The sequence below is a fragment of the Scyliorhinus torazame genome, chromosome 16 (genome assembly GCF_047496885.1).
Source record: "Scyliorhinus torazame isolate Kashiwa2021f chromosome 16, sScyTor2.1, whole genome shotgun sequence".
Lineage (NCBI taxonomy): Eukaryota > Metazoa > Chordata > Chondrichthyes > Carcharhiniformes > Scyliorhinidae > Scyliorhinus > Scyliorhinus torazame.
In genome coordinates, this window is record NC_092722.1 from 184558198 (window position 1) to 184682023 (window position 123826).

General features: G+C 46.7%; 2 protein-coding genes across 2 annotated transcripts; both read left to right on the forward strand.

Moving 5' to 3' along the window:
• Positions 1–5931: 5931 nt before the first annotated feature.
• Positions 5932–25265, forward strand: borcs7 (BLOC-1 related complex subunit 7). Its single transcript, XM_072479589.1, has 5 exons — positions 5932–6110; positions 15613–15675; positions 17215–17258; positions 19537–19557; positions 24034–25265. Exons 1-5 carry the CDS (start codon positions 5979–5981, stop codon positions 24083–24085), a joined length of 312 nt encoding a protein of 103 aa, XP_072335690.1. The 5' UTR covers positions 5932–5978; the 3' UTR covers positions 24086–25265.
• A 30099-nt stretch (positions 25266–55364) lies between these two features.
• Positions 55365–120005, forward strand: as3mt (arsenite methyltransferase). Its single transcript, XM_072479590.1, has 11 exons — positions 55365–55495; positions 60922–60973; positions 62640–62767; positions 72946–73096; positions 73549–73685; positions 87438–87507; positions 88539–88620; positions 90171–90302; positions 98291–98433; positions 99612–99746; positions 117633–120005. Exons 1-11 carry the CDS (start codon positions 55395–55397, stop codon positions 117732–117734), a joined length of 1233 nt encoding a protein of 410 aa, XP_072335691.1. The 5' UTR covers positions 55365–55394; the 3' UTR covers positions 117735–120005.
• Positions 120006–123826: the final 3821 nt, after the last annotated feature.

Sequence of the window (123826 nt, forward strand, 5' to 3'; positions counted from 1 at the left end):
CTGAATGTAAGGGACCTACATTTGTCTTCACCGATCTTCTTCTCTTCACATACCTAGAGAAATTTTACAGTCAGTTTGTATGTTCCCCACAAGCTTACCCTTGTACTCTATATTTTCCCTTCTTAATCAATCCCTTGGTCATCCTTTACTGAATTCTAAACTGCTCCCATTCCTCAGCTGTTATTTTACTTGGCCAATTTGTATGCTTCTTCCTTGAATCTAATACTATCCCTAATTTTCTTTGTAAGCCATGGTTTGGCCACCTTCCCGTTTTACTTTTGCAACAGCCAGAAATAAACAATTGTTGCAGTTCACCCATGAGCTCTTTGAATGTTTGCCATTGCCTATCCACTTTCATCCCTTGATGTAATGTTTCCCAATCCGTCATTGCCAACCCACGCATCGTAGGTTCCTTCATTCAGATTCAGGACCCTCGTCTCAGAATCAACTAGGTCATTCTCCACCTTGATGAAAAATTCTACCATGTTACGGTTGCACATCCCCAAGGGTTCTCACACAACTAGATTGCCAATGATTCCATTCTCATTACACTAAACCTAGTTTAGGATGGCCTATTCTCTACTTGGTTCCTTAATGTCTTGAACCAGAAAACAACCCCGTAAACAGTCTAGGAATTTCTCCTATTTGTGTGATTAATACATCCATTTTATTGCGAATGCTCCACATGTTAAGGCACAAAGCCTTGTCGGCTTGTCATTTTAACATTACTTGGCCTGTTCCCAGTATTTTCCTCTGTGGCCCTGTTTGATTCTGGCCCTTGGTTTCTCTGCCTATCACTTTTCTTATTCCTCTTTCTGCCATTTGTTTTTGTCCTTGATTCCCCCTCCTCTGACTCCTTGCATAGGTTCCCATCCCCCTGCCATTTTAGTTTAACCCTTCCCAACCACTCTAGCACATAATCCCCCCAGGACATCAGTTCCAGTCCTGCACAGGTGTAACCTGTCCAGTTTGTACTGGTCCCTACTCACCTGAGTAACGTTGTGAAGAAACCAGCTATTCCAGGCAGCTTTCCCTTTTAAAAGGTGCCGTCCCTACAAAAGGGAAGGTGCCCAGCAGTGCATTATAGGCCTCGGGATAAAAAACATTCAAGGGCAAGGTATAACACAGCAGGAGAAGGAACTGGATCCCTGATTCAGTGACGCCATTCTGCCCTCATTGTGTCGAGAAGTTAAAGGCGGGAGGGATCATGTTTCTGGTAAGGGGGGGGGGGGGAACGGAGCAAGAAACCCTTGAGCTTAACCCTGTGAACGTGGCAAAGGTGGTCATTGCTAGAGTCCTGAATTCCACAAGCTCGGCAGCAGTGCCGAAATAATGACCTCTCTGAGGCTCATCCCACCATCTTTGTAAACACTGTCGTCATCCACCCAGGAGCCACACCAACTCAGGACTCACCACTCACATCCTTACACTGTTCCTCACCCACACGTCTGTCACTCACACCCACCTCCCATTGTCTCCACATATCTCCAGCTATTCAGCTATGTCATCAACCAAACACAGTGGCACACTGTTACTGGCAGTCTTCTCTCTCCCTCTCTTGCAGGAAAAGGTGAGTCACAACGGGTGGGAGAGACAGACGACTGGCGGAGGACTACAAAGAATCCATACCCTCAGTAGCCTTGAGCAAGATGGGCCACATATCATGGGCACTGGTGCCACAGAGTCAGCGGCATGCAATGTTACCAAGTCTATTAAAGTTGCTGACTATTGACCCTCCCCATTTGCTCCTCAGCCTCACCCTGAAAGCTGCCAAGAAATGGAAACTGCAGACTGTGGACTGTCTGCTCCCCTCACCACTCGCCCTTTTCCTGCCTTATTCCCTCCCTTTGTACTTTTATGTTTTCAGATGGTTGAGAACTGTTGGTTGCTCAGCTCCTGTAAATATGGAAAGATATGCCATTTGAAACTTGGAAGTCTGGCAATACCTGATCTAAGAGTGCATGAGAGAATGTAGGGAAAAATCCCACAAAGGGTTAACAGCAGCTGCAGGAGAGGATTGTAAAATGCAGATAGCCTTAGTCAAGCAGGCTTAGCAAACAAAACGAGCAGGTCTTTCAAGACACAATCGAGTGAATTTTAGTATACAACTAAAAGCAATGTTTTGCACCTCCTTTTGAAGTTAGGTAAGCAGATGGAAAAGAATGGATAAGGTTTTCAGTTGAATTAGGTGACAAATGTTTAAATGTGAGGCAAGTCTTTTAACCCACAACCGATTGAATTTTTAGTATAAAGCTAAAAGCAATATTTCACACCTTCATTGAAGTTAAGTAAGCAGATGGAAAAGAATGGATGAGGTTTTCAGTTGAATTACGTGACAAATGTATAGGTGTGAAGTTCTGCTGACATCAGGTAAATTAAAGAAAGCTGGAGGCAACCTGTCTACGAGAACACAAATTAGACCCAAATCAAAGTCAAAATTATGAGCTGGGGACACAATTTGATAATAATAAAACTATAGAAATGACAGGAATCAAAAGTCACACCACTTTGAAATCAAAGCATTTTTGAACATCACAAAGGATACATTGTAATCAGAGATCTATGAGATGAGGTCATGCTCAAAATGAATACTTAGTCGTGTTAGAAAAATTTAGACTAAAGGTACCTTTTACAATCCAAGTGAAATAAAAGTTACTTTACAATAAAGTCATAAAAACGTAATAACTGCTAGAAGGGGGATATAACCCCTAAGAAAGGGGACAGCCAGCAGAGTTAGCTCGGTCATGGGAAAGATAGAGCATAGCAACCGAGCAGAACAGTGAACCCATCTGAGAAAGACCAAAAGTTGAAGAAGAGAGAGTCAGCTCTCATAGCTCGGTACATGGGACGGATAGGGCATAGCAACCGAGCAGAACAGCGAATCATCTGAGGAAGACCAAAAGCTAAAGAAAAGTGATTGTCAAGGTAGACCTGAAGGTCTCTTCAACCAACCAGGCGAATCCAGAAGCAAGATCTTTTTACTTTTCTGTAAAGACAGTGATTGCATCTTTTAAAAGACAACATATAATAATAAAATAACTTAAAAGTTTTAACCTGAAACAGTGGTTATTACAAAGTTTACTTTACTTACTTAGCAACGCGGGACCCAGGATCGATGCTACTAAGTGGTAAGTAGATAAAATTCTTCTGTGAAGGTATGGGTTATACCGGGGGATAACTTAAAAATATAGTTTGACCTGAATAGCACCCACCTAAGCCTGCATAGGAGTCAGGGAGTGAGAATCCCTGTTCACCATTTAGAAAATCGACCCTTTTTGGTATAGGGGGAAGTCTAAGAATAGTGGTGAGTTTTTAACTTCATTCTGTGGAAAAGGGAGGAGAGGAAGAGAGCTCCAAGGAAGAAACTCTGAAACTTGACCTAATACCCGCAACCACTAGCTCAGATATTTGCACAATGCCAATGTTAGAGGCTGGTTTAGAGTCACTACACTACTCTAGAGTCACTACACGATACACCACCTGCCAACTTGAAAAGGCTCTGTTTTTTGCCCACTCTCTGCTTTCTATCTGTTAACCAATCCTCTATCCATGCTAAAATATTACCCCTAACTCTGTGAGCCCTTATCTTGCCTATAAACCTTTTGTGTGGCACCTTTTGGAAATTCAGATATATTATATCTCCTGGTTCCTCTCTATCTCCCCCACTCGTTACATTCTCAAAAAACTTTAAGAAATTTGTCAAAATCCCTATAGTAAAGCCATATTGCCTTGTGCCAAGCATACTCTCCTTTTCTAAGTGCATGAAGACTTCTTTAATAACAGATTTCTCAACAATGGCCTGTAGTTCACTGTTTTCTCTCTTCCTCCTTTCTTGAAAAGCAGTGTAACATTTACCAACTTCTAATCTGATTGGCTTGTTCCCAGATCGCAGGCTTCTGGAAAATCATCGGCAGCGCATCCGTTAACTCTGCAGCTTTCTCTTTTAGAACCGTGGGGTGCAGACCATCAGGACCAATGGATTTGTTAGATTTTAGCCGCCTAAGTTTCTCAAATACTTTTTCTTCTGCTGGGATTAATTTCCCTAATTTCTTCACCTTTTTTAGCCCCTAGGTTATCGCCTATTTCTGGTACGGAAGTCTTCCACTGTGAAGACAGACACAAAATACTTGTTCAATGCCTCTGCCATTTCCTCATTGCCCATGATAATTTCTCCTGTCTCTGTTTCTCAGGAACCAACATTTACTTCAGCTACTTTCTTCCTTTTTATATATTTATAAAAACTCTTATACTCTGTTTTAAGATTTCTGGGTTGTTTACTCTCATGTTCTATTTTTCCCTTGTTATCAACACTTAGTTGGCTTTCTGCTGGTTTCTAAAACATTCCCAATTTTCAGATTTGCCAGGTTTTTTTTTGCAACATTGCAAGCCTCTTTTTAAAAAAATTCTGATATGATCGCTACATAGGGTCTTTCGTGCTGGATTTTTGTTTTACAATGGAATGTATTTTTGTTGAACATTATGAATTGTTTCTTTAAATGCTTTCCATGTCTCATTGTCACTTTAGGACCTGAAATGTGTTCAATCTACCTTCGATTTCTCTGGAAGGGTAAGGTACCTCAAAAATGTAAGCAACGGGTAAAGCTAGCCGTTTCACACTGCTACTATGCAGTACCAACACGAGTGTATTTTCCACAAAAAGGATGCTGCCGTCAACTCAAAGAAACGTTCTACCTAGCACACAAATGAGTAATGTGTTATATGAATTTCAATGCTGGTGTGATGCCAGTTACATAGGCTGCATGTCCCAACGATTGGTGGATTGTATCGTACAACACATCCTTTCAGCTGTTTGCAAGAGGCAGACTGTACTTAACCAACCTGTGCTCACAAAATTCAGAACATAATGTCTAAAGTTAGATGTAATTTTGCAATTGGACATCACTTGCTAGGCAATCCTGAATGTATTAAAAATTACACAAACAACCAATGTAAGATAATCAGGGGATGATAGTTCCCTGAATCATTCTCCACGGTAATGCCGTGATTAATCAGAGCTGACTTTCCAACCAATCAGCACCTTTTCTCATGCAGTATCAATTGTTGCTCCCTTTGAAATTTGGCATTCTTGCATTTATTCTTTTTTTTAATCAAGGGGCAATTCAGCATGGCCAATCCACCTACTCTATACATCTTTTTGGGTTGTGGGGGTGAGACTCACGCAGACACGGAGAGAATGTGTAAACTCTGCACGGACATTGACCCTGGATCGAACCCGTGCCCTCGGCACCGTGAGGCAGCAATGCTAACCACTGCACCACCCTCTTGCATTCATTCTGATGAGTGCAAATTGAAAAACTTCGGCAACACTGACTTTTTTCAGCGATGATGCACGATCAAGTGCACAAAGACTAAAGTTGGGTACAACTGTGGCTTTATTACAGTCCGATGCGTGGCCTCCTGCTGCAGCTGGTGAAATGGCAGGGCACTGGAGGTCATGCATATTTATACAGTTCTCTGTGGGCGGAGCCAGCCGGCAGGAGCTACCGGCGAACCTGTAGTGCAGGTCCTACCTTACATCTCAAGATCTGCCATACCAAGCGACAACATTTGAAAATCCCCTTTTTCTGATGCAAGATTTCGAATTTACATAATATAAAATCTCGCAACGCACATTCTTAAAACTGCAAAAAAAAGGATTCGACCTCTTGTTTGGAAGTTTTTAAAACCAAATTTAAATTCTTGTAAGGCAGGCTGTAAAATGCAACTGAACCTTTAAAAGATTTTATCCTTGTGCTTCGGGCTGATACATTTGCAAAATCGAGTTTCTTGTTTGGAAGGTTTTAAATGGTTGAGATTGAATGTGTTTGGAACAGGGGAGGTGGGTGCAGACCCCAGACTCCCAGTCCCTGTGCTGCTGCCGGGGGAGGGAGTCTCCGCAGCGTCCGCATGGCACTTTTGAAACGCGGAAGGTTCGCTCTCGGCCTCCGTCCGCCCGCCGGCCGGCCGGCTTGGGCAAGATGGCGGCCGCAGATCAGCAGGCCCGATACGGGCAGCCGGCGAAGGGTTTATTGTCGGAAAAAGTCTCCACCTGCACCACGGATGTGATCGCGCTCACCAAGCAGATACTGAAAGGTTCCCGCAGCTCCGAGGTATCGGGGGCGGGGCGGGGCGGGGGGTATTTTAAAGGTCAGCCGACAGAAAATCCCCCTGGCTGGCCCTCCCCTTTAAGGGCTAGGTACCCTCAGCCCAGGTGATCCCTGCACCTCCAGGAGTTCCCCCACTGACCACAGTGGCTCAGAAATCTCTTATCTGGGTATGAAGTGCCAGCTTGCCAACATTTGCACCCCTTGCCCCCCCCTCCCCCCCCAAAAACAAGAAAGGTCATGAGTTCAAGATCCAGTCCAGAGGCTTTGGGCAGGTTGGCATCACGGTGCCTTTGTCCTGAGGGCACAACTTCCCAAACCAATCTACTACCGGTGAAGTGTTTTGTGAATTGAAGCTTTATCCGTTCACGGGATGTGAGCTTTGCTGGCTGGGTCAGCATTCATTGCCCATTTTAAAAAACAATTTAGAGTATCCAATTCTTTTTCTCCAATTAAGGGGCTATTTTGTGTGGTCAATCCAGCTACCCTGCACGCCATTTTGGACGGGGGCGGGGGCGGGGGCGGGGGGGGGGGGGGGGGGGGGTGAAACGCGTGCAGACATGGGAAGAATGTGTAAACTCCACACGGACAGTGACCCGGGGCCAGGATCGAACTCGGTCCTCCGTGCCGTGATGCAGCAGTGCTAATCACTGTGCCACGGTGCTGCCCTATTGCCTATTTTTGGGGGCATTGAAGAGTCAACCGCCTTGCTGTGGGTGGGTGTGGGGTCACATGTAGGTTAGATTTCCTTCCCTAATAGACATTGGTGAACCAGATGGGTTTTAATCTCGTTTCATGGCTGTCATTAGACTTTTCATTCCAGATTTTGTTTTATTGAATTCAAATTCCAGCTTTATGAACCCAAGCTGTGTCCAATGGGACAATTTCCATCCAGATGCCTCACTATTTCTCCATTAGTGATAGATTCTAGCATCTTCCCTACTACCGAAGTTAAGCTAACTGGCCTATAATTACCTGCTTTCTGTCTACCTTCTTTTTAAAACAGTGGTGTCACGTTTGCTAATTTCCAATCCGCCAGGACCACCCCAGAGTCTAGTGAATGTTGGTATCACGAGTGCATTTGCAATTTCCCTAGCCATCTCTTTTAGTACCTGGGATGCATTCCATCATGGTCAGGAGACTTGTCTACCTTTAGCCTCATTACTTGCCCATCACTACCTCCTTAGTGATAACAATCGTCTCAAGGTCCTTACCTGTCATAGCCTCATTTCCATCAGTCACTGGCTTGTTATTTGTGTCTTCCACTGTGAAGACCGACCCAAAAAACCTGTTCAGTTCCTCAGCCATTTCCTCATCTCCCATTATTAAATCACCCTTCTCATCCTCGAAAGGACCAATATTTACCTTAGCCACTCTTTTTTATATATTTGTAGAAACGTTTACCATCTTTTTATATTCTGAACAATTTTACTCTCGTAATCTATCTTACTCTTCTTTATAGCTTTTTTAGTCCCTTTCTGTTGCCCCCTAAAGATTTCCCAATCCTCTAGTCTCCCACTAATCTTTGCCACTTTGTATGCTTTTTCCTTCAATTTGATACTCTCCCTTATTTCCTTAGATATTCACGGTCGATTTTTCCTTTTTCTACCGTCCTTTTTGTTGGTATAAACATGTGCTGAGCACTGAAAAATCGCTTGGAAGGTTCTCCACTGTTCCTCAACTGTTTCACCATAAAGTCTTTGCTCCCAGTCTACCTTAGCCAGCTCTTCTCTCATCCCATTGTAATCTCCTTTGTTTAAGCACAAAACACTCGTGTTTGATTTTACTTTCTCACCCTCCATCTGTATTTTAAATTCCACCATATTGTGATCGCTCCTTCTGAGAGGATCCCTAACTATGAGATCATTAATCAATTCTGTCTCATTACACAGGACCAGATCTAGGATTGTTTGTTCCTTCGTAGGTTCCATTACATACTGTTCTATGAAACTATCGCGGATACATTCTATAAACTCCTCCTCAAAGCTGCCTTGACCGACCTGGTTAAACCAATCGACATGTAGATTGAAATCCCCCAAAATAACTGCTGTACCATTTCTACATGCATCATTATTTCTTTATTTGTTGCCCGCCCCTCCGTAATGTTCCTATTTGATGACCAATAGACTACTCCTATCAGTGACGTTATCACCTTACTATTCCTGATTTCCACCCAAATGGATTCAACCTTATCTCCCATAGCACTGATGTCATCCCTCACTACTGTCCGGATGTCATCCTTAAATAACAGAGTGTCATGTGAGAGTACCTTTAAGAAATGGATGTTTAAGCAATGTACCTTTAAGAAATGGAGCTGATCATACTACTGAAGTGATGTCAGAGGGTGGGGGGAGCTGAGCTCACTTCTGCTTTGGTTTCAGTTTAGGAAGGCAGCTGGGAGTGTCTGTGGTTTGCTGAGAGCTGCAGGAAGAAACACATAGCTGGTCTGTTGATGTCTGCAATCCAAAGACTATAAATATATTGAATGTAACCTGATGTGTTCTTATTTTTGAAGGTTTGAAGTCTTTTGGATGTGTAAAGGAAAGTTTGAAGGATTATTTAGTGTTGTAGTCTCTTGGGGTTATCTTTGAAGTAATGGGTGTTAAGATATTCAATGTTTGTTTTTAAAAGGTTAACTTGAGTTCATAGAATAAACATTGTTTTGTTTTGAAAACCATTTGTCCATAATTGCTGTATCACACCTGGAGAGTGCGCCGTGTGCTTCCCACACCACAATCTATTAAAGGTTATGGGTCGGTTGAACTCCAATACACACTTTGGGGTTCTGTAAACCCGAACCCATAACAAGAGCTACACCACCTCCCTTACCATCCGCTCTGTCCTTCCGAATAGTTTGATACCCTTGGATATTTAACTCCCAGTCATGACCATCCTTTAACCATGTTTCAGTACGCTGCCGCTCTCGCCGACAAAGTATACCACGAACCCGGTGGTGGCGGCAACGCTAAGGATCTGGGGCCAGTGGAGATGGCACCGGGGTGCAATGAGAGCATCGGTGTGGTCCCCAATCAGGGGTAACCACCGGTTTGTCCCGGGGAAGATGGACGGGGGGTTCCAGAGCTGGCATCGGGTGGGGATTGGAAGAATGGGGGACCTGTTCATCGACGGGACGTTTGCGAGCCTAGGGGCACTGGAGGAGAAGTTCGAGTTACCCCCGGGAAATGCCTTTAGATATATGCAGGTGAGGGCTTTTGTGAGGCGACAGGTGAGGGAATTCCCGTTGCTCCCGTCACAGGAAGTTCAAGATAGGGTGATCACGGGTGTATGGGTCGGGGAGGGCAAGGTGTCGGAAATACACCAGGAGTTGAAAGAAGAGGGGGAAGCGCTGGTAGAAGAGTTGAAGGATAAATGGGAGGAGGAGCTGAGGGAGGAGATCGAGGAAGGTCTGTGGGCTGATGCCCTAGGTAGGGTTAATTCCTCCTCCTCGTGTGCCAGGCTCAGCCTGATACAATTTAAGGTGGTCCACAGAGCGCACTTGACGGGGGCGAGGTTGAGTAGGTTCTTTGGGGTGGAGGACAGATGTGGAAGGTGCTCAGGGAGCCCGGCGAACCATGTCCATATGTTTTGGTCATGCCCGGCACTGGAGGGGTTCTGGAGAGGAGTGGCGGGAGCAATATCTCAGGTGGTGAAAGTCCGGGTCAAGCCAAGCTGAGGGCTAGCAATATTTGGAGTAGTGGACGAACCGGGAGTGCAGGAGGCGAAAGAGGCCGGCATTCTGGCCTTTGCGTCCCTAGTAGCCCGGCGAAGGATCTTGCTAATGTGGAAGGAGGCGAAGCCCCCCAGCCTGGAGGCCTGGATAAATGATATGGCTGGGTTCATAAAGTTGGAGAGGATTAAGTTCGCCTTGAGAGGGTCTGCGCAGGGGTTCTACAGGCGGTGGCAACCGTTCCTAGACTATCTTGCGGAGCGTTAGAGGAAGGTCGGTCAGCAGCAGCAGCAACCTTGGGGGGGAGGTGGGGGGTGGAGGGGACGTCCTGGGAGGGGGGGGGGGGGAAGGGGGGGAAAGGGGGAACTGCCTGGGAGGGTGGATGAGCAAGAGATAACATGAAGGGTTGGGGAAACTGGCATGTACGGGTGAGGGCCAGTGTACAAAGCTGTGTAAATATATCATTTTGCCATGTATATATCTTGCTCTGCGCGATTTCTCATATTTTTTTGTTACGGGGGGGGGGGGGGTTATTGTTTGTAAGGGAGAAAAATTGTGTTAAAAAAACTTTAATAAATATATACTTTTTTAAACATGTTTCAGTAATGGCCACTAAATCATAGTCATTCACAATGATTTGTGTCATCAACTCATTTACCTTATTCCGAATACTATGAGCTTTCAGGTAAAGTACCCTTATGTTGGCTTTTATACCTCTGTTTTGAATCTTAATTGAAGGGAATAGATAGGATAGATGCGGTCAGGTTGTTTCCACTGGTCGGGGAAAGCAAAACTAGGGGGCATAGCCTCAAAATAAGGGGAAGTAGATTTAGGACCGAGTTTAGGAGGAACTTCTTCACCCAAAGGGTTGTGAATCTCTGGAATTCCTTGCCCAGTGAAGCAGTTGAGGCTCCTTCTTTAAACGTTTTTAAGAAAAAGATAGATACCTTTCTAAAGAATAAAGGGATTCGGGGATATGGTGTACGGGCCGGAGAGTGGAGCCAGATGGAGCTCGAGGGGCCAGATGGCCTACTCCTGTTCCTAGTTCTTATGTTCTTAACACCTCTATCAGTAATCTCTTCTAAGTTATTTTTCCTTTTAACTTCTTTCCTAATTTTTCTTATCGTTGAACCCATATCTTCATGTAATAACCTGCTGCTTCGCTTTCATTTATGTTTTTACTTCCTATTTTATTCCTTTTAGTATTACTGGGCCTATTCACTGAGCTCTCCTCAGTCACTGTTCCCTGTACTGTGGCCCTTTTTGTTTTTTGACTATGGCTTCTCTGCCTTACACTTTCCCCCTTACTGCCTTTTGTTTCTGTCCTCGTTTTACTTCCCTCCGACTTCCTGCATCCCCCTGCCACATTAATTTAAACCCTCCCCAACAGCACTAGCAACCCCCCCCCCCCCCCACTGTGCAGTTTGTACTGGTCCCATCTCCCCCAGAACCGGTTCCAATGCCCCAGGAATTTGAATCCCCCTTGCACCATCTCTCGAGCCACGCATTCATCCTATCTATCCTGGCATTCCTACTCTGACTAGCTTGTGGCACTGGTAGCAATCCTGAGATTATTACCTTTTGAGGTCCTACTTTTTAGTATAACTCCTAACTCCCTGAATCCAGCTTGTAGGACCTCATCCTGTTTTTTACCTATATCGTTGGTGCCTATATACACCACGACAGCTGACTGTTCAACCCCCCCCCACCCACAGAATGTCCAGTAGCCGCTCCGAAACATTCTTGACCTTTGCACCAGGGAGGCAACATACCATCCTGGAGTCTCTGTTGCATCCGCATATCCGCCTGTCTATTCCCCTACGATTGAGTGCCTGTCACTTTAGTACTATAGCCCTGCCATTCTTCTTCCTGCCCTCCTGCGCAGCAGAGCCAGCCATGAACCTGGCTGATGCTGCCTTCCCCTGGTGCGCCATTTCCCTCAACAGTACCTAAATCAGCGTATCTGTTTTGCAGGGAGATGACCGCTGGAGACACCTGCACTGCCTTCCTACTCTTGCTCTGTCTTTTGGTCACCCATTTTCTATCTCCTTCAGTAATTTTCTCCTGCGGTGTGTCCAACTCAGCGAACATGCTATCCACGACGTCCTCAGCATCGCGGATGCTCCAAAGTGAGTCCACCAGCAGCTCCAGAGCCGTCAAGTGGTCTAACATGAGCTGCAGCTGGACACGCTTCTTGCATGTGAAGGAGCCAGGATCAGTGGACGTGATCCTGAATTCCCACATCGCACATGAGGAGCATGACACGGGTCTGGGATCTCCTGCCATGTCTTAACCCTTAGGTTAACTTATAAAACTGCAATGCCAAAAAACAAAGGAAAAACAAAAAAAAAAATAGACAAATGAAAAGAGAAACTACTTATCACCACTATTTACCAGCAGGACCTCTCTTGGCCAATCTAATCACAGCCCTCCTGTGACGTCCCTCTTCAGTTTCTCCCCAGTCTAACCTCAGATTCACCGTTTACCCGCTTACCTTCCCAAGATGCTGTCTGTCCAACCGTTCGCCTCCACTCCGCTCCTGAAAAGGAAGGCCGCGTCCCCAAGCTAGATTTTTAAACTCCCCGCTTACCTTCCCAAGATGCTGTCTGTCCAACCACTCGTCTCCGCTCCGCTCCTTAACAAAATGTACCTTAGATTCTGCCCTATGAACCGCTCCACCCTCCGGACACTGCTCCCGCGATTTACCGGCTGTTCCTGGGGTTCCTGTAACCAGGGCAAATGGCTGTAAGCTTGGTCAATGCAGTCGGTTTTAAGGAGCTTCTTGAAGAATGAAAGAGGTTGAGAAGCTTGGTGAAAGAATTACTGAGCTATTTCTGGCAGTGCAGCCCTGCTTCAGTGCTGAATGTTTACCTCATGTCAAAATACTCCATTGTATGTAAAGTGTGACGTTCATGAAAGATATGATGACGTACTGGTATTTCTTTCAATGAATGGATGTGACTTGCTGCTTTGATTCACAGCACATTCAAGAACAAATGTCAATACTGATGCAAAATGTATTGTGGAAACGTTTTGTGTTTCTCTGTACACTGTTGGTGTTACTTAGGAGTGGGTGTTGAATTTTATAAAATAATATTTTTCTATATCTCTGAAAACCTGTTTGGTTTGAGGATGAAATAACCTTTTATTGTCGCAGGTATGATGTTTCTGTGAAAAGCCCCTAGTCCCCACATTCCGGCGCCTGTTCGGCTAAACTGGCACGGGAATTGAACCCGCGCTGCTGGCCTTGTTCTGCATCACAAACCCAGCTGTCTAGCCCACTGAGCTAAACCAGATATTCAGTATTGTCACCAAATGAACTGGTGGGGAAAGTGATATTTGCCTCCATCACTGAAGCAGAGATGATGTTTGCTTGTAAGGAATATATCTCAAAAATGAATGATAAGTTTCAATGAAACTTGATATACAGATAGGGTATGATCCAAGCACGGGCTGACTATTTTTTGGATACGTGTCTGGGTCCTAGAATTTTTTTAAAAAAGGATCCGTTAACATGTCAGATAGGGTAAGCTGACTCCTTTTGAATAGTATGGGATGTTATAAAATGTCATAGATTGTTGCAGCTACTGTGGTGGAATTTGTCTCCGATGTCAAAATGTGAGCAGAGTTTTCGGAGCAGGTTGTTGGATTATGGATTGGCCTGCTGCTTCCTGTGTGAGATGGAAGCTCTTTATATAAAAAGACATTTATTTTTTCAGCTTTGTAGTTCCAGAGCATCAGCCAGACACTAAAAGGTCTCGAGGAAGAGCTGCATTTGTAATAACATTGAGTTGACACAGTGTAGTAGAGGTATGCACTCTGCACTCTTTGTACCGTGTCAATCTGAATTTTGAACTTTGCTGCTGTCTTGGTTTTGAATGTCAGTATTCGGTCAAGGGTGACACCAAGATAAACGGGGTGTTGTATGTGATTCAGTCTCAAGATGTTGAGTTCCCTCGTGCGCTGGTATTGTGGAGGTGGAATATACTTTGAGACTGTTATGTTGCTGCTGAAGGTGCCGTGTCTTACAGTAGTTGGTCAGCTTTGCAACATTGTTGTTTAGTGTAGCAAAGATCAAAACCACCTCCTCGGCAAACTTGCTGGCTCTTCGTGGGGTGGAGATACTCAAACCTTAAGGATCTCGGCTCTTGCCATTGTCTACTCGACTGTGTACCAGTCTGGTACAATTCATCCCATACCAGTCTTGTAGATACCCAGCTCAACCCAACACTGTGTACCATCTCGGCTACCCTCCTGCCAACTCAACACCCCTGGCTCCAGGTCCTGAGCAACATCTCACCCCCTCGCACGAAGGAGATTGCAACAAGAAAGCTCCTGGAGAAGGTCTGCAACCCAAGCCTGCCGCTACACAAGGACCTTATCAATCCACGTGCTGCTCGCCTCCCGTCACGCCAGCCTGTATGGCTAAGAGGAATAGCAGCAGAGGTCCTGCAGCGGCAGGAATGGAACCAACACCACCACCATTAAAATCCACTTGCTCATCACAGATCCCACAGCCGCCCACCCGGCTTCAATTTGCCACGCCAACACTGGGCACTCCTTAACTGTTCCCGCACTGGCCAATGGCACAAGTAGGCCTCGCAGAGAATCCGAACTCCAGCTGTGGTGCACCCCAATCAATGACTCACATCACTGAAGGCTACTCTGTGACAAAACTCTGCAGAGGGCTCAGAGAGCTCCACATAGCCACTGTGGAGGCTGTCGCCTGGCTTACCGCACATACTAAAAAAAACAGAACTTTGAAACTGCCCAATACAGTTATAGATTTTCCCTTGGGCTGTATCTGGAGATAGAATTTAGAGCTGCAGGTATTAAATACCTGTGTTGGTGTTTGTGGTAGTGGTGAGAAGAATTTGAGGCAATGAATTAAGGTCATTACGTACAAAGCATTTTGGCACAGTGTTAAAAGTGTATTGATTTATGATTTGTTTTTTAGTAGATTATGTCATGCCCTTTGTTTTGTATTTTCGTAGGTACAATGTGTTTAGTTTGGAGAATTATAATCCTTTGTGCCCTTATCTTGATAGTGTAGCCAAGGTAGGGAACTCTCTGTTCAGGAACTGTACTTTGTGTTTCAAGGCTGTTGTATCCTTAATGGTTAACTCTGGCTGAAAAATGAGCTTTCCTCTTAAGTTGTTGAATATAAATATCTTTTATTTTGGCCTGTGGGTTTTCTGCTTGCTGCCCTCTGCAGATCTTGTCTAGTCGTCATTTGCTAAGCGTCAATTTGACAGAACTCTGGCCTCTGAGCCACTGGACTCAAACTCCACTCCTGAACTTTGAGTACATAATCGAGGCAGATTTTGCTGCTGTACTGAGGGAGTGCTACACAGTCTGAGGTATTTTCTTTCTGACGCGATATTAAACTGATGCCCCCTCAGGTGGATGTAAAAATCATGTGGCGATATTCAAAGGAAAATGAAGTGTCTTGGCCAGCTGTTGTCTGTCAGCCATCACGGAAACAGATCATGGTCACTTAGCTTTTCATCTTTGTGCAATCTTGATGTGGATGACATGGCCGCCATATTTGTCTTCATACTGGTGGTGACCGCATCTCACGTGTTTCACAGCCACTGAATTACCTTTGGAGATGTCCTGAATGTGTGAAAGGCACTTCTCTAAATGTATCTCTTTTTTAGTCCCCCTCTAGTTTGATATACAGCACTAAGACTCCTTTCAAATCAACATCAGTTAAAGTTACCACAAATGGAAAACTTCTGTAGTGGAAGTATTCCCATTTGGCAATGCATTTTACAAAATCTCCCCAGTGTTCAGTATTTTAGGGAGTAAATTTTGATGTTTTTTTTTTCCCCGTTCCAGCTCCTTGGCCAGGCAGCTCGAAACATGGTGATGCAGGAGGACTCTATACTACACTCTGAGGATGTGAGTACATCACCCCTGATAGCGCATATACCAAAGCACTGAAATGCTCCTGTAATAACCGTCACTGTTATTGCTGCTCACCTCGCAGCCGGTTCCCAGAGCACCACATCTGGTTACGTAGTTGTCAGAAACCACAGCAGAAATATAAGCGTTGGCACCGTCTTGCCTCTTGAGTCACAGATTTCAAGTTTCTCTCCAGAGACTTAAACATGAAACCTAGGCTGAAATGCCCAGTGCAGCGCTGAGGGATTACAGCACTGTCGGAGGTGCTGTCTTTTGGATGAGGTGGATGGGGTATAAGTGAAAGCAGGGCTCTCCCCAGTGTTTTGAACAATATTTTCCCCTCAACCATCGTCAGTAAAACAGATCATCTGAGCATTGGCACGATGTGCGTTTATGGGAGTTTGCTGTGCACAAATTGGCTGTGAACCTTACAGCAGTGACTACACATCATTGGCTGGTAAGGTGTTTTGGTATATTCTCATTTGGAATATAAATGATCAGATTGCTGTTGATTAGAAATCACTGATAACCTCAGTAACCTTGGTCTTTCATTAGCAAGGTGGGGTAAGGAATGATAGGAAAGGAGGAGTGGAACGTCACCTCACTATTCTCCTGGTCGTCAAAGCGGGACCCATAAACTGATCAGATTTTCGAGGGCTTGCCTGCTATACGCCTGCAGTACACCAGTGAGAAATTATCAACTGAAAAAGTCCTTCCCGATGTTGTTCACAATTCCCAGAGACTGTCCATATATTTTTTATCCATTCACGCGATGTAGCGGTCAGCATTTATTGACCATTCCTAGTTGTCCTTGAGGAGGTGGTGGTGAGCTGCCTTCTTGAACTGCTGCACTCCCTGAGGTGTAGGTACACCCAGTGTCCCTGGGAGTGTGTCAATATTTGTGCACATGTGGGGCAGCATGGTGGCGCAGTGGTTAGCACCGCTGCCTCATGGCGCCGAGAATCCCGACTCTGGGTCACTGTCCGTGTGGAGTTTGCACATTCTCCCTGTGTCTGCGTGGGTTTCACCCCCACAACCCAAAGATGTGCAGGGTAGGTGGATTGGCCACGCTAAATTGCCCCTTAATTTGGGAAAAAGAAGAATTGGGTACGCTAAATTTATAAAAACCAAATTGAGCGCATACAAGAGATGTAAGGATTGGTGGATATAAAATATAAAATAAACCATTTACTTACAAAAATACACCTCGGAGCAAAACTGATTGTTTTTTTGAATACTGTAGTTTAGAAATTGTACAAGAAATAAAAAACTGCACTAATATGGTCCCTTTCCTAGCCTCTGGAGTTCTCAAATCGCTTTATAGCCACTGAAGTACTTTATGGATGTTGCAATGTACAACAGCATGCTAGTGATCAGGTAATATGTGTTCAATGATGTTGGTTAAGGGATAAATATTGGCCAGGACACTGGGATGTACTCCTCTTCCCTTTCAGGAAATAATGCCATCATCGCAGGCTCTTTGTTGATCATCTCATGTCTTCACAATATTAATGCGTTCATCATTGTTTCCAACAGAGCCTACGCAAAATGTCAATTATAACAACACATTTGCAGTACCAGTGAGTGCTACTCCTTTATCATCTTTCTTTCTCCTGTCCAATATTTTAAGAATTTCTTAAATTATTTCAGGATCAGGAATCGCGATTCTGAGCTCCCTCTGGCAATAATATTCAGGAAGGCAGGAGCAGTGGAGAAATTATAAAAAGAAAATTTGGGAAATTTACCTTTGCAAGAGAAATAGAATGTAAAAATGTTCATGGTAGTAAGGATTCGGGAAGAGGAAATCATTTAGTTTGAATAATATTTGGAAACAGTACATATATTATTAACTCGAGTAAGCAATGTTCCAGCCCTGCCTATCTTCATTCAGGCTGTGCAAATATTAGCACCTAATGTTATGAGTTATGTTCTGAGTTTTGTAAGCATGGAATGGTTGAGTACAGTCAGTACTTTCCTTGAGAAATTTGCTAATGGGTTCTCTGTCTCCCCCAAACCTACCTTCACTGATCAATATATGCTTTGGGGTTCCTCTTGCTCCACGCGCTATAGATTGGCCTTATTGGGACCCTCCTAAAAGGGACTGAGTCATTTTGCTCATTGCACATGCTTGTTGCTGAAGGAGGGCGCTTCAAAGCTGTCCTCCAGGATAATCTCCTCATGCGATGTAATTGGCTTTGTTAAGTTTTTTTTAAAAAATATTTTTTATTCTCCTTTTTCACATTTTCTCCCAAATTTACACCCACCAACAATAAACAATAATCAGTAACAAATATGTCAATCCCCATCTCAATAACAACGATCCCATCCTCCCACCAAACCCCAAACATTAGCCCGCATGTTCACACAAACAAATGACAAAAAGGAATTAGGGTTCGCCCATAGTCGCCATTAACAGCCCCCCTCCCCCCAACCCTCACACCCACACGCCCCAACTAATGTTCAAAGTTATCCAATTCTTGAAAGTGCAGAATGAATAATGCCCATGAATTGTAGAACCCCTCTATCCTTCCCCTCAGCTCAAACTTAACCTTCTCAAGAGTCAAGAATTCCAACAGGTCCCCCCGCCATGCCAGGGCACAGGGTGGAGAAGCCTCCTGGGGGCCCGGGTCCAGTTTCACATCCACCACTTTAGAAATTATCCTAAAAACCTCCTTCCAGTAATCCTCCAGCTTTGGACAGGACCAAAGCATATGAACGTGATTAGCCCCCCATTCCCTCCCTCCTCCCCCCCAACGTTCACACACATCCTCTATTCCTCAAAGAATCGGCTCATCCTCGCCCTCGTGAGGTGTGCTCTGTATACCACTTTCAGCTGTATCAGCCCCAACCTCGCGCACAAGGTCACAAGGTGGAGGCATTCACTCTCCGGAGCACCTCACACCAGAACCCCTCCTCCATAGCCTCTCCCAACTCTTCCTCCCACTTTGCTTTGATCCCTTCCAGTGGTGCCTTCTCCTCTTCCAAAATAGCTCCGTAAACCGCTGACACTACCCCCTTCTCCAATCCCCCTGTCGTCAGCACCTCCTCCAGCAATATGGAGGCCGGCTCCACCGGGAAGCTCTCTATCTCCTTTCAGGCAAAATCTCGAACCTGCATGTATCTAAACATTTCCCCCTGCTCCAGCCCATACTTCGCTTCCAGCTCCTTCAATCCTGCAAACCGACTCCGAAGAAACAAATCTTTTAGTGTCTTAATCCCCTTCGCCACCCATTTCCGAAAATTTCCATCCCACGTCCCTGGCTCAAATCTGTGGTTCCCCCGAATCGGCATTTCCCTTGACCCTGCCCCCAACCCGAAGTGTTGGCGAAACTGCCTCCAAATTCTCAATTAAGCTATTATGACCGGACTCCCTGAGTATTTCCCCGGGGCTATCGGGAGCGGCGCTGTTGCTAGTGCTTTCAATCCCGACCCCCTGCACAAACTCTCCTCCATTCTGACCCACTGGGAATCAACCCCTCTGACCCAGCTCCGCACCTTCTCCACATTCGCTGCCAATAGTAAGCTTTGTTTAAGTTTAAGGTTCTTGTTTGTGATTGGAGTATTCTCAAACTTAACATAGGAAAATGGTTGTCTGGAATTATGGGCTGGATTCTCCGCTGGCGGGATGCTCCATTTTGCCGGCAGCCCGGGGGTTCCCCTACGGCGTGGGGCAGCCCCAGAATGGGAAACCCCATTGACCGGCCAGCAGGATGAAATGGAAATGTGCCGCGTAGGGCGGAGAATCCAGGCTTATTTCCTTCTGAATACAGAAAATGCTGCTTTTGGTAAAATATCTGTTTTATGTCTGTGGAGAAACTAAGTTTATTTAAGTAATCCTAAACTTTTCCTCTTTCACAGACAGGAAGCTATACAGAAAAAGTGAGTATTTGCTATGTGATCATTCTCACATGCCTAAACTTAATTGATTAAAATATGGTCATCTGGGCTTATTCTGGACCTAAAGAATGTCTTCATCTCTCTATCTCAGGATGTATTGCCAGGCTCAGATCATGTGAATGAGGCATTCAGAAGAAAATAAGCTGTGGCAGGGCCAGAGATAGGTGATGCTACAGAGGTAGAAGTAGGAGTTGGAAGCTTTGTTCCGTGTCTCGGACGTCATGGTTCAAAACACTCTGGTTCAAACTGGGGCTGATACAAATGTTGAAACTCTAAATGAAAGACATAAAATGTTAGAAACACAGGATAGTGGCTGCCCGCCTGTAATAACCTAATTTTGTTCTCTTCCCAAATGATTATTTCCAGACAATATTTTGATGGAATGGCCTAAGCTGTACCCAAAAATCCCCAAACCCTTTTCAGTGTCCTCCACGTACTTTCCATATTCCTTCCTACTTGGTGCTGAAGTTTCTTCCTCTTTCTTGTCAAGCACTTTGAGATAATTTTCTGGACAGTAATTCCTCTCAACATTGCATTTACATTCCTGAAAAGTGCAACTTTTTGTAAAAATATTTTAGTGTCACAAGCAGGCTTACATTAACACTACAATGAGGTTACTGTGAAAATCCCCTAGCTGCCACACTCCGGCGCCTGTTCGGGTACACAGAGGGAGAATTCCGAATGTCTAAATTATCCAACAGCACGTCTTTCGGGACTTGTGGGAGGAAACCGGAGCACCCGGAGGAAACCCACGCAGACACTGGGAGAACGTACAGACTCCGCACAGGCAGTGACCCAAGCCGGGAATCGAACCTGGGACCCTGGCGCTGTGAAGCAACAGTGCTAACCATTGTGCTACCGCCTTCCCTCCGTCTTAGCCGCCACTTCTGATCCCTGACTCTCCCCTACCCTCCTGCTTCATGAACTTCCCGCTCGCTGCTTCCCTCTCCACCCCTCCCACTCCTGCTGTGTAAGTGGTCGGGATAGGGTGGCGACCTAGAGAGGAAGCGAGCAAAGGAGCAAGAGGAGAGGGAAACGGTAAGTGGGAGAGTGGCGGCTTGCTGTAGAGAGGCAGTGAGAAGGAGGGGGTTCGGTGAATGGGCCACAAGAAAAGCAAGTGAGGGCAGCGTTGTAGTCACTGCTGCCATGGGTATTATTTGCACAAAACCACTTGTTTTCTTTTTGCTGGTGCCTCAAATGCAAGACCTCATGCACTCCAAAATGGGTCATGTGGTACTGCAGAGGCCCGAGCGGAAACGACTCTAAAGAGGAAGTCCTGATGTGCAAACTGACCTTCTAACACATTAAAAGCAAAATGACGTTGAATGAGTTAACTTCGAATGGACACTTACTGTACATGGGGAAGAAAATTGTAGAAGTGTAATTATGATGCTGTATTAAATTCTATGCTTTGTTACATGCATGCTATTCGCATTAAATGCATGGTGTGTAAAGAAAAATGCATAGTAAATGTGTAAAGAATGGACGAATATTACACCAAATGTATGTCAGAGAAACCGATGCTTGAATTAAAGGGAGAGGTCAGCACAGTTTACAAACCAAATCTAAACCTATCCCAGTTTCTGATGAGAGTTATTTTCACATATTTTTCAACATAGCAGAATATCCCTGCACCCTGAAGCTTTACCCTGACGTTTCCTGTGCATCTGCAGATAAGGTCAGAGTGACTGCCCTTGACATCAAAGCAGCATTTTACCGCGTGTGGCATCAAGGAACCCTATCAAAACTGGAGTCAATGGGAACCAGGTGGAAAACTCTCCGTTGGTTGGAGACATACCCAATGCAAAGAAAGATGGTTGTGGTGGTTGTAGGTCAATCACCTCAGCTCCAGGACATCACTGCAGGAGTTCCTCAGGGTCGTGTCCTAGGCCCAACCATCTTCAGCTGCTTCACCAATGACCTACCTTCCATCATAAGGTCAGAAGTAGGGATATTCACTGATGACTGCACAATGTTCAGCACCATTCACAACTCTGGTGTTGAAGCAGTCTATGTCCAAATGCAGCAAGACCAGGACAATATCCAGGCTTGGGCTGACAAGTGGCAAGTAACATTCCTGGCACACAAGTGCCAGGCAATGACCATTTGCAACAAGAGAGGGCCTAACCTTCGTCCCATGACATTTAGTGACATTGCTGAATCCCCCACCAGCAACATCTTGGGGGTTACTATTGAACAGGAACTGAATTGTACTAGCTATATAAATACTGTGACTGCAAGAGCAGGTCAGAGGCTAGGAATCATGCAGTGAGTATCCCATCTCCTGACTCCCAAAACCTGTCCACCATCTACAAGACATAAACCAGGACTGTTACGGAATAATCTCACACTTGCCTGGATGAGTGCAGCTCCAAAAACACTCAAGAAGCTCATCCAGGACAAAGCAGCCCACTTGATGTGCACGCTACCTGCAAACATCCACTCCCTTCACTGACGAACAGTGGCAGCAGTGTGTACCATCTACAAAATGCATTGCGGGACCTCACCTAAACTCCTCAGACAGCACCATCCAAACCTGCTGCCACCACCTAGAAGGACCAAGGAGTAGATACATGGGAACCCCACCAGCTGGAGGTTCGCCTCCCAAGTCACTCACCATCCTGACTTGGAACGCTTCCTTCACTGTTGCTGGGTCAAAATCCTGGAATCCCCCCCCCCCCCCAGCATAGGATGACAAAAACATGTTTCACAACGTTCTTTCCATCACTTGGATGACCATGAATCTCGCCCACTCTTACCACGTGCCATAGACGTGTGTCAGAAGGATTTGCAGGCTGACAGTTAACCGGTTTGGCCGTGTTATGAATACAGCATCCTTAGCTGTTCAGTCCTGGGACTTGGCTCAGAGGTGGGGATCCTACTCCCTCGACCACAAGACATCCAGCTCATTCATGTGTTACAAGTGCTTTGAAAATCGTACGCTTTGCAGAACAACAATGACAACAACTTGTGTTTAAGGAGCATCTTCAAGGAGGAGAGACGGAGACGTTTGCAGTGGAAATCCCAGAGCTCTGGGGTCTTGGCAGCTGAAGGGACAGCCACCAATGGTCGAGCAGTTAAAAAAGAGATATGCAAGAGGCGTAAATTGGAGGAGTGCAGAATCTCGGAAGGTTGTGGGGCTGGAGGTGATTACAGAGAGATGGAAGGTTGAGGTTTTGGGGAGATAATCTACAACATAGAATAGAACAGAATTTACAGTGCAGAACGAGGCCATTTGGCCCATTGAGTCTGCACCGGCCCTTGGAAAGTGCACCCTACTTAAGCCCGCACCTCCACCTTAACCCTTTAACCCCACCTAACCTTTTTGGACACAAAGGGTAATTTATCACGGCCAATCCACCTAACCTGCACATCTTTGGACTGTGGGAGGAAACCAGAGCACCCAGGGGAAACCCACGCAGACACAGGGAGAACGTGCAGTCTCTGCACAGACAGTGACCCAAGCCAGGAGTCGAACCTGGGACCCTGGAGCTGTGAAGCAATATTCCTACCCATTGTGCTACCGTGCCACCCACAGAGTGAGGAAATTGATCAAGCATGATCCAGATGTCTTTAGCTCCTCTCTAGCACTGACAAAGAGTCATCCAGACTTGCAATGTTAGCTCTGTTCACTCTCCACAGATGCTGTCAGATCTGCTGAGATTTTTCAGCGTTTTCTGATTGTTTCAGAGTCCAGCATCCACAGTCATTTGCTTTTATCCAGCTGTCTTTTACCTGCGATCCATGAACTGCAATCCCCCTCGGTGCTCCTAAATACAACCTCTATATAGCAAAGGTGTTTCAGGGCTTTGAGCCCTGACTTCATTCGTTGAGCTGTCAGATCATCCTGAAAATGAAATGAAATGAAAATCACTTATTGCCACAAGTAGACTTCAAATGAAGTTACTGTGAAAAGCCCCTAGTCGCCACATTCCGGCGCCTGTTCGGGGAGGCTGGTACGGGAATTGAACCGTGCTGCTGGCCTGCCTTGGTCTGCGTTAAAAGCCAGCTATTTAGCCCAGTGTGCTAAACCAGTCCTGGTGTGCTAAATCCAGCCCTTCACAGATGGAAAGAATGTGGAAGAGCCTAAAACTCAGTGGGTAAAATTGGATATTCCGAGTGAGTCACAGGCTGAAATAAGTTTTATTTCCTGCCATTTCTGTAAGTGTGATTCGTTGCAATTAAATTAACACAATTGAATGAGAACAAATATAGGATATCACCTATGATCCCAGGCATTGAAAGATGGCGTCATCAAATATTAAACAAGTGTATCTCAAGGTATGAATATCTCTGTCTGAACAACTTATTTCATATCCTGAATTATAACATAAAATCATGAAGGAAGAGGCCAGTGTTATTTGTAAAATCATTAACAAATAGTTTGCATGAAATCAGATTACCAGATCAAATTAACCACTTTCTTTTTTTTTCTCTCCCTTAATGAAATTTTGACAGTGTTGAACTTTCTACAAACCTTCAGGACCAGCTGAAGCATCTCTTAAAATGAGACGGAAGATGGCATGGCGATGAATCTCAGGAGGAGGAGGAGGGGGGGGGGGGGGGGGGGGGGTTGCGAAGAATAAGTTGTCAGTCCTATCACCCAACAAGAAGCATAAACTGAAGCAAACTTCAATTCCATTCAGTTTCCATGTGCAATATTCAGAACCTTTCCAAATGCTGCTTCGACCCTGGTGCTGATGATGAATAAATAGTGGGTTCTACTCGTGTGGAATACAGTGTGCTTATTCTCTATTGACGTGGTGGTGGTGCTTATATGCAGACTGTTAGAGCAACAATGTAACTATGGTCCTTTACATTGCCACAATTGCAGGGGGAGGGGGTGGGGGCACGTTCAGCAGCTCCTTGGAACAGGTCAATGCAACTTTTAGTAGTTATGTATGCAGTTCTTAAACAAGCTTTTAGGTTTTCAATATGTGAATGCGTTGTTACAAGTTTAGAATTGATGCATTCCAGGTCAACAGTCTGAACAGTTAAGGCTGTTATTATCTAATATTTGATGTTTCTTACAAGGCTGATGCTGCAATCTCACATTGGTTCATCTGGCAATGTTAAAATGTAGCCTTGAATGACAGAATCGGTTTACCATTAATTAGATGTTTTGCAAGTCCTATTAATACTTCCTTGGTTAAACATAAATGCCACCCTGTCAACGTTGTGGAGTTATGTATTACGGTTTGTTTATTTTGAAGCGTAAACTCAATGTTGTTTTGAATATTTATTTGAACAGCTTTGATGCTAACATTGTAAACGGGGCTTTCAAAGCCTCGCGTTATATTATGCTCACTGATACTTGTCCTTTCAGGGGAAGTGACATTAATGTTTTGTTACATCCACCAATGGAGCGATCCCAGGTTTTCTTTATGACAACTACAACTACTACCTTAGTCTGTCTTCCTCCATTCTCCATGTTAATTTGGGTCCTTGCAGCCCTTATATGTCTGCAAACTGTGCCTCATCCTGCACACTGGTTTTAGGCTTGTCCAAGAGTGAGTAAATGTAAGAAGCAGCAAGTTAACAACATGGAGGCTTCATGTTTGACTGTAGTGGAACCTTCTGTAGAACAGATCCATGCACTGTGGTGTCAAAAATGTATACATTGTTTATTTGTTACAAAGCTAAGTTTAATAACTAAAATTGAATTATTAAAACAAAGTGTTTGAAGCGAATACATTTTAATTTTTCATCTCTTCCTGCTCCTGAATTTCTTTATCAACTACAGTTTTTAACTGATACCATTTAATCAAGACCTTTGCTTCAACTCTGCTGTTCGAAGTCCCCTCTGCTTGGAGCTGGTACAATGGCGATAATTCAGTTTACCCCTGCTATACGCGGTAGAGAATAAATCCAAAACACACATTCGAAAAAAACAGTTCATTGACATTTACCATCTGCCTCTCCAAATTCTCTAGTCACATCCAGAATCTTATCATAAAATAATCACACTTTAACGAACAGCTGATTGAAACTGCTTGAAGACTTGACCCAGCCTAAAATCAGCAGAGCTTTTTAAATTGGTAAATGTGTATTGAACTGCATGCATAATAAATATGGGGTGCTTTTTGTGATTGACTGCTATAGTAATTGGAAAGTGCTAGCATTATTTGCCTAAGAAAAGCAATTGTCTGTGATATGCATAAAGCGGGTGAGGACTCACTGGCAGGAGACTCCCAGGAAGATGGTGAAAATGCTTTAGCATCACTGAAGAGTTCAGACATCCCCACCATGGGAGATCCTGGCTTGTGACCGACCATAATGGAGAAAGTTCATCGGGGAAAAGCAGGGAACACAGCGAGAGACTTTGTCGGGAACATTCAGAAGCAAAGCCAAGAAGTCTGACAGCACGCACAGACCTCCAAGTAACTCCTCTATCCAACCACCACCTGCCCCACATGTAGCAGAGTCTGCGCATTGGGCAGTCATCTCTGAACCCATCGATAAAAGCAAATTACCGCTGCTGCTGGAATTTGGAACAAAAACAGAAAATGCTGAACAATCGCAGCAGGTCTGACCGCATCTGTGGAGAGTTGTTATGGGCCAGGGTTTAAAAAGCTCCAAAGTATATTATGAAGTTCACCTGACCTACAACTGTTTGTTGAATTTGGCTAGGATGAGCACAAGAGCCTGCCTTTCAGGGGTTATTCAACAGATTTCTTAGGCGCTTTTAATTTTAAAAAAACAAGCTTTATTCTAAGAATTTAGTTAACATTTATATAAACACACACAGCAAGAACCTTTTTCAATTACAAACATAATTACTGTAGCTGTGTGGAGTCTTTATGTATAACCCTTAATGAATTCCCTTTTAACTGTTCCAATTCAATAACAAAATCCAAGTAAAACTAGAAACCCCTTTTGAAAGGCGTGGCCTAACACACTGCATTCTCACTGGTTTAAGATTGTTGTTATTGATACTCTGTTCCCCTTTCCAAACAGCAGATTTCAATTCCTTCCAGAAAGCAATTATCTCTTTTAAGTTACCAAGCAGTCTGAACATAGAACATACAGTGCAGAAGGAGGCCATTCGGCCCATCGAGTCTGCACCGACTCACTTGAGCCCTCACTTCCACCCTATCCCGATAACCCCATCTAACCTTTTTGGTCACTAAGGGCAATTTATCATGGCCAATCCACCTAACCTGCATACATGCATTTGGACTGTGGGAGGAAACCGGAGAACCCGGAGGAAACCCACGCAGACACTGGGAGAATGTGCAGACTCTGCACAGCCAGTGACCCAGCGGGGAATCGAACCTGGGACCCTGGTGCTGTGAAGCCACAGTGCTATCCACTTGTGCTACCATGCTGCCCCAAACGGTCTGGAAGCAGCTTTTAAAATGAAGATAGGCAGGCCAAAAAAAACTTCTGTTCTCTGTCTAATTCCACAGCAGCCCAATGTGGAGTACTGAAACCATGTGATCAGACAAAAGCCTTTCTTAAAGGGACGCTCATGACAGAGTGAAGGGAGCTAACGTTTTGAGTCTGGATGACTCTTTGTCGTAGCTGGAGAGAACTGGAAATAGGGTCAGATTTATACTGTTGGGGGAGGGGGGGGCTGGATAGAGGATCGGCGATTCATTGAATTGAAAGGACTGCCCAATAGAAAACTCATGGCATTTCAGCAATTGTTACTGATCTAATAAATTGCACAGCTGGATAGGTCACTCTTATATTCAGAGAGTAGAAAACCTACTTTCCTGCCACTTTTTCTCTCCACTCTTTTAGCAATGGTATTGTATTATTCCACCGGTTACACCTCATCTCGTTCGAGTAATTGTTCTTCACAGCAGAATACTGTGTACAGTTCTGCTCACTGCATTTAGAGTATGTTTCAGCAGAGGTTTGACAAATGGCCTGAGATAGGCGCTATGTATTTACAAGCCAGCATAGTGAGTAAATGGTTTCGGGGACAGAGACTCTTGGATCCCCTTGGTCATCTGATCCCAGATGTCAGTTACATTATTAATAGCACCATAGACTCCCTACAGTGCAGAAGGAGGCCATTCGCCCCATCTAGTCTGCTTCGACCCTCCAAAAGAGCATCCTAGCTAGGCCTACTTACCCGCCCCACCTAATCTGCAGATCAAGGGCAATTTAGCATGGCCAATCCACCTAGACTGCACATCTTTGGACTGTGGGAGCAAACTAGAGCACCCGGAGGAAACCCACGCAGACACTGGGAGAACGTGCAAACTCGACGCAGACAGTCACCCAAGACTAGAATTTAACCTGGGTCTCTGGTGCTGTGAGGCTGCAGTGCTAACCACGGTGCCACCCGTGAGACCATGGTCTCACTGTCATAACCATTAACTCATTACGTAGAAAGAGGGTACAGAGGAGGTTTATATAGAGACATAGAAGATAGGAGCAGGAGGAGGCCTTTTGGCCCTTCGGGTCTGCTCTGCCATTCATCACGATCATGGCTGATCATCCAACTCAATAGCCTAATCCTGCTTTCTCCCTATAGCCTTTGATCCCATTCTCCCAAAGTGCTATATCCAGCCGCCTCTTGAATATATTCAAAGTTTTAGCATCAACTGCTTCCTGTGGTAATGAATTCCACAGGCTCACCACTCTTTGTGTGAAGAAATGTCTCCTTATCTCTGTCCTAAATGGTATACCCTGAATCCTCAGGCTGTGACCCCTGGTTCTGGACACACCTATCATTGGTAACATCTTCCCTGCATCTACCCTGTGTAGTCCTGTTAGAATTTTATACGTCTCTATGAGATTCCCCCCCCTCATTCTTCTGAACTCCAGCGAGAACAATCCCAACCTAGTCAATCTCTCCTCATATGACAGTCCGGCCATCCCTGGAATCAGTCTGGTAAATCTTCACTGCACTCCCTCGAGTGCAAGAACATCCTTCCTCAGAGAAGGAGACCAAAACTGCCCACAATACCCCAGTGTGGCCTCACCAAGGCACTGTACAATTGCAGCAACACATCACTGCTTCTATACTCAAAACCTCTTGCAATGAAGGCCAACATACCATTAGCCTTCTTTACCGCCTGCTGCACCTACATGCTTACCTTCAGCGACTGGTGCACAAGGACACCCAGGTCCCGCTGCACACTCCCCTCTCCCAATTTACAACCATTCAGGCAGTAATCTGCCTTCCTGTTTTTGCTTCCAAAATGAATAACCTCACACTTATCCGAATTATACTGCATCTGCCATTAGTTTGCCCACTCGCCCAACCTGTCCAGATCTTGCTGTAGGATCCCTGCATCCTCGTCACAATTCACCCTCCCACCTAATTTGGTATCATCTGCAAACTTTGAGATGTTACATTTTGTTCCCTCAGCCAAATCAATAATATATATTGTGAATGGCTGGGGTTCCAGCACCGATCTCTGTAGTACCCCACTGGTTACTGCCTGCCAATTTGAAAAGGACTCATTAATCCCTCCTCTTTGTTTCCTCTCTGCCAACCAGTTTTCTAGCCACCTCAATACATTTCCCCCAATCCCATGCGCTTTAATTTTGCACAATAATCTCTTATGCGGGACTTTGACAAACGCCTTCTGAAAGTTCAAATATACCACATCAACTGGCTCCCCCTTGCCGACTGTACTAGTTACCTCTTCAAAGAATTCCAACAGATTTGTCAAGCTTGATTTTCCCTTCATAAATCCATGCTGACTCTGACTGATCCTGCCACTGCTTTCTAAATCTACCGCTATAAAGTCCTTGATGATGGATTCAAGCATTTTCCCCACTACCGATGTTAAGCTTACTGGTCTATAATTCCCTGCTTTCTCTCTACCTCCCTTTTTGAATATCGGAGTGACGTGAGCTACCCTCCAATCTGCAGGGACCGTTCCAGAGTCTATAGAATCCCGAAAGATGACCATCAATGCATCAGCTATGTCCAGAACCATCTCCTTAAGCACTCTGGGATGCAGATTCTCAGGCCCTGGGGATTTATCCGCCTTCAATCCCATCAGTTTTCCCAGCAGCATTTTTCTACTCCTGTCACCAGGGATGGAGAATTTTAGCTCTGAAGATAAAATAGATATGTTTTGAGTTTTTTTTCTTTTGGAATAGATGAAGCAGAGGTGTGATTTAATTGAGGTATATAAAATTACGAGGGTCCTAGATACAATGGATAAGGAGGAGCTAAGGGCTAAATTGCCGTTAGTGTCCAAAAATTGCCCTTAGTGTTGGTTGAGTGGGGTTACTGGGTTATGGAGATAGGGTGGTGTGGGCTTGGGTAGGGTGCTCTTTCCAAGAGCTGGTGCAGACTCGATGGGCTGAATGGTCTCCTTCTGCACTGTAAATTCTATGATTCTATGATTCAGAGGAGCTAGTTCTGTTAGCAGAGTGGTCAATAACCTCAGCCAATATAGATTTTTAAAAAAATATATATATTTTATTCAAATTTTTCGGCCAAACAAAACAATACAAAGGTTTTCCCTTTTTACAACAAAAAAACAATATAAATAACAGTGACCCTTTTAACAAGTAAATAAATAATATATAAACTAAATGGCAACTGCCATAACAAAAATAATAACTCTCCAGATAATAAAATCAAACAATCCAATATACATAACCAAGTGCAAATATCTATACAAAAACCACCCCTGAGGACCCACCCGAGCCCTCCCCCCCCCCCCCCCCCCCCCCCCGGGTTGCTGCTGTTACCTTCCCATTTCCTTTATCGTTCTGCGAGGTAGTCAATGAACGGTTGCCACCGCCTGGTGAACCCTTGAGCCGAACCCCTTAATGCGAACTTTATCCGTTCTAGTTTTATAAACCCTGCCATGTCGTTTATCCAGGTCTCCATGCCCGGGGGTTTGGCTTCCTTCCACATAAGCAATATCCTTCGCCGGGCTACTAGGGACGCAAAGGCCAAAACATCAGCCTCTCTCGCCTCCTGCACTCCCGGCTCTTCTGCAATCCCAAATATAGCCAACCCCCAGCCTGGCTCGACCCGGACGCCCACCACCTTCGAAAGCACATTTGCCACCCCCACCCAAACACCTGCAGTGCCGGGCATGACCAAAACATGTGGGTGTGGTTCGCTGGGCTTCTCGAGCGTCTCCCATACCTATCCTCTACCCCGAAAAATTTACTGAGCCTTGCTCCGGTCATATGCACCCTGTGCAAAACCTTGAATTGTATCAGGCTTAGCCTGGCGCACGAGGACGACGAGTTTACCCTACGTAGGGCATCAGCCCACAGCCCCTCCTCAATCTCTTCCCCCAGCTCTTCTTCCCATTTTCCCTTCAGCTCATCCACCATGATCTCCCCCTCGTCCCTCATTTCCCTGTATATATCCGACACCATACCATCCCCCACCCATGTCCCTTGAGATCACTCTATCTTGAATCTCCTGCGTCGGGAGCTGCGGGAATTCCCTCACCTGTTGCCTCGCAAAAGCCCTCAGTTGCATGTACCGAAATGCATTCCCTTGGGGCAACCCATATTTTTCCGTCAGCGCTCCCAGACTCACAAACATCCCGTCTAAGAACAGATCTCTCAGTTGCACAATCCCAGCTCTCTGCCATGCTCCAAATCCCCCATCTATTCTCCCAGGGACAAACCTATGATTATTTCTTATCGGGGACCGCACCGAGGCTCCCATCCTTCCCCTGTGCCGTCTCCACTGCCCCCAAATTTTCAGTGTTGCCATCACCACTGGACTTGTGGTGTATTTCTTCGGGGAGAACGGCGCCGTCGCCAGTGCTTGTAGGCTGGTTCCTTTGCAGGACGCCATCTCCAATCTCTTCCACGCCACTCCCTCCCCTTCTCCCATCTACTTACACATCATTGAGATATTGGTGGCCCAGTAGTATTCACTTAGGCTCGGTAGTGCCAGTCCCCCCCTATCCCTGCTACGCTGCAAAAAAACCCTCCTCACTCTCGGGGTCTTCCCAGCCCACACAAAACTCATGACACTTTTCTCGATTTTCTTGAAAAAAGCCTTTGTGACCATCACCGGGAGGCACTGAAACACAAAAAGGAATCTCGGGAGGACTACCATTTTGACCGCCTGCACCCTACCCACCAGTGACAGGGGCACCATGTCCCATCTCTTAAAATCCTCCTCCATCTGTTCCACCAATCGTGTTAAATTAAGCCTATGTAAGGTTCCCTAACTCCTGGCTATCTGAATCCCTAAGTATCGGAAATCTCTTGTTACCTTCCTCAGCGGTAAATCATCTATTTTTTTTTTTGCACTGAGTGATGAATTTGGTGCTTTTTGAGTGCGATAGTAAGAGTTTGGTGACCGAGGGAGTGCTGAATTTGGTGCTTTTTGAGTGCGATAGTGAGAGTTTGGTGACCGAGGGAGTGCTGAATTTGGTGCTTTTTGAGTGCGATAGTGAGAGTTTGGTGACCGAGGGAGTTAGGTGAGGAGGGAGTAAGGTGCTCCTTTCATTTTGTTTCCGACATTTCCGCAAAGAGTGAGAAGAGAGCCAGGAGTTTACAGGAAGTGTAGCTGACTGGGAGCAGAGTCGGAGGGCGGAGATCTAGTTAGTCCACACAGCAGCTATATTCTGTCAGGTAAGAGGGGATGGAGGCTAGGACAGTTACATGCTCCTCCTGTAGGATGGGGGTGGTGAGGGATACCACCGGTGTCCCCACTGACTATACCTGCGGGAAGTGCACCCAACTTCAGCTCCTCAAAGACCGTGTTAGGGAACTGGAGCTGAAGCTGGATGAACTTCGGATCATCCGGGAGGCAGAGGGGGTGATTGAGAAGAGTTACAGGGAGGTAACCACACCCAAGGTACAGGACAAGAATAGCTGGGTTACAGTCAGGGGGAAAAAAACAAACAGGCAGACAGTGCAGGGATCCCTCGTGGCCGTTCCCCTTCAAAACAAGTATACCGTTTTGGATGCTGTTGGGGGGGATGACCTACCGGGGGAAGGCCCTAGCGGCCAGGTCTCTGGCACTGAGTCTGGCTCTGGGGCTCAGAAGGGAAGGGGGGAGAATAGAAAAGCAATAGTTGTAGGAGATTCAATGGTTAGGGGAATAGATAGGAGATTCTGTGGTCGCGAGCGAGACTCCCGGAAGGTATGTTGCCTCCCGGGTGCCAGGGCCAGGGATGTCTCGGATCGTGTCTTCAGGATCCTTAAGGGGGAGGGGGAGCAGCCAGAAGTCGTGGTGCACATTGGTACCAACGACATAGGTAGGAAAAGGGGTGTGGAGGTAATAAACAAGTTTAGGGAGTTAGGCTGGAAGTTGAAAGCCAGGACAGACAGAGTTGTCATCTCTGGTTTGTTGCCGGTGCCACGTGATAGCGAGGCTAGGAATAGGGAGAGAGTGCAGTTGAACACGTGGCTGCAGGAATGGTGTAGGAGGGAGGGCTTCAGGTATTTGGATAATTGGAGCGCATTCTGGGGAAGGTGGGACCTGTACAAGCAGGACGGGTTGCATCTGAACCAGAGGGGCACCAATATCCTGGGAGGGAGGTTTGCTAGTACTCTTCGGGAGGGTTTAAACTAATTTGGCAGGGGAATGGGAACCGGATTTGTAGTCCAGCAACTAAGGTAGCTGATATTCAGGACGCCAAAGCATGTAATGAGGCAGTGGGGAAGGGAACACTGACAAAGGAGAGTATTTGCAGGCACGGAGATGGGTTGAAGTGTGTATACTTCAACGCAAGAAGCATCAGGAATAAGGTGGGTGAACTTAAGGCATGGATCGGTACTTGGGACTACGATGTGGTGGCCATCACGGAAACTTGGATAGAAGAGGAGCAGAAATGGTTGTTGGAGGTCCCTGGTTATAGATGTTTCAATAAGATTAGGGAGGGTGGTAAAAGAGGTGGGGGGGTGGCATTATTAATTAGAGATAGTATAACAGCTGCAGAAAGGCAGTTCGAGGAGTATCACCCTATTGAGGTAGTATGGGTTGAAGTCAGAAATAGGAAAGGAGCAGTCACCTTGTTAGGAGTTTTCTATAGGCCCCCCAATAGTAGCAGAGATGTGGAGGAACAGATTGGGAAACAGATTTTGGAAAGGTGCAGAAGTCATAGGGTAGTAGTCATGGGCGACTCTAACTTCCCAAATATTGAGTGGAAACTCTTTAGATCAAATAGTTTGGATGGGGTGGTGTTTGTGCAGTGTGTCCAGGAAGCTTTTCTAACACAGTATGTAGATTGTCCGACCAGAGGAGGGGCAATATTGGATTTAGTACTGGGTAATGAGCCAGGGCAAGTGATAGATTTGTTAGTGGGGGAGCATTTTGGAGATAGTGACCACAATTCTGTGACTTTCACTTTAGTAATGGAGAGGGATAGGTACGTGCAACAGGGCAAGGTTTACAATTGGGGGAAGGGTAAATACGATGTTGTCAGACAAGAATTGAAGTGCATAAGTTGGGAACATAGGCTGGCAGGGAAGGACACAAGTGAAATGTGGAACTTGTTCAAGGAACAGGTGCTACGTGTCCTTGATATGTATGTCCCTGTCAGGCAGGGAAGAGATGGTCGAGTGAGGGAACCATGGTTGACAAGAGAGGTTGAATGTCTTGTTAAGAGAAAAAAGGTGACTTATGTAAGGCTGAAGAAACAAGGTTCAGACAGGGCATTGGAGGGATACAAGATAGCCAGGAGGGAACTGAAGAAAGGGATTAGGAGAGCTAAGAGAGGGCATGAACAATCTTTGGCGGGTAGGATCAAGGAAAACCCCAAGGCCTTTTACACATATGTGAGAAATATGAGAATGACTAGAGCGAGGGTAGGTCCGATCAAGGATAGTAGCGGGAGATTGTGTATTGAGTCTGAAGAGATAGGAGAGGTCTTGAATGAGTACTTTTCTTCTGTATTTACAAATGAGAGGGGCGATATTGTTGGAGAGGACAGTGTGAAACAGATTGGTAAGCTCGAGGAAATACTTGTTAGGAAGGAAGATGTGTTGGGCATTTTGAAAAACTTGAGGATAGACAAGTCCCCCGGGCCTGACGGGATATATCCAAGGATTCTATGGGAAGCAAGAGATGAAATTGCAGAGCCGTTGGCAATTATCTTTTCGTCCTCACTGTCAACAGGGGTGGTACCAGGGGATTGGAGAGTGGCGAATGTCGTGCCCCTGTTCAAAAAAGGAACTAGGGATAACCCTGGGAATTACAGGCCAGTTAGTCTTACTTCGGTGGTAGGCAAAGTAATGGAAAGGGTACTGAAGGATAGGATTTCTGAGCATCTGGAAAGACACTGCTTGATTCGGGATAGTCAGCACGGATTTGTGAGGGGTAGGTCTTGCCTTACAAATCTTATTGAATTCTTTGAGGAGGTGACCAAGCATGTGGATGAAGGTAAAGCAGTGGATGTAGTGTACATGGATTTTAGTAAGGCATTTGATAAAGTTCCCCATGGTAGGCTTCTGCACAAAGTAAGGAGGCATGGGATAGTGGGAAATTTGGCCAGTTGGATAACGAACTGGCTAACCGATAGAAGTCAGAGAGTGGTGGTGGATGGCAAATATTCAGCCTGGATCCCCGTTACCAGTGGTGTACCACAGGGATCAGTTCTGGGTCCTCTGCTGTTTGTGATTTTCATTAATGACTTGGATGAGGGAGTTGAAGGGTGGGTCAGTAAATTTGCAGACGATACGAAGATTGGTGGAGTTGTGGATAGTAAGGAGGGCTGTTGTCGGCTGCAAAGAGACATAGGTAGGATGCAGAGCTGGGCTGAGAAGTGGCAGATGGAGTTTAACCCTGAAAAGTGTGAGGTTGTCCATTTTGGAAGGACAAATATGAATGCGGAATACAGGGTTAACGGTAGAGTTCTTGGCATTGTGGAGGAGCAGAGAGACCTTGGGGTCTATGTTCATACATCTTTGAAAGTTGCCACTCAAGTGGATAGAGCTGTGAAGAAGGCCTATGGTGTGCTCGCGTTCATTAACAGAGGGATTGAATTTAAGAGCCGTGAGGTGATGATGCAGCTGTACAAAACTTTGGTAAGGCCACATTTGGAGTACTGTGTACAGTTCTGTTTGCCTCATTTTAGGAAGGATGTGGAAGCTCTGGAAAAGGTGCAAAGAAGATTTACCAGGATGTTGCCTGGAATGGAGAGTAGGTCTTACGAGGAAAGGTTGAGGGTGCTAGGCCTTTTCTCATTAGAGCGGAGAAGGATGAGGGGCGACTTGATAGAGGTTTATAAGATGATCAGGGGAATAGATAGAGTAGACAGTCAGAGACTTTTTCCCCAGGTGGAACACACCATTACAAGGGGACATAAATTTAAGGTGAAAGGTGGAAGATATAGGAGGGATATCAGAGGTAGGTTCTTTACCCAGAGAGTAGTGGGGGCATGGAATGCACTGCCTGTGGAAGTAGTTGAGTCGGAAACATTAGGGACCTTCAAGCAGCTGTTGGATAGGTACATGGATTACGGGAAAATTATATAGTGTAGATTTATTTGTTCTTAAGGGCAGCACGGTAGCATTGTGGATAGCACAATTGCTTCACAGATCCATGGTCCCAGGTTCGATTCCGGCTTGGGTCATTGTCTGTGCGGAGTCTGCACGTCCTCCCCGTGTCTGCGTGGGTTTCCTCCGGGTGCTCCGGTTTCCTCCCACAGTCCAAAGATGTGCGGGTTAGGTGAATTGGCCAATGATAAATTGCCCTTAATGTCCAAATTGCCCTTGGTGTTGGGTGGAGGTGTTGAGTTTGGGTAGGGTGCTCTTTCCAAGAGCTGGTGCAGACTCAAAGGGCCGAATGGCCTCCTTCTGCACTGTAAATTCAATGATAATCTATGATTAATCTAGGACAAAGGTTCGGCACAACATCGTGGGCCGAAGGGCGTGTTCTGTGCTGTATTTTCTATGTTCTATTCCCCTGCTCTGCTCCCCCGGATGCACCACAAACAGCTCACTCTTCCCCATATTCAATTTGTACCCCGAGAATTCCCCAAACTCCCTGAGTGTCTGCATTATCTCAGGCATCCCCTCCACTGGGTCCGCAACATACAGCAGTAAATCATCTGCATACAATGATACCCGGTGTTCTTCTCCTCCCCTGAGTACTCCCCTCCACTTCCTGGAGCCCCTCAGTGCTATGGCCAGGGGCTCAATCGCCAATGCAAACAGTAACGGAGACAGGGGACACCCCTGCCTCGTCCCTCTATAAAGACGGAAGTAGTCAGACCTCTGCCTGTTCATGACCACACTCGCCACCGGGGCCCTATATAGCAGCTGTACCCATCCAATGAACCCTTCTCCAAAACCAAATCTCCTCAGCACTTCCCACAGATAGTCCCACTCCACTCTGTCGAATGCTTTCTCGGTGTCCATCGCCACCACTATCTCCGCCTCCCCCACTGGTGGGGGCATCATCATCACCCCTAGCAGCCTCCGTATGTTCGTGTTCAGCTGTCTCCCCTTAACGAACCCAGTTTGATCCTCGTGGACCACCCCCGGGACACAATCCTCTATCCTCGTCACCATCACCTTGGCCAGGAGCTTAGCATCTATGTTTAAAAGGGAAATGGGCCTGTAGGACCCACACTGCAGCGGGTCTTTTTCCTTCTTCAAAAGGAGCGATATCGTCGCCTCCGACATAGCCGGGGGCAACTTCCCCCTTTCCCTGGCCTCATTAAAGGTTCTTGTCAAAAACGGGGCCAGTAGGTCCATATATTTCCTATAAAATTCCACCGGGAATCCGTCCGGTCCCGGGGCCTTCCCCGCCTGCATGCTCCCAATCCCTTTTACCACCTCCTCCATCTCAATCTGTGCTCCCAGCCCTCTCCTGCTCCTCCACCTTCGGGAATTCCAGCTGATCCAGGAAACACATCATTCCCTCCTTCCCTTCCGAGGGCTGAGCCTTATATAACCTCTCATAGAATGCCTTGAACACCCCGTTCACTCCCTCCGCTCCCCGTTCCATCTCTCCCTCCTCATCTCTCACCCCACCTATCTCCCTCGCTGCTCCCCTCTTCCTCAATTGGTGGGCCAGTAGCCGACTCGCCTTCTCTCCATACTCATACTGTACACCCTGTGCCCTCCTCCACTGTGCCTCTACCTTACCCGTGGTCGGCAGGTCAAATTCCACATGTAACCTTTGTCTTTCCCTGTACAGTTCCTCCTCCGGTGCCTCTGCATATTGCCTGTCCACCCTCAGAAGTTCTTTCAACAATCGCTCCCTTTCTTTACCCTCTTGCTTCCCTTTATGTGCCCTACTGGATATCAGTTCCCCTCTGACCACCGCCTTCAACGCCTCCCAGACCACTCCCACCTGAACCTCTCCGTTGTCATTAAGCTCCAAGTACCTTTCGATACACCCCCTCACCCTTAAACATACCCCCTCATCCGCCAATAAGCCCATATCCATTCTCCAGAGTGGGTGCTGTTCTTTTTCCTCTCCTACCTCCAGGTCTACCCAATGTGGAGCGTGGTCCGAAATGGCTATGGCCGTATGCTCCGTCCCTGTCACCTTCGGAATCAGTGCCCTTCCCAAGACAAAAAAGTCTATCCGTGAGTATACTTTGTGAACATGGGAGAAAAATGAGAACTCCTTACTCCTAGGCCTAACAAATCTCCAGGGATGTACTCCTCCCATCTGCTCCATGAAGTCCTTGAGCACCCTGGCCGCTGCCGGCCTCCTCCCGGTCCTGGACCTCGACCGGTCCAGCCCTGGATCAAGCATCGTATTGAAGTCTCCCCCCCCCATTACCAACTTTCCCGCCTCCAGGTCAGGGATACGTCCCAGCATACGCCTCATAAAATTTGCATCATCCCAGTTCGGGGCGTATACGTTCACCAGAACCACCGCCTCCCCTTGTAATCTGCCACTCACCATCACATATCTACCCCCACTATCCGCCCTATGGTCTTTGCCTCAAACAGTACCCGTTTCCCCACTAAGATAGCCACCCCCCTATTCTTCGCATCTAAACCCGAATAAAACACCTGCCCCACCCATCCTTTACGTAGTCTGACCTGGTCTATCAGTTTCGTCTCCTGCAACATAACCACATCTGCCTTTAATTTCTTTAGGTGTGCGAGTACCTGTGCCCTTTTAATCGGCCCGTTCAGCCCTCTCACGTTCCACGTGATCAGCCGGGTTGGGGGGCTCTTTACCCCCCCCCTCTTGTCGACTAGCCATCCCCTTTTTTAACCCAGCTCCTCACCCGGTTCCCACGTACTTGTATATCCCACCGACGGTGCCCCCCCCCCCCGCCTCGACCACCCCATCCCATAACAGCTCCCCCTTCTCCTTAGCAGCAGCAACCCAGTTAACCACCCCCCTCTCCGCTAGATCCCCCTCTAGTGAAGTTGCACCCCACATGTTGCTCCCAGAAGTCAGCGAACTCTGGCTGACCTCGGCTTCCCCCCTTGTCCTCGGCCCCCACTGTGCGAGGCCCCCTCCTTCCTGTGTCCCCGTTCCCGCCACAATTACCATAGCGCGGGAACAAAGCCCGCGTTTCCCACTCGGCCCCGCCCCTAATGGCGCATTTCCCTTCTCCTTCCTTGGGGCAGCACGGTAGCCTTGTGGATAGCACAAATGCTTCACAGCTCCAGGGTCCCAGGTTCGATTCCGGCTTGGGTCACTGTCTGTGCGGAGTCTGCACATCCTCCTCGTGTGTGCGTGGGTTTCCTCCGGGTGCTCCGGTTTCCTCCCACAGTCCAAAGATGTGTGGGTTAGGTGGATTGGCTATGCTAAATTGCCCATAGTGGCCAAAATTGCCCTTAGTGTTGGGTGGGGTTACTGGGTTATGGGGATAGGGTGGAGGTGTGGACCTTGGGTAGGGTGCTCTTTCCAAGAGCCGGTGCAGACTCGATGGGCCGAATGGCCTCGTTCTGCACTGTAAATTCTATGATTCCCCTTTCCGTCCCACCGGCGCCCACAGTTCCTCATACTCCCCCCCCCCCCAACATGGGGAAGAGAGAAAAGTTACAGGATCACAGAATTAACAAATTGAAAAATTGTCGGCCCATCGAGTCTGCACCGGCTCTTGGAAAGAGCACCCTACCCAAGCCCACACCACCCTATCCCCATAACCCAGTAACCCCACTCAACCAACACTAAGGGCAATTTTGGACACTAAGGGCAATTTAGCATGGCCAATCCACCTAACCTGCACATCTTTGGACTGTGGGAGGAAACCGGAGCACCCGGAGGAAACCCACGCACACACGGGGAGAACGTGCAGACTCCGCACAGACAGTGACCCAGCCGGGAATCGAACCTGGGACCCTGGAGCTGTGAAGCAATTGCGCTCACCGCTATGCTACCGTGCTGCCCGGTAGCTTCTGCCGTCCCAAAGTAGTGGTGCTTCCCTTGGTGTGTGACCCACAGTCTCGTCGGTTGCAACATTCCAAATTGAACCTTCTTTTTGTGAAGCACCGCCTTAGCCCGATTGAAACTTGCCCTCCTTCTCGCCACCTCCACACTCCAATCCTGGTAGACGCGGATCACCGCGTTCTCCCACCTACAGCTCCGAGTTTTCTTCGCCCATCTGAGGACCGTCTCTCTGTCATTGTAGCGGAGAAACCTCACCACTATAGCTCGAGGTAGTTCTCCAGCCTTTGGTCTTCGCGCCAGAACTCGATAGGCTCCCTCCACCTCCAAAGGGCCCGTCGGGGCCTCCGATCCCATTAGCGAGTGAAGCATCGTGCTCACATATGTCCCGACGTCCGCCCCTTCTACGCCTTCGGGAAGACCCAGGACTCTTAAATTCTTCCTCCTCGAGTTATTCTCCAGCGCTTCCAACCTCTCCACACACCTTTTATGCTGTGCCTCGTGCGTTTCTGCCTTCACCACCAGGCCCTGTATTTCATCTTCGTTTTCAGCAGTCTTTGCCTTCACGACCCGAAGCTCCAGCTCCTGGGTCCTCTGCTCCTCCTTTAGCCCTTCAATCGCCTGTAATATCGGGGCCAACACTTCCTTCTTCAACTCCTTCTTCAGCTCTTCCACACAGCGCCGCAGGAACTCTTGTTGCTCCGGGCCCCATAACAAATGGCCACCTTCCGACGCCATCTTGCTTTGAGCTTCCCTTCCTTGCCGCTGCTCCAGAGGATCCTCCGCAATCCGGCCGCTATCCTCTCCCTTTTCCATGCGTGTCCGGGGGGATTCCCTTCTGGTTTACCGCACAGTGTTTTTGCCGTTTAAATTGCCGTTGGGGCTCCTATTAAGAGCCCAAAAGTCCGTTCCAACGGGAGGTGCCGAAACGTGCGACTCAGCTGGTCATTGCCGCACCCGGAAGTCCAGCCAATATAGATTTAAAGTAACTGATAGAAGGATTGGGGATAATTGAGAAATCATTTCACCATCCAGAAGGTGGTGATGGTTTGGAGCTCACTGCCTGAGAGGGTGGTAGAGGCAAAAACCCTCAGCACGTTTTTAAAATCATTTGAATATGTGCTTGCAGTGCTGTGACCTACAGGATTATAGACCAAGAACTGGAAAATGGAATTGGGCTAGATAACGTCCTTGGCTGATACGTATGCGATGGGCCAAGTGGCCACTTTGCCAGCATTTTCAGTAATCATATTCATGAACCCAGATTCAGCAATCTTTTCCTCTGGAGGCCAACCATGCCCTTGCTAACCATCCCAGTGTCAGTAGCCACTGGACAGAGGTCAGGGGTAGGAATTCTGGTGGCCTTTTGCTTCCCTGAAAGGAGGGTGGAGGTCAGGTGTGTGAGACGGATGGAGGATAATTGTCAGGTGAAATAAGCTAACCCAACACAGGCTGAAAAGCAAGAATGGGGACCCCCCCCCCCCCCCTCTCACACACACACACACAAAATATTGGACCAGTGGAGAAACGTGACAGGTTTTCGACAACATTTCCATTAAATGTTACACCCAGAATGTATAATGCTGCTGCTAGCCAATACTCCAGCCCTTAAAGCAACGAGGAAACTTGTTAGCAGCTCTTCATAGAATTTACAGTGCAGAAGGAGGCTATTCGGCCCATCGAGTCTGCACCAGCTCTTGGAAAGAGCACCCTACCCAAGGTCCACACCTCCACCCTATCCCCGTAATCAAGTAACCCCACCCAACACTAAGGGCAATTTTGGACACTATGGGCAATTTAGCATGGCCAATCCACCTAACCCGCACATCTTTGGACTGTGGGAGGAAACCGGAGCACCCGGAGGAAACCCACGCACACACGGGGAGGACGTGCAGACTCCGCACAGACAGTGACCCAAGCCGGGAATCGAACCTGGGACCCTGGAGCTGCGAAGCAATTGTGCGAATCACAATGCTACCGTGCTGCCCATAAATGCTACCACAATGCTACCGTCCTGCTCTTGGAGCCGCACTGCACCTGAGTGTATGGACTCATCTGCCACACAGGAATATCCAGGACTGGAAGATGTTACTGCAGCCCATTTCACCCCTGACAGCATTGGAAAAATGCCAGACTCTACTCCGTCTTTCATACCTCTCCAGTTTTTTCCCTAGCTGGTCCCATCTTGAATGAGCAACACTCTCCATTTCACTCTCAATGCTGCACTCTTAACTGGAAATCAATTTCTTAGATACCTAGAAAATAGCCTTTCCTGTGTTCCCAAGGTTCACTCTCATTTTTAAGGAGGGCTAAAAGTGCTGTGACCATTCAAGCGAATTTAAGAGAATTGTCAAAGCAGTTTGTGATGTGGTATTGTCATTGCAATTGGGACTGGAAAACAATAATCAGCTCTACTGACAAACACATTGAGCTCACAATGGGCGGGGAAAATATCCGCGTTGGTTTGGATTCCCAGCAAATGGCCGGCCAGCACACAGAGGACGAGAAACAAAGAACAAAGAAAAGTGCAGCACAGGAACAGGCCCTTCGGCCCTCCAAGCCTGCGCTAACCATGCTGCCCATCTAAACTAAAATCTTCCACACAAAACGAATGATGACTTTCTATAAAGTCTATTGTTTAGTTTGCTAATTCTTGGAGATCGGTTGGAGCAAACATATTTTGCAAATTAACACAAGGTGAAAACAGCAGCTGCCTTAAATCACATTTAATATTGGCACGAGCTTGACTTCATCTTCCTTGAACTGTTGTTGTTGCGTGCTTTATCTCTTTGCCTTAAAAATGTTCAATCGTACTGAACCTTGACCATTTATCTGTTTTGAGCAGCTGTTTATAGGAGTGATAAAAGTGCTGTGGTCATTTCATCTCCTGTCGTGTCCTTGAAGTGCAATTAATTTCAGATGAAGATTCCAATGTGTCTACAATGCATTAACTTTTGTACAAAGTATTTTAGAGAGGTGGATCTTAGAGTTGTTCATGAGATTACTAAATCTTTACACAAGTGACTCAATTCAGAGCAAGTGGATGTGTTGTGAACTTAATTCCACAGCTCTACACATCGCCAGGCAATGACCATCTCCAACAAGAGAGAATCTAGCCATCGCCCCTTGACATTCAATGGCATTACCATCGCTGAATTCCCCACTATCAACCTCCTGGGGGTTACCATTGGTCAGAAACTGAACTGGACTAGCCATATAACACCCGCTCGCTCTGAATTGACTCACTTGGATTGGATTGGATTTGTTTATTGTCAGGTGTACCGAGGTACAGTGAAAAGTATTTTTCTGCGAGCAACTCAACAAATCACTAAATAGTAAAAAATTGATCTGTTGGGGAGAGCTCACAGAGAGTCGCCTCACTCCGGCGCCATCTTCTGTGCAAGGATTTAGTTATCCCATGAACAAATGTGTAATATCCTCTTTAAAATACTTTGTACAAAAGTTAATGCATTGTCGATCCATTGGAATCTTCATCCAAAATTAATTGCACTTCAAGAACACGACAGGAGATGAAATGGTCACAGCACTTTTACCACTCCGATAAACAGCTGCTACAAACAGATAAATGGACAAGGTTCAGTAATATTGAATATTTTTAAGGCAAATAGATAAAGCACGCAAATGAATACTGTGGCAGCCAGTGCAAGTCAAAGGCGAGGTATCTTGCGGTCAGTAACACACCTGACTCCAGAGCCGGTCCACAAGACATAATAAGTCAGGAGTGCAATGGCATGCTCTCCACTTGCCTGGATGAGTGCAGCTCCAATAACTATCGAAACTCAACACAAGGACAAAGCAGCCCCACTTGATTGCTCCCCCTTACACAAACATTCACGCCCTCCACCACTGACGAACAGTGGCAGGCGTGTGTACCACCTACAAGATGCACTGCAGCAACTCACCACAGTTCCTTAGACAGCACCTTCCAAACCCACGACCATTACCATCTAGAAGGACAAGAGCAGCAGATACCTGGGAACCCCACCACCTGGAGTTCCCCCTCCCAAGTCACTCACCACCCTGACTTGAAAATATATCGTCGTTCTTTCACTGTCGCAGGGTCAAAATCCAGAAATTCCCTCTCTAACAGCACAGTGGGTGTACCTACACCTCAGGAACTGCAGCGGTTCAAGAAGGCAGCTCACACCACTTGAAGGGCAACTAGGGACGGGCAATAAATGCTGGCCTAACCAGTGACACCCACATGCCACAAATAAATTTTAAAAAGGGGACATACTAGATCCAGGCTGACAAGAACAGGCATTACACCTGATCTCGGCTTTGTTTTTTACCAAAAATACCATGGGCACGATCTAACAGCAAAGTTTCTTTTTTTAAAAATATTTTTTATTAAGGTTTTTTAACAACACAATTTTTCCCCTTACAAACAATAACCCCCCCCGTAACAAAATAAGGCAAAATCTCCCTGAGCAAGATATATACAAGGCAAGATGGTATACTTATGTAGCTTTATACACTGGCTCTTGGCCGCACGTACCGTTTCTCCCCACCCTCCATGCCATCTCCCGCTCGTCTATCCCCTCAAGCAATCTCTCGTTCCCCCCCCCCCCTCCCCAGGGTTGCTGCTGCTGCTGACCGGCCTTCTTCTAACGCTCCGCGAGATATTCTAGGAACAATTGCCACCGCCTGTAAAACCCCTGTGCAGACCCTCTCAAAGCGAACTTAATCCTCTCCAATTTTATGAACCCCGCCATGTCGTTAATCCAGGCCTCCAGGCTGGGGGGCTTCGCCTCCTTCCATAGTAGCAAGACCCTTCGCCGGGCTACTAGGGACGCAAAGGCCAGAATTCCGGCCTCTTTCACCTCCTGCACTCCCGGCTCATTCACTACTCCAAATATTGCTAGTCCCCAGCTTGGCTTAACCCGGACTTTCACCACCTGGGATATTACTCCCGCCACACCTCTCCAGAACCCCTCCAATGCCGGGCATGACCAAAACATATGGACATGGTTCGCCGGGCTCCCTGAACATCTTTCACATCTATCCTCTACCCCAAAGAACCTACTCAGCCTCGCCCTCGTCAAATGCGCTCTGTGGACCACCTTAAATTGTATCAGGCTGAGCCTGTCACACGAGGAGGAGGTATTAACCCTACCCAGGGCATCAGCCCATAGCCCTTCCTCAATCTCCTCCCCCAGCTCCTCCTCCCATTTACCTTTCAATTCTTCTACTAGCGCTTCTCCCTCTTCTTTCATCTCTTGGTGTATTTCCGACACCTTGCCCTCCCCGACCCACACACCCGAGATCACCCTATCTTGAACTTCTTGTGCCGGGAGCAACGGAAATTCCCTCACCTGCCGCCTCACAAAAGCCCTCACCTGCATATATCTAAATGCATTTCCCGGGGGTAACTCAAATTTCTCCTCCAGTGCCCCTAGGCTCGCAAATGTCCCGTCAATGAACAGGTCCCCCATTCTTCTTATCCCCGCCCGATGCCAGCCTTGGAACCCCCCGTCCATCTTCCCCGGGACAAACCGGTGGTTACCCCTGATCGGGGACCACACCGATGCTCCCATTGCACCCCTGTGCCTTCTCCACTGGCCCCAGATCCTTAGCGTTGCCGCCACCACCGGGCTCGTGGTATACTTTGTCGGCGAGAGCGGCAGCGGTGCCATCACCAACGCCCCCAGGCTCGTTCCTTTACAGGACGCCATCTCCATCCTCTTCCACGCCGCCCCCTCTCCCTCCATAACCCACTTGCGGATCATCGCCACGTTTGCTGCCCAGTAGTAACTCCCTAGGTTTGGCAAAGCCAACCCTCCTCGGTCCCTGTTGCGTTCCAAGAACCCTCTCCTAACCCTCAGGGTCTTATTTGCCCACACATACCCCATAATACCTACTCTCTTGAAAAAGCCCTTGGTGATCACGATGGGGAGGCACTGAAACACGAACAAAAACCTCGGAAGTGCCACCATTTTGACCGACTGCACCCTACCCGCCAACGAGAGCGGGAGCATGTCCCATCTTTTAAAATCCTGCTCCATTTGCTCCACCACCCTCGTCAAATTTAGTTTATGTAGGGCCCCCCAACTTCTGGCTCGCTGGATCCCCAGATACCGAAAACTCCTCTCCGCCCTCCTCAGCGGCAGGTCCCCTATCCCTCTTTCTTGGTCCCCTGCCTGTAATACAAAGAGCTCACTCTTCTCTACATTAAGCTTGTAGCCCGAGAACTCTCCAAACTCCTTCAGAGTCTGCATGACCTCCACCATCCCCTCCATTGGGTCCGCCACATATAGCAGCAGGTCATCCGCATATAGCGATACCCAATGCTCCGCTCCCCCGCGGACTATCCCCCTCCATTTCTGAGACTCCCTAAGTGATATGGCCAAGGGTTCAATCGCCAATGCAAACAACAGGGGGGACAGGGGGCACCCCTGCCTCGTCCCTCGGTACAGCCGAAAGTAATCCGACCTCCGCCGGTTCGTCACTACACTCGCCACCGGGGTGCTGTAAAGGAGCTTAACCCATCTAATAAACCCTCCCCCGAACCCAAACCTGCGCAATACCTCCCAGAGGTACTCCCACTCTACTCGGTCAAAGGCTTTTTCCGCGTCCATAGCTGCCACTATCTCCGCCTCTCCCTCCTCCGATGGCATCATTATCACGTTTAAGAGCCGACGCACATTGGTATTTAACTGCCTGCCCTTTACAAATCCCGTCTGGTCCTCGTGAATCACCCCCGGGACACAGTCCTCAATCCTAGTGGCCAGTACCTTCGCCAATAGCTTAGCATCCACATTGAGGAGCAAAATCGGCCTGTACGATCCACATTGCAATGGATCCTTGTCTCGCTATAGAATCAAGGAGATTGTCGCCTCCGACATTGTCTGGGGCAGGGTTCCCTCCTCTCTTGCCTCGTTGAAGGTCCTCATTAATAGCGGGGCCAGCAGGTCCACATATTTTCTATAGAACTCCACCGGGAACCCGTCCGGCCCCGGGGCCTTCCCCGCCTGCATGCTCCCCAAACCCTTACTCAACTCCTCCAACCCAATTGGTGCCCCCAAACCAACCGCCTCCTGCTCCTCCACCCTCGGGAACCCCAGCTGGTCCAGGAATCGCCTCATCCCCCCTTCCCCCCCTGGGGGCTGGGATCTGTACAGCTCTTCATAGAAGTCCTTGAATACCTTATTTATTTTCGTTGCACTTCGAACCGTGGCTCCCCTTCCATCTTTGATTCCCCCTATTTCCCCCGCTGCCGCCCTCTTACGGAGCTGGTGCGCCACCTCTTCTGTATCCCGTTCACTTTCGGCCAGTGCGGCAGCAACCCTTTCCCCCCCCTCCTCTCCACCCCCCCCTCCCCCGCTAGATCCCCGTCTAGCTTTTTTGCTTCCCCCATATCCCTCCCGTAAGTCAGCTGACACCTGCTGACCCCGGCTTCCCCCGCCATCCCTTTGACCCCCCCGTGTGGGAATCTCCCAATCAATGTACATTCCTTTGTTCCCCTTCCCGCCTTTCTTGCCGCGCGCGGGAAAGACAACCCCGCGCTTCGCAAAGCCTGCCCCGCCCCCCATGGCGCAGCTCCTGTCGCGGCCTTGTCCCTCTCCCTCAGCCCATATAACATTTCCTGCGCGTGGTTGACCCCCTATGTACAACAACCATCATACTTCACCCCTCAAACACCCCCCTCCCACACAAACCCTCAATTAGAGTCCAATTTTTCAGCTAGTATAAAGGTCCACGCCTCCTCGGGCGTTTCGAAGTAGTGGTGTTGGCCATTATGTGTAACCCACAGTCGCGCTGGCTGCAACATCCCAAATTTCACTCCTTTCCGATGCAGCACCGCTTTGGCCCGGTTGAAACCCGCTCTCCGCTTAGCGACCTCCGCGCTCCAGTCCGGGTATATTCTGATCTCCGCATTGTCCCACTTGCTGCTCCGTTCCTTCTTGGCCCATTTCAGGACCCTCTCTCTGTCCGTAAACCGGTGAAATCTCACCCCCATCGCCCTTGGCGGCTCTTTTGCCTTGGGCTTCCTCGCTAGCACTCGGTACGCCCCATCCAGCTCCAGCAATCCCGGGGGGGGCCTCCGCACCCATCAGCGTCCCGATCATTGTGCCCACATATGCCGCGGCATCGGCCCCCTCCACTCCTTCTGGGAGACCCAGGATCCTCAAATTGTTTCTCCTCGATCTGTTCTCCAGGTCTTCGAGTCTTCCCGCCCACGTCCTGTGCAGCGCCTCGTGCCGCTCCACTTTCTCCGTCAGGCCCATGAGCTCGTCGTCGTTCTCACTCACTTTTTCCTGGATCTCCTGGATCTTCACCTCTTGGGCTTTCTGGGTTGCTCCAAGTTTTTCAACCATTGCCAGTATAGGCGCCACCATCTCCTTCCGCAGCTCCTCGAAGCAGCACTTGATGAACTCTTGCATCGCCTCTCTGTCCGTGGGCGCCGCCATTTTTATTTTTTCGTCTTTCTTCTCCCGCTGCTCCAGGGCCGCTTTTTTCGCCGTTTCGCTGCGGGTCCGGTCCATGCAGGGCTGTAGAGGACCTTTCTCCTTCCTTCCACGGGTTGGTTTTTTAAAAAAAGTGTCGTTGGGGCTCCGTTAGCGGGCCCAAAAGTCCGTTTTCGCAGGAGCTGCCGAATCGCGCGGCTTAGCTACGCATCGCCGCAACCTGGAAGTCTAACAGCAAAGTTTCTAAGTGTCATTTGTGGCGGGTTTTGCTGGGCATTCATCATTATGAGGTGCCCCGATCTCTCAGCGAGCTTGAGGGTCCCCCACACTCCCCACCCGTGGGCAAGTGGTGACACCCTGCTACGGCGTTGCCGAGGGTCCCTCCTTTTCAGGCCTCCCCACGCCCCCTTTCAGACCCCCCTCCCTTTCCAGGACTCCCACCCTTCAGCCTCCCCCCGACGTTCCAGCGTCCCTTTCACACCTGCTCTTCACCCCCTCATCCTTCATACTCCCCCATCCCTCCTTTCATGGGAATGGCCCCCTCAAGCCCGGATCCCTGGCAGTGCCACCCAGGAATCTTGGAAGTACTAGAGCAGCAGTGCCAATGTGCCCGGGTGCCGTGGGGAACGTCTAGGTGTCACCCTGTCCCTGACCACCCAGGGGCCCCCAATGGCCCGGGAGACCCCCCCCAGATGCCATTCCCCCTGCATGGACCAGAACTAATTGGCACCCGGATGGGGTCTCCCAGGGGAGGCTGGTAGATGCCAGCTTGTGATGCCTCGCGAGATTTGGATAGATTTTGCGAAGCATACCGGCTATCGGGAAGCCCGGGCAAGGCCCCTTCCGGCACCTAACGGCTGTGTTGCGCCCCCATACGTGTGGGACGCAGCTGGTAAATCGCGCCCCAAAGCTTTTGTTTTTACTTTATTCAATTTATCCCTGACCTTAGTCACTAATGCCCGGCAATTTGGGTTACTTTCTCTGTCCCTTTTTAACTCATCCCGCTCATTCTTAACTTCATATAAATCATTACACTTCAGCCTTGGCTTGTTTATGTTTCAACATGTTTATGACTTCCTGTGTTTTATTTTTCCACATTATTTGCTATACCCCATTCTCCCCAAGACCTCCAACACCTGAGTTTAAATCATTTAAATGTATTGGAAAAACAGAGGTCCCTGCGTCGATCCCTCTGGACAGCACACCCCACTTTCAGCCATTGCAGAATCTTCCCTTAATTCTTACACCTTGTTTCATTTTTAAAAAAATTCAGACTACCCAATTAATTTTTTCCAATTAAGGAGCAATTTAGCACGGTCAATCCACCTGCCCTAAACATCTTTGGTGTGCAGGGGCAAAACCCAAATAAGCACGGGGAGAATGTGCAAATTCCACACGGACAGTGACCCAGAGCTGGGATCGAACCTGTGACCTCAACACCGTGAGGCAGCAATTCTATTCACTGTGCCACCGTGCTGCCCTCACACCTTGTTTCATAACCATGTTTCAGTTCCTGGCTGCGTCACTGTCTGTGCAGAGTCTGCACGTTCTCCCCGTGTCTGCGTGGGTTTCCTCCGGGTGCTCCAGTTTCCTCCCATTAGTCCCGAAAAACATGCTGTTAGGTAATTTGGACATTCTGAATTCTCCCTCTGTGTACCCGAACAGGCGTCAGAATGTGGCGACTAGGGGATTTTCACAGTAACTTCATTGCAGTGTTAATGTAAGCCTACTTGTGACAATAAAGATTATTATTAACTATTGACCCATTAACCTTTGTTGAAAACGCGGCAGACAACTGGGGGAGGTTTAAACAGGAGCGGCTGATATTCTGCGGTGCAGCACTTTACGACAAGTCAATAAAGGTACAGGCATACACTTTGCTGAATTTGGCGGGGCCCAGAGTGGTGACAACATTTCAATCATTCACCTTCCAGGTGACGAGAAGGAAGACCCCGAGATAATTTTGAATATAGTCAAACTTTCCGGTTGAAAGCCCCACTCTCGATCGCCATATTTTTCATTCCACCAACCAAACAACACACCAGACTATTCAACCTTACGTTGATTCTTTGAAAAATTTAGCACCAAATTGCGCATTTGGAAATTTGGCAAATGAGTTTGTGAGCGATCTGTTGGTTTGCGGAATAAACAGTGATAAGATCTGCAAACTATTGCTGCGACCAAAAGATTTAGCGTTGCAGTCTGCAGTGGAAATGTGCATGTTCAATGATCAGTCTCAGACGCCAAGCAGATCATTTAGGCATTGATGTTTTTGCATGCAGGGGGTGCCCTGCACCAACAACAGCCCCAGCACCCCTCAAACAGTTTGGTTCGCATTTGCGAAAAATTGCAATCACTTTGCCAAATGCTGCATATAAAAGTAAGGAAGGGTGGCAGTCAGGATATACATCGGCCCAGTACATCTGATCAGACCCCCCCCCCCCCCCCCGCGCACCAATGAGTCAGTGGAGCAGGAGATATCAGACATGCCACAAGTGAAGATATTCAGCATGTTTGATGGATCCTGGCAGATCCCATTCGATTTGGCATCTTCAAAACAAACTACATTCATCTCTCCTGGTAGGCAGATATTGTTTTCTGTGAAGGCCTACGGTATCTCCACCGGCAGTGAGGACTTCCAGCGGTACACGGAACAACTCTTTGAGGTTCAACCACGCGAGACCCTCGTCGATGATATCCTGGTTTGGGGCTGTATGGTGCAAGAACATGATGCGCATCTTCGCCACATCCTGGACAAAGTCAGAGTTCTCCAATCGAAGTTGAATCCAGTGAAATTCAGGGTAAATCAGGTTTCATGTGTAGGTTATGTACCCACGGCTACCTGTCTTGGCAAACATCCCTCCTCCACATATCCGCCAACTTACAACAACTGATAGCCCACCCAAGGTGCGACTCCCATCAATAATAATAATAATCTTTATTATCACAAGCAGGCTTACATTAACGCTGCAATGAAGTTACTGTGAAAATCCCCTAGTTGCCACATTCCGGCACCTGTTCGGGTACACAGAGGGAGAATTCAGAATGTCCAATTCACCTAACAAGCACATCTTTTGGGACTTGTGGGAGGAAACCGGAGCACCCGGAGGAAACCCACGCAGACATGGGGAGACCGTGCAGACTCCGCACAGACAGTGAACCAACCCGGGAATCAAACCTGGGACCCTGGCACTGTGAAGCCACAGTGCTAACCGTGCTGCTCAAGAAGGCCAATCTGGAAAACCCCGCCCACACAGGACTTCAACCCAAATGCCACCTGGACAAATGAATGGGAATCATTGGTCAAGGCAAAAAAGTACCTGGTCTCAACCCAGCATTTTCCTGGTTTCAATCTTCCAACAAAAGAGTGGTCCACCCATAACAGCTTCAGGACCGGCCCCTTCTTGGCCAACCTCCACAAATGGAACGTCAGTGTCAGCCCCCTATATGTCTGAGGGAAAGAGCAAACTATGCACCATATCACAGAAGAATGTCCGATCCACACACTCAACACAACAGGACTGGTAGAAACTGCTTGGCTCAGGGACTTTGCATTCACTAAATGAATAAAATATTCACAATTGATGGTGTGAAACCTGATCCAGGCAAGACGGCAACCATACGACAAATGGCTATTCCTGTGGACAAGCACATTCTGCAGCATGACAAACTACCTCACCAAACTTATTCTGCGTTATAGTGAGGTCGCTGGACCATTTCCTCAACTCCTCCTTCAGGGCATCGAATAGTGTTGGCAAGAACACCACCACAGCATCTTTCAACAAGCTCAAACGAGCATCAGCAACCCCACTGATACTTCAATATTTGATGTTCAAGCGCCTGTCCTAACCTCGGCAGATGTCTCCCAGTCTGGACTCGGTGCAGTATCCACACAAAATGGCAGAATGATAGCCTTTGACCCAAGGTTACTCACTGACACTGAACCTCGCTGGGCACAAATCGAGAAGGAACTCCTTGCCTTAGTTCCTGCATGTCAAGAATTTCATGATTTCATATGTGGTTGTCCTGTAACCATTGAAACAGACCACCAACCGCTCATAACCACGCTGAAGAAGCCTCTCCACACTGCGTCTGCACACCTGCAACACATGATGTTAAAGTTACAGCGTGAAAACATACAAACACAGAAAGAAACTCCACCTGGCTAATGCCCTCTCCAGAGTCTTCCTACTTACTATGGACCAGGCTGATCGTGAGGTGAATGTGGATATAATTGAAATGTAGGTGCTGTCCTCTCATTGTATCCAGGAGGTTAAACAGGTTTTACAAGCCAACATCACATGCACATGACTCCATGATATAATAAAGTTGGTCAGAATCCTCCTGGGAGCTTCCTCACAAACTCCACATATCCTTTGCCTTCAGGGAAGGCCTAACCATACAACATGGCCTAATCCTGCATGGTCAACAGTTTGTTTTTCTGCCTCCCCTCCAGTGGTTCTACACCCAACAGCTGGACCCTGGGTTGGAAGCAACTAAAACCAGGGCCAAAGAATCACCGTACTGGCCCTCCATGTACACTGACAGGGAAGTTTCAAGATGCTCACCTTGTACTGCACCAAAGCTCCACCAAGCAAAGGAACAGCTACATCTGCATGAGCTCGCAGACGTCCCGTGGATGTTCAAAGTCGCTGATATTTTTCAGGGGAATGATTAAACAGTACTTGGTCCTCATTCCGAACGCAACCAGCAGTTCGATGATCATCAAGCTCAAGAAACACTTTGCCGCACATGGCATCCCACAGAGAATTATGATGGACAATGCCCGACAATTTGTCTCGGCGGAGTTTCGGAATTTCGCACCCGCCTGGAACTTTGTGCACGTCACAAGCACCCCCCCTGCACCCGCAGTCAAACGGGCTAGCAGAAAGAGCGGTACACTCAACCAATCACCTCTTGGAAAAATGTGCATGGGACCACACTGATTACTGTGCTGCATTGCTTAGCCTGCGGAATCTTCCACGACAGGGCCTGCCCTCGTTGGCCCAGCCACTGTTTCCCAGGTACTGGGACCCTGATTCCCACGGCTAAGACTCTGTTGCAGCCCAAACCTGAATCTAATTGCAAGGTACACTGTTGCAATGCAGGCTGCAGAACAAGGCACATTACGATCAACATGTTCACAGCCTTAGCCCCCTGGCACCAGGCCAAGTGGTCTGCATTCAGACCACACGTGGCCATGACCAGTTAGCAGTGGTCAACAGCAAGGCCCCACAACCCAACAGCTCCGTGGTAGTTCCCAATGGTAATCAGTACGTAGGCAATCGGCATCACCTCTTGCGGGTTTCAGAGCCATCACCATCACAGCTGGTGCTGTGACTCAACCGTCCTGTCTTGACCACAGGCCCTCCACAAATTGGACTCCATTGGAGTCTGATGCGGCGGGTCTCACATCTAAACAACACACACGAGTGTCACATGAATCCAGTGAAATGGACATGGGCCATAGAATGTTACCCCCTCTGCCTGTTGGTGTTATCACACATCTGAGCAGGACAACACACGATATTGGGGTTTTGCCACCGGACAGACTGTTTGGACTGGTGAACGTTGTTTTGTTTTTGTCTTTCAACCACAAGGTGAAAGGAAGGGGAGAAGTATAAACAATGGGTTTTGCACTAAGTGGCAAGTGCCCTTCCTGTGTTTCATTGTTCACACAAACCACTGAACACTGTTCAGCTAACTGCTTTTGTACACATGCCACTGCATAGTTTTCACTGCGTACAGTTGCACATCATATCACTGGGGGGCCCAAACTAATCGGGGGGGGGGGGGGAAGAATGTAGACAGGGTCGTCATGTGATGACGCGGTCATGCCTGGCGTATTTGGATGGTACGGGGGTGCGGTGGTTAGCACTGCTGCCTCACATCCAGGAATCTGCGTTCAATTCCGGCCTCGGGTCACTGTCTGTGCGGAGTCTGCACTTTCTCCCCGTGTCCGCGTGGGTTTCCTCCGGGTGCTCCAATTTCTTCCCACAGTCCAAAGATGTGCAAATTAGGTGGATTGGCCACGTTCAATTTCCCCTCAGTGTCCAAAACGTTAGGTGGGGTTACTGGGTTATGGGGATAGGGTGGAGGTGTGGGCTTACGTAGGGAACTCTTTCCAAGAGCTGGTGCAGACCCGATGGGCCAAATGGCCTCCTTCTGCACTGTAGGGATTCTATGTTTCGATGTCACGTGGCTGGAATGCGCCAAAATTCCTTGGGACCGCTGGGAGAGTACGGCTCTTACGGCTGCAGAGTTGGTTAGATACACTTTAAATAAACGTACTGCGACTACTGTCTTAGTTGATAATCTTGACAGTCACAAGCGGGCTTACATTAACACTGCAATGAAGTTACTGTGAAAATCCCCTAGTCGCCACATTCCGGCACCTGTTCGGGTACACAGAGGGAGAATTCAGAATGTCCAATTCACCGAGCAAGCACGTCTTTCGGGATTTGTGGGAGGAAACCGGAGCACCCGGAGGAAACCCATGCAGACACGGGGAGAACCCGGGATCCCTGGAGCTGTGAGGCATCAGTGGCCACCACACTCCCGTACTATCCAAATACGGCAGGCATGACTCCGCACAAGAGTGACGGGAATCGAACCTGGGACCCTGGTGCTGTGAAGCAACAGTGCTAACCACTGTGCTACCGTGCCACCCCTGCAGTCAGTGCTGTGGCGAACCACAGAAAACAATGGAGAACATTCTTCCACGATTAGATAGATGATCAACTATCTCAAGAGGACGCATTCAGGGCGAACAGGGTTAGGGTGGGGGGTGTGGCACTGGCTGGATTGCTCTCCACAGTGGTCATGAACACGATGGGCCGAATGGCCTCCTTCTGAGCTGTAATGTCTCTGCCCCCGATCCACAGTTAGAAAGTGAGCCTTGCATTATAAAATAAAATAAAAAGATTTGGGACACAATTTTTTTTTAAAGAAGATCAGAAATACAAGGCAGTCAGTATTTGGGGCAGAAAGAACCCGCTCGATGGGGGGGGGGGGAGGTTTGACCACATGTGTTTTCTTTACCGTAGCTTCTCAGCAGTGTCGCAGGTAAGGAGCAACACTCGCTTTGTGAATGAATCTTCACTCCCCGCCCACCGGTGCAGCTCCCTCTGCTCCGGGATTCGAACCCTGTGACAGATGATTGACAGCCGGGTTCCATGGTCATGTGGAGCGGGCGATTGCGGAAACACGCTGGGACTTTGAGACTGGGGGTGTGCAGGAAGCTGGAGATGGCGCAGGAGCTGGGTTCCGGGCGAAGGTATTTGTGTTTCTGTCCTTAACGCTAACCAAGCGAGTGCGAGAGCAGAGTTAGAGAGCGAGAGGCGCTTTCAGCGTGAGCACAACGACATAAACCGTGGCTGGCACAACATGTTGCAAAATAAATCACTCTCTCCTGCCTGGTCAACATCGGGTTGGGCTTAATGCCCCCTGATGCAGTTAGTTTGCAAAGCAACATTTGTACAAAATTCACTGCAGCAATTCGCCAAGACTCAGACACAATCTCTGCCACCTACAAGGACAAGGGTGGCAAATGCGAGGGAACATCACCAAGTTCTCCTCCAAGTCACTCACCATCCTGACTTAGAAATATATCGCCGTTCCTTCACTGTCACTGGGTCAAAATCCTGGAACTCCCTCCCTAACAGCACTGTGGGTGTACCTACACCACATGGACTGCAGTGGTTGGCGAAGGCAGTTCACCACCACCTTCTCAAGGCCAGTTAGGGATGGACAATAAGCAATGGCAAGCCATCGATGCCCACATCCCATGAATGAATATTTTTTTAAAATCTAGAATGTGTGCGCAATTGGAACTAGTGAATTTTTACAAGCTCTCACACTGGTTGGTGTACTGTGCTGTATGTTTAATTACAGTAAGGCAATTCAAAAGCAATGGGGAGAAAGTCCAATGTGGATTTATGAGGCCTTTATCAGAATTGAATTAGCGTTTGAGAAGTTAACTATGTTTTGTTTAAACTGCAGCTGTTTACATTGTGACTTGAGAGAAACTTCAAGGTTAGGTGAAGGTGATAAGATTGTTTCCCTGTGGTTGTTAAAGTGGTAAAACGATGGATTTAAGTTAATCATGAAAGCAATTAAAGTGGGGAGGGGGCGAGAGGGACAGGAAATGTGTTACCCAGGGGGTGGTTAGACAGTTCGATTTTTTTGCTTGAGATCACCATTAAAGTAGAACCCATTAATACCTTTCACACCAAGCAGCTATTTGGTTATAAAGTAAATCTGCTGGTTTACAAAGATTCCACAGCTCTGAAAACTACACTTGAATTTTCCCGATTTTAGAATGGTGGAGGAATGAATGCGTGAGGCAATTATTGTCTCCAAAGTGCTTTAGGCTGGCCTGAGGGTGTGGTCGGTGCTGCGCCAATCTAGAATGGAGTGGCCCCATTCGTACAGTCCTGGATAAGCAACCTACAGAATGTGCTTTTGAAATTCCACCAAACCAAGGTGTGAAAATTATTCTAGTGATTTGTGCTCCAGCTTTTGAAAAATATCCACGAGTGCTTCTGGATAATGGTGAAAAACTGGTTAAAGGATCCTACCAATTCTGATGTACATGTGTTTCGTTCCATGTCTCCCACAGGGGCTAGTTTAGCACAGTGGGCTAAACAGCTGGTTTGTAATGCGGAACAAGGCCAGCAGCGTGGGTTCAATTCCCGCACCGGCCTCCCCGAACAGGCGCCGGAATGTGGCGACAAGAGGCTTTTCACAGTGACTTCATTTAAGCCTACTTGTGACAATAAGTGATTATTATTATTATGTTATGTGCTTTAATGCTTTTAAGGCAACTGGACATAACTGTGGTGGCATCATTCACATGCCAGTTCTTGATCTCTCTATTGAACTCTTGAATAGGATCAGTCCTCTTCTAACCCAGAGTGCTGAAAGTGCCTTGGATATGTTTTCGGTCATTTTGTGCAGTAATACTGAGGCTACAAGAGCAATTGAGAGGCTGGGAATTCTGCAGCGAGTGACTCGTCTCCTGACTCCCAAAGCCTGTCCACCATGTCCCAGGCACTAGTCAGGAGTGTGATGGAATCCTCTCCACTTGCCTGGGTGAGCGCAGCTCCAACAACACTCAAGCAGCTCAGCATGATCCAGGACAAAGCAACTCCCCTGATCGGCATCTCAGTCAGCACCTCCAACATCAATTTCTGACACTTCACAGCTGCAGGTTGTGTTTTCTACTTGCTCCTGCTGGTGGTTGCAAATGCCTCGAGGCTGCTGTTGCTGTTTCCTTCCTTTTTCTGGAGCTGGAAAGAAGGACAATCTTTCTAAGATATCTGGGTCCTGGAACACTGGGCTCAGATATGAGTCCAGAAGGCAACCCAGTTTGAAGCAAAAAGACGCTGTGGGACCTGGTGTGTGACATTGATCCAAATGGGCCACCTGATGATGCCACTGAAGAAATGCTTTTGCAGATTGGCGAGTCATGTTGGAAGTCAAGGATGTTCAACTGAACCTTGAGCGGAATATATGGAGACCATGATTTGGTTCCGGTGAGATTGAGCCGTGTGGGAGGTCTCCTGGACGGAGAACGGCACTGATACATGAAACAAGTCACTCATTGATGGACAGGTCATTTCTACAACAAAGTTCTGGACATGATGACACATTCTCAGGCTCATTCTCTGTTTCTGTTGAGGAACCTGCAATGGGGTGATACTGTGTGTTTGTGTTTTGTGGGAAAATTAGCTGATATAGTTTTGTATTGGTACCAATATGGAACGGTGCCGTTTCCTTGTGGTTTAATGGTTAGTGTGATATGTGGAATGTTACGTAGTTGATTTTCAAATCTTTGTTACTGTTGACTGCTTAATTAAACCCTACCAGGGCAGCACGGTGGCGCAGTGGTTAATGCTGCTGTCTCACGGCGCTGAGGTCTCAGGTTCGATCCCGGCTTTGAGTCACTGTCTGTGTGGAATTTGCACATTCTCCCCGTGTTTGCGTGGGTTTTGCCTCCACAACCCAAAGATATGCAGTGTAGGTGAATTGGCCACGCTAAATTGCCTCTTAATTGGAAAAACTTAATTGGGTACTCTAAATTTATTTAAAACAAAATTAAACCCCCACTCCCCCCAAATAAAATCTGTCACATTCCTGCCTTGGAGCTATATCGCCGTTCCTTCACTGTCACTGGGTCAAGATCCTGGAACCCCCTTCCTAGACGGCCACCACCATCGAGGGCAATTATGAATGGGCAAAAAATTCTGGCCTCGTCACACCCCAGGAGTGGCTAAAAAAGAATCAAGGATTTAAACACAATCTTGAAAACCCTCTCCAGTCTTTCACTCTTGTCCTCTAGTTTTTCAGAGCTACTTTGGCAGGATCAGCTCGCTGTTTCTGTGATTTTGCAATCAGCCCAGTTTCCTGGTGGTCTGGCCTTCAGATTGTTTTTATTAATTGTGTGAAATGAATCCAGCCCAGCTGTGGATTTTGGAACTGGAGGAATTCCAGGTAAACCTTGTCTTTTATTTTCCACCAGGACAAATTGTTTCCTTGAACTTTTACCCCTCTTCCCTTGGGGGTGGTGAACCCTGAGCTGCTCATCCTGCCTCCCGAGTGACTACCCTAGAATGTCAATCGGTGCATTATTAAAGCCCCTTTCATGATTTCTGACATTTCCAAACCGATGAGGTTTTGAAGTGTAGCCACTGTTGCGATATAGGAAATGTAAAGCTAATCTGCACACAGCAAGATCCCACAACCAGCAATGTGATAATCACAGAATTTACAGTTCAGAGGTAGGCCGTTCAGCCCATTGAGTCTACACCGGCCCTTGGAAAGTGCACCCTACAGCCCACACCTCCACCCTATTCCTGTAACCACCCACCTAACCTTTTGGACACTAAGGACAATTTATCGTGGCCAATCCACCTAACCTGCACATCTTTGGATTGTGGGAGGAAACCGGTGCACCCGGAGGAAACGCACGCACACACGGGGAGAAACTGCCAACTGCACACAGACAGTCGCCCAATGCCGGAATTCAACCTGGGACATTGGGGCTGTGAGGCAGCAGTGCTAGCCACTGTGACCAGATAATTCTTTGTGATTTTGCTTGAGGAATAAATATTGGCCTGGATTCTGGGTTCCTGTGCTGTACATTTCTTTGTTCTTTGTTCTTTTTGACTCCCTGGCACCCCATCGAAATAGTGCCATGGGAAGTTTACTGAGCATCTGAGGGATCACTCATCTCGAGAGCAACACCAATATGCAGCACCCCTTCAGTCAAAAACACCACCTATATGCAGCACTCCTTCAGGCAAAAACACCACCTATATGCAGCACTCCTTCAGTCAAAAACACCACCAATACGCAGCACTCCTTCAGTCAAAAACACCACCTATATGCAGCACTCCTTCAGTCAAAAACACCTCCTATATGCAGCACACCTTCAGTCAAAAACACCACCAATATGCAGCACACCTTCAGTCAAAAACACCACCAATATGCAGTACTCCTTCAGTCAAAAACACCACCAATACGCAGCACTCCTTCAGTCAAAAACACCACCAATATGCAGCACTTCTTCAGTCAGACACCACCAATATGCAGCACTCCTTCAGTCAAAAACACCACCAATATGCAGCACTCCTTCAGTCAAAAACGCCACCAATACGCAGCACTCATTCAGTCAAAAACACCACCAATATGCAGCACTCCTTCAGTCAAAAACACCACCAATACGCAGCACTCCTTCAGTCAAAAACACCACCAATATGCAGCACTCCTTCAATACTGCACGAGAGTGTCAGCCTAGAGGACAGGGAAAGCCTGTCTGCTCTATCCAGCCTACTCCATCAATACACAATGCATCATATCCGAACCCATTGATCACAATCCTGCCCCGGGCCCCCAGTCATGAGTATCCTTGCAGAGGTGCAATAGTAGAAACAAAATCTGAACCAAAATTAGACTGAAACTCTAAAGTTCTTCTCTACCCCCAAAAGGTAATAAAGCAATCTCCAGCAGTCCTTCGTGACTCCTATCAGTAATGCTAACTATTCCACTTCGGACTTTTACAACGTGAGGTGTGCTCCACTCGCAGGAGCTCGCCCTGCTCTCTTCAATGAGCCTATCGCATGATTCAGTTAAGTAATTACTTCCTGTTCCCTATGATGCCCTCCAGCCCCCAAATCCTAGATTCTCAAGAGGCTAAAACTGGAGGAGTGTAGAGACCTCCGAGGTCTGGCCTTTTGGGCGTCTCGGATTTTTACCACAGAAACGTTGGCAGCCATTGCCAGCCATTCCCAAAGCTTTGGAATTCCTTCCCACCTTTCAGACGCTCCTTCCTGTGGCTGAACCTTTGGTCACATGCTGTTCTGGACCTATTATTCCTTCATTAGGAAGGACCTATAGCATTTCTGTCCTTTGCAGACTATTAGTATGTGGGGCCATGAACTCGCGCACTGGGTGTACCTACACCACAGGGACTGCAGGGGTTCAAGAAGGCAGCTCACCACATTCTGAAGGACAATTAGGAATTGGCAATTAATGCTGGCCTAACCAGTGACATCCACCTCCTGTGAAAGAATCTAAAAGGTAACTGGATCTTCCATGAATGTATTTATTTTTACCGTGTAATTGCACTCAATCCTAAATGTCTTTTTTTAAGAGAAGCAAACAACAAATAATAATATTAGTTTAAAATATTTTTTCTAGTTTCTCTTCATCTGCCCGTTCTCCAGATTCGGGTATTCATGAAGATGTGAAGGTAAAGGAAAATTTTATCTCTCTTGTTTATTTTTAATTGTCAAAGCATCACATTTTTTAATTTATTGGATTTAATGAATGTGCAGACCGGTTTCTCACAGTGAGCCAGTGGAGGTGGCCGAGGAGTGGTAATGACAAACTATAACTCTCACGTTCCTCAGCTGTTGGGCTATGTCATGGTGAATGGTTAATGTAACAACTTGAGATATTGTTTGGTTTTAATGCTTCGCAAGGTGAACAATGCCAGGGCTCGGAGTTTATCCCTCACTTTGGTATTCAGTATCGGCATGGAAGGGTTTCCAGATCAAATCCAGGTTAGGATATGTGCAGAGCAAAGGCCTATTTCAATGACTAGGGGCCCTCCTTCACCCTCGTATCAGAATAGCACAATTTGCTAATTGTTCCCCCCTCAACACAAATTGTCCCTTAGTGTCCCAAGATATGCAGGCTCGGTGGGGGTACAGGGTCAGTGTGATAAGGTGGGGTAGTGGGCCTAGATAGGGTGCTCGTTCAGAGGGTTGGTGCAGAGTCGATGGGCCAAATGGTCTCCTTCTGCACTGAGGAATTCTATTCTATCAGCATGTTGTGCCCTCGAGCTGGTCAGTGCTCTACATGCAGCAAAATTGGACAGATTAGGTTGGCCAACTAATCAGCTTGACCACTTGTGACCCCATTTTGAATCCTGAAAATTGCCATGATCCTTCAGTGGGAGCTGTGAGAATGAGGGGGGGTGGTGGCAAAAGCACGCTGCCTGAAGTCCCAGGCCGACTGAACCAAGGACCGGTTACCCTCCTCCTTCACTCTTGAGAGGCACGTCAAATCCAGTTACATATTAAAATGAGGAATTACAGACTGACATTAAAAATCTGCATTTTGCTAAGTGAGCGTTATCTTCACTGTGAGGATATGAGGGGCACCATGATTTATACTGGCAGCAGTCTTGTTGCTGGCAGTGACATCAACAAATAGTACTACGGCTATGCATATGGGTAAAATGCCCCACATTGCGTGGTGATGGCATCGAACACGTTCTGTTTAAAATTTACTTTTTCACTGGCTGTGTTGGAGCAGGATTCAAAGATCAGTCAATTAAGTCATGCTCAAGGGCAGCACAGTGGCGCAGAGGGTTAGCCATGCTGCCTCTCGGTGCCGAGGTCCCAGGTTCGATCCCGGCTCTGGGTCACTGTCCGTTTGGAGTTTGCACATTCTCCCCGTGTTTGCGTGGGTTTCGCCCCCACAACCCAAAGATGTGCAGGCGAGGTGGATTGGCCACACTAAATTGCCCCTTAATTGGAAAAAATGAATTAGGTACTCTAAATTTATATATTTAAAAAAATTAAGTCACGCCTACTGTTAAATAAACCGCTAGATTCAAAGGGGCCTCGTAGCTGTTGACATTCAGTCTGAGTCTCACGGCAGCCATTACTGCCTCAGAGAGCATGACCCCAGAATTGCGTCTCACCACCCCACTGGGGGTCGCGACCCACAGTTTGGAAAGCTCTGGCATACATGCCTGACAGGAAAAGCTGAATAAACAAGTGAGGGAGAAGGGAATAGAAGGATATTTTTATGGGGGTGGATGAAGTAAGTGTGAGAGAGGCTCATGTGGAGCAATAGATCTGCTGGATCGAATGTCTGGTTTTGTGACGTTAATACTTTGCCAATAGGATTATTATGGAAAAAGGCTCAAGAAGACAGAAGATCTGGTTCTGAACGTGTGTCTCACTCCTGCCAAAGCTCTCCCTAAGTACTTGCGGGATGCACTGACAGCTGTTCATGAAGATGTGAGCTCCAGGTTTGTAATCAATCTACCATATTCTTTTCAGAGGGTGATGTCGTCAATGTATTTATTTTTTGCTAAATCCTTTACTATTGATATCACTAATACTGCCCCCATCCTGCGAACACATCCTGTTTAAAATTTACTTTGCCTGAGGGGCATAAACAGAGTGGATAGTCAGAGGCTTTTCCCCGGGGTAGAGGGGTCAATTACTAGGGGGCATAGGTTTAAGGTGAGAGGGGCAAGGTTTAGAGTAGATGTACGAGGCAAGTTTTTTACGCAGAGGGTAGTGGGTGCCTGGAACTCACTACCGGAGGAGGTAGTGGAAGCAGGGACGATAGTGACATTTAAGGGGCATCTTGACAAATACATGAATAGGATGGGAATAGAGGGATACGGACCCAGGAAGTGTAGAAGATTGTAGTTTAGTCGGGCAGCATGGTCAGCACGGGCTTGGAGGGCCGAAGGGCCTGTTCCTGTGCTGTACATTTCTTTGTCCTTTGTTTGTTCTTTATATGGATTAATCACCACCTTGACTTATATATCGCCATTCCTTCACTGTCACTGGGTCAAAATCCTGGAACACCCTCCCTAACAGCACTGTGGGTGTACTTACACCATCTGGACTGCAGCGGTTGGCGAAGGCAGCTCACCCCCACCTTCCCAAGGGACAGTTAGGGATGGGCAATAAATGCTGACTTAGCCAGCGACCACACATCCCGTGAATAATTTTTTTTAAAATGACTGCTGATTACTATTGCATTGGTAGTTTCATGAACTAATGGATCTCTTGTATGAAGTCGGATAACTAATGGTTTTCTAATGACTGGCCAAATCACTGAGTGTCTTTAAGACAGAGATAGACAGGTTCTTGATTAATAAGGGGATCAGGGGTTATGGGCAGAAGCAGTAGCGGACCTACATTTTTGGGGCCCTGAAGCTTGAGATGTTATGGGGGCCCCTTCGCAACCAGCAACGAGGTCTGGGTAACCACTGTTATCTTCGTCAATGGGGTTGTTCCACGACAGATCACCACAAATTTTTTAAAAATTTAACCACTACATCTCAGATTTTGATTAAAATTGCTGTACTGGATTATCTCACATGTCAAAGTCACTGGTGTGAATAAAGATTTCCTATGCCTTATAGTTTTCGAGTTATGGGGGGATGAAAATTAGGGAACATTTATATACATGCATGATGCATCATAGAATGGTGAAATAAAACATAGAAAAGACCACAGTCAATATAATTTTTTATTTTAGACACCTATGAGAATACATACTACATGAACCACATTTTACAAAATACTCTTTTTTTTCTGTTTTTTCTAGCAACATATTCACGTACAGTTTTGTCATATGAGAGCTTCCTTGCAATGTCATTTTCTAGAGACAATATGCATAAAGAATTTAAGCGCTCTTAAGTCATGGTAGACCGAAATTTGTTCTTTATAAAGGATAGCTTTGACAAATTCCTTTCTGCTTCACAGCGCGTGATAGGCATTGTCAAGTACAGCTTAAGCGCAGTAGTAATATTGGGGAACGCTTCAATTAGGTGTTGCTCACAAATAAGCTGAAGAACTTCTGCGCATTGCATTTTAGATGGCATGTTTTCTTCTGTGTTCTGGGATTTCCTACGGTTCAAATATTCTTTGAACTGATAACACTCGTTTACTAATTTGTGGTCAATATCATCTTTGTAATACGATATTATAAGTTTAATACTGTCATCATCAATTTAAGAATTGTCCACCAATTCTGAGAGGAACTTGAACCTTTTTGCAATCTGCTCATATGGGTCAATCCTCTTGCGTAACTGGATTATCAAGCAGTCATAGAGTTGATATAGAACTTCTATCCTAAATTTGTCAGCTCCTCTCAAAGAAGCAATACCACTTGTTCCATCTGAAATTTTCCTTGTAACAATGCGTTTGGAAGCATCAGAATAACTTGAGGTGATATCTTCACACAAACCTTTTGCTTCTGATTCGTAGTGTGCAATCCTATCGGCTACATTTTCTCTGAGTTCTTTAACAAACGAAAGTAAAGATGATAGCAGAAGATAACCTTCAAATACATCAAAACCAGGGGTTTGGAGTTTCTTCCTTGTTTTGTTGAAACGCTCCAGCACTTCTTCCCAAACGACTGTTAAAATAGCATCATATTCCAGCTTTACCAACTTGTGGTATAAATTCTTTGCATCTCGTTTACATTCAGGCTTCTCTTCTGAGTCTTCAAAAATATGTTTGAGAGTTTGTAAAATGCCCATATATCCATTTTTAATTGCCCGGACTGCTTCATAGTGTGCAGACCATCTAGTTGCACATAAGCTCTTTAGAGAAAAATGTAGATTGCCCTGTGTGTTTAAAATCCCCCATCTACATGGCGATCCAGAAAAGAAAACATACAGCTCCTGCAAAATGCCAAAATAGTCAACACCTTCAGGTACAGTAGACACTGCCTTTTCTCCAACAAGGTTAAGTGAATGGGCTGCACATGGTACATAGTCTGCATACCTGTTAATGTTTTTAAAGAGTGCTTGCAGCCCTTTCTCCAAGCCCTTCATGTTAGATGCATTATCGTAGGACTGACCACAGATATTTTCAAGTGAAAGCTTATGTTCACCCAGGACTTGTTGTATTTTGTTGAACAAGGTCGTGGATGAATGGTTTTCTATCGGTAAAAATGTTAAAAATCTCTCACAGGGTTTTCCATTATAGCAGTATCGAACCACAATTACCAGCTGGTCAACATGTGTCAGGTCAGGCGTAGAGTCAACAATAATAGAGTAGTATTTGATGTCTAGGTTGTTGATTTGATTCACAATTTCATCTTGCACATGTTTTCCCATGATTCCTATCAATTCTTCATACATGGGTTTGCTTAGGTAAGTAGCAATTACTTTTTCATTTTTACATTTCTCGAGACGTTCATGTAAAAATGGGTCGAACTCTGCAGTAAGTTCAATGACCCCCATTATTTGGTGAGCCCCACTTCTCCTCATGGCCTCTAAATGCCAAACCTCTTTCACTTAAAAACTTTATAACAGCTAAAACTCTTTTCAATACTTCAAAATAGCACTGTATGGTTTTTCTCATCCGTTCTTCAAGTTGCTGATCCACAGTATTTTTATTTGACTTTCTTGTTATCCAACACAACGTCGCCCTCTTATGTTCCATGCTGTCTTCATGATTCTCCAGAGTTCTGAGTACAGTCATCCAGTCAGAAAACCCACCTGTTGTAAGTGATGTTTGGCATTTAGAAAAGAGTTTGCAAACAAAACAGTGCATAGAGCCTTTGCTCTTTGAGTAAACTAACCAGGATCTCATCACAGTCTGGCCATTTTTCAATCTTTTTTCAAAATATTTATTTGAGAAACTTCTGTTTTGCTCCTTGTAAACCCTGCTTGATTCGGTATATACATCATTTGGTTTATTATTTTGAAAAAAACCTATGTCTTGCATTAAACAATTCTGTATGAAATCATTATCAACTGTTATGGGCCAGTTTTCGAAGTCACTGCATTCTTTGAAATCACTGAATTTCCTTCCTGTTTCATGTTTCTGCTCAGTCTGCTTGTTCCGCGGTACTTTCATGTTGACCACTCTGATTGTCATCTGTATCAAAAGCGTCAACAGTGGGTTGAATATTGCTAGAAAGAGCTCCCATGGTTTGTGCGCTATTACTGGCTTCAATGGTGTTTGCTTGGCTTGTTTCAACTGTAGGTGTTGACAAACTTGACATTGCAAAATAGTTTGTTAGTTTTTGACATTTAGAAATTTCGTCAGATTGCTTTTCATTGAGTTTGCGTTTTTGGTATCCACTTAAGGGGCGAAATTCTCCCCCAACGGCGGGATGTCCGCCGACTGGCGCCAAAGCCGGCGCCAATCAGACGGGCATCGCGCCGGCCCAAAGGTGCGGAAGGCTCCGCATCTTTGGCGGCCTAGCCCCAACATTGAGGGGCTAGGCCGACGTCGGAGGGATTTCCGCCCCGCCAGCTGGCAGAAATGGCGTTTGTTTCCCCGCCAGCTGGCGCGGAAATGCGGCGCATGCGCGGGAGCATCAGCGGCCGCTGTCAGTTTCCCAGCGCATGCGCGGGAGCGTCAGCGGCCGCTGTCAGTTTCCCGCGCATGCACAGTGGGGAGAGTCTCTTCCGCCTCCGCCATGGTGGAGGCCGTAGTGGAGGCGGAAGGGAAAGAGTGCCCCCACGGCACAGGCCCGCCCGCGGATCGGTGGGCCCCGATCGCGGGCCAGGCCACCGTGGGGGCACCCCCCCCGGGGTCAGATCGCCCCCAGGACCCCGGAGCCCGCCCACGCCGCCTGGTCCCGCCGGTAAATACCAGGTTTGATTTACGTCGGCGGGACAGGCAATTCCTGGGCGGGACTTCGGCCCATCCGGGCCGGAGAATCCAGCGGGGGGTCCCGCCAACCGGTGCACCCGGATTCCCGCCCCCGCCCAATCTCCGGGAGCGGAGACTTCGGCGGGGGCGGGGGCGTGATTCACGGCGGCCAACGGCCATTCTCCCACCCGGCGGGGGGTCGGAGAATGACGCCCAAGTACTTTCATGAACTCTAGGGTCTTGACCTCTGTTAAAAAGGGAAAAAAATTACATTAGCCACAGCAGAACAGTCAACTTACCGCGATACTCCATCTTTACAACATCTGTGCTACTGATTCTCAAACTTTGGGATTGTTGAAAACACCTTCTCAGAAAGTAAAGTGCCATTTTTTAAGATTTATAATAACTAAGCTAAATAGGCTAAACTAGGCTATGTTCAAGCTAGCCTACGCTAGGCTAGACTAAGTTAGGCAAGACGAGGCCACCAAAACTCATAGGCTAAGGTAATGTAACACAATTTTACCATTATCTGAACACTTTTCATAATAAACACCTGTAATTTAACACAAATTCACCCTTTTATTACTTTTTCATAAATACTTGTAATATAGTATTAGCCTAGGCTATGCGGTCGTAGCCTACCTTCCGTTCACCTCTTCATAAAAACAATAGGCTTAGGCTAATCTAACACTATTTCCCCTTTATTACTTACCTTACTTTTCTAAATATTACATTTATGTTTGAGTAGGGGTAATTAAAATATTGTATCCTCATGAACACTTTATTGAAAAAAATTCTTGCCTAGATCGCTATCACGGTGCCATCACGTTGAAAATTCACGTTAGAATTGTGATTGCCTTTTCAACGGCTTCCCTTTTTTGTTACAACACGTCAGCTACTGTTTGTATTTCTGTCATAAATGTTAATGGTGTTTTAAATTATTTATAATTATTTTCTATTAAATATATTTAGAATGAAACATCCTTAATTTGAATGTTTTTTTGTTTACGGCTAGCCTGCATGATACTTTAATAACCGTTTAATTTTTATTTTAACTATTATTTTGTATTGAATTACACTATATTATTAATATTATCATTTTTAAAAAACCCCTTCTCATACAGTAGACCCAACATTTTTAAGCAATGTGGACTAAAGTCGCTTCTGGGGCCCCTCCGGGATTAGGGGCCCTGAAGCTTAAGCTTCATTAGTTTCATAGTAGATCCGCCACTGGGCAGAAGGCAGGAGAATGGGGATGAGAAAATATCAGCCATGATTGAATGGCGGAGCAGACTTGATGGGCCGAGTGGCCTAATTGTGCTCCCAGGTCTTACGGTCTTATGGACTGGAGGGTTCGACAGTGTAATGCTTGGTGTGTCATTTTTATGCTAAGACGGAGCTGATATTAAGATCTCAGTCCGGACCACAACATTGGCTAGGGACGTGGACTTAAACCCCAATATTTTAGTTTATTTTGTAAGACTTCGGAAAGAATGATTCGCTCCAGAAGTGATTGCATGAAAAAAATAGGGATTTGGTATTTTTAAAACAAAACTTTATTCGTAATACAATTAAACTCTTTAGCTTCATACCCAAAAAGAACAGCTTACAATTACCCCTTAAACACAACCACTCAATTTCCCATTAAACACAAGAAAAGATGAAGGACGTTTACAGATTGCACGCGATTGGTTTCGGGTTAGGAAAAAGGCATTGTGAACTGATTGCCTTCTGTAAAAAAAATCTTGACACTTTGAAGATGCTCTACGCTAAAATGCAGTGGAAATAAGGAGCTGAAAGTATTGTGTATGTTTCAGATGGTTCCACGGTAGCGGTGCAGGGATTAGAGTGTGTAATCTAGGCTGATACCTCAGTGCAATATGAGCACTGCCCATCAGATGAGATCTTAAACTGAGATGCTGTCTGCCCTCTCATAAATGGTCAAACAATCCATGGCATTATTCTGGGAAAAGTGCTGGCATAGTGGTATTGTCACTGGACTAGTAATCCAGAGACCCAGAGTCATGCTCTGGGGACCCAGGTTCACTGCAGATGGTGAAATTTGAATTCAATAAAAAATCTGGAATTAAAAGTTGACCAAACCATTGTCGTAAAAACCCCACCTGGTTCATTAATGTCCTTTAGGAAAGGAAATCTGCCGCCCTTGCCTGGTCTGGCCTACATGTGACTCCAGGTCCACAGCAACATGGTGTCTCTTAACTACCGCCTCAAGGTCAATTAGGGATAGACAATAAATGCTGCGAGGCCCACGTCCCATGAACGAATAAAAAAAAAAAGCAGCAGCTATTAACCAATATATTTCTCACAGCCAAGACCTCCAGAGTTTCTGCTCACTTGCCTCATGCTGTTTATGCTATTTTGCTGCACATAAATTGACAGTTAGAGATGGAGTGAGTTGATATTATAGATGGAAAATTGGGTGCTGACTATGCAAACTGCTTTGTCCTGGATGGTGTGGAACTTCTTGAGTGTTGTTTCACCTGCTCTAGTAACCAGTGCACTTACGATCCTGTTGTTTCACCTGCTCTAGTAACCAGTGCACTTACGATCCAGTTGTTTCACCTGCTCTAGTAACCAGTGCACTTACGATCCTGTTGTTTCACCTGCTCTAGTAACCAGTGCACTTACGATCCTGTTGTTTCACCTGCTCTAGTAACCAGTGCACTTACGATCCGGTTGTTTCACCTGCTCTAGTAACCAGTGCACTTACGATCCTGTTGTTTCACCTGCTCTAGTAACCAGTGCACTTACGATCCAGTTGTTTCACCTGCTCTAGTAACCAGTGCACTTACGATCCAGTTGTTTCACCTGCTCTAGTAACCAGTGCATTTACGATCCGGTTGTTTCACCTGCTCTAGTAACCAGTGCACTTACGATCCGGTTGTTTCACCTGCTATAGTAACCAGTGCACTTATGATCCGGTTGTTTCACCTGCTCTAGTAACCAGTGCACTTATGATCCTGTTGTTTCATCTGCTCTAGCAACCAGTGCACTTACGATCCGGTTGTTTCACCTGCTCTAGTAACCAAGGCACTTACGATCCAGTTGTATTTCTAGTCAGTGGTGACAAGTTTACAGATGGTGGGGGATTTGTGAGTGTTGAGTGTCAGGGGAAGGTGGTTAGTCTGACTCCATTTGGAGGTGGCCATTACTCTGCTTGAATGTTACCTGTTACTTATCAGCCCAAGTCTGGATGTTGTCGGGATGTTGCTGAATGTGTGGGAATGAACAGCTTCAGTATCTGAGGACTTGTGATTGGTTCACATCAATGATCAGCCCTACTTCTGACCTCCTGCTGGAAGAAAGGCCATTGTTGAAGCAGATGAAGGTGGTCGCGGCAAGGACACGTACCTGAGGAACTCCTGCAGTGATGTTCTTGGCCAGGATGATTGGTCTCCAGTAACCACAACCATCTTTCTTTGTGCCAGGTGTGACCCCAATCAGTGGAGAGTTTTCCACCTGATTCCCATTGATTGCCCTTTAATGAGGCTTAATTGATTTGCTGAATGTGGCCTTGATTCACCTCTGGAATTCAGATCGTTTTGTCTGATTTGAACTATTATGAGGTCTAAGACCTGTTGATCCTCGCGGAGCCCAATCCCTATGTCATTCCGATACATTTTGAATGCCGTAGAGTTCTGGGGGAGAAGCCTGCATCAATGGTGTCAGTGTAAGCTATTTATGAAGCCTTTGCAAAGAGAGACCAGAGCAAATTGTAATGGTGTTGCTGTGTTACAGCCCACCCAGCGCTGAGTTGCTATGGCAACCTGCTCTTTTACAATCCTGATGTGGTCTGACGCGGTGGATAGGAACGGGAGAAGCTCTGACTTTCTTTCCATCACTAGGATTATCACGACTCCCTCCCACACCTGCCTCCTGTCATTGGCATGTGCTGGAAGGATTTGCCAGATGGTAAATGTGGAGATGTTAGCAATGCACCTTCCTTGGCTATCTAATCCTGGGGTGGAACTTGAAGCCAGAGTTTCTGGATCAGAGGCCGGGTCGCTATCCATTGTCCCAGGAGACGTCATTGTGATGCCAGGGAACCTCTTAAACTTAAAGATGCTGAAGGATTGAGGCCCAGACTCTGATTGATTATAAGAGTTATTGCTTTAAATGCTAACTGCATTGGCAACTGCATGAGAGAATGCAAATGGTAAACAATATTTCCCCTGCCCACAGTGGAGTGGAAATAATCTCCCAGCTAAAAGTCATCGACGTTGAGTTGAAGAACTGGACAGCAATGAGATTTGTCAAGAATGCCCAATCTTTTGTCTGACTAGAGAGCATCATGATGTGGAACCTCAGGCGTGTTACAGTAAAACTTCAATCCCTGTAGCCATTTATTATGCAAATACAGCAGAATCACGATGAATTGAATCCCGGGGATCCTCCAAACGTGTGTCAAGTGAAGCTTCGTAATAGCCGAGGAGGCCTCGTTCCCACATGAATACACCCCTGTGTAACCCAATATGCCAACAAGCAGGGTTTGTGACAAAAACAACACGTTCAAGAAGATCAGTTTGATGCTCGGGGTCAGCAATGTCTGGGTGTGTGGGGCAGTTGTCTGTAATTATGACAATCTTCCTTTTCTTTCGTTGCTACGTTTTGTCCACTATCGTGATCCACCCTTCAAAAATGCTGGGGGACATCCAGGTGACTTTGTTAGTCACGTACTCTGTCAGTCCCGAATCAACATGGTTTCTTGGACTTTCCTATCACAAGAAGGAGCAGCTTTTTGGTGCCATCCATGTTGGCGCAGACTGTGGCAGTAACACCTTCCATTATATGTTTTACCGTTAAACATCAAAGACAAAATACGGTAGAAGAGTCCAGTTTCATCCACGTTAAAAATGTCTCTTGGTACATGCTTGTTTGCGACGTGGGAGAGACCATTTTGGAGCCAATTATCTGTCAATCACTGCTACACCCTCACAGCTAAGTGCGTGGGTGGTGATGCTGCGCCTTGTCTTGAATTAGTCCAGCCGTCCATCACTGCAGGTGTACTCCACGTGGCTCTGCTTCTTTGCGAGGATCCCCATTCCTGCCGGATTGCTCCGGAGATGGGAACGTTCTCTGTTTGGGCTGCCTCAGAACGTGGTAGCGGATTTCCTGTTTGTGCTCTGCCCATCAAAGACACACAATGTTCTGAACAACACTTTCCAAACCTCCGACAAATCAACAAGCACATATAAAATCAAGTTCAACACAATAATAACAATAATCTTTATTATTGTCACAAGTAGCCTTACATTAACACTGCAATGAAGTTACTGTGAAAAGCCCCTAGTCGCCACACTCCGGCACCTGTTGGGGTACAAGGAGGGAGAATTCAGAATGTCCAATTCACCTAACAACACGTCTTTCAGGACTTTTGGGAGGAAACCGGAGCACCCGGAGGAAACCCACACAGACACTGGGAGAATATCAAGACTCTGTACAGACAGGGACCCAAGCAGGAATCTAACCCAGGACCCTGGTACTATGAAGCAACAGTGCTAACCACTGTGCTGCCGTGCTGGCCGTACCATTAGCAGCTCAATGGTGTGGGCTTCAGGTTTTAAATCAACACACCGTCGGAAAGGGCGGCACAAACAGATTCACGAGCGAATGGGAGATATTTATGAAACGGAATAAAAATACAAGAATGTGGGGAAAGAAGCGTGGAGTAGGGCTAATTTTACTGCTGTGAGCTGGCACAGGTATGCTGGGCTGAATGGCCTCCTGTACTGTTGTGTGTTTCTGATTCTTTAAATGTACCTGTGCTGCGTTTGCTTATTTGTCAGTGAAAAGCTCTTTGATTTGAATTTGATTTCATTCTCTTTGGCAGGTATTATGGATGTGGACTTGTGGTTCCTGAATGTTTGGAGAACTGTTGGATTCTAGATCTGGGAAGTGGCAGTGGCCGGGATTGCTACATGCTCAGTAAGCTGGTTGGAGAGAAAGGTCATGTGACTGGGATTGACATGACCAATGAGCAGGTATTGTTTCATGTTGGGAATGCACAGCAAACAGTTAGCCCCTGAGGTGTGTGTTTATGTATGTGGGTGCTTGTGTATGTGTCATGCATATGTGTGTGTATGAACTTGTTTATGTGTGTATGCATGCTTGTGTGAATGCTTGTGTGTATGTGTATGCTTGTGTGTATGTGCGTGTGTGCACATGCTTGTGTGTGCATGTGTGTGTGTGTGTGTGTGCACATGCTTGTGTGTGTATGTGTGTGCGTGTGTGCGTTCTCGTGTGCGTGCGTGCTTGTGTGTGCATGCTTTGTGTGTGTGTGTGCGTTCTCGTGTGCGTGCGTGCTTGTGTGTGCATGCTTGTGTGTGTTTACATGCTTTTGTGTGTGTGTACATGCTTGTGTGTGTGTGTTTCCTCATGTCTTGGGGGGTGGTCCTCACAAACATTCTTTGTTCTTGCCCCCATTGTCCTGCAGATACAAGTAGCTGCGAAGTTTATTGACTATCACACTCAAAAGTTTGGCTTCAGTCAGCCCAATGTGGATTTCCTGCAAGGCTACATTGAAAAACTTGGTGATGTTGGATTGAAGGACAACAGCTTTGATATCATTATGTACGTAAAAAGGAGGGTCGTTTTCTCCTTTTAGACTCGAGACAGTCGCAGTGAAACTAGGTTGGCTGCAACTTGGGTTGGTCAGGGGAGCAAACACTCGGTTTGTGGGAGGTAGCTTTGATGTCCAAGGCAGTGATGCCACCAGTTGGGGCCAACATTAAGCGGTGGGATATTCCAAACACGGCAAAGCTGTGCTTTTTTTTTTCTTCTCTCACAGGATGTGGGTTACACTGGCGAGGCCAGAATTTATTGTCCATCCCTAATTGTCCACGCAGGTGGTGGTGAACCACATTCTTGAGCTGCTGCAGTCCATGTGATATAGCGAAACGCACAGTGCTGTTCGGGAGGGAGTTCCAGGATTTTGACTTGGCGACAGGGAAGGAACAGCGACGTGTTTCCAAGTCAGGATGGCGAGCGACTCGGTGGGGAACCTACTGTTGGTGGTGTTCCCATGGATCTGTCCTCCTGGGTGGTAGAGGTTGCCGTATTGGAAGGTGCTGTGGGAGGAGTCTTGGCGAATTGATGCAGTGCATTGTGCACACACTGTGCATCCTTTGTGGAGGGAGTGAATGTTTCAGGTGGTGGATGGGGTGCTAGTCAGGCGGGCAGCTTTGACTTGAATGGTGTCAAACTTCTGGTGCTGGAGTTTCACTCTCCTGACTTGTACCTTGTAGATGGTTTCCAATCGCAGTGTACAGTCGTGTGAACAGCAGAGACAGAGGGTGGTCCTCCCTGGGAATCTCACATACCAACTGTCTGTTAGATGCCAGAACCTTGAAGAACATCTTGTCAACTGTTTTTGCCCACAGATGGCCGATAGCTGGGCAGACAGAGCAACTGGGGAAAGGGAGAGGGTGGGGAACATAAAAACAACATTGAACTGAATAGCCTCTATTGAGTTGAAATCCTGGAAAACTCCCTCCCTAACAGCACTGTGGGTGTACCTGCACCTCATGGACTGCAACGGTTCAAGAAGGCACCACCTTCTCAAGGGCAGCACGGTAGCACAAAGTGGATAGCACTGTGGCTTCACAGCGCCAGGGTCCCAGGTTCGATTCCCCGCTGGGTCACTGTCTGTGCGGAGTCTGCACGCTCTCCCCGTGTCTGCGTGGGTTTCCTCCGGGTGCTCCAGTTTACTCCCACAGTCCAAAAACTGCAGGTTAGGTGGATTGGCCATGATAAATTGCCCTCAGTGAGCAAAAAGGTTAGGAGGGGTTATTGGGTTATGTGGATAGGGTGAAAGTGAGGGCTTAAGTGGGTCGGTGCAGACCCGATGGGCTGAATGGCCTCCTTCTGCACTGTATGTTCTATGTTCAATTAGGGATGGACAACAAATGCTTGTCTAGCCAACGATATCCAGACCCTGTGAAAGCACAAAAAAGGTTTTAAAATACTTCTATATCCACAAATTGCACCATAGAGGGAAAATGATTTGATAGTTTAACATACTTTTTTTTTGTTTTATTTATCTGTTTACTTTGAGCTGCTATAATGGTGATCAGATGCACTGCCTTTAAAATAAATTCATTTACGGAACGTGAGCATTTCTGGCCTGGCCTCGTTGCACTTCAGAAGGTGCTGGTGGTGAACTGTCTTCGTGAACTGCTGCAGTCCCCGAGGTGTAAGTACACCCACAGTGCAGTCAGGGCAGGAATTCCAGGTGCGTTACTGAACCATTCCTAAAGTTCCCAGACACCAGTCCCAGTTTATACTCCTGTGTCTGATCTCGGTGTGGTCGGAATAGTTCCTGCAATTGGCCCTAGTGTACCAGGGGTCTAATTCCCGTGCATTGAATTGGATGGGCACGGAGGCGGAAGACTCAACAAATGGTGCCAATTGTCTCTGTACCTATCCGCTACCTCTGGCCTCACCATCCCTGCCGACCTTAGCAAGGGGAAAGTGAACCACTGGATTGTTACATTCCAGTGGTATTGTCATTGAACTAACAATTTGGTGCATTGTAAGGTGATGGTGTAGTGTCCTTAAACTAACAACCCAGTGGTAATGTCATTGAACTAACAATCCAGTGGAATTGTCATTGAACTAACAATCCAGTGGAATTGTCATTGAACTAACAATCCAGTGGTATTGTCATTGAACTAACAACCCAGTGGAATTGTCATTGAACTAACAATCCAGTGGAATTGTCATTGAACTAACAATCCAGTGGAGTTGCCATTGAACTAACAATCCAGTGGAATTGTCATTGAACTAACAATCCAGTGGAATTGTCATTGAACTAACAATCCAGTGGAATTGTCATTGAACTAACAATCCAGTGGTATTGTCATTGAACTAACAATCCAGTGGAATTGTCATTGAACTAACAACCCAGTGGAATTGTCATTGAACTAACAACCCAGTGGAATTGTCATTGAACTAACAATCCAGTGGAATTGTCATTGAACTAACAATCCAGTGGAATTGTCATTGAACTAACAATCCAGTGGTATTGTCATTGAACTAACAATCCAGTGGAATTGTCATTGAACTAACACTCCAGTGGAATTGTCATTGAACTAACAATCCAGTGGTATTGTCATTGAACTAACAATCCAGTGGAATTGTCATTGAACTAACGATCCAGTGGAATTGTCATTGAACTAACAATCCAGTGGTATTGTCATTGAACTAACAATCCAGTGGAATTGTCATTGAACTAACAATCTAGTGGAATTGTCATTGAACTAACAATCCAGTGGAATTGTCATAGAACTAACAATCCAGTGGTATTGTCATTGAACTAACACTCCAGTGGAATTGTCATTGAACTAACACTCCAGTGGAATTGTCATTGAACTAACACTCCAGTGGAATTGTCATTGAACTAACAATCCAGTGGAATTGTCATTGAACTAACAATCCAGTGGAATTGTCATTGAACTAACAATCCAGTGGAATTGTCATTGAACTAACAATCCAGTGGTATTGTCATTGAACTAACAATCCAGCGGAATTGTAATTGAACTAACAATCCAGTGGAATTGTCATTGAACTAACAATCCAGTGGTATTGTCATTGAACTAACAATCCAGTGGAATTGTCATTGAACTAACAACCCAGTGGAATTGTCATTGAACTAACAACCCAGTGGAATTGTCATTGAACTAACAATCCAGTGGAATTGTCATTGAACTAACAATCCAGTGGAATTGTCATTGAACTAACAATCCAGTGGTATTGTCATTGAACTAACAATCCAGTGGAATTGTCATTGAACTAACACTCCAGTGGAATTGTCATTGAACTAACAATCCAGTGGTATTGTCATTGAACTAACAATCCAGTGGAATTGTCATTGAACTAACGATCCAGTGGAATTGTCATTGAACTAACAATCCAGTGGTATTGTCATTGAACTAACAATCCAGTGGAATTGTCATTGAACTAACAATCTAGTGGAATTGTCATTGAACTAACAATCCAGTGGAATTGTCATAGAACTAACAATCCAGTGGTATTGTCATTGAACTAACACTCCAGTGGAATTGTCATTGAACTAACACTCCAGTGGAATTGTCATTGAACTAACACTCCAGTGGAATTGTCATTGAACTAACAATCCAGTGGAATTGTCATTGAACTAACAATCCAGTGGAATTGTCATTGAACTAACAATCCAGTGGAATTGTCATTGAACTAACAATCCAGTGGTATTGTCATTGAACTAACAATCCAGCGGAATTGTAATTGAACTAACAATCCAGCGGAATTGTAATTGAACTAACAATCCAGCGGAATTGTCATTGAACTAACAATCCAGTGGTATTGTCATTGAACTAACAATCCAGTGGAATTGTCATTGAACTAACAATCCAGTGGTATTGTAATTGAACTAACAACCCAGCGGAATTGTCATTGAACTAACAGTCCAGTGGTATTGTAATTGAACTAACAACCCAGCGGAATTGTCATTGAACTAACAATCCAGTGGAATTGTCATTGAACTAACAATCCAGTGGTATTGTCATTGAACTAACAATCCAGCGGAATTGTCATTGAACTAACAATCCAGCGGAATTGTCATTGAACTAACAATCCAGTGGAATTGTCATTGAACTAACGATCCAGTGGAATTGTCATTGAACTAACGATCCAGTGGTATTGTCATTGAACTAACAATCCAGTGGAATTGTCATTGAACTAACACTCCAGTGGTATTGTCATTGAACTAACAATCCAGTGGTATTGTCATTGAACTAACAATCCAGTGGAATTGTCATTGAACTAACAATCCAGCGGAATTGTAATTGAACTAACAATCCAATGGTATTGTCATTGAACTAACAATCCAGTGGAATTGTCATTGAACTAACAATCCAGCAGAATTGTCATTGAACTAACAATCCAGCGGAATTGTCATTGAACTAACAACCCAGTGGAATTGTCATTGAACTAACAATACAGTGGAATAGTCATTGAACTAACAATCCAGTGGTATTGTCATTGAACTAACGATCCAGTGGAATTGTCATTGAACTAACGATCCAGTGGTATTGTCATTGAACTAACAATCCAGTGGAATTGTCATTGAACTAACAATCCAGTGGAATTGTCATTGAACTAACAATCCAGTGGAATTGTCATTGAACTAACAACCCAGTGGAATTGTCATTGAACTAACAATCCAGTGGAATTGTCATTGAACTAACGATCCAGTGGAATTGTCATTGAACTAACAATCCAGTGGAGTTGCCATTGAACTAACAATCCAGTGGAATTGTCATTGAACTAACAATCCAGTGGTATTGTCATTGAACTAACAATCCAGTGGAATTGTCATTGAACTAACACTCCAGTGGAATTGTCATTGAACTAACAATCCAGTGGAATTGTCATTGAACTAACAATCCAGTGGAATTGTCATTGAACTAACACTCCAGTGGTAATGTCATTGAACTAACAATCCAGTGGTATTGTCATTGAACTAACAATCCAGTGGAATTGTCATTGAACTAACGATCCAGTGGAATTGTCATTGAACTAACAATCCAGTGGTATTGTCATTGAACTAACAATCCAGTGGAATTGTCATTGAACTAACAACCCAGTGGAATTGTCATTGAACTAACAATCCAGTGGTATTGTCATTGAACTAACAATCCAGTGGAATTGTCATTGAACTAACAATCCAGTGGAATTGTCATTGAACTAACACTCCAGTGGTATTGTCATTGAACTAACAATCCAGTGGAATTGTCATTGAACTAACAATCCAGTGGTATTGTCATTGAACTAACAATCCAGTGGAATTGTCATTGAACTAACAACCCAGCGGAATTGTCATTGAACTAACGATCCAGTGGAATTGTCATTGAACTAACAATCCAGTGGTATTGTCATTGAACTAACAATCCAGTGGAATTGTCATTGAACTAACAACCCAGCGGAATTGTCATTGAACTAACAATCCAGTGGAATTGTCATTGAACTAACAATCCAGTAGAATTGTCATTGAACTAACAATCCAGTGGAATTGTCATTGAACTAACAACCCAGTGGAATTGTCATTGAACTAACAATCCAGTGGAATTATCATTGAACTAACAATCCAGTGGTATTGTCATTGAACTAACAATCCAGTGGAATTGTCATTGAACTAACAATCCAGTGGAATTGTCATTGAACTAACAATCCAGTAGAATTGTCATTGAACTAACAACCCAGTGGAATTGTCATTGAACTAACACTCCAGTGGTAATGTCATTGAACTAACAATCCAGTGGCATTGTCATTGAACTAACAATCCAGTGGAATTGTCATTGAACTAACAATCCAGTGGTAATGTCATTGAACTAACAATCCAGCGGAATTGTCATTGAACTAACAATCCAGTGGTATTGTCATTGAACTAACATTCCAGTGGTATTGTCATTGAACTAACAATCCAGTGGAATTGTCATTGAACTAACAATCCAGTGGTATTGTCATTGAACTAACAATCCAGTGGAATTGTCATTGAACTAACAATCCAGTGGAATTGTCATTGAACTAACAACCCAGTGGTATTGTCATTGAACTAACAACCCAGTGGAATTGTCATTGAACTAACAATCCAGTGGAGTTGCCATTGAACTAACAATCCAGTGGAATTGTCATTGAACTAACAATCCAGTGGTATTGTCATTGAACTAACACTCCAGTGGAATTGTCATTGAACTAACACTCCAGTGGAATTGTCATTGAACTAACAATCCAGTGGAATTGTCATTGAACTAACACTCCAGTGGAATTGTCATTGAACTAACAATCCAGTGGAATTGTCATTGAACTAACAATCCAGTGGAATTGTCATTGAACTAACAATCCAGTGGTATTGTCATTGAACTAACAATCCAGCGGAATTGTAATTGAACTAACAATCCAGCGGAATTGTCATTGAACTAACAATCCAGTGGTATTGTCATTGAACTAACAATCCAGTGGAATTGTCATTGAACTAACAATCCAGTGGTATTGTAATTGAACTAACAACCCAGCGGAATTGTCATTGAACTAACAATCCAGTGGTATTGTAATTGAACTAACAACCCAGCGGAATTGTCATTGAACTAACAATCCAGTGGAATTGTCATTGAACTAACAATCCAGTGGTATTGTCATTGAACTAACAATCCAGCGGAATTGTCATTGAACTAACAATCCAGTGGAATTGTCATTGAACTAACAATCCAGTGGAATTATCATTGAACTAACGATCCAGTGGAATTGTCATTGAACTAACGATCCAGTGGTATTGTCATTGAACTAACAATCCAGTGGAATTGTCATTGAACTAACACTCCAGTGGTATTGTCATTGAACTAACAATCCAGTGGTATTGTCATTGAACTAACAATCCAGTGGAATTGTCATTGAACTAACAATCCAGCGGAATTGTAATTGAACTAACAATCCAATGGTATTGTCATTGAACTAACAATCCAGTGGAATTGTCATTGAACTAACAATCCAGCAGAATTGTCATTGAACTAACAATCCAGCGGAATTGTCATTGAACTAACAACCCAGTGGAATTGTCATTGAACTAACAATACAGTGGAATAGTCATTGAACTAACAATCCAGTGGTATTGTCATTGAACTAACGATCCAGTGGAATTGTCATTGAACTAACGATCCAGTGGTATTGTCATTGAACTAACAATCCAGTGGAATTGTCATTGAACTAACAATCCAGTGGAATTGTCATTGAACTAACAATCCAGTGGAATTGTCATTGAACTAACAACCCAGTGGAATTGTCATTGAACTAACAATCCAGTGGAATTGTCATTGAACTAACGATCCAGTGGAATTGTCATTGAACTAACAATCCAGTGGAGTTGCCATTGAACTAACAATCCAGTGGAATTGTCATTGAACTAACAATCCAGTGGTATTGTCATTGAACTAACAATCCAGTGGAATTGTCATTGAACTAACACTCCAGTGGAATTGTCATTGAACTAACAATCCAGTGGAATTGTCATTGAACTAACAATCCAGTGGAATTGTCATTGAACTAACACTCCAGTGGTAATGTCATTGAACTAACAATCCAGTGGTATTGTCATTGAACTAACAATCCAGTGGAATTGTCATTGAACTAACGATCCAGTGGAATTGTCATTGAACTAACAATCCAGTGGTATTGTCATTGAACTAACAATCCAGTGGAATTGTCATTGAACTAACAACCCAGTGGAATTGTCATTGAACTAACAATCCAGTGGTATTGTCATTGAACTAACAATCCAGTGGAATTGTCATTGAACTAACAATCCAGTGGAATTGTCATTGAACTAACACTCCAGTGGTATTGTCATTGAACTAACAATCCAGTGGAATTGTCATTGAACTAACAATCCAGTGGTATTGTCATTGAACTAACAATCCAGTGGAATTGTCATTGAACTAACAACCCAGCGGAATTGTCATTGAACTAACGATCCAGTGGAATTGTCATTGAACTAACAATCCAGTGGTATTGTCATTGAACTAACAATCCAGTGGAATTGTCATTGAACTAACAACCCAGCGGAATTGTCATTGAACTAACAATCCAGTGGAATTGTCATTGAACTAACAATCCAGTAGAATTGTCATTGAACTAACAATCCAGTGGAATTGTCATTGAACTAACAATCCAGTGGAATTGTCATTGAACTAACAACCCAGTGGAATTGTCATTGAACTAACAATCCAGTGGTATTGTCATTGAACTAACAATCCAGTGGAATTGTCATTGAACTAACAATCCAGTGGAATTGTCATTGAACTAACAATCCAGTAGAATTGTCATTGAACTAACAACCCAGTGGAATTGTCATTGAACTAACACTCCAGTGGTAATGTCATTGAACTAACAATCCAGTGGCATTGTCATTGAACTAACAATCCAGTGGAATTGTCATTGAACTAACAATCCAGTGGTAATGTCATTGAACTAACAATCCAGCGGAATTGTCATTGAACTAACAATCCAGTGGTATTGTCATTGAACTAACATTCCAGTGGTATTGTCATTGAACTAACAATCCAGTGGAATTGTCATTGAACTAACAATCCAGTGGTATTGTCATTGAACTAACAATCCAGTGGAATTGTCATTGAACTAACAATCCAGTGGAATTGTCATTGAACTAACAACCCAGTGGTATTGTCATTGAACTAACAACCCAGTGGAATTGTCATTGAACTAACAATCCAGTGGAGTTGCCATTGAACTAACAATCCAGTGGAATTGTCATTGAACTAACAATCCAGTGGTATTGACATTGAACTAACAATCCAGTGGAATTGTCATTGAACTAACACTCCAGTGGAATTGTCATTGAACTAACAATCCAGTGGAATTGTCATTGAACTAACAATCTAGTGGAATTGTCATTGAACTAACAATCCAGTGGAATTGTCATTGAACTAACAATCCAATGGTATTGTCATTGAACTAACAATCCAGTGGAATTGTCATTGAACTAACAATCTAGTGGAATTGTCATTGAACTAACAATCCAGTGGAATTGTCATAGAACTAACAATCCAGTGGTATTGTCATTGAACTAACACTCCAGTGGAATTGTCATTGAACTAACACTCCAGTGGAATTGTCATTGAACTAACAATCCAGTGGAATTGTCATTGAACTAACACTCCAGTGGAATTGTCATTGAACTAACAATCCAGTGGAATTGTCATTGAACTAACAATCCAGTGGAATTGTCATTGAACTAACAATCCAGTGGTATTGTCATTGAACTAACAATCCAGCGGAATTGTAATTGAACTAACAATCCAGCGGAATTGTCATTGAACTAACAATCCAGTGGTATTGTCATTGAACTAACAATCCAGTGGAATTGTCATTGAACTAACAATCCAGTGGTATTGTAATTGAACTAACAACCCAGCGGAATTGTCATTGAACTAACAATCCAGTGGTATTGTAATTGAACTAACAACCCAGCGGAATTGTCATTGAACTAACAATCCAGTGGAATTGTCATTGAACTAACAATCCAGTGGTATTGTCATTGAACTAACAATCCAGCGGAATTGTCATTGAACTAACAATCCAGTGGTATTGTCATTGAACTAACAATCCAGTGGAATTGTCATTGAACTAACAACCCAGTGGTATTGTCATTGAACTAACAACCCAGTGGAATTGTCATTGAACTAACAATCCAGTGGAGTTGTCATTGAACTAACAATCCAGTGGAATTGTCATTGAACTAACGATCCAGTGGAATTGTCATTGAACTAACAATCCAGTGGTATTGTCATTGAACTAACAATCCAGTGGAATTGTCATTGAACTAACAATCCAGTGGAATTGTCATTGAACTAACAATCCAGTGGAATTGTCATTGAACTAACACTCCAGTGGTAATGTCATTGAACTAACAATCCAGTGGTATTGTCATTGAACTAACAATCCAGTGGAATTGTCATTGAACTAACGATCCAGTGGAATTGTCATTGAACTAACAATCCAGTGGTATTGTCATTGAACTAACAATCCAGTGGAATTGTCATTGAACTAACAACCCAGTGGAATTGTCATTGAACTAACAATCCAGTGGTATTGTCATTGAACTAACAATCCAGTGGAATTGTCATTGAACTAACAATCCAGTGGAATTGTCATTGAACTAACACTCCAGTGGTAATGTCATTGAACTAACACTCCAGTGGAATTGTCATTGAACTAACAATCCAGTGGAATTGTCATTGAACTAACAATCCAGTGGTATTGTCATTGAACTAACAATCCAGTGGTATTGTCATTGAACTAACAACCCAGCGGAATTGTCATTGAACTAACAATCCAGCGGAATTGTCATTGAACTAACAATCCAGCGGAATTGTCATTGAACTAACAATCCAGCGGAATTGTCATTGAACTAACAACCCAGTGGAATTGTCATTGAACTAACAATCCAGTGGAATTGTCATTGAACTAACAACCCAGTGGAATTGTCATTGAACTAACAATCCAGTGGAGTTGTCATTGAACTAACAATCCAGTGGAATTGTCATTGAACTAACAATCCAGTGGAGTTGTCATTGAACTAACAATCCAGCGGAATTGTCATTGAACTAACAATCCAGCGGAATTGTCATTGAACTAACAACCCAGCGGAATTGTCATTGAACTAACAATCCAGTGGAATTGTCATTGAACTAACAACCCAGTGGAATTGTCATTGAACTAACAACCCAGCGGAATTGTCATTGAACTAACAATCCAGCGGAATTGTCATTGAACTAACAATCCAGCGGAATTGTCATTGAACTAACAACCCAGTGGAATTGTCATTGAACTAACAACCCAGTGGAATTGTCATTGAACTAACAACCCAGTGGAATTGTCATTGAACTAACAATCCAGTGGAATTGTCATTGAACTAACAACCCAGTGGAATTGTCATTGAACTAACAACCCAGTGGAATTGTCATTGAACTAACAATCCAGTGGTATTGTCATTGAACTAACAACCCAGCGGAATTGTCATTGAACTAACAATCCAGTGGAATTGTCATTGAACTAACAACCCAGTGGAATTGTCATTGAACTAACAACCCAGCGGAATTGTCATTGAACTAACAATCCAGCGGAATTGTCATTGAACTAACAACCCAGTGGAATTGTCATTGAACTAACAACCCAGTGGAATTGTCATTGAACTAACAATCCAGTGGAATTGTCATTGAACTAACAACCCAGTGGAATTGTCATTGAACTAACAATCCAGTGGAGTTGTCATTGAACTAACAATCCAGTGGAATTGTCATTGAACTAACAATCCAGTGGAGTTGTCATTGAACTAACAACCCAGTGGAATTGTCATTGAACTAACAATCCAGTGGAGTTGTCATTGAACTAACAACCCAGTGGAATTGTCATTGAACTAACAACCCAGTGGAATTGTCATTGAACTAACAATCCAGTGGAATTGTCATTGAACTAACAACCCAGTGGAATTGTCATTGAACTAACAATCCAGTGGAGTTGTCATTGAACTAACAATCCAGTGGAATTGTCATTGAACTAACAATCCAGTGGAGTTGTCATTGAACTAACAACCCAGTGGAATTGTCATTGAACTAACAATCCAGTGGAGTTGTCATTGAACTAACAATCCAGTGGAATTGTCATTGAACTAACAATCCAGTGGAATTGTCATTGAACTAACAATCCAGTGGTATTGTCATTGAACTAACAATCCAGTGGAATTGTCATTGAACTAACAACCCAGCGGAATTGTCATTGAACTAACAATCCAGTGGAATTGTCATTGAACTAACAACCCAGCGGAATTGTCATTGAACTAACACTCCAGTGGTAATGTCATTGAACTAACACTCCAGTGGAATTGTCATTGAACTAACAATCCAGTGAAATTGTCATTGAACTAACAATCCAGTGGAGTTGTCATTGAACTAACAATCCAGTGGAATTGTCATTGAACTAACAATCCAGTGGAGTTGTCATTGAACTAACAACCCAGCGGAATTGTCATTGAACTAACACTCCAGTGGAATTGTCATTGAACTAACAATCCAGTGGAATTGTCATTGAACTAACAATCCAGTGGAGTTGTCATTGAACTAACAATCCAGTGGAATTGTCATTGAACTAACAATCCAGTGGTATTGTCATTGAACTAACAATCCAGTGGAATTGTCATTGAACTAACAATCCAGTGGAATTGTCATTGAACTAACACTCCAGTGGAATTGTCATTGAACTAACAATCCAGTGGAATTGTCATTGAACTAACACTCCAGTGGAATTGTCATTGAACTAACAATCCAGTGGAATTGTCATTGAACTAGCGATCCAGAGACCCAGGTTTGAATCCCGCCATGGGAGATGGTGAAAATTGAGAATAATCTGTAAGTCTATTGATGACTGATTCACTGATTAAAAAAACCAAATCAAAAATGACCATGATGACATTGTCAATTGTTGTAAATAACCACCTGGTTCACTAATGTCCTTCAGGGAAGGAAACCTGCTGTCCTTACCAAGCCTGGTCTACTTGCGACTCTTCAATGGCCTAGCAAACCACTCAGTTCAAGGGCAATTAGAGATTGGAAAGAAATGCTGACCCGGCCATTAATGCAGGCACCCCATGTAAGAATTAAACAAGCTATTTACACTCTCCTTTCCACATGATGTGAATGTGGGTGCATTTTGTTGCTGCAAAAATATACTTTATTTGTAAAATATGTAGAAGAACATCACAGGCATTTCAAAATGGTTATTACAAATGGTACAATGGTAATTAAACTTTCTACACAGATCAAGTTGCACTCTGAGGTGCTTCCATACAATTGTGATACATGTAATATTCACCGTATACATTCAAAGTGAGTCATACAGCCCAAGGGGGTTCTATACAATTCCACGTCCCCCAGTTCACTGCAGCTTAGAATCATATAATTTACAGTGCAGAAGGAGGCCATTTGGCCCATCGAGTCTGCACCGGCCCTTGGAAAGAGCACCCTACTTAAACCCACACCTCCACCTAATCCCCGTGACCCAGTAACCCATCTAACCTTTTCTTTTGGACACTAAGGGCAATTTAGCATGGTTAATCCACCTAATCGTCACACCTTTAGATGTGGGAGAAAACCGGAGCGCCCGGAGGAAACCCACGCAGACACTGGGAGAACGTGCAGGCTCCGCACAGACAGTGACCCAAGCCGGGAATCGAACCTGGGACCCGGGAGCTGTGAAGCAACTGTGCTAACCACTGTGCTACCGTGCTGCCCCGACAGCGACCTTTCCCCTTACGCCTCTGTGACAGCTGCCCCAAGCTTTAGTGTGTCCTTCAGCACGTAGATCTGGACATTGGAATGTGCCAGTCTGCAACACTCGGTCGAGGGCTAGCCTTTGCCCTGGAAGATCAAAAAGCTTCGGGCAGACCAGTGAGCGTCTTTCACCGAGTTGATGATCCTCCAGCAACATTGATACTACAGCTGTGACATTGGTGTGAATCTAAATCTATCTACAGTATCCGATCAGAGTCAGGCAGGAGTCTAACCTCACTGTCAGGCTGGGGGGATTTGGGCCTCTGACGCCGCTGTTATTTAACGGCATTGGGATATTGTTCAAATTATTATCCCATCCCCCTGCACAGTGGTGAAGCCTTTTGGGGACATGTCCTCAGCTATCATAGATTAGAGCTCATTAAAACTGTTTTACAGAGATGGATGTGTTCTTTTGTGCTCTTATTTAGCAGATTTTATTTTCTTTCAGATCCAACTGTGTGATAAACCTGTCACCTGATAAAAAGGCTGTGTTAAAAGAAGCTTATCGAGTGTTAAAGGTTCGTTTGTTCACGGTGCTTCCCTAGATATTTGAAAAAGTGCAGATTTCAGTTCCCAGGGTGGATTGTTACCATTAGATTGTTGACCATCTGAGCTGGCTGTATCACTTCCTGCTGATAGTCACAAAAATGGGATCATTCTGGGCATGACTCAGCAGATAAATGCCTGCGTACTGTGATACTCTGCCATTGTGACTAGAAAGGCCCAGCCTAGGCTGGTTGAGCTTGGCCTGAGGGCAGGGGTAGTCCTTCATCTCCCCAGGATGGTAGCGGGCTTGGGGGAGGGGGGGGAATCGGACAATCGGCCGATGTTCCTGGTCCTGAACACTGTGCAGTGACTCCTGCCGGAAGGTGGATGTGTGGGTGGTGAGTTGGGGGCAGCATCAAGGTCTGCGGTTATGCCCATCACAGTGGAATAGCCCGACGCTTTGGGTGAACTGTCCGGGGCCGATTGGCACCATAGCACAAGCGGGTGGTTTCAGGAGAGGCAGGTTAATCTGTGGTTTCAAAATGGGGGGTGAGGTGTTGGGGCTTGCGATGCCTCGCTTGACACAACTTAGGAGCACAATCATTCAAATGAAATTTTAGTTTAATGGGTAAAAAAGGGGCAGAGGTTCCCAGGGCTGTAGCAGGTTCTGTCACTGAACTAGTGGAACACTAGGCTTTTTACGTTAATGAACTTTGGAGAAGGGAATGGCTTAAAAATAAAATCATTCCGGCCTCAATAAGCAGCGAGCGACCTCTACCCATACACCCCTGTGGCAGTCAGAGCTGGAGCCTAGGGTCAGGCCCCAGCTGTACCTTTCCTACTCTGCACACGCTCACCACCTGCACAGCGGCTGAAGTCTACACTTGGTCGAGGCAGTGTCTGTAATCCTCACAAAGAGTTGGACTGCCGGAGAGATATTTCACAAAACCAGGGGAATGTTCTACTCCACAGCCGCAAGACCCATTTTGTGGCCTTTATTAAAAGGAGTAATGGCAATGTTTGGTAAACCTGTGCTAATTTGAAATGGTTTGTCTGTTATTAGGACGGTGGTGAGATGTACTTCAGTGACGTCTACGCTGACTGCGAGCTTCCCAACACCATAAGAACACACAAGGTTTTGTGGGGTATGTGGAAACAAGCCCTGAATGTTTCATCGCAGTAAATATTCCAGATAAATTGATTCATGTTCATTGATTGCCATGTTAGACACATAAGGACAATGGTAATATTTTTCTTCTTATTGAGAACTGTTAAGCGAAGGGACTAAGGAGAATTTGGACAGACTTAGTGAGTGGGCAAGAACATGGCAGATGGAAAAATAATGTGGAAAAATGTGAGGTGATCCATTTTGGTGGAAGGAACAGATGTAAGAAATTGGAAAGCGTAGATGTACAAAGGGATCTAGTTGTCCTTGTCCATAAGTTACTGAAGGTTAACATGCATATGCAGCAAGCTATTAGGAAGGCGAATGGAATGTTAGCCTTTATCGTAAGAGAATTTGAGTACAGGAGTAGTGAAGTGTTGCTTAAATTCTACAGAAGCTTGGTTTGACCACACCTGAAATATTGTGTGTAGCTTTGGTCCCCTGACCTCAGAGAGGATATTATTGCCATAGAGGGAGTGCAACAAAGGTTCACCAGACTTGTTTCGGGGATGGGGTATGAAGAGAGATTGGGAAAATTGGGCTGTGTTCTCAAGAGTTTTGAAGAATGAGCGGTGGTCTCATTGAAACCTACAAAAGGAAAAGACAGGGTAGATGCAGGTAAGATGTTTCCCTTGGCTGGGGAGTCTAGAGCCAGTGGGAATGATTTCAAAATAAGGGGGATGCTTTAGGACCAAGATGAGGAGAATTGTTTTTCCACAGGGAGTTGTGAATCTTTGTAATTCTCTATCCCCAAAGGGCTGTGGAAGCTCAGTCTTTGAGTCTGAATAAGGTAGAGATTTATAGATTTCTGATTGACAGTAACGTAAAGGGTTATGGGGTTAGTGTAGGTAAAAGGGATTGACTTGTCCAATCAGTCTTGATTCATATTGAATGGCAGAGCAGGCTTGATGGGCTGAATGGTCTACTCCTGTTCCTATGTTCCTAGTATATGGGAGGAAATGGGACATGTACAAAATATCTTGGTACATTGGAACATCTTTATGGCACTTAACAGAATCTATGGACTCTGCACGAGAGCGTGTTGTGAAGATATTGGTATTGCCTTGTGGGTTATTTTCACCTTCATTGCTTAGGGTAACCTGAAGAAATGAGTTGTCTGCTGCGTACAAAAATCCCTGGTTTCCATTTCCAAATAGAGCAACCCTCAGCCATAACTGCAAACCAGCAAATCAATAAAGAGAGGAACAAAAGGGAAAATATAAGCTCAGATGAAACTATCAAATTTAAATTAACTTGTATGTAATGTGCCAAATCTTGCGAGGATGTGTGTTTCTGATCTCATGCTAGCGTGTGTAAGGTTGCCAAACTTGCCCATACTCTCGAGGGGAGATATTGAGCAGATGTCAGCCACTGTTTTACTGGTAGGCACAATAGGAGGGCGAAAATCTCTGCAGGATTTAATGGCCCAGGTCAAGTGGGGTTTGGGAATGCGTTGAATGATTGTGTGGTTTCGCTCCAGTAATGAAGTAACGTGACCTGTTCTGTGTGTTCAACCTGGTCTTTCTCCAGGAGAGTGTCTGGGAGGAGCTCTGTGGTGGAAAGATCTCTTCAAACTTGCAAAGGAGGTGGGCTTCAGCACCCCACGATTGACTATTGCCCACAGAATACCGGTTACAAATAAAGAGCTCCAGGATGTTGTTGGTAAGAAATTGAAGGGACTAAAATGATTGTTTGCGTTAATACACTCCATGTTTCATCTAGAGAAATGTCATGGGCAGCAGGGTCGCACAAGTGGCTAGCACTGTGGCTTCACAGCGCCAGGGTCCCAGGTTCGACTCCCCGCTGGGTCACTGTCTGTGCGGAGTCTGCACGTTCTCCCCGTGTCTGCGTGGGTTTCCTCCGGGTGCTCCGGTTTCCTCCCTCAGTCCAAAGACGTGCAGGTTAGGTGGATTGGCCATGATAAATTGCCCTTAGTGTCCAAAAAGGTTAGGAGGGGTTATTGGGTTAGGGGGATAGGGTGGAAGTGAGGGCTTAAGTGGGGCGGTGCAGACTCGATGGGCCGAACGGCCTCCTTCTGCACTGTATGTTCTATGTCATCAGGCACTAATGCAGCACTGAGGAAAATTGATGCAGAGCCAAAGGAGGAGAGAATAGGAAGGTTGATCGAAAACCTGGTCAAAGTGGTGGAAGGAATTTGAATGCGGTGAGTTTTGAAGATTGAGGAATTTGGGGAGGGAGTGTTGGTTCTTGCTGAAGGCATGGTCGTCGCAGGTCTTCCACAGGAGGCTAATTTCAGACAATCGCAACAATTGATAAAACTTGACAGTCTTGTGTTTGTCCAAATGGATTCAAGATGAAAAACTTCAGAAATATGTCTGACTTGTGTTGCGATCCCAGTTGACGTTATAACCGGACGGGAAGATCCCAGAATGGAACCCTGGTTCACAAAACCTTAAGTTATATATTTTTAAATAAAATGTGGGGGAACAAAGCTACAGGACCACTAATTCAGTTGAACAACCAGTAAAACATTTATTACACATGAAACAATTGGATTATGATACAATACTCCTTTCCTTCCACCTTAGTTTTCACAGATATACACAAATTCTTGGATTGATACGGATTACAAAGTATGTCCTAATCTACAATGGTCTCATAAACACACAGTCCCTTTTAAGCACACAAGACGACTGTGGTCAAATACACACACTGCGCTCTGAACCCAAGTTAGTGTCTGTGGACCTCTCAGAATCCCCTCCTCAGATGATGAGCACATGAGAGTTTCCAAACTCCACTCCCAAAAAAGCACCTTAACATCTTCTCTCCTAATAAGGCTCTCCCTTAGCGATTTACATTCTGAAATCCAGACCAGATTTTCCAAATTACACTTCTAAACAAAGCCTCCACTCCACTTCTAACAGCGAATCCAGTCCAGGAGTTTACATCAACCCCTTTAGGTTCCCTTTGTTTTAACTGCTTTTACACAAACTCCGAGATCCAGCCACCAATTTTCAGAGTTATTTCAACTCCCGTTCCACAGACTCTATCTAACTCTCACAAACCTGAAAATCACTTCAGATATCTCTTTGGCATCTCAGCCTTCTTCTCCGCTTGATCTGCCCTCACTGAACAATACTCTGCTCTACTACCTTTAGCCTTCTTATTTGAATGAAATGAAATGAAAATCGCTTATTGTCACAAGTAGGCTTCAAATGAAGTTACTGTGAAAAGCCCCTAGTCGCCACATTCCGGCGCCTGTTCGGGGAGGCTGGTACGGGAAACGTACTCTTGGAATTGTATTTCTTGGAAACGTCTCTTCATTTCTCTAGTTTCCTTAGCTAGCTGCTCTTCAGACCTCTCCACTTGTTTTCCTCACCATTCCTACATGGTATGGCTTTTCTTCTGGCAAGGTTGAGAGAGATGTTCCCTCTTCAGCCTTCTACACCAACTGCTTCGAGCAGAGATGTGAGAGCTGCCTTCTCTCTCACTACGTATCTTCTACTGCAATCAAATTAGCTAAACTAAAAATTAAGAGCTTCTCAACCGGGCAAGGTTCCAGTTGCTACGCAACACCCACATGCGCCTGCTGGCCTATTTTTTCACGCCGTAGCCCCCTCGAAACGCAATAGACACAGTTGGAACTTAACCAACTTCCGCACATACAAACACCTTTGCTCAGAATTAATCTAACAATAGGTTTTATCTTTCAAGATACAGAAACATTAAATAAAACCCACTTAAAACTATACCTTATTTCTAATATTTACTAATACAAATATAAATCCCTTAAAACTAATTTTGTTTTCCAAACACCTTTCCGCAATATTCAAGTTCGGTACGATGGAGTGACTGTTAGCTTAGGAGTTACAGAGTTGTCATAATGTGCTGGAGGAATAAATGACGAGTTCAGAGAGAAATGGGGGTTGAGTTAGGGGCAGAACAGGCAGCGTTCCAGGTGTGGAGTTAAGCTGTCCCTGAGCCGCAGAGTGCGTATGGGCAATCCCTGCGCCGTAGAGGCTACAGACACAGCCCCCCCCCCCCCAAAAAAAAACCAGAGTCTGTTAAGATGCCAAGCGGGGCGGGTGTTATAAATGGACTGAACCAGTGGCAGGGCAAGGGGATGGCAGTAGAGGAAAGGGATTGCACAGTGTGGCATGGGTTGATAGTCACACCTTTCTGCTAGCATAATAATGCGATTAAAGTTTGAAGAGACTATGCCATCTCGAATTGTGGCTTTCACAGGACAGAAGTTGATGTTGGTTTAGACTATTGCTTAAAACTGAGTTGCGTCACCTGATTCTATACATCAAGCCTATGATTGTGCAAATCAATCTGTCCACGCCAGCACGTGAACCATTAGTTGGGACTGATACTTTAGTACATTAATGAGGGATCCTGCACTGTCAGAAATACTATCTTTTGGATGACACAATCATTTGATAGCCAGGGATGAGGGATCATAGTCATGTGGATAGACTGAATACGTTGGAGTTCTTCTCCTTGGGGCAGAGAAGACCAAGTTAAGGAACTTTGATAGAAACTGATTCCACTAGTCCAAGGGTCAATAACCAGGGGGCACAGGTTTAGTTGATTGGCCAAAATGTGACATGAGGAAAATGTTTTGTTTCACATTAAGTGTTTACGATTTGGAATGTGCAGCCTGATAGGCTGGATTCAGGTTCAGTAGTATAATACTAAAACTGCATTGGATAAATAGTTAAAGGATGAAAAATGACAGAGATTTGGGTGAAGAGTAGGGGAGTAAGACCAAGTGGATTGCTCTTTGAAAGAGCTGGTGCCGACTTGATGGGCCGAATGGCATCCTTCTGCGTTGTGCAATTCTATCTGCCTGTTTGAATGGGTTCCGATAGTCGATGAAGATACTATTCCAAGAAGCATCGGGAGGTATTCTAATCCTTGGGAAAATATTTTTCCCCATAACCAAACCCACTGGTTGTGATTTGTTGGATGAGGCCTAACCAGTAGTCACTGTTCTTCAAAGTAATTCCAAAAGAGTCATTTTCATAGAATCATAGAATTTACAGTGCAGCAGGAGGCCATTCGGCACATCGAGTCTGCACCGGCCCCTGGAAAGAGTACCCCACCCAAGCCCACGACTCCAGCCTATCCCCGTAACCCAATAACCCCTCCTAAACGTTTTGGACACTAAGGGCAATTTATCATGGCCAATCCACCTAACTCGCACATCTTTGGACTGTGGGAGGAAACCGGAGCACCCGGAGGAAACCCACGCACACAATGGGAGAACGTGCAGACTCTGCACAGACAGTGACCCAAGCCACGAATCGAACCTGGGACCCTGGAGCTGTGAAGCAACAATGCTAACTACTGTGCCACCGTGCTGCCCATTTTAAGATTTTAACATTTTAAGATAGGAGATGTGATGAGTAACACAAGTAGCATGGTAACACCAGTGGCTAGCACTGTGGCTTCACAGCGCCAGGGTCCCAGGTTCGACTCCCTGTTGGGTCACAGTCTGTGCGGAGTCTGCACGTTCTCCCCGTGTGTGCGTGGGTTTCCTTCGGGTGCCCCGGTTTCCTCCCACAGTCCAAAGACGTGCAGGTTAGGTGGATTGGCCATGCTAAATTGCCCTTCGTGTCCAAAAAGGTTAGGAGGGGTTTTTGGGTTACGGGGATAGGGAGGAAGTGAGGGCTTAATGTGGGTCGGTGCAGACTCGATGGGCTGAATGGCCTCCTTTCAGCACTGTCTATATTTCTCAAATGGATGCGAGAGTGTTTGAGAGAGAGAGAGCACCATTTTCAAGCCAGCTGAAACATTCTTAACAATGCTTGGCTCGGTTCCTGCTTTGTGCTAAGTAACAACACCCCCCCCCCCCCCCCCAACCCACACACACACACACACACCAGCCCTCTTCCAAATATCTCCCTGTAATACCAGCCCACATTTCCTTCCTCGACCAGTGTACTGAGCAGCTCCTCATTCTCAGTCATTTCAATCACTTATCTCAACTCAGCTTGTCCCTCTCCTTAAATGTGAAATATCATCACCTCTTCTGCAGCAGCAATGCTGGGGCTGGGGTTGAAGAGACAGCTACAGTGGCCAGTGAGTTTTCTTTCTTTATCCAAACCAGTGAGTTTTTGTGTTGTTTGGTAACCAGCCAAAGATTATGGGGTCTTTTGAGGAATATGTTTTGCAATCGTGGCCTTTTCGGTCCAGCTTCTTTCAAAATGAATCCTGCTACTTTCACACATGGGCACAGTAAATGTGTTTTGCCTCTTGGAGTTGAACCTTGAACATGAACCTTGAACATTGGCCAGATCAACAATAACATGAAAAATGAACCGACTCTTTTTTAAAAAAGAATCAGTCCTGTTGTTTTTGTTTCATCTCCAAGACCTTGAAGATCTAACATGCCTTGAAGATAATTAGGTTGAGCAACTGAGAGTTGAGCGCGGAGGAGGAAAGTTTTGTATAGTTATCCAGGGTTGTTAGCGTTAGATGAGGGTTGTTTTGTCTTTTGCCTGGCAGATTGTTTTGAGCGTTGTGCTATCCTGAATATAGAGAGTGAGCTTGCATTTGTATGTTGCCTTTCATAGTTCAGGACATCGCAAAGGGCTTTACAGCAAAGGAAGTGCTTTCAAAATGTAGTCACATTGCAAATACAGCAATGAGGTGAGTGGGCAGTTAGTTTGCATCGACGGTGTGGCTCAGACATAAATTTGGGTCAGGCACAAGGAAAATGACACCCATCCAATTTTGAATAATGCCCAGGAATCATAAGAACTTAAGAACTAGGAGCAGGAGTAGGCCATCTGGCCCCTCGAGCCTGCTCCGCCATTCAATGAGATCATGGCTGGTCTTTTGTGGACTCAGCTCCACTTTCCGGCCCGAACACCATAACCCTTAATCCCTTTAAAAAACAATCTATCTTTATCTTAAAAACATTTAATGAAGGAGCCTCAACTGCTTCACTGGGCAAGGAATTCCATAGATTTACAACCCTTTGGGTGAAGAAGTTCCTCCTAAACTCAGTCCTAAATCTACTTCCCCTTATTTTGAGGCTATGCCCCTAGTTCTGCTTTCACCCGCCAGTGGAAACAACCTGCCCGTATCTATCCTATCTATTCCCTTCATAATATTATATGTTTCTATAAGATCCCCCCGCATCCTTCTAAATTCCCAGTCTACTCAACCTCTCCTCGTAATCCAACCCCTTCAACTCTGGAATTAACCGAGTGAATCTCCTCTGCACACCCTCCAGCGCCAGTACATCCCTTCTCAGGTAAGGAGACCAAAACTGAACACAATACTCCAGATGTGGCCTCACTTTGAATCATACTGATCCAAAGATTCCTGAGCTTTCAGTTTTCATAAGTATTATGAACAATTATTCAGAAGAAGTTTTGCTAGTGTCTGAAAGGTGAGCCCGCAGGTCCAGTCAGTTCATCAACCTGTTTGTTACTGAAGGACGTTTCTTTCACGTTTGCTGTCTGTTTACTTCAGATTTTAATCTGCCAGATCTCTTAAACTATCCACATTCTAATCTGTTGTTGCTTCTCTGAGTGCTTTTCAAAGTCAAAGCCATTTAAATTCCCTGGGTCTGGGATTCTGCTTTCTAGGGGCAGAATACTCCCAATCAGCCCCCGCCCAGTGGGTTTCGTGCCAGGCGGCAGGGGTGAATTTGGCAGAAGCCAAGAAGTCGGAAATCCGCAGACGTAAAATCTCGTTGCAATTCTCCCAATGGCGGGTTAATGTCCCACTGGCAGCTGGCGCAAACGCCATTTGCAATCATTTGCATCTCCATGAATGCTCATTAAAACAGCTGGCCACCGGAATTCCATCAGGCCTTTCAATCTTGCAGGAAATTGTGTCGGATTCAAACACGATTGCTAACAGTTCACAAAGTGCTATTGAGTTGGCCAGAGACGTCGGAGTGAGTGCAACAACTTTCTGGCATCGCGCTACTCTGCTCCTGATGTGCAGTTCACCCTCTGCTGGAGCAGACCGGGTCCTTCCCTCCAGCGCCATGCTGAGCTGGTCTTCCTGGACAGCATCCTGCTGCTGGATCAATGGACCCTCCTGTGTTGCCACAGATGCTGTTCGACCTGTTTTCTGTTTTTATTTGAGCTGATTGAGTCTGTCACTCCATCTTCCAATGTCTTTCGATTCCATCGCTCTGTGCTGAAATTGAATAGTCACTAAAGTCATTTCAGCAACTCTATGCATTTAAAAAAGCCCCTATAACAGAGTAAAACAACACAAGGAGTGTCACAGGAGCGAATAGCAAACATAATTTGACGCCGCCACATAGAGATACTGGGACAGGTGACTACCAGCTTGGATAAGGAGATGAGTTTTAAGGAGTGTCCTAAAGGAGGAGAGGATTGGAAAGGTTTAGGAAAGGAATTCCAGAGTCCCGGCAGCTGAAGGCACCATCCCCAATGGAAGAGGGATTAAAATCAGAGATGTACAAAGGGTTGTTCGGTACAACGTGAGCGTTGCAGTGAAGGACATCATTCATTACCCATCCCTAGTTGCCCTTGAGAAGATATTGGTGAATCGCTGCCTTTGAACCTCTGTAGGTAGACCCACAGTGCTGTTAGGGAGGGAGTTCCAGGATTTTGACCCAGCGACAGTGAAGGAACGGCGATATATTTCCAAGTCAGGATGGAGGGTAGCTTGGAGGGGAACTTGCAGTTGGTGGTGTCCCCACGTATCTGCTGCCCCTGTCCTTCGAGGTGGTAGAGGTTGCTGGTTTGGAAGGTGCTGTTGAAGGACCCTAGGTGAGTTACTACTGTGCATCGATGGAAGAGGGAATGAATGTTTAAGGTGGTTCACTACAGCCAGGATGTTGTTGGAATCCATAAGCCCGTACCAGCCTCCCCGAACAGGTGCCGGAATGTGGCGACTAGGGGCTTTTCACAGTAACTTCATTTGAAGCCTACTTGTGACAATAAGCGATTTTCATTTCAAGCCTTTGCTCTATCCAGTGTGTTCAACTGTTTCTTGATATAATGTGAAGTGAATCAAAGTGGCATCAATGCTTCGGGTGGAGGCCCAGGTGTATCATCCACCTGTAATTTCTGACAGGGAGTGGTTACAAGTGCACCAGCCTTGTCTTTTGCACTGATTCAGGCTGGGAATATTCATGGAACCTACTCCTCCAGGTAGTTGTGAAGTTGACCACCACCATTCACAACTGGATGTGGCAGGAGTATAGAGATTTGAATTCTAAAGCAAACCCTCGGAGCTCATTGCAAAGGCTGGTGTTGTTTAGATTTCCATCTGTTCTCATAGTTGGCCACCACCATTCACAACTGGATGTGGCAGGAGTATAGAGATTTGAATTCTAAAGCAAACCCTTGGAGCTCATTGCAAAGGCTGGTGTTGTTTAGATTTCCATCTGTTCTCATAGTGAGTTTTTCCCTGGGACAGGTCGTTAACCTGTGCGAGAGGCTTACAGCTGGGGAGGCGTCACTCAGGCCTGGTTGACCAGGAGAATCTGCCATTCTTACCCCCTGCCATTGGTGCGTTGGAAGGATTTTGCAGCTTGATCACGATATGAACGCACCTTCCTTGGCCATCAACTCCTGTGGTAGGACTCGAACCAGCAGCTTCTGGCTGAGGGGCAGGGTTAGGACTCACTTGAGTTGAGGAGATTGTTGCAATTTCTGTTCCAGACAATAATTTTTTCTTCCGTTTAGGTGACTACAAGTTTGTTTCTGCTACTTATCGGCTATTTAAAATCCCGGCCAGCTGTCCAAGAGAAAAATGCTCGGTCACATACAATGGCTTGATCAGAGGCTTTAAAGAGAAGTTGGAGTTTGATGTCAACTACACATTTAATGTAAGGGTCAGATTCTAAATGCTGATCTACTCGAGAAATTCAAATTCACAACTTAACAACTATTTTGATTTCCACAGTGGGTATGGTAATATAATTATGTTACTAGGTTAGTAATCCTAAAATCCGCTGGAATAATAATCCAGAGACGTGAGTACAAGTCCCACCATGGATTTGGGGCATTTAAGTTCAAATACTTATTTGGTAATTCAGAACGTGAGCATTGTTGAAAAAAGAGATAAGCTAGTTGATGCTTTTTGGCTTGCTGCTTATATGTAGGAACCTGGCAAAAGTGTCCAGGCATTGCACACTTTTTGAATAAACAAAAGCATGGGGGCAATAGTTACCTGGTGCATTCACCTTGCCAATATCGTGATCAATCAGAGCCAACTCGCCAACCAATCAGAACCCCTTTTCTCTTGCAGCATGAATTGTTGTTCCCTTGAAATTTGGTATTCTTGCATCTGTCCTGATGAGTGCAAGACGAAAAGCTTTGACAGCATGTCTCCTTTTTTCAGTAATTTCAACTTCAATTAAATGAATAAAATCTGGAATACAATTAGTGCTCCGATCAGTAATGGTGATTGTGAAAGTATCGGATTTTCATTAAAAAAACCTGCCTGGTTCGCAAATGTCCTTTAGGGGAGGAAATCTGCCTTGCTTAACCAGGCCTGGCCTCTATGTGACTCCAGATCCATAGCAACGTGGTTGTCTCTTAACTCGGGAATGGTCGAGCAAGCCACTCCATTCTACTCGAGAAGGCTACTCCGTACCACCTTCCAAAGGGGAGTTAGGCGTGGGCAATAAATGCTGGCCTTGTGCACCTCCTATAAATGAACTGAAAATGAAAAGCAACCTATTCAACTTAAAGGAGCTCAAAACCGACAAATTCCCAAAGAGGTACTAATTGCTTAAAATAGGTGCACAGAACCAGGCCTGTGAATCTACGTTGTCTGTCTCATTCCATTTACCTCATCTCAGCTTTTCAGTAAATCTTTCTCTTCCCTTTTCTCTCATGTACTCACCTAGTTTTCCTTTTAAACCCTGATTCACCACAATGACTTCCTGTGGCAGTGAGATCTACATTTAGCGAGGAGCTGTGGTCGCACTGCCGCCTCGGTTGCTGGTGACCACTTTTCAGACGAACCCGAATTGAATGTTTTTTTGATTCTGTTGCACAGGAAGGAGAGGCGGTAACTGTGGATGAAGAGGTGGCTGCAGTTCTCAAGAGTTCACGCTTTGCCGATGCGTTCGCCATTAAGCCAGTTGGGAAAACGGCTCCTGGCTCCACCGAACATCCACCCACAAAATCCAAGGTAAAAGCAATATGAAATCTCAAAACGGGCAACTTGGGCTTTTTAAATGCTGTCTCCAAGGTTTCTGCAATTTTGAAATCCTGAGACAGAATGAGTTGCAGCAGGAAATGGCATGGTGAATGTTACATAGGATTTACAGCACGGAAACAGACCATTCAACCCATGAAATGAAATGAAATGAAAATCGCTTATTGTCACGAGTAGGCTTCAATGAAGTTACTGTGAAAAGCCCCTAGTCGCCACATTCCGGCGCCTGTTCGGGGAGGCTGGTACGGGAATTGAACCGTGCTGCTGGCCTGCCTTGGTCTGCTTTAAAAGCTGGCGATTTAGCCCAGGGTGCTGAGCCAGCCCCATCTGGTCTCTGCAAGTGCTTATAACCCACACAAGTCTCCTCCAACCCTGCCTCATCTTGGACTATCAGCAAATCCTTTACTCCTTTGTACTCATAGGATTCCTACAGTGCAGAAGGAGGCCATTCAGCCCATCGAGTCTGCACCGACCATCCGAAAGAGCACCCTACCTAGACCCCCCCCACCCCCGCCCTTTCCCCATAACCCAACCTAACCATTGGACACAAAGGGCCAATTGCTCAGGGCTGGTTTAGCTCCGTGGGCTAAACAGCTGGTTTGTGATGCAGAAGCGCAGGTTCAATTCCCTAACCAGCTTACTCGAACAGGCGCCAGAATGTGGCGACTAGGGGTTTTTCGCAGTAACTTCATACTTGTGACAATAAAAGGTTATTATTAATTGATCGTGGCCAATCCACCTAACCTGCACATTTTTGGACTGTGGGAGGAAACCGGAGCACCCGGAGGAAACCCACGCAGACACGGGGAGAACTTGCAAACTCCACACAGGCCCAAGGTCGGAATCTAATCCGGATCCCTGGCGCTGTGAGGCTGCAGTGCTAACCACTGTGCCATGGTGCACTTAAGCACCTTCCCTTTAAATGTATCCGTGCTGTTCACCTCAACTACCTCTTCTGATTTGTCAGAGTGAAGATGTGTTGGACAGCTGACTTAAAGCCTGGGAGAAACAAGAGGAAGGGGCCAGTGGGTTAGTCGTTCGAGCAATATCCATTAGATAGGGAGAAGGAAGGACACAACAAAGGCAGACAGAGAGAGGCACCTCCCAAACCCACCATCTCCACCAATCTGAATTGTGGGCAGCACGGTAGCACAGTGGTTAGCACAGTTGCTTCACAGCTCCAGGGTCCCAAGTTTGATTCCCGGCTTGGGTCACTGTCTGTGCGGAGCCTGCACGTTCTCCCCGTGTCTGCGTGGGTTTCCTCCGGGTGCTCCGATTTCCTCCCACAGTCCAAAGACGTGCAGGTTAGGTGGACTGGCCATGATAAATTGCCCCTTCGTGTCCAAAAAGGTTAATTGGGGTGACTGGGTTTCGGGGATAGGGTGGAGGAGGCATGGGCTTGAATGGGGTGCTCTTTCCAAGGGCCGAAGCAGACTCGATGGGCCGAATGGCCTCCTTCTGCACTGTAAATTCTATGATTCTATGAAAAGGAAGGGCAGCAGATGAGAATGCCCCCCCATTCAAGTCCTCCCCCAAGTGACACACCATCCTGACTTGGAAACTATATCGGCGTTCCTTCCCAGTCGCTGGGTCAGATTCACTTTGCCATAGCGGTGTGGACGCACTCCACCATATGGACTGCAGCAATTCAAGCAGGCAGCCCACCACCCCCTTCTCGAGGGCAATTAGGGATGGGCAGAAAAGGATGGTCCTGCCAGCGATGGGTGCCCCACGAAGTGAGAAGGGGAAAGAAACCCATCCAGAATTTTTTGAAAAAACCCTGTTTGGGCGAAAGGTCATTCTTTGATTCAAATCTTCCAATTGCTACATTTTCCTTTCCCCCAAAATGACCTTCAAACCATCAGAGGTAGTTGTTGAATGTGCGGGGTAACCTCAGTGAAAGTTGAAACATTTCCCGAGATCATTTCCAGTCGCAATTTCCAGTAACTCACAAGACACCAAGCAGAGGAAAATTCTGGAATTGAATTAGTCTCGGGTATTTTAAAACAAAAACGAGTGAAGCACAAGTCCAAGAGAGCGGGACTCACAGATATTTATTTTGCTGTGGATCTTTGCCCCATTATTGATAACTGGACGGACCAGGCATTGTGCCGACAGACTAATTCGAGACTAAACACGAAATATTTCAGATGGTAATGATTAAATACAAATGAGGAACAACGCCTGTACTGCGTTTTTCGATCTTCTTCATCATTGAACAGACAAGGTCATGGAGAGTCTTATTGGAAGCGAATTGCGCTGATAAACGGCAAAAGCAGGTTATTTCTCAATTCCAGAATAACATGGCCATTCTCCAGTACCTCATTGGGACGTCCCTTCTTCGTCTACCAATGAGTTATTTAACAGTACGAAGTCTTACAACACCAGGTTAAAATCCACCAGGTTTGTTTCAAATCACTAGCTTTCGGAGCGCTGCTCCTTCCTCAGGTGAATGAAGAGGTCTGTTCCAGAAACATATATATAGACAAAGTCAAAGATGCCAGACAATGCTTGGAATGCGACCATTATTTCATAGAATTTACAGTGCAGAAGGAGGCCATTCGGCCCATCGAGTCTGCACCGGCTCTTGGAAAGAGCACCCTACCCAAGGTCAACACCTCCACCCTATCCCCATAACCCAGGTGGGTTAGCAGGTGATTAAATCTTTACAGATCCAGAGATGGGGTAACCCCAGGTTAAAGAGGTGTGAATTGTGTCAAGCCAGGACAGTTGGTAGGATTTCGCAGGCCAGATGGTGGGGGATGAATGTAATGCGACATGAATCCCAGGTCCCGGTTGAGGCTGCACTCATGTGTGCGGAACTTGGCTATAAGTTTCTGCTCGGCGATTCTGCGTTGTTGCGCGTCCTGAAGGCCGCCTTGGAGAACGCTTACCCGGAGATCAGAGGCTGAATGCCCTTGACTGCTGAAGTGTTCCCCGACTGGAAGGGAACATTCCTGCCTGGTGATTGTCGTGCGATGTCAGTTCATTCGTTGTCGCAGCGTCTGCATGGTCATGGTCTTAACAGTATATTTAACAGTGGCACAGGGACAGAGGTAAGTGGGGTGGCAGAGTAGGGCTGGGTGATTGGGTGGGGACAGGCAGTACTACAGTTGAACTCGCTCCTAGCCAGTGGGCACAGGACTGAAATCCAGAATGGTAACCTTGCCCAGTCATATAATAGAATCATCGAATCGCTACAGTGCAGAAACTAATTGTGCTGCTCTGAGCATTCTGCCAGCAGTGATCAACTAAACCAGCATTGTTTGATGATCGAATCTTAGACTTTACTTGGATCAGTCTAACAATAACTTGTATTTAATAGCACCTTTTAACATTCAACATTCCAGACATTTCACAGGAACATTATAAAACAAAGTTTAAACACATGCCACATAAGATAGATCGGATGACTGAACACTCGGTCAAACAGATTGGATTTAAGGAGTGTCTTAAAGGAGGAGAGAGGGATAGAGTGGTGTAAAGAAGGAATTTCAGAGCTTAGGGCCGAGACGATTGAAGGTACGGTCACCAATGGGGCAACAATGAAGATTGGTGATGCTTCAAGAGGCCAGATTGAGAGGAGTGCAGATATCTCGGAGGGTTATGGGACTGGAAGGGATCGCCTAGAGGCCACGAAGGGAGGAGAATTTTAAATTCAAGGCGGTGTTTGATTGGGAGCTGATTAAGGTCACGGAGCACAAAGGTGATAGGTGAACGGGACTTTGTGCGACTAAAGCTTCACAGGGCAGAGCTGTCCAAACTTGGGTATGGGGAAACCTACGCTTTAATTTGCTATTCCGGTGTCACCCTGAAGGGCAGCAACAGTCCTTTAACAAACAGCCCCTTGAATCCCCATCCGTCGTCCCACATGGGCACAGAGATATTGGGATTATTCTAACAGAATAGCTTCAACTATTTTAATCCCCAATTGTCTCTATTTTCATTTCAAATTGTATGACTTCACTTTAAAACACCCAACGTTTTCCGAATACTTTCTGTAACAATGACCAAAAAGGCTATCCAAGTGATGTTTGGTCTTGGCAGCTTCTGTGCAACAGTGAGGGATCAGCTGGTGGAAATTAACATGTTAACAGGGCCATATCGATATCGACTCTTTCTGATCATTCAGTGTTGTTCTCTTTGAACGTACGGAAGAAGAAGGATTATTTAATAATGTGAACTAAACGATGGAAATCGTATACTAAAGTTGGAATTAAGTAGTTAAATAACTTGAATTGGCAGATAATATGAAGGCTGTGTTTTTGTGCCACTGCCAGTTCGACACGCCTCCCGGTCCCAGAGAATCGAGTGGTCCAGTGCCAGTGTTTAGAAAGCTGTGTGTTGGTGAGAATGTGTCATCAACACGATTTACAAACTTCACTCAGGTTATGCAAGGCACCTACTTTTTTTTCGCATTTAACCTTTATTCTTCATGGTGTGTTGGCCCTCAATACTGCTTCTTGATTGTGATTTGAAAGAGAACCTTTATAAATCTGGGATTCTCCCTTCTGACAGCAGTGTGTTGAAATGAAAATGAAATGAATGAAATGAAAATCGCTTATTGTCACAAGTAGGCTTCAAATGAAGTTACTGTGAAAAGCCCCTAGTCGCCACATTCCGGCGCCTGTTCGGGGAGGCTGGTACGGGAATTGAACCGTGCTGCTGGCCTGCCTTGGTCAGCTTTCAAAGCCAGCGATTTAGCCCTGTGCTAAACAGCCCCTGCTGTTGACGCCGTCGTAGAAACCGGAGAGTTTTACGACGGCGTCATCGGACCGCTAAGTGTAGCGATCCTCTGCCCTACAGGTGGCCGGCACGGCACTGGAGCAACTCGCACCCCTCCTGCTGCCGATTCCGGTGTCAAACTCGCGCACGAGCGGTAGCTTCCTTCTCCGCGCCGTCCCCGACGCAACATGGCGTAGTGCTACAGGGGCCGGCGCGGAGTAAAAGAGGCCCCCACCAGGAGACGCCGTCCCGCCGATCGCTAGGCCCCGATCGCTAGGCCAGGCCACGGTGGAGGCCCCCCACCCTCCCCGGGGTCGGATTCCCCCCACCAGGACGCCCCCCGCAGGATGCACACCGAGGTCCCGCCGGCTAAGACCACGTGAACGGCGCCGGCGGGGCTCGGGCTTTCTTGGCGGCCACTCGGCCCATCCCGGGCGGAGAATCACCGAGGGCGGCCCCTGACCCTGCCGGCGCCAATGGCGCCGATTCTCCAGTCACCGGAGAACCCCGCCCTTGGTCATTGCTCAGTGTTGTGTGACTGTTTTAGACTCTCAATGAGAGGGTGACACGCTGTGGAAAGGCACGGTAGGGCAGTGGTTAGCACTGTTGCTTCACAGAGCCAGGATCCCTGGTTCAATTCCCGCTTGGGTCACTGTCTGTGCGAAGTCTGCACGTTCTCCCCGTGTCTGCGTGGGTTTCCTCCGGGTGCCCCGGTTTCCTCCCGCAAGTCCCGAAAGATGTGCTTGTTGGGTGGATTGGACATTCTGAATTCTCCCTCTGTGCACCCAAACAGGCGCCGGAGTGTGGCGACTAGGGGCTTTTCTTTTCTTTTTAAAATTTTTCTTACATTTAGAGTACCTAATTCTTTTTTCCAATTGAGGGGCAATTTAGCGTGGCCAATCCACCTAGCCTGCACATCTTTGGGTTGTGGGGGTGAAACCTACGAAGACACGGGGAAGAATGTAGGTGCTGAGAAAATATTTCCCCTGACTGGGAGATGTAGAACACGGAGTCACATTCTCAGAGTAAGAAATGTAATCTTGAGAAGCCACGGGGTCACGTGGTGAACTTTATGTTCTGATAAATAGCATCAGAACCTTGTACCTATCAACGATTGTTAGTTGTTCTCAATGCAGTGTGTCAAAGACCACCCAAGAAGCTGCCTCTTGAGGTCCCTCGTACATTATCAATTCTTTGCTCTCTGACCTTGTTACATATTTATGATGATTGAAGGAATTCTCTGCTGTAAGAACTCCGATTTTGCACTGAAAGGTTCATGAATGGCTGTATTATGAGTGAATGATGGGTTCACAGGAACGGGATATTTTGGATCAAATTCTTCAGCCTCTTGGTTGTCAGAGACCCGACACATGACTGATTATGCACATGGGGCCCTGCGTAAGGCCTGACCTGTGGGCTACCCATCTATCCAGGACCCCCTGTGAATGTCTCCCACTCTGCGGAGTCGGTGGGCGCGATTCTCCGCTCCCGCAACTAAGTGCCCACGCCGTCGTGAACCTCGACGGCGCGAAACTGCCCCGATCCCGACCGATTCAGGGCCCGAAAATGGGCTAGGATCGGGGCTGCGAGAAACTCGGGGGGGCGTGTCACGAAAGCAGCGTCGTCAGCGCGCACCGGGCATTGGCGCCGCGCAAAAGGCATAACTGGCATCCCGTCCTCCCCGAGGCCGCCCCGCAAGAAGATGTCGGATGGATCTTGCGGGGCAGCGGAGGAAAGGAGGTCCTCCTTCAGAGAGGCCGGCCTGCCGATCGGTGGGCACCGATCGTGGGCCAGACCCCTTTTGAGTCCTACCCCGGTGAAAGAACCCCCATCGCCCCCCCCCCCCCCCCCCCCCAGCGTTACCGCGCTGTTCCCGCCGACAGCGACCCAGGTGTGGATGGCGGCAGCGGGAAGCCGTCGTTTTGGGCAGGCCGCTCGGCCCATCCGGGCTGGAGAGTAGCGGAGAATCACCATTTTGGGTGTCCCGGGCGATTCTCCGGCCTGCGCCGCGCAGAACCTGACGGGGCCGTTCTCGCCGCTTGGGTGAATCGCGGGAGGGCGTCGGACCGGCGTCGCGGGGACAAATGGCGCGCCACGGGATTCTCCCAACCGGCGTGGGAGCGGAGAATCGCGCCCAGTGTCTGGATATTTCCAATGTACTTACCTGGATAGTTACCCAGGAAATGTTCGACAGATTAAAATCTAGCCTAACACCTGGATAACTCCACAGCTGGCCCCCTTGCCGAGACTAGACCTGCCTACCTCCTCACCCAAATACAATCCTTTTAAAAAAATAATAAAAAAATTTAGAGTATCCAATTCCTTTTTCCCAATTAAGGGGCAATTTAGCATGGACAATTTACCTACCCTGCGCATATTTTTGGGTTGTAGGGGCGAGACTCACCCAGACACGGAGAATGTGCAAACTCCACACGGACAGTGACCCCGGGCTGGGATCGAACCCGGGTCCTCGGCGTCATGAGGCAACAGTGCTAACCACTGCGCCAGCTTGCTACCCTTACCCAAATACAACCCTGACCACCCGACAACCCCTCTTCCCACCCAAATACCTCCACCTACTCGATGACCCTGACTGGAACCCAACTTCACTGGCATCCATTATTAATCCCCACTTGAGCCGAGTACCCTCGGACCACCAAACCAGCCCCCCCCCCCCCCCCCCGACACTCCCCGCCAACCCTCCCAAACAACTAACCTCCTCCATTCCAACTGCCCATTCACCTACTTCCCCACCTCATCGACCCTGACCACTTTACCCACCCACCCGCTCAACCACCCACCCGTTCACTCACCCACCCGTTCACTCACCCACCCGATCACTCACTCACTCACTCACCCGCTCACTCACTCACCCGCTCACTCACTCACCCGCTTACTCACTCACCCGATCACTCACTCACCCGCTCACACACCCACTCACTCACCCGCTCACTCACTCACCCGCTCACTCACTCACCCGCTCACTCACTCACCCGCTCACTCACTCACCCGCTCACACACCCACTCACTCACCGCTCACTCACCCACTCACTCACCCGCTCACTCACTCACCCGCTCACTCACTCACTCACTCACCCGCTCACTCACTCACCCGCTCACTCACTCACCCGCTCACTCACTCACCCGCTCACTCACTCGCCCGCTCACTCACCCACTCACTCACTCACTCACTCACTCACCCAACCACCCACTCACTCACTCACTCACCCACTCACTCACTCACCTGCTCACTCACTCACCCACTCACTCGCTCACATTCACTCACTCACTCACCCGCTCACTCACTCACCCAGTCACTCGCTCACTCACTCACCCACTCACTCACCCACTCACTCACTCACTCACCCAGTCACTCACTCACTCACTCACCCAGTCACTCACTCACTCACCCAGTCACTCACTCACTCACCCAGTCGCTCACTCACTCGCTCGCTCACTCACTCACCCGCTCACTCACTCACCCAGTCACTCGCTCACTCACTCACTCCCCCAGTCACTCACTCACTCACTCACCCAGTCACTCACTCACTCACTCACTCACCCGCTCACTCACTCACCCGCTCACTCACTCACCCGCTCACTCACCCACTCACTCACCCACCCACCCGATCACTCACTCACATTCACTCACTCACTCACCCGCTCACTCACTCACCCAGTCACTCGCTCACTCACTCACCCAGTCACTCACTCACTCACTCACTCACCCAGTCACTCACACACTCACTCACCCAGTCACTCACTCACTCACCCAGTCGCTCACTCACTCGCTCGCTCACTCGCTCGCTCACTCACCCGCTCACTCACTCACCCAGTCACTCGCTCACTCACTCACTCACCCAGTCACTCACTCACTCACTCACCCACTCACTCACCCGCTCACTCACTCACCCACTCACTCACCCGCTCACTCACTCACCTGCTCACTCACCCACTCGCTCACTCACCCACTCACTCACCCACCCACCCGATCACTCACTCACCCGCTCACTCACCCACTCACTCACCCACCCACCCGATCACTCACTCACCCACTCACTCACCCAGTCACTCACTCACCCACCCGCTCACTCACCCGCTCACTCACTCACCCGCTCACTCACTCACCCGCTCACTCACTCACCCGCTCACTCACTCACCCGCTCACTCACTCACCCGCTCACTCACCCGCTCACTCACTCACCCGCTCACTCGCTCACCCGCTCACTCGCCCACTCACTCACTCGCTCACCCGCTCACTCGCCCACTCACTCACTCACCCAACCACCCACTCACTCACTCACCCACTCACTCACCTGCTCACTCACTCACTCACTCACTCACTCACCTGCTCACTCACTCACCTGCTCACTCACTCACCCGCTCACTCACTCACCCAGTCACCCGCTCACTCACTCACTCACCCAGTCACTCACTCACTCACCTAGTCACTCACTCACTCACTCACCCAGTCACTCACTCACCCAGTCACTCACTCACCCACTCACTCACTCACCTGCTCACTCACTCACTCACTCACTCACCTGCTCACTCACTCACCTGCTCACTCACTCACCTGCTCACTCACTCGCTCACATTCACTCACTCACTCACCCGCTCACTCACTCACCCAGTCACTCGCTCACTCACTCACCCAGTCACTCACTCACTCACCCAGTCACTCACTCACTCACTCACCCAGTCATTCACTCACTCACTCACCCAGTCACTCACTCACTCACCCAGTTGCTCGCTCACTCGCTCACTCACTCACCCACTCACTCACTCACTCACTCACCCAGTCACTCACTCACTCACCCAGTCACTCACTCACCTACCCGCTCATTCACTCACTCACTCACTCATTCACCCACTCACCCACTCACACTCACCCACTCACACTCACCCACTCACACTCACCCACTCACACTCACCCACTCACACTCACCCACTCACACTCACCCACTCACACTCACTCACTCACCCACCCACCCACCCACCCACCCACCCACCCACTCACCCACTCACACTCACTCACACTCACTCACTCACTCACTCACTCACTCACCCACTCACCCACTCACCCACTCACCCACTCACTCACTCACTCACTCACCCACTCACTCACTCACTCACTCACTCACTCACTCACCCAGTCACTCACACACTCACTCACCCACTCACTCACTCACTCACTCACTCACTCACTCACTCACTCACCCACTCACTCACTCACTCACTCACTCACACTCACTCACTCACTCACTCACTCACCCACCCACCCACTCACTCACTCACTCACTCACTCACTCACTCACCCAGTCACTCACACACTCACCCAGTCACTCACACACTCACCCACTCTCACTCACTCACCCACTCACACTCACTCACCCACTCACACTCACTCACCCACTCACACTCACTCACCCACTCACACTCACTCACCCACTCACACTCACTCACCCACTCACACTCACTCACCCACTCACACTCACTCACCCACTCACACTCACTCACACACCCACCCACTCACTCACTCACTCACTCACTCACCCTGTCACCCCCATCCACTCATCCATTCACTAATATTCATACCAGATGGCAGCTCGATAGAAGGCAATGCCTTGTCTCCCCCAACTCCACTCCCCTCCAAAGAGTTCCCCGAGGGACAACACTGCCTCAATCTTGATGTTGATGTTTTAGAGAGGGACTTTAATCTGGAATCTTATGATTCAGAGTCAGGAGTGCGACCAACTGAACCACAGACCGACAACGATGAGAAGTGTAACTAATGCTGACTGTTGATATAATTGGCCAGTGGAAACACCATAAGTAAGGCTAATCCTGACTTGTTGCCACCTACCTCTGTCTGCCTGACCATACATTAATGCCTCTTTTGCCAAGGATACTGGAGCCAATTGTAACTTTTAGCCACAACAGAATTGACCAAATTTAGGACCTACGTAACCTGTACAGCTTAGTAGAAGTCAGAGCAGACAGTGTTGAGGAAAGGAGTATTGAGGTGGAGATAAATTTTCCGCCACAGTCCATGTGCCAATATTGATTTTTCACTTACGCCCTCCCCCACTCAAAATATATCCTCTGCAATGTTTAAAAGCAAATTCCTGCAGATGCTGGAACCTGAAACGAAAGAGAAAATGCTGAAAGATCTCAGCAGGCCTGGCTGCATCTGTAGGGAGAGAAAAGAGCGAACGTTTCGAGTCTGTTTGTTTCCCTGCTGTTTGACCGTTCACATCTTTTGTTCTCTCTGGGGACTGCCATTAGCACTTAGGTATGTAGCACGTTTTCCCCTTGGTTTCTGTGGCCATTAGCACCCGGTTTCCCTGGGTTTCTGTGGCTATGATTCATCTTTCATTCTCACTCCACAGTATAAATATTTCACACTTTCTATGTCTTTAGCTTTGACAAAGAGTCATCGGACTCGAAACGTTAGCTCTTTTCTCTCCCTACAGATCTCGTCAATATTTGTTTTATGCTTATCTTTGTTTCTGAAGAGGGTGCCATGGTGACGCAGTGGTTAGCACTGCTGCCTCATGACGCCGAGGATCCGGGTTTGATGCCGGCCCCGGGTCACTGTCCGTGTGGTCTTTTCACATTCTCCCCGTGTCTGCGTACGCCTTGCGCCCACAACCCAAAGATGTGCCGGGTACGTGGATTGGCCAGGCTAAATTGGCCCTTACTTGGGTGGGGGGGGGGGCAGCATGGTGGCGCAGTGGTTAGCACTGCGGTCTCACTGCGCCGAGGTCCCAGGTTCGGTCCCGGCTCTGGGTCACCGTTTGGAGTTTGCGCATTCTCCCTGTGTTTGCGTGGGTTTTGCCCCCACAACCCAAAAAACATATGCAGGGTAGGTGGATTGGCCACAGTAAATTGCCCCTTCTTTGGAAATAAATTAATTGGGTACTATTTCTTTTTTAAATTGGGGGGGGGATCATTGTTTTCGGAGCAAAGGGTTGTTTTCAGATTGTGTGATTTTTGCGTGTGTGTGTTACGGGCCAGGGTTTAGAGAACCCCAAAGTATATCATGGAGTTACCTGACCCACAAGTTTTAATAGATTTTGGTTATGGGGAGCACAAGGGCCCACTTTCCAGGTGTGACGCAACAAAGAACTAAAAGTATTTTTAAACAAAAACAATGTTTATTCTATGAATCCAGTTAACATTTTATAAACACACGGTAAACAGTTTATCAACTACCAACCCTGACCACCCCCCAAAAATATAGTACTCTATAGATAACCCTTAATAACTTCCCAAACAACATCCATAAGTTAAACTCTTTTTACATAAAGACAGCAGGTTTAAATTCTCTACAGAAACAGGTATTACTTTGAAATCATCAAATGATTTGGAGGCATTCTTTAGATTGCAGAGCGAGATCATAACATCTTCTTGTTGTGAATGCAACTCTCCAACTCTGAAAACGAAACTAAACACTTTGCTGCTCCCAGCTCAAAAACTAAAGGAAAAGACAGACAGACACAGCCCAGCTCCACCCACACTGACATCACTGCAGCTATTTGATAAACACCCATTTCGTAAAGGTACACCCACCTGACAGTGTTTGCATGTGTGTGTGTTTTTCTTTTTTATTAAATTTAGAGAACCCAATTCATTTTTTTCCAATTAAGGGGCAATTTAGCGTGGCCAATCCACCTAGCTTGCACATCTTTTTGGGTTGTGGGGGCGAAACCCATGCAGACACGGGGAGAATGTGCAAACTCCACACGGACAGTGACCCAGAGCCGGGATCGAACCTGGGACCTCGGCGCCGTGAGGCCGCAGTGCTAACCCACTGTGCCACCGTGCTGCCCTGTGTGTGTGTTTTTTGCGTGTGTGTTTTTTGCGTGTGTATGTGTGTGTCTGCCTGTGTCTCTCCCTCCGCTTGTAATTATTCCTAATACAAGTGCCGGCTTGGCTCAGTTTAATCTCACTCTTACCCCCGGATCAGGGCTACACATCAGGATAATTTGTATTCTTAGCACACGTCATGGGATGTGGCTGTCGCTGGCTAGGACAACATTTGTTGCCCATCCCTAATTGCCCTGAGAAGGTGACGGTGAGTCACCTTCTTGAATTGCTACAGTCTTTGTGTTTATAGGATCACCCACAGTGCTGTTAGGGAAGAAGTTGCAGGATTTTGACTCAATGACAGTGAAGGAATGGTGATATATTTCCAAGTCAGAATGTTGTGTGGCTTGGGGGGGTAACGTCCGGGTGGTGATGACCCCAGGTATCTGCTGCCCTTGTCCCTCCAGCTGGTAGAGGTTGCGAGTTATGAAGGAGCCTTGATGAGTAACTGTACCTCTTGCACATGGGACACACTGCTGCTGGTGTGCATTGGTGGTGGAGGGATATTTAAGATAATAGAACATAGAACATAGAACAATACAGCGCAGTACAGGCCCTTCGGCCCACGATGTTGCACCGAAACAAAAGCCATCTAACCTACACTATGCCATTATCATCCATATGTTTATCCAATAAACTTTTAAATGCCCTCAATGTTGGCGAGTTCACTACTGTAGCAGGTAGGGCATTCCACGGCCTCACTACTCTTTGCGTAAAGAACCTACCTCTGACCTCTGTCCTATATCTATTACCCCTCAGTTTAAAGTTATAAATGGTTTGGGTGCTAATCAAATGGGCTGCCGTGTCGTGGATGATGTCGAGCCTCTTGAGTGTTATTGGAGCTGTACTCATCCAGACAAGTTGGGAGTATTCCATCAGAGTCCTGACTTGCGCTGTGTAGGTTGTGAACAGGCTTTGGGGAGTCAGGAGGTGAATTACTCTCTGCCGATTTCCCAGCCTCTGACCTATTCTTGTAGCCACAGAATCTATATGGCAAGTCCAGTCCAGTCCGGTCAATGATAACGCCGCCCGGGTTGATGGTGGGGGATTCGGTTATGGTAATTCCATTAAATGTCAAGCAGTGATGGTTAGATTCGCTTGTTGGAGATGGTCATTGCCGGGCACTTCTGTGGCGTGAATATTACTTGCCACTTATCAGCCCCGAGCCTGAATGTTGACCAGGTCTTGCTACATCTGGACTGCTTCAGTGTCTGAGGAATCTAGAATGGTGCTGAACATTGTGTAATCATCAGTGAACATCCTCACTTCTGACCTCATGATGATAGGAAGGTCATAGAGGAAGCAGCTGACAATGGCTGGGCCTATAACAATATAATTTTATTGTCACAAGTATGAAGTTACTGTGAAAAGCCCCTAGTTGCCACATTCCGGCCTCCTGTTCGGGTAAGCTGGTAAGGGAATTGAACCTGTGATGGCTGGCCTTGTTCTGCATCACACACCAACTGTCTAGCCCATTGAGCTAAACCAGCCTAGGATACTACCCTGAGGAACTTCTGCAGTGATGTCCTGGGACTGAGATGATTGACCTCCAACAACTATCTTCTTTTGCACCAATTTTTGGAGACGTGGGGCGAAATTCTCCCCCAACGGCGCGATGTCCACCGACTGGCGCCAAAGACGGCGCCAATCAGACGGGCATCGCGCCGGCCCAAAGGTGCGGAATGGTCCGCATCTTTGGCGGCCTAGCCCCTCAATGTTGGGGCTAGGCCGACGCAGGAGGGATTTCCGCCCCGCCAGCTGGCGGAAATGGCGTTTGTTGCCCCGCCAGCTGGCGCGGAAATGCGGCGCATGCGCGGGAGCGTCAACGGCCGCTGAAAGTTTCCCGCGCATGCGCAGTGGGGAGAGTCTCTTCCGCCTCCGCCATGGTGGAGGCCGTAGCGGAGGCGGAAGGGAAAGAGTGCCCCCACGGCACAGGCCCGCCCGCGGATCGGTGGGCCCCGATCGCGGGCCAGGCCACCGTGGGGGCACCCCCCGGGGTCAGATCGTCCCGCCCCCCCCCCCCCCCCCCCCCCCCCAGGACCCCGGAGCCCGCCCACGCCGCCTGGTCCCGCCAGTAAATACCAGGTTTAATTTATGCCGGCGGGACGGGCAATTTCTGGGCGGGACTTCGGCCCATCCGGGCCGGAGAATTGAACGAGGGGTCCCGCAAACCGGCGCGGCCCGATTCCCGCCCCCGCCCAATCTCCGGTACCGGAGACTTCGGCGGGGGCGGGATTCACGGCGGCCAGCGGCCATTCTCCGACCCGGCGGGGGGTCGGAGAATGACGGCTCTGATTCCGATTGACTTCAGTTTTCCTAGGGCTCCTTGATGTCACACTTGGTCAAATGCTGCCTTGATGTCGAGGGCAGTCACTCTCACCTCACCTCTGGAGTTCATCTCTTTGGTCCATGTTTGAACCAAGGCTGTAATGAGGTCAAGAGCTGAGTGACCCTGGCTGAACTGCAGTTGATGCCCGTGAGCAAGTCATTGCTAAGTAAATAACACTTGAGAGCACTGTCCATACACCTTCCACTACTTTGCTGATGATGGGGCAGTAACTGGGGCCGGGTTGGATTGGTCCTGCTCCTTGTGTACAGAGTACGCACCTGGGCACTTTTCCACATTGCCGGGTAGACACCAGTGTTGTAGCCGTACTGGAACAGATTGGCTAAGAGTACAGCTAGTTTTATGGTTTAAGTCTTCAATACTATTGCTGGAATATTGTGAAAATGAAAATGAAAATCGCTTATTGTCACAAGTGGGCTTCAAATGAAGTTACTGTGAAACGCCCCTAGTCGCCACATTCCGGCGCCTGTTCGGGGAGGCTGGTACGGGAATTGAACCGTGCTGCTGGCCTGCGTTGGTCTGCTTTCAAAAACAGCGATTTAGCCCTGTGCTAAACAGCCCCTTGTCAGGGCCTATAACCATTTCAGTATCCAGTGCCTTCAGAGTTGACTGGTGGTGATTTAACCTTAGGATCACCACACCTCAGACGAGGGCAAGGTTGAGCAGGTGGGGCCTTCATGAATAACCCCGGCTGTATGGGAATTGAACCCGTGCCATTAGCCTTGCTCTGCATCACAACCCATCCATCCCAGCCAACTCAGCTAAACCGGCCCTATCTAATGACATTGCCACCACCTCACCGCCTCCCCCTGAAATTTGACGAGGTAGCCCGATAATCAAAAGCTTGGTCAAAGCTCCAGGTTCTGAGGAACATCTCAAGGCAGGGCAAAAGGGGTGGAGAGAATTAGGGAGGGAATTCCAGAGCTTGGGACCTTGAAAGACAAAGGCACGGCCATAAATGTTTGTGTTTGAACCCCCTGGGCTAGTGCACGGTCAATTCCAGCCCCACCTGACCTGGAGTCCCACAAGGGAATTAACCAATAATTCTTAGAAAATTACCCAAAGTCTTTGGCCATTGGCTGTCAATAATTACAGTCACCAGGTTTGTAAATGTATACACTATTACTTTTATTAGTAACAAGAACCATAACAAAATATACAGCAAATACAACTGGTTAACTTTTGTCCAATTCCTAATTCCCCACTTTACCTTGCCCCCCACCTTCTATACACACACAAGACAGACAAACACAGAGGGGAAGGAAGAGGTTAAAAAAGACACAAGTAACAGAAAAAATAAGGTTTTGTTTCAGATGGGTGTTTCCAGCATCTTGCCCCTCTTCAAACTTTGCCTCTGAAGTTTTAGAAATATAGCACTCTCAGCCTTTCTGGAGAGAGTGTGTCCTGGTCTTTGCTTGCAGCCTGTAGTGGTTCATCCAGGTTCTCTGCAGCCTCAAGAATACAGCACACTCAAAGCAGGTCCTCGTCTTTCTGTCCAGGAGTCGAACTCAGCTACTTGGGACTCATTCCACTGGGACAGGATCCAATCACCACCTGCCCCCTGGCAGAGTACAGTCTTTTGGGCCAATTCGATCAATCAAACCACGTCCCAGCCCATCTCTCTCTCTCTGGCACCCAAAAGACTTAAGTTCCTTTACAAACCAGCAGAGTGTCCTCTCCGGTAACTTCTGAATTTCTCATTCTCCCTGTTGCTTGACTTAAAGATACATGCCCATTAATCATCCATAGATCAAAAATAATAACAGCAAATAAAAGACAGGGGAAATATGGGAATGAACAGGAAAGACCATTACAGTTGTTTGTTTCTCTTTCCACATGGCAGACTTTCATCTGTTTCCATGGTGGGGTTTTTCATGGGACAAGTCGCTAGTCTGTTGCCAGAGGCTTATAGCTTACGTGGCGACACTCCTCAACAAGCCTGTCTGACCAGGAGTCTCTCTTACAGCCTGCCACCGGTGCGTTGGAAGGATTTTGCAGGTTGATACTCAACCTGTTGGCTGCACCTGTTATGAAGCCACCTTTCTTGGTCATGATAATAATAATCGCTTATTGTCACAAGTAGGCTTCGACAAAGTTACTGTGAAAAGCCCCTAGTCGCCACATTCCGGCGCCTGTTCGGGGAGGCTGGTACGGGAATTGAACCCGCGCTGCTGGCCTTGTTCTGCATTACAAGCCAGCTGTTTAGCCCACTGTGCTAAACCAGTGCCTGGTCATTCGGTCCTGGGGTGGGATGTGAACCCAGAGCTTCTGGCTGAGAGTTAGGGATGCTATCCACTATGCCACGAGACCTCCTCCCCCCACCACCCCAATAATTGCGGTGTGATTAAAATCAGGGATGCGCAAGTAGCCAGACCTGGAGGAGGGCTGGAGGAGATTACAGGAATAGGGAAAAACAGGCATCGGGGGGGTTTTAAAAACAGTGCTTTAAATCAGGAGCACAGGGGCGATGGGTGAATGGAATTTAGTGCGAGTTAAGGTACAGACAGCAGAGGTTTGGATGATCTCAGGTTTCAGGAGGTAGGGTCAGGTAGGCCGGCAGCAGGGCCTTGGGATGAGCTTGAGTGAGGCTGACGCCGAATACTGCATTGTCGGGGCTGTTGTTCTCTGAACAATCCGTCTGGTCAGATGTTTATAACAGACTCTGTGGTCGCTCTTCTTGGAAAAGTATGTTGGGATCCTTTACATCCACCTCAATCACCATTAACCTGGCCAACAGCTCAAAAGGAAACCCACAATGAATAACGCACACAAAAAGAAAACAAGTGTCTCAGAAATGTAACCAAACAAAAACAATGCAATTGATTAGATCTGAAATGGTCTCCTAAATGGCTGATGGAGGAGCCATCTTATTCCTGAGGTTTTAACACTTTATTTTTATTGGTCTCTTTCTTTAGGAAACTATTGTTGATCCTTTCAAGTTGACTGAAGGGCTCGAGGTTACAGGGGCGCCATCCTGTGGCAGAACGAGCTCTGTGCAGGGCAAAGGATGTTGTTGAAGTGTTTCCATTGGTGGAAGAATAACCTCTGCTTAGCCTGATAATCAATGTCAAGAAATGATTAGAGATGGAAATGAACCTCTTGTGACCTGAGCTGTGTAGAAATGAATCTGCCTGCACCCGGTCTAGCTATCGCACCATGACTTGGTCTAAAAACACCTCTTCACCCTGAGCCATGCTTTTCTGCCACTTCACGAACTATGAAATGAAATGAAATGAAAATCGCTTATTGTCACAAGTAGGCTTCAAAAATGAAGGTCCTGTGGAAAAGCCTCTAGTCGCCACATTCCGGCGCCTGTTCGGGGAGGCTGGCACGGGAATTGAATCAACTGCCTTGATCTGCTTTCAAAGCCAGCGATTTAGCCCTGTGCTAAACCAGCCCCTCTATGCCATATATTTTGGCTTGACCAGGCTTTAACCTCATACTTCCCCTGAGTTTGATGCTTTTCCGAAAACGTTTTGCTTTTCCCTCCTTCCCAAAATCTGACTTGAGTTGAATTAAGTACTGGCAGCTCCGTTACTCCTTACAGCCTCCAATCTGCATGTAATTCCCCACAGAATCCAGGGTGAGTGGACTAAAGAGTTGGATACCTCCTCAAGGCATCTCAGCGAACAATTGTTCACGTGCAACAACTTGCATTTATATAGCACCTTTAATGTTCACGGGGCCATTAAATGATTTTGCTTTTTAACACTGGCTGGAAGAGGGCTGCCAAGAAAGGCTTGGTCCTGAGGTCAGTTAGTGGTTGACAGCGAGCACCCTGTTTCAGTGCACCGGAGAGAGCGGTGAACATCCGTGATCGTCGGGACAATCGAGGCTCACCTCATTTCCATTGTGCTCGTTACTTGAGATGCGAGCGTGTGATTTCAGACCATGTTCGATCAGTGTTAACATTTTCACTGTTCAAATCTTTTGCTCTGTCACAAATGCTTTCCAGCCCAATTAAAAAAAAAAAAGTTTGAATAAGCCGTAATGTCTATTTACTTCAATAAGGAACTTTGCCACCAATGGATGGGATGCCAATCAAGTGGCATGCTTTGTCCTGGATGGTGTTGAACTTTTTTTTTTTTTAGAAAATATTTTATTGAGGCATTTATAATTTTCATAATTTTAAACATCAAATTTCAACAAAACCACAACAATATAACAACAAACCCCCCGAGCACAGACCCCAGCCAACATAGCTTCCACAAACAGCGCCACCTTCCCCAGCCACCCTCTGATGGTTCTCCTATCCTGACTCGTCTCTCCCATGCCTCCCCCCCCCTGCTGACAGCTTAATTTTTCTCGAAGGAGTCGATGAACAGCTACCACCTCCGAGGAAACCCCTGCAACCAACCCCTCAAGGTGAATTTAATTTTTTCAAGTCTGCGAAACCCCTCCATGTCGCTAACCCACACCCCCGAATTCGGGGGCTCCGGGTTCCTCCACCCTAGTAAGATCCGTCTCCAGGACGCCGGCCTCTCTCGCCCCCTGGGCTCCCGGGTCTTTCAACACACCAAAGATCGCCACCTCTGGACTCGGCATCACCCTCACTTTTAACACCTCTGACTCACCGTCAGCAAATCCCTGCCCAAAAACCCTCAGCCTCGGACATGCCCAAAACATATGGACATGGTTTGCAGGACCACCCCCCTCCCCCCGCACAGCGCCCACACCTGTCCCCCACCCCCTCAAAGAACCTGCTCATCCGGGCCACAGTCATGTGTGCCCTGTGGACCACCTTAAACTGTATCAGGCTGAGCCTGACACACAATGAGGATGCATTAACTCCTCAGGACCTCCTCCCATAACCTGGACTCCAACACCCCCCCCCTCCCAGTTCTTCTTCCCACTTTCGCTTCACCTCCACTGCTGGGGCTCCCTCCCACTCCATCAGTTCCTTATAGATCTCTTGAGGCTTTCCTCGCTCCTACTCCTGTTCTCGACCCCACCTTATCCTGCAGTCCCCGGTGCGGCAGGTGCGGGAAGGTCGAAACCTGCCTCCGCACAAAATCTTTCACCTGCAAATCCCCCCCCCCCGCCCCCGGCAACTCCAACTCCTCCTCCAGCTCCTCCAAGCTCGGGAAACCCTCATCAATAAACAGATCCCCAAATGGTGTTGAGCTTCTTGAGTGTTGTTGAGCTGTCCTCACCCAGGCAGGTGGAGAGTATTCCATCACCCTCCTGACCTGTGCCTTCAAAGGGCCAGTTACTGGTGTTCCAAACGTCTCTTGATGCTATTTCAAGCCGTGCTGCTGAATTGAAACAAAATTTGTCTTCACACCCAGGCAAGGACTGCTGTCTTCTTTCATCCCCTTGTTGAACTGTCCCCTCCTCCCACCTTAGATGATGGGGTCAAAGTTATGTTTGCTAAATCTGCTGATGACACAAAGATACTAGATTAATACCTGGAATGGGTGGGTTGCCCGCTAAAGACAACCTGCCCATTCCTGATATTAGTCGAATAAAATTTCTCTGAACTGCTTCCAACTCATTTACATCCTTCCTTAAATAAGGAGACTAATCCTGAGGAAAGGCCGGACAGGTTTTGTTTGTATCCACTGGAGTTTAGAAGAGTAAAAAGCGATATGATTGAAACATACAGGGGGCGATTCTCCGAGCCCCACGCCGGGCCGGAGAACCGCCGCCGGCGCGCGATTCCCCGAGGTGCGGAGAGTTTGCGTCGGCGCGTTTGGCGCGGCGCCAGCCGCAGGCCGCTGGAATCGGATTCTCCGGGCCGAGCGGCCGCCCCGCTACGACAGAGTCCCGCCGGCGCCGTTCGCCCCTGGTCGCTGCCGGCGGGAACTCTGGGAACGGTCGGGGGGGCGGCCTGTGAGGGGGGCTCCTTCACCGGGGGGGGGGGCGGGGGGGGCTCCGATGGGGTCTGGCCCGCGATCGGGGCCCACCGGTTTGCGGGCCGCCCCCCCCCCCCCCCTGCCCGCGGGCTTACTTTCTGGTGCGGCCGGCCCCTGAATACCGACCCCATGTTGGGGCCGGCGAGCGTAAGAAGTCCCCCGCGCATGCGCCGGTTGGCACGGCGAAGGAGACTGGAACGGCATCAACCGCTCCCGCGCCGTGCTGGCCCCCTGTGGGGGACCGAATAGGCCGTACCCGGGACCGGTCGGTGCCGTCGTGAAACGCGACGGCGTTCACGACGGCACGATCACTTGGGCTCCATTTCGGAGAATCGCCCCCCATAGGATCCTGAGGGGTCTTGACAGGGTGGGTGTGGAGTCGATGTTTCCTCTTGTGGGAGAATCTTGAACCATGGCCCACAGTTTAACAAATAATGGGCTGCCCATTTAAGACAAAGATGGCGAGAATTCTTTCTCTTAGGGTCGTGAGTATTTGAAACTCTCTTCCTGAAAAGAGAGTGGAGGCAGTGTTTTTGAATATCGTTAAGGCTGAGGTAGGTCGCTCCTTGATCAGCAAGGGGGTGAAAGGTTATTGGGGCGTTTCTTGATGAGCATTATTGACAGCACTGAGCTTCCGCCTTTATTCTGGTTTATCGCTGTACATTTAAGTGTCAGACACTGCCTGACACGGCTGAACATCTATGGAGGAACACGCCAATCACAATATTAGTGTTTATTTGAGCAGAATATGGCGGATGAGATGGCCGAGGCCCTCAAGGTGATTTATATATTTTTAAGAAAAATGTAGGTGTTGATTATGTATTAAAAAAACACAATTGGTGAATCGTATTGCTAACCCTTGTCGAAGTCGGAAATTACATTTTGAAAAAATTAGTCAACATCCACCTGATCCTGTAGGAGGCTGGGTTCAGGGTGGTGAGGGGGAGAGGCAATCCCACTACAAACAATCTTCAGCACAGATACACGCACACCTTTTAACCCAACAAATTGGTGTCCATGTTTATGTTCCACAGAAGCGCCATTTCATTTTTAATTATCTCTTTGCACGCCGCTCCCATATCCCAAAGTATGTCCCCTTCCCCCACACGTGTGCATCAAACCTCTCCTCAAATGCCCTCTGCTTCAGTAACACCCTGTGACGGTGAATTCCATATTATCACCACCCTCTGCTCCAATGAGTTCCTCCTAAATTGATGTGTCAGCAGCTGTCCTATAATATAATATAATATAATATCCCATTGGGCAGGCGCAGCATGGGTTCATAAAGGGCAGGTTGTGCCTAACTAATTTAGCGGAATGTTTTGAGGACATTACCAGTGCGGTAGATAACGGGGAGCCAATGGATGTGGTATATCTGGATTTCCAGAAAGCTTTTGACAAGGTGCCACACAAAAGGTTGCTGCATAAGATAAAGATGCATGGCATTAAGGGGAAAGTAGTAGCATGGATACAGGATTGGTTAATTAATAGACAGCAAAGAGTGGGGATTAATGGGTGTTTCTCTGGTTGGCAATCAGTAGCTAGTGGTGTACCTCAGGGATCAGTGTTGGGCCCACAATTGTTCACAATTTACATAGATGATTTGGAGTTGGGGACCAAGTCCAAGTTTGCAGACGACACTAAGATGAGTAGTAAAGCAAAAAGTGCAGAGGATACCGGAAGTCTGCAGAGGGATTTGGATAGGTTAAGTGAATGGGCTAGGGTCTGACAGATGGATTACAATGTTGACAAATGTGAGTTTATCCATTTTGGTAGGAATAATAGCAAAAGGGATTATTATTTAAATGATAAAATTTTAAAACATGCCGCTGTGCAGAGAGACCTGGGTGTGCTAGTACATGAGTCGCAGTTGGTTTACAGGTGCAACAGGTGATTAAGAAAGCAAATGGAGTTTTGCTCTTCATTGCTAGAGGGATGGAGTTTAAGACTGGGGAGGTTATGCTGCAATTGTATAAGGTGTTCGTGAGGCCACACCTAGAATATTGTGTTCAGTTTTGGTCTCCTTACCTGAGAAAGGACGTACTGGCACTGGAGGGTGTGCAGAGGAGATTCACTCGGTTAATCCCAGAGCTGAAGGGGTTGGATTACGAGGAGAAGTTGAGTAGACTGGGACTGTACTCGTTGGAATTTAGAAGGATGAGGGGGGATCTTATAGAAACATATACAATTATGAAGGGAATAGATAGGATAGATGCGGGCAGGTTGTTTCCACTGGCATAGCCTCAAAATAAGGGGAAGTAGATTTAGGACTGAGTTTAGGAGGAACTTCTTCACCCAAAGGGTTGTAAATCTATGGAATTTCTTTCCCAGTGAAGCAGTAGCGGCTCCTTCATTAAATGTTTTTAAGATAAAGATAGATAGTTTTTTGAAGAATAAAGGGATTAAGGGTTATGGTGTTCAGGCCGGAAAGTGGAGCTGAGTCCACAAAAGATCAGCCATGATCTCATTGAATGGCGGAGCAGGCTCGAGGGGCCAGGTGGCCTACTCCTGCTCCTAGTTCTTATGCTCTTATAAGAACATAAGCATTAGGAGCTGGAGTAGACATTATAGCCACTCTAGCATGCTCCAACATTCAACATGACCCCGGCTAGTCTTCTGCCTCAACTGAACTTTCCCACTGTCTCCCCATAAACCTAGCTTCTCTCAGACCAAATCCTGTCTATCCCAGTCTTAATGTACCCGATGATGGAGTAACCTCAGCTCTCTGGGTAGAGAATCCCAAAGATTCACATCCCTCTGAGTGAAGAACTGTCCCCTCATAGTCCGAAATGATCGACCCCTTACCCTGAACTGTGTCACCCCCACCTCCCCCGGTGTTCTAGATTCCCCAGTTGGGGCAAACAATTTCTCGGTGTCTACCCTGTCAAACCCCTTCAGAATCTTGGCTGTTTTATTTCTGTACGTCCCCTTCTTCTGCACGAGGAACATTCATCCATGTCCACGCTTCATTATTTAATGAGTGCCGCCTCTCCAGCCAAGAAATAAGACAAAGGATTGGAATGGGGCGAAAGCTGCATCTCAAAAAACGAAAATAATTATCATCAACTCAAAATCAACCAAGAAAAGCAAGCTGAGAATCCTGGAATGTTACATTACACCAATTGTGACATCGAGAAGCGAGGGATGGACAATCAGTGAAGCGATGCAGAGAAGGATTGAGGGGGCTGAGTTGTGGATTTTGAGGTGAATGTTGAAGTTATCTTGGACAAGTCACAGTGCCGATGGAGAGGTAC

Bases quoted from the DNA above. Each gene is read 5' to 3' on its own strand.
- borcs7 (XM_072479589.1), top strand. From the start codon at position 5,979: ATGGCGGCCGCAGATCAGCAGGCCCGATACGGGCAGCCGGCGAAGGGT. The intron at 6,111-15,612 runs GTATCGGGGGCG...TCCCCGTTCCAG, and splicing joins AAGGTTCCCGCAGCTCCGAG to CTCCTTGGCCAGGCAGCTCG. The intron at 17,259-19,536 runs GTGAGTGCTACT...CCTCTTTCACAG, and splicing joins ACAACACATTTGCAGTACCA to ACAGGAAGCTATACAGAAAA.
- as3mt (XM_072479590.1), top strand. From the start codon at position 55,395: ATGGTCATGTGGAGCGGGCGATTGCGGAAACACGCTGGGACTTTGAGA. The intron at 55,496-60,921 runs GTATTTGTGTTT...TATTTTTTCTAG, and splicing joins GAGCTGGGTTCCGGGCGAAG to TTTCTCTTCATCTGCCCGTT. The intron at 73,686-87,437 runs GTACGTAAAAAG...ATTTTCTTTCAG, and splicing joins AACAGCTTTGATATCATTAT to ATCCAACTGTGTGATAAACC.